General features: G+C 42.1%; 7 protein-coding genes and 1 long non-coding RNA gene across 20 annotated transcripts in view; 4 read left to right on the forward strand and 4 right to left on the reverse strand.

The window, feature by feature from the left end:
* The window catches only part of LOC144031780 (uncharacterized), a 2,857-nt gene extending 2,313 nt beyond the window's left edge, over positions 1–544 (reverse strand). The window contains exon 1 of the mRNA XM_077539205.1: positions 476–544. Within this exon, the coding sequence (XP_077395331.1) occupies positions 476–544 (69 nt within the window). The remainder of the gene's footprint in view (positions 1–475) is intronic.
* An 18,284-nt stretch (positions 545–18,828) lies between these two features.
* Positions 18,829–93,647, reverse strand: LOC144031746 (protein YIPF5-like). 3 transcript variants are annotated; one of them, XR_013287602.1, is made up of 6 exons: positions 92,932–93,647; positions 91,343–91,485; positions 90,193–90,338; positions 89,936–90,117; positions 89,378–89,737; positions 18,829–18,840 (listed from the first exon to the last, which is right to left on the reverse strand). XR_013287602.1 is itself a non-coding variant. In XM_077539149.1 (5 exons), exons 1-5 carry the CDS (start codon positions 92,313–92,315, stop codon positions 89,575–89,577), a joined length of 669 nt encoding a protein of 222 aa, XP_077395275.1. In that variant the 5' UTR covers positions 92,316–92,381; the 3' UTR covers positions 86,591–89,574. The 3 variants fall into 3 exon arrangements, 1 of the variants encoding a protein (XP_077395275.1); XR_013287601.1 differs by lacking the exon at positions 92,932–93,647 and adding an exon at positions 92,281–92,381; XM_077539149.1 differs by lacking the exons at positions 18,829–18,840; positions 92,932–93,647 and adding an exon at positions 92,281–92,381 and having other exon boundaries at positions 86,591–89,737.
* osr1 (odd-skipped related transcription factor 1) lies at positions 25,605–34,498 on the forward strand. 2 transcript variants are annotated; one of them, XM_077539022.1, is made up of 3 exons: positions 25,605–25,823; positions 31,242–31,916; positions 33,895–34,498. In XM_077539022.1, exons 2-3 carry the CDS (start codon positions 31,270–31,272, stop codon positions 34,025–34,027), a joined length of 780 nt encoding a protein of 259 aa, XP_077395148.1. In that variant the 5' UTR covers positions 25,605–25,823; positions 31,242–31,269; the 3' UTR covers positions 34,028–34,498. The 2 variants fall into 2 exon arrangements, with proteins under 2 accessions (XP_077395148.1, XP_077395149.1); XM_077539023.1 differs by lacking the exon at positions 25,605–25,823 and adding an exon at positions 30,762–31,055.
* On the reverse strand, positions 59,462–60,654 carry LOC144032221 (uncharacterized). The gene is made up of 3 exons (XR_013287724.1): positions 60,526–60,654; positions 60,378–60,445; positions 59,462–59,813 (listed from the first exon to the last, which is right to left on the reverse strand). It is a non-coding gene; the product is annotated as an uncharacterized LOC144032221 (long non-coding RNA).
* On the forward strand, positions 93,493–97,985 carry lamtor3 (late endosomal/lysosomal adaptor, MAPK and MTOR activator 3). The gene is made up of 7 exons (XM_077539151.1): positions 93,493–93,664; positions 93,894–93,933; positions 95,343–95,377; positions 95,678–95,736; positions 96,616–96,749; positions 97,531–97,594; positions 97,691–97,985. Exons 2-7 carry the CDS (start codon positions 93,925–93,927, stop codon positions 97,762–97,764), a joined length of 375 nt encoding a protein of 124 aa, XP_077395277.1. The 5' UTR covers positions 93,493–93,664; positions 93,894–93,924; the 3' UTR covers positions 97,765–97,985.
* Positions 97,986–99,347: 1,362 nt separating this feature from the next.
* dglucy (D-glutamate cyclase) lies at positions 99,348–109,503 on the reverse strand. Of its 8 annotated transcripts, XM_077538436.1 has the most exons (17): positions 109,339–109,492; positions 108,911–108,981; positions 107,083–107,178; positions 105,274–105,427; positions 104,979–105,065; positions 104,544–104,688; positions 104,325–104,475; positions 104,131–104,253; positions 103,813–104,028; positions 102,690–102,807; positions 102,430–102,572; positions 101,580–101,679; positions 101,334–101,482; positions 100,714–100,833; positions 100,068–100,225; positions 99,845–99,995; positions 99,348–99,744 (listed from the first exon to the last, which is right to left on the reverse strand). In XM_077538436.1, coding segments are annotated over exons 2-17 (1,977 nt in total). In that variant the 5' UTR covers positions 108,975–108,981; positions 109,339–109,492; the 3' UTR covers positions 99,348–99,742. The 8 variants fall into 8 exon arrangements, with proteins under 8 accessions (XP_077394562.1, XP_077394558.1, XP_077394559.1 ...); XM_077538432.1 differs by having other exon boundaries at positions 99,348–99,995; positions 109,396–109,503; XM_077538433.1 differs by having other exon boundaries at positions 99,348–99,995; positions 109,381–109,497.
* ldah (lipid droplet associated hydrolase) lies at positions 108,638–116,482 on the forward strand. 3 transcript variants are annotated; one of them, XM_077538440.1, is made up of 8 exons: positions 108,638–108,655; positions 110,578–110,777; positions 110,859–111,002; positions 111,249–111,383; positions 112,574–112,743; positions 113,776–114,016; positions 114,228–114,310; positions 114,751–116,482. In XM_077538440.1, the coding sequence occupies exons 3-8, from the start codon at positions 110,864–110,866 to the stop codon at positions 114,937–114,939; spliced, it is 957 nt and encodes a 318-aa protein (XP_077394566.1). In that variant the 5' UTR covers positions 108,638–108,655; positions 110,578–110,777; positions 110,859–110,863; the 3' UTR covers positions 114,940–116,482. The 3 variants fall into 3 exon arrangements, with proteins under 3 accessions (XP_077394566.1, XP_077394565.1, XP_077394567.1); XM_077538439.1 differs by lacking the exon at positions 108,638–108,655 and adding an exon at positions 110,127–110,328; XM_077538441.1 differs by lacking the exon at positions 108,638–108,655 and having other exon boundaries at positions 110,127–110,777; positions 113,833–114,016.
* A 4,664-nt stretch (positions 116,483–121,146) lies between these two features.
* dio2 (iodothyronine deiodinase 2) lies at positions 121,147–124,756 on the forward strand. The gene is made up of 2 exons (XM_077539778.1): positions 121,147–121,632; positions 122,376–124,756. Exons 1-2 carry the CDS (start codon positions 121,360–121,362, stop codon positions 122,949–122,951), a joined length of 849 nt encoding a protein of 282 aa, XP_077395904.1. The 5' UTR covers positions 121,147–121,359; the 3' UTR covers positions 122,952–124,756.
* Positions 124,757–125,784: the final 1,028 nt, after the last annotated feature.

Raw genomic sequence — 125,784 nt, forward strand, 5'->3', positions numbered from 1 at the left:
ACTCAGAAAAGCTTTCTTCAACAAACAGACTTTATTTTACGATTTTGTAGTGGAAAAGTATAAGATGCATATAATAGATATGGAGATGAGGCACATTTGCTCTGTAAACGCCCATCCGCTCTCATAACATGGCCAAGTGAATCTAGATAGAAAAAAAAAATAAAAAAACACTAAACGCAATTCACTGAGTAGTGTTTACAAATATGAACGCATCTTTCCGGGAATTACATGTCATCTTTAAGGAATTACATGTCACCTTTAAGGAATTGCGCGCCATTTTTAAGGAATTGCGCGCCATTTTTAAGGAACTGCACGTCATCTTTAAGGAATTTTACACGTCATCTTTAAGGAATTGCGTGTCATTTTTAAGGAATTGCGTGTCATTTTTAAGGAATTGCATGTCATCTTTAAGGAATTACATGTCATCTTTAAGGAATTTAGGTTGCCATCCTGGATGTAGACATCGCCAACTTACCCTTGACTTGTTTCCATTGCCATGTTCATTTGGGGCTCCAGTGTAGTGAGCACAATGCTCGGGATCCATCGTGGAGGTGTCTCATCTGTCAAGAGACCCCATGATTTTTTTTTTTGCAAGTGCACATGCAAAGAAAATATCATACCTTGCTGGTCATAATCAGGAGGAGGACTTTCCAGATATTGACCCATCCTTTTTTGCGCTTGCTCGCTTGACTTCTGAAGGCGGCACTGACAGCGACTGCTTTTATAGACTCAGCCCAGCCTTGCAACTGGCCATTGACCAATCACTGCGAAGGGGGTGTAACGGTAACGCCCGCCATAAAAAAAAAAAAACCCATCCAAGTCAATTTCCAGGTTTTATACATATAATTCCACAATTTCACCATGGGCAAACCAAACGTCTATTGGCTCAAAAATTACCAGTGGGAAGGGCCATATCTGACCAAAAAACAATCACTGCAATCAGCTGTTGACCAATAGATGGTCACGTCAATTTCCAGGTTGCCTACATATAATTCCACAATTTCAACGCAGTACAATTCATGGAACACAACCCGTCAATTTCCAGGTTGCCTACATATAATTCCACAATTTCACCATGGGCAAACCAAACGTCTATTGGCTCAAAAATTACTAGTGGGAAGGGCCATATCTGACCAAAAACCAATCACTGCAATCAGCTGTTGACCAATAGACGGTCACGTCAATTTCCAGGTTGCCTACATATAATTCCACAATTTCAACACAGTACAATTCATGGAACACGACCCGTACGATTCATGGAATCCGACCCGTACAGTTCATGGAACACGACCAGTACAATTCCTGGTATTCAACCCCGACCAGTAGAATTCCTGGAATCCGACACGTACAGTTCCTGGAATCCGACGCGTACAGTTCCTGGAATCCGACGCGTACAGTTCCTGGAATCCGACGCGTACAGTTCCTGGAATCCGACGCGTACAGTTCATGGAACACGACCAGTACAATTCCTGGTATTCAACCAGTACGATTCCCGGACCCCGACCAGTACAATTCCTGGAATCCGACACGTACAGTTCATGGAATACGACCAGTACAATTCCCGGGCTCCGACACGTACGATTCATGGAATCCGACCCGTAGAGTTCCTGGAATACGACCCGTACAGTTCCTGGAATCCGACGCGTACAGTTCATGGAACACGACCAGTACAATTCCTGGTATTCAACCAGTACGATTCCCGGACCCCGACCAGTACAATTCCTGGAATCCGACACGTACAGTTCATGGAATACGACCAGTACAATTCCCGGGCTCCGACACGTACGATTCATGGAATCCGACCCGTACAGTTCCTGGAATCCGACGCGTACAGTTCCTGGAATCCGACGCGTACAGTTCATGGAATACGACCAGTACAGTTCACGGAACACGACCAGTACAATTCCTGGTATTCAACCAGTACAATTCCTGGTATTCAACCAGTACAATTCCCGGACCCCGACCAGTACAATTCATGGAATACGACCCGTACAGTTCCTGGAATCCGACCAGTACAATTCCTGGTATTCAACCAGTACGATTCCCGGACCCCGACCAGTACAATTCCTGGAATCCGACATGTACAGTTCATGGAATACGACCAGTACAATTCCTGGAATCCGACACATACAGTTCATGGAATCCGACCCGTACAGTTCCTGGAATCCGACGCGTACAGTTCCTGGAATCCGACCCGTACAGTTCCTGGAATCCGACGCGTACAATTCCTGGAATCCGACGCGTACAGTTCACGGAACACTACCAGCGCAATTCCCGGTATTCGACCAGTACAATTCCCGGACCCCGACCGGTACAATTCACGGAATTACGACCCGTACAGTTCCCGGAATGCGACGCGTACGATTCACGGAATACGACCCCGCCGTTCCCGAAAACCGACGCGCACGGTTCACGGAACACGACAAGTACAATTCCCGGACTCCGACCGGCGCGGTTCACGGAATACGACCCGTGCGCGATTCCTGGAATTCGACCGGGCTCACACGCGACACCTGGTGTCCGCTCGCCCGAACCGCACCCGCGTTTTTAAAACGGCCCTTAAAAAATACTTAAACAAAAAACCTTTTCAAACGAAACGCGTCGCCGGCGCCTACGAATTTCGCACTATCCGCGGCGATTTTTCCCGTTTCGATTAGCCGACATTTTCACCGGAACCCGGAATCGCGACCTCGTTCCAAACCCGGTTCCAACTGGCGCGCGGGAGTTATGCCCCCGCCATTCAAAGTCAATGGAGCGCGCGTTAGCACAGTGGCTAACTTCCAAGTCGAATTCCAGCTTCCCATAGACCGCCATTCATAAGGCTTCCGCGAAACCGACGTCATTTCCGACTTCGGGGCGTCGGGGTCAGCCCGGCGCCTAACCCTAACCCTAACCCTAAATAAGCCATTAAAATTCCCTGGATGAGTTTATTTCACAAAAGACAGTTGAAAGAATGAATCATTAAGTTAAATGACAACCGAAAAACGTGCCAAATGCACAGCATTATTCCAAAAACAACCGAAATAAGCGAAAACTACAAATCCGCCGCCATTTTTGTAGTCCCGAGGTAGACACGTGGCCCCCACGCCCAGCGACAGCGCCCTCTGCTGTCGCGGGTGGCTTGGTCTTGATGACGTCATTCATCCCGTTCGCGGCAGTCTAAGACGTAAATAAGCCATTAAAATTTCCTGGACGAGTTTATTTCACAAAAGACAGTTGAAAGAATGAATCATTAAGTTAAATGACAACCGAAAAACGTGCCAAATGCACAGCATTATTCCAAAAACAACCGAAATAAGCGAAAACTACAAATCCGCCGCCATTTTTGTAGTCCCGAGGTAGACACGTGGCCCCCACGCCCAGCGACAGCGCCCTCTGCTGTCGCGGGTGGCTTGGGCTTGATGACATCATTCATCCCGTTCGCGGCAGTCTAAGACGTAAATAAGCCATTAAAATTCCCTGGATGAGTTTATTTCACAAAAGACAGTTGAAAGAATGAATCATTAAGTCAACTGACAACCTAAAAACGTGCCAAATGCGCAGCATTATTCCAAAAACAACCGAAAGAAGCGAAAACTACAAATCCGCCGCCATTTTTGTAGTCCCGAGGTAGACACGTGGCCCCCACGCCCAGCGACAGCGCCCTCTGCTGTCGCGGGTGGCTTGGGCTTGATGACATCATTCATCCCGTTCGCGGCAGTCTAAGACGTAAATAAGCCATTAAAATTCCCTGGATGAGTTTATTTCACAAAAGACAGTTGAAAGAATGAATCATTAAGTCAACTGACAACCGAAAAACGTGCCAAATGCGCAGCATTATTCCAAAAACAACCGAAAGAAGCGAAAACTACAAATCCGCCGCCATTTTTGTAGTCCCGAGGTAGACACGTGGCCCCCACGCCCAGCGACAGCGCCCTCTGCTGTCGCGGGTGGCTTGGGCTTGATGACATCATTCATCCCGTTCGCGGCAGTCTACGACGTAAATAAGCCATTAAAATTCCCTGGATGAGTTTATTTCACAAAAGACAGTTGAAAGAATGAATCATTAAGTCAACTGACAACCTAAAAACGTGCCAAATGCGCAGCATTATTCCAAAAACAACCGAAAGAAGCGAAAACTACAAATCCGCCGCCATTTTTGTAGTCCCGAGGTAGACACGTGGCCCCCACGCCCAGCGACAGCGCCCTCTGCTGTCGCGGGTGGCTTGGGCTTGATGACATCATTCATCCCGTTCGCGGCAGTCTAAGACGTAAATAAGCCATTAAAATTCCCTGGATGAGTTTATTTCACAAAAGACAGTTGAAAGAATGAATCATTAAGTCAACTGACAACCTAAAAACGTGCCAAATGCGCAGCATTATTCCAAAAACAACCGAAAGAAGCGAAAACTACAAATCCGCCGCCATTTTTGTAGTCCCGAGGTAGACACGTGGCCCCCACGCCCAGCGACAGCGCCCTCTGCTGTCGCGGGTGGCTTGGTCTTGATGACGTCATTCATCCCGTTCGCGGCAGTCTAAGACGTAAATAAGCCATTAAAATTTCCTGGACGAGTTTATTTCACAAAAGACAGTTGAAAGAATGAATCATTAAGTTAAATGACAACCGAAAAACGTGCCAAATGCACAGCATTATTCCAAAAACAACCGAAATAAGCGAAAACTACAAATCCGCCGCCATTTTTGTAGTCCCGAGGTAGACACGTGGCCCCCACGCCCAGCGACAGCGCCCTCTGCTGTCGCGGGTGGCTTGGGCTTGATGACATCATTCATCCCGTTCGCGGCAGTCTAAGACGTAAATAAGCCATTAAAATTCCCTGGATGAGTTTATTTCACAAAAGACAGTTGAAAGAATGAATCATTAAGTCAACTGACAACCTAAAAACGTGCCAAATGCGCAGCATTATTCCAAAAACAACCGAAAGAAGCGAAAACTACAAATCCGCCGCCATTTTTGTAGTCCCGAGGTAGACACGTGGCCCCCACGCCCAGCGACAGCGCCCTCTGCTGTCGCGGGTGGCTTGGGCTTGATGACATCATTCATCCCGTTCGCGGCAGTCTAAGACGTAAATAAGCCATTAAAATTCCCTGGATGAGTTTATTTCACAAAGGACAGTTGAAAGAATGAATCATTAATTCAACTGACAACCGAAAAACGTGCCAAATGCACAGCATTATTCCAAAAACAACCGAAAGAAGCGAAAACTACAAAACCGCCGTCATTTTTGTAGTCCCGAGGTAGACACGTGGCCCCCCATGCCCAGCGACAGCGCCCTCTGCTGTCGCGGGTGGCTTGGTCTTGATGACGTCATTCATCCCGTTCGCGGCAGTCTAAGACGTAAATAAGCCATTAAAATTTCCTGGACGAGTTTATTTCACAAAAGACAGTTGAAAGAATGAATCATTAAGTTAAATGACAACCGAAAAACGTGCCAAATGCACAGCATTATTCCAAAAACAACCGAAATAAGCGAAAACTACAAATCCGCCGCCATTTTTGTAGTCCCGAGGTAGACACGTGGCCCCCACGCCCAGCGACAGCGCCCTCTGCTGTCGCGGGTGGCTTGGTCTTGATGACGTCATTCATCCCGTTCGCGGCAGTCTAAGACGTAAATAAGCCATTAAAATTTCCTGGACGAGTTTATTTCACAAAAGACAGTTGAAAGAATGAATCATTAAGTTAAATGACAACCGAAAAACGTGCCAAATGCACAGCATTATTCCAAAAACAACCGAAATAAGCTAAAACTACAAATCCGCCGCCATTTTTGTAGTCCCGAGGTAGACACGTGGCCCCCACGCCCAGCGACAGCGCCCTCTGCTGTCGCGGGTGGCTTGGGCTTGATGACATCATTCATCCCGTTCGCGGCAGTCTAAGACGTAAATAAGCCATTAAAATTCCCTGGATGAGTTTATTTCACAAAAGACAGTTGAAAGAATGAATCATTAAGTCAACTGACAACCGAAAAACGTGCCAAATGCGCAGCATTATTCCAAAAACAACCGAAAGAAGCGAAAACTACAAATCCGCCGCCATTTTTGTAGTCCCGAGGCAGACACGTGGCCCCCACGCCCAGCGACAGCGCCCTCTGCTGTCGCGGGTGGCTTGGGCTTGATGACATCATTCATCCCGTTCGCGGCAGTCTACGACGTAAATAAGCCATTAAAATTCCCTGGATGAGTTTATTTCACAAAAGACAGTTGAAAGAATAAATCATTAAGTCAACTGACAACCGAAAAACGTGCCAAATGCACAGCATTATTCAAAAAACAACCGAAAGAAGCGAAAACTACAAATCCGCCGCCATTTTTGTAGTCCCGAGGTAGACACGTGGCCCCCACGCCCAGCGACAGCGCCCTCTGCTGTCGCGGGTGGCTTGGGCTTGATGACATCATTCATCCCGTTCGCGGCAGTCTACGACGTAAATAAGCCATTAAAATTCCCTGGATGAGTTTATTTCACAAAAGACAGTTGAAAGAATGAATCATTAAGTCAACTGACAACCGAAAAACGTGCCAAATGCGCAGCATTATTCCAAAAACAACCGAAAGAAGCGAAAACTACAAATCCGCCGCCATTTTTGTAGTCCCGAGGTAGACACGTGGCCCCCACGCCCAGCGACAGCGCCCTCTGCTGTCGCGGGTGGCTTGGGCTTGATGACATCATTCATCCCGTTCGCGGCAGTCTACGACGTAAATAAGCCATTAAAATTCCCTGGATGAGTTTATTTCACAAAAGACAGTTGAAAGAATGAATCATTAAGTCAACTGACAACGAAAAACGTGCCAAATGCACAGCATTATTCCAAAAACAACCGAAAGAAGCGAAAACTACAAAACCGCCGTCATTTTTGTAGTCCCGAGGTAGACACGTGGCCCCCCATGCCCAGCGACAGCGCCCTCTGCTGTCGCGGGTGGCTTGGTCTTGATGACGTCATTCATCCCGTTCGCGGCAGTCTAAGACGTAAATAAGCCATTAAAATTTCCTGGACGAGTTTATTTCACAAAAGACAGTTGAAAGAATGAATCATTAAGTCAACTGACAACCTAAAAACGTGCCAAATGCGCAGCATTATTCCAAAAACAACCGAAAGAAGCGAAAACTACAAATCCGCCGCCATTTTTGTAGTCCCGAGGTAGACACGTGGCCCCCACGCCCAGCGACAGCGCCCTCTGCTGTCGCGGGTGGCTTGGGCTTGATGACATCATTCATCCCGTTCGCGGCAGTCTACGACGTAAATAAGCCATTAAAATTCCCTGGATGAGTTTATTTCACAAAAGACAGTTGAAAGAATGAATCATTAATTCAACTGACAACCGAAAAACGTGCCAAATGCACAGCATTATTCCAAAAACAACCGAAAGAAGCGAAAACTACAAAACCGCCGTCATTTTTGTAGTCCCGAGGTAGACACGTGGCCCCCCATGCCCAGCGACAGCGCCCTCTGCTGTCGCGGGTGGCTTGGTCTTGATGACGTCATTCATCCCGTTCGCGGCAGTCTAAGACGTAAATAAGCCATTAAAATTTCCTGGACGAGTTTATTTCACAAAAGACAGTTGAAAGAATGAATCATTAAGTTAAATGACAACCGAAAAACGTGCCAAATGCACAGCATTATTCCAAAAACAACCGAAATAAGCGAAAACTACAAATCCGCCGCCATTTTTGTAGTCCCGAGGTAGACACGTGGCCCCCACGCCCAGCGACAGCGCCCTCTGCTGTCGCGGGTGGCTTGGGCTTGATGACATCATTCATCCCGTTCGCAGCAGTCTACGACGTAAATAAGCCATTAAAATTCCCTGGATGAGTTTATTTCACAAAAGACAGTTGAAAGAATGAATCATTAAGTCAACTGACAACCTAAAAACGTGCCAAATGCGCAGCATTATTCCAAAAACAACCGAAAGAAGCGAAAACTACAAATCCGCCGCCATTTTTGTAGTCCCGAGGTAGACACGTGGCCCCCACGCCCAGCGACAGCGCCCTCTGCTGTCGCGGGTGGCTTGGGCTTGATGACATCATTCATCCCGTTCGCGGCAGTCTAAGACGTAAATAAGCCATTAAAATTCCCTGGATGAGTTTATTTCACAAAAGACAGTTGAAAGAATGAATCATTAAGTCAACTGACAACCTAAAAACGTGCCAAATGCGCAGCATTATTCCAAAAACAACCGAAAGAAGCGAAAACTACAAATCCGCCGCCATTTTTGTAGTCCCGAGGTAGACACGTGGCCCCCACGCCCAGCGACAGCGCCCTCTGCTGTCGCGGGTGGCTTGGGCTTGATGACATCATTCATCCCGTTCGCGGCAGTCTAAGACGTAAATAAGCCATTAAAATTCCCTGGATGAGTTTATTTCACAAAGGACAGTTGAAAGAATGAATCATTAATTCAACTGACAACCGAAAAACGTGCCAAATGCACAGCATTATTCCAAAAACAACCGAAAGAAGCGAAAACTACAAAACCGCCGTCATTTTTGTAGTCCCGAGGTAGACACGTGGCCCCCCATGCCCAGCGACAGCGCCCTCTGCTGTCGCGGGTGGCTTGGTCTTGATGACGTCATTCATCCCGTTCGCGGCAGTCTAAGACGTAAATAAGCCATTAAAATTTCCTGGACGAGTTTATTTCACAAAAGACAGTTGAAAGAATGAATCATTAAGTCAACTGACAACCTAAAAACGTGCCAAATGCGCAGCATTATTCCAAAAACAACCGAAAGAAGCGAAAACTACAAATCCGCCGCCATTTTTGTAGTCCCGAGGTAGACACGTGGCCCCCACGCCCAGCGACAGCGCCCTCTGCTGTCGCGGGTGGCTTGGGCTTGATGACATCATTCATCCCGTTCGCGGCAGTCTACGACGTAAATAAGCCATTAAAATTCCCTGGATGAGTTTATTTCACAAAAGACAGTTGAAAGAATGAATCATTAAGTCAACTGACAACGAAAAACGTGCCAAATGCACAGCATTATTCCAAAAACAACCGAAAGAAGCGAAAACTACAAAACCGCCGTCATTTTTGTAGTCCCGAGGTAGACACGTGGCCCCCCATGCCCAGCGACAGCGCCCTCTGCTGTCGCGGGTGGCTTGGTCTTGATGACGTCATTCATCCCGTTCGCGGCAGTCTAAGACGTAAATAAGCCATTAAAATTTCCTGGACGAGTTTATTTCACAAAAGACAGTTGAAAGAATGAATCATTAAGTCAACTGACAACCTAAAAACGTGCCAAATGCGCAGCATTATTCCAAAAACAACCGAAAGAAGCGAAAACTACAAATCCGCCGCCATTTTTGTAGTCCCGAGGTAGACACGTGGCCCCCACGCCCAGCGACAGCGCCCTCTGCTGTCGCGGGTGGCTTGGGCTTGATGACATCATTCATCCCGTTCGCGGCAGTCTACGACGTAAATAAGCCATTAAAATTCCCTGGATGAGTTTATTTCACAAAAGACAGTTGAAAGAATGAATCATTAATTCAACTGACAACCGAAAAACGTGCCAAATGCACAGCATTATTCCAAAAACAACCGAAAGAAGCGAAAACTACAAAACCGCCGTCATTTTTGTAGTCCCGAGGTAGACACGTGGCCCCCCATGCCCAGCGACAGCGCCCTCTGCTGTCGCGGGTGGCTTGGTCTTGATGACGTCATTCATCCCGTTCGCGGCAGTCTAAGACGTAAATAAGCCATTAAAATTTCCTGGACGAGTTTATTTCACAAAAGACAGTTGAAAGAATGAATCATTAAGTTAAATGACAACCGAAAAACGTGCCAAATGCACAGCATTATTCCAAAAACAACCGAAATAAGCGAAAACTACAAATCCGCCGCCATTTTTGTAGTCCCGAGGTAGACACGTGGCCCCCACGCCCAGCGACAGCGCCCTCTGCTGTCGCGGGTGGCTTGGGCTTGATGACATCATTCATCCCGTTCGCGGCAGTCTACGACGTAAATAAGCCATTAAAATTCCCTGGATGAGTTTATTTCACAAAAGACAGTTGAAAGAATGAATCATTAAGTCAACTGACAACCTAAAAACGTGCCAAATGCGCAGCATTATTCCAAAAACAACCGAAAGAAGCGAAAACTACAAATCCGCCGCCATTTTTGTAGTCCCGAGGTAGACACGTGGCCCCCACGCCCAGCGACAGCGCCCTCTGCTGTCGCGGGTGGCTTGGGCTTGATGACATCATTCATCCCGTTCGCGGCAGTCTAAGACGTAAATAAGCCATTAAAATTCCCTGGATGAGTTTATTTCACAAAAGACAGTTGAAAGAATGAATCATTAAGTCAACTGACAACCTAAAAACGTGCCAAATGCGCAGCATTATTCCAAAAACAACCGAAAGAAGCGAAAACTACAAATCCGCCGCCATTTTTGTAGTCCCGAGGTAGACACGTGGCCCCCACGCCCAGCGACAGCGCCCTCTGCTGTCGCGGGTGGCTTGGGCTTGATGACATCATTCATCCCGTTCGCGGCAGTCTAAGACGTAAATAAGCCATTAAAATTCCCTGGATGAGTTTATTTCACAAAGGACAGTTGAAAGAATGAATCATTAATTCAACTGACAACCGAAAAACGTGCCAAATGCACAGCATTATTCCAAAAACAACCGAAAGAAGCGAAAACTACAAAACCGCCGTCATTTTTGTAGTCCCGAGGTAGACACGTGGCCCCCCATGCCCAGCGACAGCGCCCTCTGCTGTCGCGGGTGGCTTGGTCTTGATGACGTCATTCATCCCGTTCGCGGCAGTCTAAGACGTAAATAAGCCATTAAAATTTCCTGGACGAGTTTATTTCACAAAAGACAGTTGAAAGAATGAATCATTAAGTTAAATGACAACCGAAAAACGTGCCAAATGCACAGCATTATTCCAAAAACAACCGAAATAAGCGAAAACTACAAATCCGCCGCCATTTTTGTAGTCCCGAGGTAGACACGTGGCCCCCACGCCCAGCGACAGCGCCCTCTGCTGTCGCGGGTGGCTTGGGCTTGATGACATCATTCATCCCGTTCGCGGCAGTCTACGACGTAAATAAGCCATTAAAATTCCCTGGATGAGTTTATTTCACAAAAGACAGTTGAAAGAATGAATCATTAAGTCAACTGACAACCTAAAAACGTGCCAAATGCGCAGCATTATTCCAAAAACAACCGAAAGAAGCGAAAACTACAAATCCGCCGCCATTTTTGTAGTCCCGAGGTAGACACGTGGCCCCCACGCCCAGCGACAGCGCCCTCTGCTGTCGCGGGTGGCTTGGGCTTGATGACATCATTCATCCCGTTCGCGGCAGTCTAAGACGTAAATAAGCCATTAAAATTCCCTGGATGAGTTTATTTCACAAAAGACAGTTGAAAGAATGAATCATTAAGTCAACTGACAACCTAAAAACGTGCCAAATGCGCAGCATTATTCCAAAAACAACCGAAAGAAGCGAAAACTACAAATCCGCCGCCATTTTTGTAGTCCCGAGGTAGACACGTGGCCCCCACGCCCAGCGACAGCGCCCTCTGCTGTCGCGGGTGGCTTGGGCTTGATGACATCATTCATCCCGTTCGCGGCAGTCTAAGACGTAAATAAGCCATTAAAATTCCCTGGATGAGTTTATTTCACAAAGGACAGTTGAAAGAATGAATCATTAATTCAACTGACAACCGAAAAACGTGCCAAATGCACAGCATTATTCCAAAAACAACCGAAAGAAGCGAAAACTACAAAACCGCCGTCATTTTTGTAGTCCCGAGGTAGACACGTGGCCCCCCATGCCCAGCGACAGCGCCCTCTGCTGTCGCGGGTGGCTTGGTCTTGATGACGTCATTCATCCCGTTCGCGGCAGTCTAAGACGTAAATAAGCCATTAAAATTTCCTGGACGAGTTTATTTCACAAAAGACAGTTGAAAGAATGAATCATTAAGTCAACTGACAACCTAAAAACGTGCCAAATGCGCAGCATTATTCCAAAAACAACCGAAAGAAGCGAAAACTACAAATCCGCCGCCATTTTTGTAGTCCCGAGGTAGACACGTGGCCCCCACGCCCAGCGACAGCGCCCTCTGCTGTCGCGGGTGGCTTGGGCTTGATGACATCATTCATCCCGTTCGCGGCAGTCTACGACGTAAATAAGCCATTAAAATTCCCTGGATGAGTTTATTTCACAAAAGACAGTTGAAAGAATGAATCATTAAGTCAACTGACAACGAAAAACGTGCCAAATGCACAGCATTATTCCAAAAACAACCGAAAGAAGCGAAAACTACAAAACCGCCGTCATTTTTGTAGTCCCGAGGTAGACACGTGGCCCCCCATGCCCAGCGACAGCGCCCTCTGCTGTCGCGGGTGGCTTGGTCTTGATGACGTCATTCATCCCGTTCGCGGCAGTCTAAGACGTAAATAAGCCATTAAAATTTCCTGGACGAGTTTATTTCACAAAAGACAGTTGAAAGAATGAATCATTAAGTCAACTGACAACCTAAAAACGTGCCAAATGCGCAGCATTATTCCAAAAACAACCGAAAGAAGCGAAAACTACAAATCCGCCGCCATTTTTGTAGTCCCGAGGTAGACACGTGGCCCCCACGCCCAGCGACAGCGCCCTCTGCTGTCGCGGGTGGCTTGGGCTTGATGACATCATTCATCCCGTTCGCGGCAGTCTACGACGTAAATAAGCCATTAAAATTCCCTGGATGAGTTTATTTCACAAAAGACAGTTGAAAGAATGAATCATTAATTCAACTGACAACCGAAAAACGTGCCAAATGCACAGCATTATTCCAAAAACAACCGAAAGAAGCGAAAACTACAAAACCGCCGTCATTTTTGTAGTCCCGAGGTAGACACGTGGCCCCCCATGCCCAGCGACAGCGCCCTCTGCTGTCGCGGGTGGCTTGGTCTTGATGACGTCATTCATCCCGTTCGCGGCAGTCTAAGACGTAAATAAGCCATTAAAATTTCCTGGACGAGTTTATTTCACAAAAGACAGTTGAAAGAATGAATCATTAAGTTAAATGACAACCGAAAAACGTGCCAAATGCACAGCATTATTCCAAAAACAACCGAAATAAGCGAAAACTACAAATCCGCCGCCATTTTTGTAGTCCCGAGGTAGACACGTGGCCCCCACGCCCAGCGACAGCGCCCTCTGCTGTCGCGGGTGGCTTGGGCTTGATGACATCATTCATCCCGTTCGCGGCAGTCTACGACGTAAATAAGCCATTAAAATTTCCTGGACGAGTTTATTTCACAAAAGACAGTTGAAAGAATGAATCATTAAGTCAACTGACAACCTAAAAACGTGCCAAATGCGCAGCATTATTCCAAAAACAACCGAAAGAAGCGAAAACTACAAATCCGCCGCCATTTTTGTAGTCCCGAGGTAGACACGTGGCCCCCACGCCCAGCGACAGCGCCCTCTGCTGTCGCGGGTGGCTTGGGCTTGATGACATCATTCATCCCGTTCGCGGCAGTCTAAGACGTAAATAAGCCATTAAAATTCCCTGGATGAGTTTATTTCACAAAAGACAGTTGAAAGAATGAATCATTAAGTCAACTGACAACCTAAAAACGTGCCAAATGCGCAGCATTATTCCAAAAACAACCGAAAGAAGCGAAAACTACAAATCCGCCGCCATTTTTGTAGTCCCGAGGTAGACACGTGGCCCCCACGCCCAGCGACAGCGCCCTCTGCTGTCGCGGGTGGCTTGGGCTTGATGACATCATTCATCCCGTTCGCGGCAGTCTAAGACGTAAATAAGCCATTAAAATTCCCTGGATGAGTTTATTTCACAAAGGACAGTTGAAAGAATGAATCATTAATTCAACTGACAACCGAAAAACGTGCCAAATGCACAGCATTATTCCAAAAACAACCGAAAGAAGCGAAAACTACAAAACCGCCGTCATTTTTGTAGTCCCGAGGTAGACACGTGGCCCCCCATGCCCAGCGACAGCGCCCTCTGCTGTCGCGGGTGGCTTGGTCTTGATGACGTCATTCATCCCGTTCGCGGCAGTCTAAGACGTAAATAAGCCATTAAAATTTCCTGGACGAGTTTATTTCACAAAAGACAGTTGAAAGAATGAATCATTAAGTTAAATGACAACCGAAAAACGTGCCAAATGCACAGCATTATTCAAAAAACAACCGAAATAAGCTAAAACTACAAATCCGCCGCCATTTTTGTAGTCCCGAGGTAGACACGTGGCCCCCACGCCCAGCGACAGCGCCCTCTGCTGTCGCGGGTGGCTTGGGCTTGATGACATCATTCATCCCGTTCGCGGCAGTCTAAGACGTAAATAAGCCATTAAAATTCCCTGGATGAGTTTATTTCACAAAAGACAGTTGAAAGAATGAATCATTAAGTCAACTGACAACCGAAAAACGTGCCAAATGCGCAGCATTATTCCAAAAACAACCGAAAGAAGCGAAAACTACAAATCCGCCGCCATTTTTGTAGTCCCGAGGCAGACACGTGGCCCCCACGCCCAGCGACAGCGCCCTCTGCTGTCGCGGGTGGCTTGGGCTTGATGACATCATTCATCCCGTTCGCGGCAGTCTACGACGTAAATAAGCCATTAAAATTCCCTGGATGAGTTTATTTCACAAAAGACAGTTGAAAGAATAAATCATTAAGTCAACTGACAACCGAAAAACGTGCCAAATGCACAGCATTATTCAAAAAACAACCGAAAGAAGCGAAAACTACAAATCCGCCGCCATTTTTGTAGTCCCGAGGTAGACACGTGGCCCCCACGCCCAGCGACAGCGCCCTCTGCTGTCGCGGGTGGCTTGGGCTTGATGACATCATTCATCCCGTTCGCGGCAGTCTACGACGTAAATAAGCCATTAAAATTCCCTGGATGAGTTTATTTCACAAAAGACAGTTGAAAGAATGAATCATTAAGTCAACTGACAACCGAAAAACGTGCCAAATGCGCAGCATTATTCAAAAAACAACCGAAAGAAGCGAAAACTACAAATCCGCCGCCATTTTTGTAGTCCCGAGGTAGACACGTGGCCCCCACGCCCAGCGACAGCGCCCTCTGCTGTCGCGGGTGGCTTGGGCTTGATGACATCATTCATCCCGTTCGCGGCAGTCTACGACGTAAATAAGCCATTAAAATTCCCTGGATGAGTTTATTTCACAAAAGACAGTTGAAAGAATGAATCATTAAGTCAACTGACAACGAAAAACGTGCCAAATGCACAGCATTATTCCAAAAACAACCGAAAGAAGCGAAAACTACAAAACCGCCGTCATTTTTGTAGTCCCGAGGTAGACACGTGGCCCCCCATGCCCAGCGACAGCGCCCTCTGCTGTCGCGGGTGGCTTGGTCTTGATGACGTCATTCATCCCGTTCGCGGCAGTCTAAGACGTAAATAAGCCATTAAAATTTCCTGGACGAGTTTATTTCACAAAAGACAGTTGAAAGAATGAATCATTAAGTCAACTGACAACCTAAAAACGTGCCAAATGCGCAGCATTATTCCAAAAACAACCGAAAGAAGCGAAAACTACAAATCCGCCGCCATTTTTGTAGTCCCGAGGTAGACACGTGGCCCCCACGCCCAGCGACAGCGCCCTCTGCTGTCGCGGGTGGCTTGGGCTTGATGACATCATTCATCCCGTTCGCGGCAGTCTACGACGTAAATAAGCCATTAAAATTCCCTGGATGAGTTTATTTCACAAAAGACAGTTGAAAGAATGAATCATTAATTCAACTGACAACCGAAAAACGTGCCAAATGCACAGCATTATTCCAAAAACAACCGAAAGAAGCGAAAACTACAAAACCGCCGTCATTTTTGTAGTCCCGAGGTAGACACGTGGCCCCCCATGCCCAGCGACAGCGCCCTCTGCTGTCGCGGGTGGCTTGGTCTTGATGACGTCATTCATCCCGTTCGCGGCAGTCTAAGACGTAAATAAGCCATTAAAATTTCCTGGACGAGTTTATTTCACAAAAGACAGTTGAAAGAATGAATCATTAAGTCAACTGACAACCTAAAAACGTGCCAAATGCGCAGCATTATTCCAAAAACAACCGAAAGAAGCGAAAACTACAAATCCGCCGCCATTTTTGTAGTCCCGAGGTAGACACGTGGCCCCCATGCCCAGCGACAGCGCCCTCTGCTGTCGCGGGTGGCTTGGTCTTGATGACGTCATTCATCCCGTTCGCGGCAGTCTAAGACGTAAATAAGCCATTAGAATTTCCTGGACGAGTTTATTTCACAAAAGACAGTTGAAAGAATGAATCATTAAGTTAAATGACAACCGAAAAACGTGCCAAATGCACAGCATTATTCCAAAAACAACCGAAATAAGCGAAAACTACAAATCCGCCGCCATTTTTGTAGTCCCGAGGTAGACACGTGGCCCCCACGCCCAGCGACAGCGCCCTCTGCTGTCGCGGGTGGCTTGGGCTTGATGACATAATTCATCCCGTTCGCGGCAGTCTACGACGTAAATAAGCCATTAAAATTCCCTGGATGAGTTTATTTCACAAAAGACAGTTGAAAGAATGAATCATTAAGTCAACTGACAACCTAAAAACGTGCCAAATGCGCAGCATTATTCCAAAAACAACCGAAAGAAGCGAAAACTACAAATCCGCCGCCATTTTTGTAGTCCCGAGGTAGACACGTGGCCCCCACGCCCAGCGACAGCGCCCTCTGCTGTCGCGGGTGGCTTGGGCTTGATGACATCATTCATCCCGTTCGCGGCAGTCTAAGACGTAAATAAGCCATTAAAATTCCCTGGATGAGTTTATTTCACAAAGGACAGTTGAAAGAATGAATCATTAATTCAACTGACAACCGAAAAACGTGCCAAATGCACAGCATTATTCCAAAAACAACCGAAAGAAGCGAAAACTACAAAACCGCCGTCATTTTTGTAGTCCCGAGGTAGACACGTGGCCCCCCATGCCCAGCGACAGCGCCCTCTGCTGTCGCGGGTGGCTTGGTCTTGATGACGTCATTCATCCCGTTCGCGGCAGTCTAAGACGTAAATAAGCCATTGAAATTTCCTGGACGAGTTTATTTCACAAAAGACAGTTGAAAGAATGAATCATTAAGTTAAATGACAACCGAAAAACGTGCCAAATGCACAGCATTATTCAAAAAACAACCGAAAGAAGCGAAAACTACAAATCCGCCGCCATTTTTGTAGTCCCGAGGTAGACACGTGGCCCCCACGCCCAGCGACAGCGCCCTCTGCTGTCGCGGGTGGCTTGATAAAATCGTTCATCCCCTTTCACGCCAGTCTAAGACGTAAATAAGCCATTAAAATTCCCTGCATGAGGTTATTTCACAAACGACAGTTGAAAGAATGAATCATTAAGTTAACTGACATCCGAAAAACGTGCCAAATGCACAGCATTATTCTAAAAACAACCGAAATAAGCGAAAACTACAAAACCGCCGCCATTTTTGTAGTCCCGAGCTAGACACGTGGCGTCCACGGGCAGCGACATCGCCCCCTGCTGTCGCGGGTGGCTTGATAAATTCGTTAAATCCGTTCGAGTCAGTCTAAGACTTAAATAAGCCATTAAAATTCCCTGGATGAGGTTATTTCACAAGAGAGAGTTGAATGAATGAATCATTAAGTTAACTGACAAGCGAAAAACGTGCCAAATGCACAGCATTAATCAAAAGCCGAACAAGGCGAAAACCATACAACCGCCGCCATTTTTGTAGTCCCAAGCGACTGACAGGGAGTTTCAAATATTCAAGTCTAATCTAATCTTATTAACGTCTGTTTCAGAGAATTTTCGGACGATCGGTGTTTGTTTGTTCTTATAGGAATTAACTGCGTGTTTAAATATTTTCAGAGTGTTTGATTGGGTACATTTTATTCTAAAAGGTTTTGGCTAAAACTGTGTAATGTTGAGAAGCTTGGGCTGGTAAATTCTACATGTCCACGTTCTCAATCTGTTGCTTGACAGCTCGAGGAATTGCTTTTGAAATCTTTTTAAATGTTCATCTTCGACATATTGTAGAGCGCACACAAATGTTGAAAAGGAAAGCCAGTTGCCCTGATCAACCATTAGATGGCGTAGTGACCCACACTCCTTTATCTCTCCAGTTGTGCGAGGAGATTGATTTTGTTTTGCCAATAACATAACCGTTGTTCCATATTGGGGATTGATGTGTTGTAAAATTGTGCTTGTACATAAGGGAGCAGGGCTTGCTTATGAAAAGACTATTATAATACTGTCAGTTTATCAACGTTAAATAAAAATAAAAAAAAATCACACCGAAGCACAAATTCATCACCTCCCATGTATTTTTTTTTTTTTTTTTTAAAACACCTTTGGAGAGAAAACCAGATGCTATTATTTTCTGCTATTATTTTCTATCAGGAAAGATATTACCCATTTGATTTTTAGTAGAATACTTCAACATTCAAAATCAATTGCTGTAATTCCACCTTCTTTATCCTTTTTTTCCCCCATATGGTGGACTCTGTTTTTCCACAAATGAAAACGATTTGGTTAATTGCTTGTATTGATTTGTCATCGCGAATATGCTGGATAAATGCACCTTGCTAAAGATTCCATTTTAGTTGGATATGGTTCCATCTTGGTTGTAGCCAAGAATTCAATTTGAGCTGACACTGATTGATTTTTCTTTGGATATTGAATGATTGACTTGCAGCAGTGTCTTTCGTTAGGTTCATAATAGCTCGGTATGTATTTCACACAAGATTTCATGGGGATACGATATGTATTGCGCCATCTAGTTTGTTTTGGGGAGGGAAACACTGCTGACTCGCGCCGTTTGTTTGTTTTGACCAAGTTTCCTCGCTTCTTTTCTAAGCCACAACATAGCGAGAAGGCAGGCAGGCACTCGGTTTGCCAAGCAAGGTACCTTTCGAAGACGGCAGTGCACCTCGTTCCTTCCACATGCAGCACGAAGTGACGTTGCTTCTCTTTGGTCACACTTGACGGCTGCACGTATTCAAAGTTGATTGTTGGACTTCAACTGGATTCCAAGATCGCGTTTGCACGCTCAACAAAAAAATTCTTCCCCATGCAGCCGCACCCCACCAGGTGATCAATGCCTGATAGACACACCCTCCCCAACACAGGTGAGCCCACTTACTAATTAAGCAAGACAGACCACGCCCACCGCCAATCATCGTGCTAGTACAATGTGCGAACGTTGAGGACGTGTTCATCGCAATTATCCGCACATCCCACAACAGGAAGAAACCACCAAAATATCGATCATACAGTATTCATTACATGCAATCTTACTTTCATCATCGTCTGCAAAAACAAACAAACAAACAAACAAACAAACAAACAAACAAACAAACAAACAAACAAACAAACAAACAAACAAACAAACAAACAGAATGTTGTCCCATTCCAAATATTTTCCAACAGTCCCGCAGATCGTCCCACAATGTTTTTGTGCAAACACATCTTCTGTACTTTCAATGTCTTGCTCACAAACAAATACATTTTGCTCAATATTAAACCTTTTCTAAGCAGTTCACTGGATCGATGAATATCATACAAGATCTTAAAAAATAAAAATCATGTAGCTAAGGCGTTTTTCTTTTTTTTTTTTTTAAACGACCACGTATAGTAAAGTGTTACTTTTTTTTCCGGCTGTTTTCCTGGATTTGGACTGCATGTGCAATAGCAGCTTTAACCAGCAGATGGAGCGCTATTGCAGCGTGACCCCTAACCCGATATGCCATGGAAGAGGCAGGACGTGATTTTGCACATCAGTTTGTTCCCGGTCAGGGTTGCGAACGCGCACCCGAGGGGCACAAAGTCGGAAGCAATTTGAAGTATTTTGGACGCAGCTCACACGGCACAAACCGAAGCGGAAACAAATCTTCACATTCAGAACAACGGTGAAAAAAAAACAAAACATTTTTTGCTTTTAAAAACGGAATTATTTTTATTCACCACATTGTCATTATTTGAGTCATAAAATGCGCTAATTTATTTGGAGATATACTTATGTAGAAAAAGTCCACAATATATAAACCAATTTATTATTAGTAGTGTATCAAATGGCATGGCATGTTGTATATGCCGCGGGCCGCTGAAAAATGGATGGCGAGCTGCAAATGGCCCCCAGGCCGTAGCTTGGACACTGGTGTCCTCAAAAATGGCTTGGTTTGAATTGATCTTTTGTGAACAATGGAACACTAAAGTGAGCGTTACGCATGGCGGCCCGGAAGCATATTTTGTGAACACGAGTGAGATTTTTTTCTGAAAACAGTTGATCAATGAAACAAGGCTCTGGTGTGAGGTTACACCTTAATTGCACCATTTTTCACATCACTGGAGGCATTCCCAATGTTGAGAAGAGGAGAATTTTCTTTGGCTCAAGTGTTACAATTAAAATAATCATTAAAAAAAAAATCATTTGCAGTTAACTGAGCTGAATCAGAGTCCCGTGGATATTGGATGGCTCCGTGGCCATTTTTCGAGGTTACAGTTTCACATTTTTAACAACCATAAACATGTAAAAATGCGGTACAGTGATTCTTTCAGATCGCATTCTGTACATTCTGTACAATAGTTCCAGCTGATTGGACGATGCGACATTCTACACGTTTGTTTGAACCAATCACGGCCACGGGTGAAAATGTCATCTTCGAAGTTCAACATTCAACAATGAAACGTTGAGTAAAAGAACGAATTGTAGCGCCCATTCGTCCATCTTAAGTTTGTTTGTTAGCCCCTGCGTCGGCGCTGGCTTCCTGGTTTGGTCACAGTTGCATATATTCCGCCCCCAAACACAATGTCGTTCTGTGATTGGTCCCAACCAGCAGTGGTTCAGGAACGGCCGTTATCTGCGGGAGCGGTACAAGATGTATTCTCCGGCGTTTGTCAACTCACAAATGCCACGAGAAGAGAGAGCCAGGTTAGGATAATACCGTACTTGCAGAAAGGTTGTATTTCAAGTGCAGTATAGGCTACTCCAACATTGTGCGCCCCTCCACCAAACATCATGTGACAAATGAAGTACTGTTACCATGTGCCACTGCATGGTGGAGCTCTGATCGGCCATCCTGCACTGCAAAATTATTTCCATTCTTTCTGTGAAAAAGTGGCCTCTGCCATGTGAGCCGATACCATCTGCCTCAATTTCAGACAATTTGCTTGATTGTACAAAATTGAGCTGCTGTCAATGATTAGCGTTGTTCAATGGAGGAACAAATCTCTTTGCCCACGTCAATGATTAGCCCATTGATTACAATAACGTAGGAAATGGTGCATTGCACTCAAGTCCTTGCTCAGACACCTGGCGTCCACCCTACAGCGCACGGGAGCTTGAGCCCAGTTGAGGAGGTTCGCTCGTCTCAGAAACAAAATGTGACAGTACACGTGCACAACGCAAAGTCATTCAATTGTAAATGGACAAATGATTGACGCTGCTGTGAGTCAGTGACTGCAAATTTAACATGTATGAGGGGCCCATAAGACACAGTCAAAACATCAAAACGCTGTGCTCGGTTCAAAAGACTTTTTCATGGACTGCCACAGGGAGCTATAAATAGCTGATTGGCTTCACATATAGACTGATTTTTTTCAACTTTCATCATTGACAAGCCACTAGTAAAAAAACAAACAAACAAACAAAAAAAAAAAACATACCATCACTGCACAGTACATTTTGTGGAGTAAATTTTACTTAAAAAAAAAAAAAAAAAGTATATATATTCAGTCCCAGTCGAAACAGTAAACTTTACACTTGGCCTGAATGTCCTGTGATCGTTCCTCAAACCTTAAGTAATGGAATATAGTCTTTTTTTTTTTTTTTTAAAGAGTAAAAATGACTCTACAAAATGTACTGTGCGCTATGTTAAAGGGAAGATAATCGCAGTCTATGTACTGACAGTGATTCTTGCATCTTGATCATTGGCACAAATAACAGCAAAGTTTGGCTTATCCTTCAGCCATTCGTTTTCTTGACTGCTTGTTTTTGTGAGTGAGCTGGTGCATATACCAGCTGACATTGGGCCAAAGGTGGCGTATACAACCTTGTACTGGCCATCAGCCAATCACAGGGCCGCGTTATCATCAGGTAGTTGAGCATCCTCATCCAGTGTTGCGTGGTAACAACATTGCAAACGTAATGTGTTACAGTAATATGTCAAATGTAGGCAGTAATGAAGTCATATAACAAGTTCCACTACCGGGACTCCAAAAATGAGGAGAAAGCGATCCATTTGATCATTTACAAGCTCTTCGCATTTCCCTTATAAAATGTCGAAAGCCTCATTACATCAATTCATCAGCGATTAAAAGAAAAAAATGACTTAATAAGTAACTCTGTACAAATGCTAATATTAGAAAGAAACATTACTTTTAATTTGAAGTAATTATTAGTAATATGAAATATGTATATTGAAAATAGCTTACCCAACACTGTTGGAACACATTCCACAACATCAATAAAAGTGAATTTAATCTCTGTGTTTATGATGTCACCATCGGTCAGTGACCACGCAGTCACGATAGTCAATAGAAACGGCCTTAGTGGACTGAACCACTTTAGAAGAAGAAGAAGTTAAATGAGCCCATTGCCATGTAATTCACTGGTTACAACAGCAATCAATAATACACAATGCAGATAAAACTATTACTGAAAGAAACCAGGTGAGAGTGAAAAAAATGTTGGTTGTCGCGTTGGACGGCAATGTAGTGTCTCTAGGCCATGTGACAATGTGTGACTCGACTGGTCAATGGCCTAGCTCAAGTCACCTATCAAATCAAATACACCTCAAAGGCCAAATCCAACATAACAAGACCAGCAGTCATTCCACCATCCGAAAACTGAAATCTCTACCAAGCAGCCGAAGGAAAACAAAACGTATTTTGCCCACGAGGCCAACAAGTGAACAAAATGCACCCATGTGGGTGCATTGGACATGTTTTGGCCTTTATCGTGGAACACACATGGAAGCATTTATTTCCTCTGACGCTGAATGTGAGCCATGTGCTGAGACATTATGCTGAGTGATATGCTGTATAATCTGTTGCTTGCCAACAGCCTCCATTCCACAGAACAGTAGTAAAAAGGTGTGACAGACATTCCTCACAACCTCAGCTGGGCAGGGGAAAATATTTGCATGTTTCTCTTTTCCCACCAGAAATAGAAGCATTACATGCCTGCATTTATTTTCTTCTGAAGTTGAAAATACAAAGCACATGTTGTAGCTTTCGTTTCCCAACAGTTTTTCTCACGTCAAAATATAACATTTACAAGACCTGGCCCCTAGAAACATTTACGCTCTGTAACAGATGTTATGGCGGAGCACGAGAAAGTCGAACCAAGGCCAAAAAGCGCCTGCATATTGTAAATATGTATCCGCAGGAGAGACACATTTCAAATGTGTATGCTCTTTTGGATCATATAATAATGTTGAATCTATACAAATCCATTTGTTCACATGGTTAAATCCTCACTGCAATCAACAATTCCAATGAAGTTGGGATGATGTATAAAATGTGAATAAAAAACAAACAAACGATTTGCAAATCTTTTTTTTTTTTAGTCAAATACTGTACAAAAATAAAATATTGACTGTCATGTTCAAACTGAGAAACTTTATTTCTGTTTTTGAAAATATTCACTTGTTTTAAATTTGAAGCCTAGAACATATTCCAAAAATGTTCCATGGCCTTTGCTGTGAAAAACCCTCAAGAAGTGTTTGGGGAAGTGAGGACACTCGTTGTTGAAGCGGTCCATTGTCCGTCTTGTTGTATTTTGCGCTCCGGATCCTTTGAATCTTACTTTTGATGATATTATGGATCGTACCTTGCAAATAAATGTACGTTGCAAACATGGCCCCTCAACTCTTCATTGGAGCGCTTGCTCGTGCAGTTGGTCACAAAATGGTGAGCTTCATTTATACCCAATCATGACACTCAGCTGGTTCCCTTTAACCTGTTTGCCTGTGGCATTTGCCAAACACGTGTTTTTTGAGCAAGTCCTCAAGGCTGCCAGTCAAACGGTACGTTTGCCCAGCGTGTCAGAAATGCGTTGCAGGCATCAAACTCAAAAGGAAAAATGAAGAATATGTGCTAATGCTTTCGAATGTATTCCGTTGATTAGAAGTTCAAAAGGATTTGTAAATAATTGTATTCTGTTTTTATTGACAATTTACACAATATTCCAATGTCACTGGATTTGGGGTTTAAAAAAAAAAAGAAAAAAAAATTCGGTGTCCTGAAGAGTACAACGAAGAGCAGGTGCTTCATCAATGCACGGATATACCAGGTATGCATATTTTTTTAACGTATGCATTACATTTGTAAAATATCGTGACATTCATAATTTCCTGCGATATGAATAACCATGATTATATTGGTTGTGAAAATAAAGCATCAGGAGACCTTCCTGACTTGTATTGCTTTTTTTGTTGCAAAGATTTCATCGGGTTCCGTGTGAGACCATTTGAAACTGGCTTGGTGGGTGGATGCACATCTTGAATCAGGTTAAGGTTCAAGCAGGGATGTGTTCTTTCTCTGGATTGCATTCAGCAGAAATATGGTACTCCTGGGGTCTTGCATAAACCAAGACTGCCTCACTGCTTACTTCAACCCATCAGTCATCATTTGAGAGCGCTTAACTGGAATACTGCAATATTTGAAATACTCATTAACTTATTGCACTCAATTGAACGCATGATTGTTTTCAGTCCAGCACGATTGACAGTTGCCAGTTTGAGCTGAAAAAAAAAATGTTCAAAGAAAGAAATAAAGAAATACTGGGGGGGAAACAGAGTACAGGACTGTCATTTTCCTATAGATCAGTGCCAGAGGAACACCAGTAGAGGGCACTGTGCACCGATGTAATCCAACAGAGCAGAGTCCAGTGTTTCCCAACTCTTGAGTCAAGGCACATATTTGACAAAAATCTCATAGCAGTGCATACCAGCAAACAACAATGTCACATCAAGTATATATATATGTATGATCATTTCTCTTAACCCTAACCCTGAAAAGATGCAAGTCAATCATGAGTTGAAATAAAATGTTCCAAAATAAAGTTCAAGAGTATTATTTGGCTCAGACGTGAACCGGTACAATTGCAGAAACGAAACGAAATGAAATGTTCTATTGTGAGGGTGATGATGGTCGCATGTGCGAGTACGATGATGTTCGCCTCGGAAATTCATGCACATGCGCTATTGGCAATTGTACGTGTGCTGAAGTGGGGTTCTCCACATGAGTATAATTGTACGTTTTCTTTTATTGTGATGTGTTAACTTACTGTTGAAATAAGATGTAAAGAATAAGGGGTAGGATTAGATACGTTTTTAACCTCTTCTTTGGACATGTAAACCATTTCTAATGTTTGTTTGTTTTCTTTTTCTTTCTCTCAATTTGTACTTGCCATTTGTTTATGTTTATATGTTCTGTTTACATGTTGAATAAACTTCAAAGAGTCCAGAATTGTCCGATATGTCTTGCTTTGGTTGGGCTTGGGCCTTGCCGGCCAGTTGGGCTCCCGTCGAGTCCCTCACAAAACAGCGGCGCTCTGGCGTGTGTCATCTTTCCGCATCAGCACGTCTCGTGTTGTTGTGGGTTTGGCCGAGTGACGCGCCAGCCGGAGCTCGACTGCGCGCGATAAAGAGACGCGGCCGAGTGAGAGCGCACCTCAGTGAAGGAGAGAAGCACACCGCCGTGCCTTCGTGCCTTGTCCGCTCAGACAGAGAACTGAGAGGAACGAACATGCCGACTTCTCATTGATGTCACCTTGCGCCACCGCTCATCCGCAGGCTTGCATTAACGCAAACACCTCCGCGGTGAAGGTGGGGGGGGATCTTGAGCGCCCAAGTTTTTTTTGTACGGTAAGTCCCCTCGTGTGTTTGTGTGTGTGTGTTTGAAGTAGAGATCGGAGCAACAGTAGCCCAAGTCATTTGACAGCCACAAATTGCAGTCATTATTATCATGCTCCTACTCATGGAGCCTGCAATGCAACTATTTACGACACAGCATGTGATGGAATTTTGCGGTGGATTTTTTCAAGCATTCTGACTTGTATTCATCATGTATATAACTGGACTCCTGCTTTTAGAAAATGTTTACAGTTGCTAAACAAAGTGGACTCAAAATGGGCTCATTTGCCTCCTGACAGCATCTCGCTTTGAGCCAACTTTAACGAGTAGAACCGGTGCAATTAGCTCAGTCTGAATAAACATTCCTCGAGAAAAGGTGGAGGAAGATTAACTTCAAAGGTGACGCTTACTCTCAGCAAGATGCACCCCTGCCTCAACTTTCACTAATTGATGATGCTGACAGTTTGATGAAAGATAATCCAATCAAGTCATTCTGCACTTGAGGCTGCTCATGTTGTTCATTAGGAGAGAATGCTTATTACATTTACAATTCATCTCAACTACTGAGAACAGTTTTTCCCAGCCCTTATTAAGCCAAGGCACCCAATGAGAAAAAGATCAATATCTCACCCCTCCCTCTACAAAAAAAAAAAGTCTCAAAAAGTATGAATACTATAATGATGTTTCAGTGTTATCACAAATTGACTTAGTGAGTGTGAAATCTGAGCCTGCTCAATTGAACACAAAGCTGATATAATTGCAGGAAGCCATGACTGACTCTGAAAGGCAACACGTTTATTGTGCAATTTAATGGCAGGGCATCATTATTTTGCCTGTTATTAATGCCAGCCACAAATAATGAACCAAGATTTCTGTACTTATAATAAATATATATATATATATATATTTTTCCCCAGATGAATGAGTCAATTTCCCGCGGTACACCTGCTGATCTTTCACGACACCCTAGTTTGGAATCACTCAGCTATAGAAATCTGAAGTATGTTAAGATTGGATTATTTCATGCGTTACCTATATGCTCATCACCAAACAGTTGCCAAAAAATAGATGACAAAAGTTCATCTATTTTCTGGCAAAACGTTTCACATAAGGAAAGGCAGATGAATCCAACTTGTATGTGATCAATTTGACAGACATTGTGTTATACTTGACATGCTTGCTTGTAGATTCAAACTCCTCATTGAAAGTATGAAAACAGTCAAATCTGTCAAGTAATGGTTCCTAAACAATTCTATTGCATAATCTCTAAAAGTCTGAGGGGAGACAACAACAACAAAAAAATAGTGTGTGCATATTTTCAAAGTAATGAAGTCAAAGCTACAAGATATTCAACTCTAATTTTGTCAAATTAGACATCAATTAAATATACTTCCAAAGTATTTTTTGTGCATTGTTTATTTAGTTGTAATCAATATAAGCACAATAGTACATTGTAGTAACAAAGTAGTAATAACTAATAAATAATAATAACAATAATAATAATTGTAACAATATCTAATAACTACATAACTAAGGTAGGAAGAGTACAAACATATTGCATACTGTACAGAGGGTGCAGGTGTGCGTGCGTGCGTGTGTAGTGCTTCTTCCACGGGGGTTGTAGTGTCAGTCTGATCAGATTTAGGTGGAGGTGAGAAGCAGCATCTGGCTCGGCCCACAGAGTCCCTGTGAGGTGCCGAATCTCACAGTGGCCACTTAAGCGGAGGATCCGCGTGGCGCTTTGGATGTGGAGGCCCCTGATATGCAGACATGAAAGGGTTAAAGGTGAGGAGCGCCTCGGCAGCAGAGCACCTTCTGTCCTCCAGTGACCTCCTGAGTAAAAGTCGATTACTTCTGCGTTGCGATCAGAAAGGAGCAGACCGCGGGGGGCCCTTTGAGCTTCGCTGCTCCTCATTACGACCACTTCATCCACTTTGGGGATGAGCGGCCTGACCGCCGGCTCAAGCCTTTCACATGCGTCCTTTTGCTTTGTTTCCTGGCACGGAGCTGTTCACATTCAAATATGCATGTTATGAAAGCGCGAACGTGCTGTATACTGTCAGCGATATCGTTCCCGATTTACAGCTAAAAATATTGTGCTTCAGTGGTGCATTCACATTAATACGATATTATTAAGTCTATGTTAACATGGTTATGGTTTTGGCAATGGGGATTTTCATATTGGTATATAGAGTGCTCAGCATAAATGAGTACACCCCAACAGGTTTGTAGAACACGGTTAGAATCAAGATTTTTCCACGTGATACTATACTACAAAATACTCCCACAAAAGTGGGCCATTGATAGTAAACAAGATGTGTTCATTAGTATACACAAAAAAGCTAGTTTTCCGAACACATTCATGAAAGAACATTTTGCACAATTATGTCCACCACACGAAAGAGACTGACAACTTGTTCATTTCAGGCCTAGCAGACAAGTTGCTACCCATAAAAGTCATGGAGGTCATCGAAAACACTGGATGGAATCGTTGCTGTTGTGGGATGCATTCATTTTTCGCAACTATTTTTTACCCAAGGATTTTGCATTCTATGATCAACCTTACTTTCATGTTGTGAGTTAAGTGCATATTCTACAGAAAACACTTTGACAACATTTTGGAAATTGTTCTTATGTTCATTAAGATTAAAATCTTTCCATTTTTTGAAGGGGGTGTACTCATATATGCCGAGCACTGGATTAGATTTTAGGTTGCGCATCGGTGGCAGGATATGTATGTTCTTAAAGGGATTGTGTGTAGAATTTTCAAAATTCAGTGTTCACTTTCAAAACCCACTATTAATTTAATTAATATACAACAAAACCTCTGTCACACCAATGTACTTTTTTTCCCCCCCAGACTGCTACCAGTACTAGTGAGTAGTCAAGGTTAATACAGATACCAAGTACTGATACCACTGGTACTTTGATAAATAACCCTCCCCTAAAAAACAAACAAACATATATATATATATATTCTATTCCACCAATTTGTAGTTCTGTCATAAAACAGCCACAAGAGGGCAGCAGATACCGGTATCGGTCGTCATCGTGAGTAGCGATATCTTGAAATAAGGTTAGGTATTAGTCGGTACTCTGCCATGTAGTACTTTATTTTTACTTGGCAGCACTTCTAACATGATATTATCATGAATCTGTTCGATTCACGTTGGTTATTGTTTTGATTACACCACGATGTAATCCCACCAATAGCTGGGGTTGATATAGTTGTGCACATAATGCTGCCGACTTTTTTTATGAAGCGGTTTTCCTTTCATTGAAAACATTTGCCCTGTCACCTTCCCTCGTTAGGTCCATAGAAAATGGCGTTCATTTACTAAACTCAACTCCAAACATCTTGCAAACATATTGCAAGCAGAATATGTCCTGTAGTCGTTCTCAGCAACACTTTACAAAGTACGGATGTTGACATGTTTGATGATCATTTTGGAAAAGGGAAGACGTTTGGATGTTGATCAATAGACTGAAGCTTACTTTGAATTGCCGCAGTTGTGCAGGGCTGTTCAAATGCAGCAGGGAGCTGCTCTGCTCGCTGTCAATCATCGGTTGACTGGAACAAAGACACATTGTTGTCTTGTTATTCCTGCTTGTCAAACCTGATTGAACAGCTCGCAGACTCCTTGTGAACGTTGCCATTCTCTTACAGCACCTTCAACAGCTCCAGGCACGTTTCTGGCAACAGGAAACGCATGTACGCGCTTCGCAATTTCTGTCCGACACGTTGGTCTGTGTGTCTTCATGTTGCCAATTGTTATTCGCTCGCCTTCTTTAACACGTTTACCTCACACTTACACGCTCATTTGTCACGGCGCGTTGCTGCAGGTCCATTTCTTGTGCACTTTTCAAAGAGCTCACATTAGCAAAGTGTTTTAACCAGCGCGGTTTCCCACAACGGCAACGCACATGTACAAATACGGTGGAAAGTCAAAAGTTGTTTTAAACAAATTTACGAATGAACAGAATTTTCTCTCAATATTTCATGATTCAGGCTTTATCGAATTAAGAAAGGTAACGCGTATGATGACAATTCATTTGATTTTTTGAAGTTGATATTTTACCTGTTTTAATTCTTCTTCGAAAGTCAGTGTCCCATCAGTGGTGAGCCCAGTTACTTGTACACAATGCGCGTCTCATTCCTCAACCACACGACCGCTACTTGGCCGAAATTGGCCTATCGCGGGTGGCTGTGGAAGAAAACACCCGCGAAAAGGGAGCCAACACTATTTTCAACACAAGCAGTGAAACTATGTCAAGACACTGATCATGTTCATGATTTCGCTCAATAATTGGGCTACAATCTGCAGCACTGTTTGTTGTCCCAACTACGGCCCGGGGGCCATTTGCGGCCCGCCATCGATTTTTTTAGCGGCCCTCAGCATATACAAACAATTTACTTTTGACACAGCCGGTTTTTCTAGATCTGCAAAGAAACCATTTCAATCTAAAACAGAAATATTTCTTTTTGTAATTTCATTCATGAAGTCAGCGATTTCAGTTCCAGAAGCAAAACTGTTTTCCTTCATGTTCCGCTGTCTGTGTCAAGGTGTAATTTATGAACACATCACATTAATGATTAACTAAGATCCTCAAGTGATTTAAAATTTGTCATTTTATTAGCGACTCTTCTGAATGTGGAGATTTGATTCAGAGATGGGGCGGATCTATTCTTGTGGGCCACCCCAAAATCAAGAAAAGTTCCAAACTGTCCTGTTTAAAAATAACGAGCTAAACTACATCCATTTTCTGAACCGCTTGCTCCTCTCAAGGGTCGCGGGGGTGCTGGAGCCTATCCCAGCTGGCTTTGGGCGGTAGGCGGGGTACACTCGCCAGCCAATCGCAGGGCACACAGACCAACAACCATCCACACTCACAAGCACACCGACGGGACAATTAACATGCCATGCATGTCTTTGGAATGTGGGAGGAGACCGGAGTACCCGGAGAAGACCCACGCGGGCATAGAACATGCAAACTCCACCCGGGAAGGCCGGAGTCCTCAGTACTGGGAGGCGGACGTGCTAACCAGTCATCCACCGTGCCGCCCCTAGCTAAACTATAGTACATTATTAATACGTAGACTTCTTAGTTTGAGGGTGTTGAATAAAGTCAGCCAATTTCAAAACGGCCCTCGCGTCCTTCGATTATACTGCGTGCGGCCCTCAAAGGAAAAAGTTTGGACAGCCGCGCCCTAGCGTAATAGAGAAGCCCTCATGTATTGGAAATGTAAGGCTAATTCCTGATTTCCGTATTGACTGGAAATTAATTGTAGCATCGAGAAATGAAGAATCATGAATGAATGAATGAATCATGTTTGTTTGGGCGTTTTGATGGCATCAGAAAGGAATGACTCCCCTTGACAGGAATCAAAAGAACACGACCTAATCCGCAAACGTGTTCTGTCTATTCCAGACGTCTTGTTGGATTTCTTGCCTCAGCCATGGGCAGCAAGACTCTTGCAGCTCCCGTCCCTCTGCACCCATCACTCCAGCTGGCGAATTATTCCCTTCTCCAGGGCCTTCAGCTGCCAACGGATCACTTCCACAGCATCTACAGCTTCAGCGCCCTGCACGCCATTCAGCTTCACCAATGGACGCCGGGCTACCTGCCTGTGGCCCTGCCTCGCTGCGCTCTCTCCAAACTGCCTGTCCAGTTCTCTTCCATGGCCTCCATCCCCATCTTCCCTCATTACCTGCAGCCCAAGCAGGACTCGACAGGTCGGCCGCAGAGCTCCAAGAACAAGCCTCGCTTTGACTTTGCCAACCTGGCCGCAGCGGCCACCCAAGAGGATCATCTGAAGGCGGAAGACCTCAGCATGTCAGGGGCCGCCGCCGCCGCCGCCTCCGAGTCAAGCGGCCTCGCGTGCCTCCTGGATGTGAGCAAGCTCTCCTACCCGGAGCGCAAGTCCAGTCGAGGCCGCTTGCCCTCAAAGACCAAAAAAGAGTTTGTCTGCAAATTCTGCGGCCGGCATTTTACAAAATCCTACAATCTGTTAATCCATGAGAGGACGCACACAGATGAGAGGCCGTACACCTGCGATATCTGCCACAAAGCCTTCAGAAGGCAGGACCACCTCCGAGACCACAGGTGAGAACAACCGGTTTTTGTCAAACTCTCATTGAGCTAAACGTGTTCCTCGTTTGAAGCTTGGCAATTAGAAGAATCCTCAACAGTTTGTCTCAGCAGGACATGTTTGGGCACAGCGATGAGGAACGGCAGAAGCAGCCTTAAGCAGAAGAAAATATAGATTTCAAGAGATCTTAACTTGATTCAAATGGACAAATAGCAATATATATATATATATATATATATATATATATATATATATATATATATATATATATATATATTGCCTGTTGGATATTGATGAAGATCTTGACAAATCATTTCTAGGGAATGTTAAATTCTTAACCTGCCATTTTCTTGATGAATGATTTACAGTCTTAAATCCTTGTTGTCATTTTGATATCAGAAATAATTTGACATGTAAGAGCAAGTTATTGGGCTTAGACTTGAATGAAAAGTATTTTGTGGGGAGAGCTTGTGGCATGTGAGGTTATTGAACACAAAAGCAGCCATCCTAAAACACGAAGAGTATATCCAGACACTTTTGTTTACTTGATACTTAACATTGTTGCTAAAGTTGAGAAAATGCATTGTATGCATCTTTGAATCATGTTGAAATATTAAAAAAGTACACTTTTTTTTTTTTCAGGGGAAACATGCATTAGTAATTTAATGGCCTCAGTTGCAGTGGTGTGCAATGCATTCACACACAAAAAAAATAAAAAATCATACGACACATATCTGGTCAGAAAGAGACATTTAAAAACGCTTATTTACTTCTCTGTCATTTGCACTCCGCGTCAGTCGAAAAAATACCTGCTGGGTAGTAAGAAATGGATACACTATCAGCGTGGGAAAGAGGGCGTGCGTGCGTGCGTGCGTGCCTGTTGCGGCTCAATCTGATCGTTGTCCTATTAGCAGCCAAAAAGTATGTTCCCATACTTCAAAACCATTTTCAACTTAGTTTCAATGAGGCAAACAAATGCCATTATCAACTAAATAATGAAATGCATAAAGTTGGGGCCGCCTTTAGCTAATCACAGGCTCTGGTGCTAATCATCTAAATATCGGTCCTCACTCAACGTTAAAGATTACGGTAGACTCAAAATGATGAAGACCATCACAGGTTTGTGTGGTCCTGGTTGCTTGAACAGTAGACATGGTAAGGCTTCGATAAAGCATTTAGGAAATTATTCTTGAAAGTCATTTGGGCCTACTTAAAAAAGGAAAACACAAAAACTACTCAAGTGAGTAAGACTAAAGCATTTGCTAGTTAAACATAAATAATAATAATCACCTGCAATTGGCTGGCAACCAGTTCAGGAGGTACCCTGCCTACTGCCCGAAGCCAACTTGGATAGGCTCCAGCACCCCCGGGACTCTTGTGAGGAGTAAGTGGCTAAGAAAATGAATGGATAATAATAATAATAATAATAATAATACTATTGATCAATCACAGTTTAAAGCCTGAACCATGAAATATGAGAGAACATTCTGATTCTTTGTAAAAATAGTATTTATTAGTCCTTTTGAACAAACAAAAAAAACTTCCACATATGACTGTTTATTTGTGTCATATTTGATACATCCGGTCACAATGCTTTAAATTTGTTCATTTATAACTGTCAAAAATTGAATAACAGACATATCAAACATATTAGTATTTCCCCAAATCAGTAAGAACATTCCCCACTATTAATAAGTATAGGTGTCTCTCCTTTCTCAATTGGATCTTCAATCTTGCAAGGTCACAGGAAAAGCCATCAGCTGGGTAATACTGCCCTCTAATGGATTATCCGTGCAACACGTGTCAAATCATATATGTCAGGGTTTTAAAGGGGGGGGGGGAATGCTATACTCGTGAAATAGAGGGCTAAAAATATCATGTATTTAATATGATACGTTTGGCTATATAGGATGATATTGAAATGACTACTACAGCTGTTTTTTTGTTTGTTTTTTTTTTGCTAACACCGCAATGTTGCGTTCTATTCGACAGGTACATTCATTCCAAAGAAAAGCCCTTCAAGTGTCAGGAGTGTGGGAAAGGCTTCTGTCAGTCCAGGACTCTGGCTGTCCACAAAACATTACACATGCAAGTCAAGGATGTGAAGCCAACCAAGATGAAATGATTCCATTTGCTTGAAGGGAACACCGGAGATATATTGTTTAGTACAAGCAAATACAATAACAATCAATAACCAAACCAAAGAACTCAGTAGGAGAACCTCCGATTTCTTCCACTTTTGTGGGAACGCTGCTCAAGGATGAACATTTTCACCAGCAATTCCTTACAAGATAAAGAGATAAGCCTTTGCGATGAAGTACGTGAATGGGTCTTTGAGTTGTCTTGACAGAGACCCCAGTGAATATGTGGAATGTGAACTAGCAATACAATGAAAAGGAAACAAAATGGCTGCTAAATACTGCACGGCAGAAACTTGTAGTCCAAAGACAACTTCCTACAAATATTTTGCAAGTGAGGAGGATTAAAGCCATCCTAGTACGTTTTCCTCCATTTCAATGTAACGTTCCAATGTTATTTTTGTACGGATGCATTATATCAGAAATGTATTTTTTGCACTTTAATCTGATGATTGATTATTTTCTATATATCACTGGATCTTATTTTAATCATTTTTCAATAAAATGTTTTACTCTAACTGGTTGAGTCTGAGCTTCATGAAACAACATTCAAGCCATCCGTGCACATAGCAACGGCCCAGTCTGACACGTTTCTTGTACTGCTCAAAATTATGGTGAACACTGACAAGCAAGTTTCAAATCAAACATCTGCTGGACTGTATACAGCGTTCCCTCGTTTTCCGCTGGGATGAGGTTCCAAAAAGTACCCGCAATAACTGAAATTCATGAAGAAGTTAGCTTTATGTTTGACATTTCTTGTGAATTTTCTCATCAAGGCATTTCTTTACATGTTCTTACATTTCTCTCGTTTACGTAATGACTGCGTTTTTTCGAGGAATCTTTGATTCTTTTGTCCTGAAGGGGGTGTGGCTGGACCCAAGGGCAGAGAAACCAGGCATGAAGCGGAATGGCAGGAATGAGAAGAACTTTACTGACCAGACTGCACGTGGACTGATGTGGCGCGACGTGAAGACTTGAATTGATGTGCAGACACTTGGAGTTGGCGTGGAGAATCTGACCAGACACGGAGAACTTGAACAGACGTGGAGAAAACTTGACCAGAATGAACTAACTTGACCAAACGTGGAATGACCTGACTAACAGTAACACAGCAGCACACAAGACAAGATGCAGTATACAACAACAATGCTCCCAGCCCCGCGTGAAACAAACACTAATGAGACACTAACAGGACACACCTGGGAGACACAGCAGGCGGGGAACCAATCAGCGACACACACATGCAGGCGGACAAGGTTAACGATAACGGGACTGGGGAAAAACACACAAGAACACCAGACAACCAACAGTCTCACCAAAATAAAACCAAACCCAACCCAAACTGAAACACGACATCTTTGATGTGAGCGAACTTGTGGGGGTGGGGTGGGAGTGCGAGCGCCATGGTGAGGCATGGCTGCCATTTGTCTTTTGCTTTGAGGCTTCACTGAGAAAAAATATACTGTTAGCAGGAAAAATTCTTACTTTTGAAAAGAACATTTTCTCTCTACCATCACATCTTCCTTTTATTTCTCTTTCTATCCCCTTATTTATTCTATGCACATCATTCAAACCGTGTTTATGACTCTTTTTCAGTAATACTTGGGTTTCTGGATGTAGGATAAGATCGCCACAAGTCTAAGCTTTCATTCGAGCCCAAGATCATTCGTGTATGTTGAATAGAAGCCTTTTTTTCCCCACACAACTCACCATAATGCGTGCACAGGTCAAATGTTCATTCGCCTCTACCTTTCCTGATGTGTCAAATGCTCATTTTTTTGTAGGATTGTTGTCAAATTTGAACTGGAACTAGGGTTGACCTCAAGCTTTGATCCTGTAGTGATTTCAAGTCCGAATCAACATTCTAAATTCATTTTCAAGGCAGATTTTGTGAACAGAAATGAGACTTTAATGCTAATTTGGTTGACGGACATTAGGACTACATTTCCCATGAAAGTACTTCTAGTTCCTGTCAATACTTGCTACCGATTAGATGCAAACGTAAATGTGAATTTGGAAGTAAAAAGGAAGCAATTTAACAGTTAAATTCCCTTTGAATGGGTTGATCATATATGAATCACTATGACAAGCGTGTAATTGACATAAACATGGCACAAACAATGAGGTTGCCGCAATTAGCCGCGCCGGGTCTCAAAATCGGGACTGTCTCAGTCAAAAGACATTTTTTTTTTTTTTTTATGAACAACATACGAGGGCGTTATGATTATGAATGTGTGTTGTATGTTGGCGTGCGCTCCACAGGAGGAAGGGCTGTTGGTCCAGGGCGGATGCGCAGGCCGCTACTCTGCATTTCTCTTCGAGTCAGGAAGCAATCAGTCTGTCAGCATCACCCGTAGTAGCCAGGAAAGCGCACACGCAGCTGGTCAGTGGAAGATGGCGATGGCGATGGCGATGTACGGGACACAAGCCTTGTTGAAAAACAAACGGCTTCTTGCATATGGCACAGTGCAGGCTGAGGGCAGACTGCTGACAACCATCCTTAATTAACTACTGTTACCACCAATGACGAGACAAACAGATTGCTCATCATTAGTGCAGTCTTGTCCTTGTTGAGTATCGTGGTAATTTGGTTGACTCATGACTTGGCAAAACTAAGGCAATAAAGTGTAATAGATGTGCCGCGCTGCACGTACTACAAAACCCGTTTTCATTTGAAACGCAACACAATGTGGTCAGTACAGGTGTCGCACACCAATAAGGCTTTGACTTTTTGGGTCAGAGGGGTCATTTTAGTAGTAATAGCACCCAAATTGAAATATAGTCCTATTCCAAATCCTTTCTCACGCTCAGAAGATTTGATACAAATATTAAGTGTATGCAGTTGCTTCATGAACCACAAATGGTATAAATGCTGTGATTTCTATTGGTTGACCCAATTCGGCTCAGGTATTGGATTGGAAATAGAGATGGAGAACACAGAAGAACCTTTCAGCTGGATGGACACGTGACAAATGTAGTCCCGATCGATGTTCAGAGTCTACGAGGATTAGGTGGAGTGAATGAGCTCCGGTTTTGGCAAAGGTTGGAATAGTTCAAAGGAAGTTGCCATGAATTGAACTTCACAATGGGTTTGCCAGTGAGCAGCTTGTGACGGCACCGGTACCGGGAAATGGCGGCTGGATGAAACAATAATCAATTCAGACTAGGAAGAAGTTAGTACTTGAGCTTTTACCAGTGCTAGATAGAAATAAACAAGCAAACACACAATCCACAATTGTCATTAATGACTAAGCAGAGAATTAATAAATACAACTTTACCTCAATTTAGCTCATAAAAATTCTTTTATTTGGGGGTCCGACAGAAATATAAAAAACAACCAAAAACTAATCAAGTACAATTGACCTGGACACGGTCCTCTTCCGAGGGCAAATATTATCTCCAGCATATTTCATGTTGAGATGTGACAATACAATCGACAACTCTTGTATTTTTTTAAAATCACATGCATTTCTCCCATTTCCAGATACTCCAAACTGAAAATACAAACTTTTTCCTTTAGAAGTACATTCACATGAATTCTGCTACAGGGTTCTTGCAGGAATCACGTGGCTAAATTTGAGACCTTTTTTAAAAAGACCTTTTTACACCATTGGGACAAAAATGTTAGACCAACAATGGTGATTTTCATGCCTATCGATGTTTACTAACATGACACCTTTCAAATGAGATGAAGACAAATTAGTTGAAAAGTAAACCGGCAAATTGTAGCTGCACCTCCCTTCCACGTCATGAAGATGAAGTGAACACTTCCTGCGGTACCTACAAAATAAGTGTCTACATATTCCAGCTGTCAGGACAGCTTTATTGTGACGAGGTGTGACAACCGTGCATGCGACCTGCGCAAATGACACTTTTGTCTGATGAAGAGCGCTTTTGTTTTTTGATTCATTTGGAACATGTTCAAAATTTCTCTGTACTACGGATGGATGGAGCGGCTGTAAGAATTTTAAGACTTGGTTAAATTAAATTTTAGACCTAGGATGAAAATAGTTTTTTTTTTTCTCTTTTTCTTTTTTTTATTAAAGGCCTAAAGTTGAAGTTTCAGAATTTTAGACTTTTTAAGACAATTTTAGAGCCTGCAGGAACCCTGTGGTGAAACTTCCTCAAAGCTGTAAAGTAAAAATGTGTGGCTTCAAAAGTGTACTTTTGCGGTTTGGGGTATTTAAGATCAAAAGTTTGTCCAAGCAAATAGCAGCAGGCTCTGCTGAGATCATCAAGATGGAACCCGCACCGAAGATCCCAACGTCCCTGATTTGTCCATTTTCAACTCACATGAGCTACGTAGCCATGAACTCTTCTTCCACATTGATGGCTTAATCATCAGGAACTGGACTATTTCAAACAAATGAAATCCAGATTTCCAAAACCAATTTTCTCGATATATGGAGATGGGTTTTATATCCCAGGATTTCAAAACTTTGCTTAATCCTGATCTTCTTGGATTGAGATTTCCAAAAGGCAAATGAAAGGACTGGAACGCAAATAACATTTCATTGCTGTGCAAAGTAAAGTAAAATAACACAATTGGAAGTAGGCGGGACTGCGTAATGCAGCCTTCAACCTTTTATCAAGAGTTAGAATTGAAAATAAAAATATTATTGATTTTAATTACAAGCTGGTACTGTACAAAGTGAATGGTCTTAAAATAAAATCGTTATCGATTTGAACTCTTAATAAAATAGAGCCCATAATATGGCAATGAGTTATTGTGGATTTTGTGTTGTAAATAAAAGTTGGAAATATTGTACATGCACAATTGATAAAAATTCATAAGAGGGTTAGGGTCAGTTCAAATGCTTTGTTACTAAGTGCAGTGGCGCCGTCGAGTAGGACGCTTGAAGTGACCAGTGCACGTCGTATTGTACCGAGAGTCAGCTGAAGTTCCGTCTCCGGTCTTCAACCCCACAACGCAACGGAGACACCAGGAGATTGAGCTCCACACCATCTCAAAAGGATCTTGAACTCTCATGGAGAAAGGTTTGCAGCCAAGTGTGAAGCGGCAGTAATAATAATAATAATAAGAAGAAGCCCCAAATTGAAAATTGCAGAAAAGTAAGTGGACTTTGCTCTCCAGGTTTGGATTGAGATGCTGTCCAAAGAGGAGATGTTCAAGTATGTTGAGGAAAAAATGGATCTGGAGGTCAACAGGCAAATTGCTCATCATCATTGCAGTGATGCAGACTCTCCATCAGTCGGTCACGATGAAGAAGGCAACGAGGCTGTAGGCGTCGTGACCCCTGACCTCGGAAAATGGATGAATCTATCGAGCGTATGGTTATTGTTGGTGATGATGTATTAACAAGTAAAAAAACAACAAACAAAATATTGCCTTAATTTCGGTAATGACCGGTTATATATATTTTTTGGAATGTTATTTAGTTTTTTTCAGGTCACTTCAGGCTTCAATTCTTGTTCTTCTTTTTTAATTCATGTTCTTTGCTTCATCTCCTCTTTTTGTTTTTCAAAGAAAAATGAAAACATGTTGCGGCAACATCATGCATAATGAAGTTACATGTGTCTGAGCCATACATTTCAAGAGGTGGTACTGTAATTATTGTTTATCGGAGCGGATGTCTCCAGAATCAGCTTCGTTAACTCTGAAGGGAACGACTTCGCTTCCGTCCTTGGCATTACGCCGGTGTCCTTTGGGCCTGAGGGAAATGTCATTCACTGCTACTGTCCTAACGGAATAATTTACGAGGGACCGGAAGGGATCATAAACGGGCTAAGGTAATGCTTGACACAGTAGACGTCGCTCCGTGCCACTGACACGTTTATGGCTTCCGACCGGCAGGGTGAGTCGCAGGGTGGCAGGATGGACGTCCAGTGAACTGACAGAGACCCGGCAGGGACTTTGCCGTTCACTGCAGGCTTCCTCCAGTGACAGAGGGAAGGGGAAGGAAATGCCTCTTTGCTCTCCAGCAGTTGTCGTGTAGGATCACAGTAAGTCGGGAAGGTGAAACCCGGACTGAATGGAAAATGACTTCCATGTAACAAGGCCGTCGTCACATTCTTGTGGCAGAGTTCAGCAGACAAAATGAGGGCACAAAATGTGCAAGACAGCTGCCACTCCTGGGGACCGAGGCCTTAGAATGGAATGGAATGGGCCATCACAATAATACACAACAGTGCCAATGGATCCCCGTCATCTACGGATTATTTCTAGAAGACTTTACATCCATTTGATTGGCTAGGTTTTGCATTTTATGCAAAGATGGTGATTGGCTGTAATGTACGGAGTCGAAAAAAAAAACAAAAAAAAAAACTTTGCGTTCCCTTGCAAAGATTGCGTTCTCTCGCAAAAACAACTTGAAAAGTTGTTTTTTCCCCCTACCATGTCACCTTAGGTGCTCCGCAAACACTTGCGGGTCATCTTCCATGTGACCAAAAGCGACGAGGATGGAAGGTGTAGACAAAGCAGTGGGATTTGGGAAAGCTTTCCCACTACTTTTAGAGTTAGGCTTATGTTTACAAATGACCCGGAAGTGTTTACGGAGCACCAAAGGTGACATGGTAGGTGTTTGCTCCCTTAAACGAAAATATCCAATTCACAAACGTTATTTGCTTTCTCTGAAGAAGTATTGTAATACGTTGTTCAGTCGCTGCGGCTCTCCAGTCGTTTTGACAAAGATGAAAATGAAGGACATTTTTGCTCTAATTATTCACTTTTTTTTTTTTTGAACCACTTATCCTCACTAGGGCTGTGGCACAACTCCGGTTTTCCCCCACATTCCCCAAAACACGCATTGTAGGTTAATTGAAGACTCGAAATTGTCCGTGGGCGTAAACGATTGTTTTTCTAATTGTGCCCTGCATTTGGCTGGGGACCAGTTCAGGGCCGATCCCGCCTCTCGCCCAAAGACAGCTGGGATTGGCTCCAGCATGCCCTTTACCCTAGTGAGGATAAATGCTTCCGAGAACCAACGGGTCAAACTGTTAATGTTTTAAGGTACTCTCATGAAAAATATGAATATTCACATTTATTCCTTATTGAAAATGGCATTTTTGCCATGTATCTGGTTGCAAGGTGTGCAGTCGTGTGTCCCCATCAACTCGCTCCCCAGTAGTGCAGATGAAAAATTGTGGCCACCTCCTCCATTTAAGTCAGTTATAGAATAACAAAACGGCGATCAAGTATCGACTTGTATCTTACATGCCCTTGAGGAATATGTCATTTCCTCAAGCAAAATAGGAACTTTTTGCATTGGTTAAATGGATGTTGATCCGGCTTGCGTTTCCACCACAATGTGTCACGGCGCAAAAGTGATTACTGTCCGGGTGACAAAACAACCAAAAACAACCTACATGGGATACAATATTTTTTTAAACTCTAGGAGTGAGAGTAACTCAGCCTGAAAAAAATCATATACATCTTATCACTTAATGTGGTATTCTGCTGATGAATGTACAAGTAAAAGCATGGCCAGGTTCAATTTTTAAAGTTATTAGAAAACAACTTTAATATTTTGTTGAGTGAAAAACACAACTGCACTGAATCAAACAAAGCAGAAATAAAATGATCTATTTCAGTCGACTCCCAAGACATGGGAAATTTGAACGAGTTGTGTGAAGAGAGAAAAATGATGACTAAACGCCTGTAAAGTGAATACTTTGTAAATGCACAACAGCTTTATTTTGCCCATTCTCATCCCAGATCTGTTATTTGGCTGTTGAAGCATCCCCAATGTATTCCAGTTCTGTAAATGTGCGTAACAACAACAAAGATCTCATTGCAAATAATGAAACTGTGCCCCGATTTCCCGTGCCCGTATTCTTTCTAAACACAAACATGCATCCCCCGGTTGCTCCTCCTTGTTCCAGGTTGCACCGCACGCAGCAGTGCCTTCTACAATTATTACAGCCCTGAAATGTAACAAGTTGTACTACAGGTAGAGGTGGAACGGGAACGCCTCCTTTCACCTACACTGTAAATAATGTCTGTAGATTGAACAGGGAATTTCTGTCAATCGTAACAGCAAAAAACTGTAAATACAAAAACAATGAAGCATTTACATTAATATGTTGTAAAACTCTGAAAACAAACAACTGTTGATTTGACAGTAAGAAAATGTTAAAAAGATCAAATTCACAAATTACTGTAATTTTAACAGATTATCTGTAAAACAGAAAATATTAGGATACAGTTAAAATGACATCTTTGAAGTGTTAGAATAAGACTGTCAATATAGGTTCTTTGGTACATTTTGTGTATGCCAAAAGAAACATTTGACAAAATCTTATCACAGATTAGAATATTTGGATATACAGTAAAACAATGTGTATCAATACTGTTTATTTTTACAGAAACAAAACTGGAAGCTGTGGAAACCATAATAATTACAACAACAACAAAAACGCTGCAAATATAAACTTTTTATATCTTCAACTTGTAGAACCAACAGTCCTTTACTGATTACTTAAAAACAACAGGTAGGGTGGATCAGTGGTAGCGTGTTCGTCTTGCAACTGTGCGGTTGTCGGTTCGATCCCAGTGCAGTGTGATGGTATCAAATATTCATGAGCAGAGTAATGTAAGTGCAGTTGTTCCTGATGTTGTGAAATGAGTAGTCAAAATGCAAAGCACTTTGAGGGCATTGTAAGGTAGGAAAGCACTTTATTACCGTATCTTACTATAGAAATAGCATATTTTTCCATTTTAAAGTAAAACATGATTTTTTTTTAAATGTCAAAAAAAAATAATCAGTGATTAAGTGCATTTCATAATTGTAAATTCAACAGTGTCGATACAATCTTTTACCGTAAACATAGAAAATGTGTTACCGTAATTTAACGGTACACTTTCGGTAACCACAGCTGCCGGTATTTTCCCGGAAAAACAGCGTTTTTCTTTTTACATTGTATTTTTTTTTTTGGCTAACTATATTTTGCCAGCCAATCTACGTGTGATCAAAATAACAAGATTGAGGATACAAACAAGAAAAAGGCTCCCGAGCTTGGTCATCTGAGAAGTGCTGAGAGCAGAGATGGGCCATGGTGGGGTCTTTGAGGCATGCACCAAATCCCGCCATCCCGCCCGGGCCGGCAGTCTGGTGCGAGTCAAGACCCAAATTCAAGACATGCTAGGATGAAATACATTTTGCTTGCTTGCTCTTCAAATGCACCCTTTTGTTTGTTGCTAAGTTGACTTGTTTCACACACACATCGACTGTATTTTTTCTTCCTGAAGTAAAATAAGATTAGGTTAGCCCATCAATTTGTGTAAAGTGGCATGCTTTATAATAGCTACAGTAGGTTCTCAAAATTAAAGCTTCTGCGAAATATTAATACTGGATACTGGTTAATATTAGCATTTTGAGTAACTCATAGATGTGCCCAAAAAATGGTTTTCTTCATTTAAGCACTGTCCACTCACCATATACTAGAAGATGTTGGGGCAGTATCGGATCGGGACTCGGACTCGGACTCGGACTCGGCTCCGAAAAAGTGTGATCGGGACATCCCTAATCAAAATCTCAACCTTCGGCAAAATTGCTAGCTTATAATGAATGTCGCGTTTCTATTGGCCAGCCCTAAAACTCGGAGCAGGCCTTTCAAGTTACAAGACGTTCATCCCAACTTGTGCGCTCATTTTTCATTGCATTTATTTATGTAATCATTGACGGCTGTGTGTTGTATAACCATTTCACCCTGGAAATGCATAACTGAAAACCCAAGATGAATGACACTCATGCCGATGATGAGTGTCATTTCTGACCACAAGTGTAGCTAGCACACAATAGTAAAGAAAACACATGACGAGGGATGTTGTCAATGCTGAGAACAAAAACAAGCCATGCCTAATAATTTCCTGAGCTCAAATGGCCGTTAGCCAGCTTCTGAGTTGTCAAACATACCAGTTTTCATGGCAATACAAAAATAAGTACAGTACTGTTATAATACCCACCGAATATGCATCATGTTTTTTTCAGGATGTTTTTGTGTAAAAACTTTTTTTTTTAAGTTAATACCTTGACAGCTGTATTTTTCCAGCTGAAGTATTTTACTGGTTCCTATCAACCATTCATTTTTACAAATTGTTCAACCTTTGGAACTAAACAGACAAATGGAAAATTTCTCTCTGTCAAAACAAAATTCATCTTGCCAAGTCATTCAAGTCACACAAAGGAAAATGAATGAATGGAATAGAACAATCATTCATTGTTGACACGCGAAATACGTAAGGACCATTAAAATATGCTTTCCACCGCAACCATTCCCTGGGGCAGTGTGCATGTTGACAAAATAATAAACTGCAACGGCAGTAGTCCCCATCCTGACTACTGTTAAGATGTCCTTGAGCAAGGCACCGACCACTGTTCTCACCCCAAATTTTTTCACACCCATTTCTTTCAAGCCTTTCAATATTATTGCAGCAGCTATAAGCTCCATGTCTCAAATTCAAATAGTCCTTTTATCAGTCTAATTTACCCTGCTTATTACTGTTTTCTTTTTTCTCCTTTCAATCAAGTGGTGTTGCAATGTGCACAAATATTCCCATGCCAAGTAGATTTATCAGTTTGGACTTGGATGTGAGGACGTTTGTAAATTTACGCACAGTCTGACCATGTGGTAGAACAGTAACACTACAAAAAGAAAACTCGGCTCTGTAAACAGAAAGTGATTTTGTTCAATCTGCAATCCACATGACCTTGAGGACTTAACACACAGTTTATTCATTCTACAGAATATCCCCATCGTGCAATACGCGGATCCAATTTGCTTGTTCTTCTCCAGTTAATTAAAGATAATTCTGGTCTGTCTGCCGTGACACTTTTTTTTTTTTTTTTGCCATTGTATATATCAAACAACTAGAAATTTTTGTACTTAGTCGCGCAGATGAATTTCCAACCTGCTCTATGGACTCTGTGAAAAATGAGGCTCCTGTATTTTGTGTGGGAATCACTAAAAGAGATGACCACATTTGACAGTCTGTACATTCCACCCTCTTCTGTAATGTTGTCATGTTTTCAACTAAATGGAGCAGAATAAATACATATATTTCTCTGTGTATTACATTTTTCATTATTGAACACATTTTCACGATTGGAAGACAAACGATACGAGCACCACAGTACAATTGTTGTGTGCTGAGAGGTAGGATCCCAAACGCAGACACAAATAGCATTTTATCTACTGTATTTATTCACATTGAGAGGCAGAACCGAAGAGAGCTGTACACAGGAACAGTTGAGCAATAATCCGGCAAAACACACACAATTCTCACACCCTTAAACCAAAAACTCTCATTGGTTGTGGCTAGACATGTGAGTACTAGTACTGACATGGAATTCTCTCATTGGCTGTTGACTGCGTAGTTACAGATAGTTCCTGACATCAACAAACATCATATAGCAGAGAAGATCCTTGACATCATATAGTCCAGACATCATCTAGCCTAAAACTAGTTGAAAAACGGGTCGTGAACTCTACTCAAACGTAACCGTGTCAATATTATATTATGCAGTTGTATCTACAATGTCCAGCAGGCATCTCAAATCCTGGTCCTCGAGGGCCGGAATCCTGCAGGTTTGAGATGTTTCCATCCAACACAACTGACTCTTAAGATCAGGATCATTATTGGGCTTCTGCAGAGCTTGCTGATGAGCTGATTATATAAATCAGGTGTGTGGGAGCCTGGATGGGGTCATCTCAAACCTGTACGGCTCCGGTCCTAAAGGACCAAGATTAGGCAAAGCTGCTCTACAGTTTCAGTCAAGTTCCGAAGCTGCAGTTCCTTTCAACATCCTGCTCTTCCACTGTGCATGGTCCACCACCCCACAGTTCTGCTCCTTAGCCCTTCTGCCAGTGACACTAACGAAACACCGTGTCTGTCACCGGTGAGCCACGTGAACTTCCTGTCTTCCCTGCCCTCCTGATCAGCATCGCCCAACATCCAACCCTTGAATGGCCTCAGCTTCGATCTCTCTTTCAGGATGACCTCACCATGTCCCATTTGGCATTTGGTCCACAGAGCTCCTCATGCCTTCATGGCCAAACAAATGATCATTCCCGCTGTTGATGGGTTAGGGTTAGTATAAAAAGAGAACTTAAAACTGTAAGTCTGGCTTATAAAACCAAAAAAAATCTCATATTACTTGTTTGCTGACTCAGTCTTTCCTCCGTGGCACTGAGCTCAAGTTCGCGTCCTGTGAGGACTCATCCTGTGATGCGCAGGGGCTCGCCAGTACAGCTTAACATCCATTGTTCTCCTTTCCACAGTAGTATCAATGTTTACCGATTTAAAAAAAGAAAAGAAAAAAAAAAAGAATAAAATACAGAGCATAATGGGAAGGCATTTGAAAGCTTCGTGGTGCATTTATGTTGAATCTATACTGGCGAGATGATGAAGCCGTTTGGCAATACAAGATAGGCCCACATTGAAAAAAACTCCCACATTGAAGTGTTTTCTTTCAAAACCTCGGAGACACTTGAGATAAGTTTTCACCCCAAGATGCATCACAATGTCTTCCCTGTGCTTCTCCTTCCTCATGTCAGGGAACTCGGCGACCTTAGTTGGTGGGTGGTGGACGGTGGAGGCACAGCAATTCGCAAGAAAAGCATCCCCAGAATCCTTCGCTGGTTGCCAAAGTTAACATACACTCGAGGGTTCAGTATCAAAGTTTCCAATATTTGGCTCAAACAAACACAATAGCCACTAAAAGAACCCAAAGGAAGGTGTTCCCTGCTGCCTGTTCAAATAGAAACGGTTGAATTATGAACATTTGGGAAATCAAACTGCTCTGCCTTGGGTACTTTGCACCGGGCTCCCTCCAGTGTTTCAAAGCATTCACCAACATCAAAACTATGCTTGCTGTGGGCCAACGTTTCTTGATTTCAACTTCATTCACGCAGCAAAGATGAAGAAGACACTTTAAAAGCAACAGTGGGTAACGCTGAGCTCAATAACGTGTTGAAGGAAAGCAGCTTTGTAGTGAGGACCAAAACTCCAAAATTCTAAACAAATAAATGACTACAAGTGAAAAGGAAAACAGATGTAAAATATATATATCCATCCATCCATCCATTTTGTTGAGCGCTTATTCCTCACCTGGGTCGCGGGGGATGCTGGAGCCCATCTCAGCTGGCAATGGGCAGTAGGCGGGGTTACACCCTGAACTGGCCGCCAGCCAATCGCAGGGCAATAAGAAATATAAATAATTTGTAACTTCAAATATATATATATGGAATAAAAAGAACAAAAAAAAATATATTACATAAATACGGAAATGGTATGTATTCCGGCCTGTATTATACCAGTTTTTCCGTCCGTGAGCGCTTTGCCCCGTCTAAGCTTTTGTGTCGCCTAACTGTGCCAGTACCTCCCTGCCCAGCCTCACTCGAGCCTTCGTCAAGACGGACTGCTCGTCTCCATCGGACCCATTGCTCAACACTCCATCGGCTCCCCGGCAACTTGGACCTCCACTCGCCCATGCCCTGATCATCCTGCTCACTAGCTCAATAACATCAGCTCAAACCTCTTCCAAACGCCTCTCCATATCGCTTTTGGACCCTCTGTGTGAACCGCAACACTTTGTTTGGTTTTATTTCAGTTTTCATGTTGTGGACAGCACGGTGGCTGACTGGTTAGCACGTCCGCCTCCCAGTGTTGAGGACACAAGATCGAGTCCTGACTTTGGCCTTTCTGGGTGGAGTTTGCATGTTCTATGCCCCCGTGGGTCTTCTCCGGTCTCCGCCCACATTCCAAAGACATGCATGGCAGGTTGATTGGGCGCTCCCAATTGTCACTAGGTGAGCCTATTGAGTGCGAGTGGTCGTTTGTGTCTGTGTGCGCTGCAATTGGCTGGCAACCAGTTCAGGGTGTCCCCCGCCTACTGCCTGAAGCCGGCTGGGATAGGCTCCAGCCCCCCCGCGACCCTTGTGAGGAGTACTGAATACTGTCGAGAATCTCCATCTTGTAAAGTTCAACGATGCCTTCTCACTGGTGTACATTCCTTAAACTAACCAAGTAACCCGCAGTCATTCGCAGGGTCATTCTCAATGGTGCAAATCTATTTCTTTCTCTGCACATTAGCTACAGTTCTTATCGTCTCCATCAGGGGCCCAAACCACTGGAGCACGGAGTGATACCGCCGACCCGCAGGCCATTTGGAACTGGGCCACACAGACACTGAAAAAAAAAAAATTAATAAAATACACTTTCCTTTTATTTTGAAAATCAGGTGCATCCGCCTGTGACTCTGAAAATATGACATGGGAAAAAAGTATGCTAAATAACAAGCTAAATAGTGACATGTCAGAAAGCCGTATTCATGAAACAAAATCAGTAGTACTACTGTGTAATACGACATGTGGCAACACACTTGCAAATGAAGCAAATCAATTGTGGGGTGACAAACGATTACTCTTTACTGGCTTAATAATGAAGAACAAGTGAAGCGCTCCTACTCATTTCAAGTGCAGTACATTCAGCATAATGGTGACTTGAAGTTTTCAATTGTTTTCATCTGGTTGTTTGCTGGTACATCAAAATATTAGGGGTGTGCCAAAAAATCGATTCATAAAAGAATCAAGATTCTCATTTATTAATCGAATCAATATTTAATATCCAAAAATGGATTTTATTTAAATTAGAAACGAAGAAGAAGGGGAAAAGGCAGTTGTAGCCCACATGCTGTTTTTGTGGAAAAAGGCACTTACAATACAAAATTAATAAATGTAAAAAAAAAAAAAGACTTGAGTGTCTCTATTTGCCATTTTGTCTTGCAAAGCAGACTGGAGTAGATCATGACAATGTTGTGCATGTCTGGAAATTGAAGCAGAAATCATTTGTCAATCAAATCATTTTGAATCGAAAATCGATTCTGAATCAAATCGTAGACCCAAAAATCGTATCAAGTCGTGAGACAGTCAAAGATTCCCAGCCCTACAAAATATGTCCTTACAGTCCATGGTGCAAAAAAAAAAAAAAAAGGCACCGCTTTTACTTTTGCGTGATAATATTACCTTCTCTTTGTTACTGACATGTTTTGAGAAAAAAACAAAATAGCTGTAAAATCAGTCTGAAAGTCAATAAATGTGACAATGTTTCTAAAATCAGAAGTTGAAGCAGTTCGTAGAGGTCTTAAATTGAAATGTGGATTGACTAAACAACAGTTACGACCACACATGAGGAGAAATAACTCTTGGTAAGCCCTGAACGTCATCATTTGATGGAGCGGTGCATGAGATTTGCCCGTGGAATTTTCCACTGAGATTTATCCATTTACTACTGCGTCTCTCGACAGTTCAAGTCTGTTGACAATAGAACTTGTGCCTTGAGCAAACAGCCCATTTGTTTTATGTGAATATAGCTTCAATGTGGGACTTTGATCTCCAGTCTATCAGCCCCCCACCCTGAGTCCCACTCCCACTGAGTCAAACCTGAACTATTCACTCTTTCCAGGACTTCCTGCTAAAGGGAGTCAGCAAAACGTGCAGAGATCCTTTCATGTCCGATTGTAAACACAGGGCAGCTCCGACTCGTGGCATGAAAGCCAAGTGAAGAGAAATGGACCAATATGACGGAGCACCAAGATTTGAAGCGGATGACGGGATTTGTACTCAAAGTTCACTTGAAGCCTTTTCTGAAATATCTCTGGAGAGTTGGACGTGTCGTCAACTTTAAACTGTTACAGGTGTGTGTACATGCGTGTATCCCCATGTATACGTGAGCATGCTCTTGGACGTTGTACAAGTTGGTGGAACACGGAGTCTGCTGCCAGGTCATCACCTGCGTCCAGTGGAGCCAGGCACTCCTTGTTATGGGGGGGGGGGGGGGGGGGGGGGTCCTGGGTTTGCTATCCGGCGCTATTGAGTCATTTTTGTAAAAATAGTACAATCCACGATGAAATATTGCTCATTTTGCCAGGCCAGAAGTGTGTGCCAAGTTTCATGTGTTTCTGTGCCAGTTTAGGCCCTCAAAATTGGCGTCCATTTCTTGGCGAACAGCGCTTAGCCACGCCCACAGCGATTCGCAAAAAACTCACAAACTTCGTGTTGTGACATCGTGAAGGCCGAAACCCTCATCTGAGCAAATATGAGGTCCAGTTAATGTGGTTGGAGAAAAATCGTAAGAAAAAAAAATGCCAGTAGGTGGCGCTACCAGTAAGATGAAATCTAAAGTTCGTAGATGTCTTAAGGGCTGGACTCTGATCAAATGTGTGAAATTTTGAGAGGATAGGATCATCTGGGTCAAGTTAAAGCAGCTTTTATTGTCACGAAAAATGATCAGACTTTGCGGCACTGTATAGGCCACGCCCTTTGGCGAAAAGTTACAATATTCGGTGTGGGGCATGATCAACATCTTAAGACTTTTCTGACAAATTTTTAACTGGATCCCTTCAACAAGCTTGGCACAGCAGCTCAACATGTAAAGTATGACATTTATTGTCACCACTAGGTGGCGCTTTATGTATAAGTGATTTTAATTATATAGATGTTTTCAGGCTGTGACCATTAAGTTGCATGAGAAGTTTGAGATTTTCTGGAGCTTGAACATGGGGGTTATTAAGCATTTGCTCTTTCTGGACAAATGACATTTTAAAGGCAATATTTGATGCTCCGCCCCCCGTCATATAGTTTTTTTGAAAAATCAAGATTTTTTTGCCCAGTTGTTTTCCCAGGTCTTGAGATGATTCTGTTTTTGTTTTGTTTTTTTACTTCCTGTAAACCACCAGGTGGGTACAATTTGGACCTTGATGCAAGTTGAGAATTTGGATGTTTGGTTTGACTCACAAGTCCAAATGAAGTCTCGGGAAGTTTTGGCCTCTCTCATCTCTGCAAGATGCACTTCAACACAGCTAAGACAACATTTCTACTGGATGTTTTAGCATGTTTGCAGGAAAAAAAAGAAAAAGAAAAAAAAAAAAGAGGTAATAAAATCAGCTGTTTTGGTGAGGTCCAAACAAAGTGCTATTTTCATAAACACGCTGGGCGGAAAGCTTTAAGGTCACACAAGGATCTTATGGGGGTGCTACGTATGGGCGTGTGTTTGGCTAAGGTTGCCCAAGTTGCTCTTGGAAGGAGGATCAAACCGTGAAGAGGCCCTTCATCATCGTCCTCATTCTGGCTACTCTTGTTATTCTTCGATTTGTACATAAACATCTTCTCTGGAGGTTGAAAGTGGCTTGTCATATTTGAAGAAACATGGAATCAAAAGAGGATCAACAATATAGCAGATAAAGCTCGTCATCATGAATTAATTCTCCTGCCCGCTTGCATAGACAAAGCATGTCAGTCATATGGGCTTGACTTTTGAGTCCATCATTCATCCGATGACCAACAAGCACTTGCAGACATGAAATAACCAAAATTTCAACCTCTTCAGCATCCCACATTCAAAATGAATTTATGGCAACTGACTTTCTTTGTATTGTGTTGTGTGTATCTGCGCACGTACATAACAGGGAATATTTTATTTACAAGATGATAAGTAAATATTTTCAGTTATTTAATTGAATGTATATTACTTTTACTTCTTGTGCTGTATTTTTGTTGATTGTTTGTCTTCTGGTGCCAAACTGTACGTACTCAGACAAGGACACATTATGTACAGTTCTGGTTTATTGGTATAAGTGCAGGGGTTAGACAAATTCAAAGTTGTCGGTTTCTAACTAAATCGTTGAAAGTTTTGGGAGAAGTGAGAGATTTAGGATTAAGACTTTGGGATGCCGATAAGTACGGCTCTGAGGTACATGATAGTTATTTAAGTGGGTATCGAAATTGGTAGCTTCAGATAGTACAATGATGATATGCAAATAATAAATGAATGAGTTAACTTTTTTTTCTTTTTTTTAACTGAAAAGAAAGATTTTGAGGCATCAACGGGAGACTTTCCACCCATTTGACATTTGATGTTGTGGCACTGGCGATCTCTTGAGATGTGATTAGGTGAGGACGTGCACATGATCTGTTAGCTGGAATCAATCTCCAAGTTGTCCTCTCAACACTTCGCTAAAGGAAAGCGGAGACTTTAGTTAGGGCTGTTATTTTGATATTTGATTATTCTGATCATTTTATCTAGGAATGTTCGATACCACTTTTTTTTCCTTTTTTCTTTTTTTCGACCGACTCGGCCCAACATTTATATATATATTTAAAAAACAAAGGTTAAATTCATTTGCTTCCTTATTATGAAGATAGGTATCTCTTTTTAAGATAGAATGAGGTAATGTGGCTTTTCCAGTGTTCTCTCTAATTAAACTATTATTTACTTTCCAGGTCTCTCTAATATTGTTTCTACTCTTTTCCATTAATTTGCTGTAGTAACTTTTCTAAGTAAATCAATGTATTTTTCCATATCTTCTTCTGTTCTATATTATGTAAAAAATCTATTCATAATGATTTTTGAAAATGATTGTTATTGCATTCTGGGCTGCGATAGGCTGGCGACCAGTGCAGGGTGTCCCCCGCCTACTGCCCAAAGCCAGATGAGATAGGCTCCAGCACCCCCCACAACCCTTGTGGGGAAGAAGCGGTCAAGAAAATTTATCGTATGTCCCTTTAAATACATGTGAAGTAAAGCGTTCTTAATTTGTTCTGCCACAAGCAGGGGGCAGACATTCCTGTCAGGCTTACTGCAGTATACTGGTGGCGGGTGATCTCTTCTTCTCAGATGTATTTCCTACCAGTTACAAACCTGATTCTTAGTCATTTATCAACTGCAACATTTAGCAAGCTAACATTTCCCTTGGAAAAATTCCATATATGTCTGAAACTGTCAGCTTCTATTTCAACCTTTTGTTTGGATTAATCAAGAGCTCATTCTTATTTGGAAACATTTTGGAAACTTGAGACAAAGCAAATATGCAGCATCTTTGATTGGACAAGAACTAGTTCACGTGGGTGCCCTGACAATTATTTAGACATAGATTAACTCCAAGTCCAATCAACCAATTTTTTACGGGCAATAAATTTGTGTGTTTGTTTTTTTTCTGTAGTCCAAAAACTGGATTAGTTACATAATGGATCAAAAATACAGTAGAGTGCAGTGTTAATTTTGGCAATAAATTTTAATTTAGTTTTAGTTATAGTCTTTTTGACTAAAATTAATTACTTTTAGTCCTGGTTGTATTTTAGTTTTATTCCAATTTTAGTCGACAAAATAAAGAGCAATTTTAATCGACTAACATGACAGTTTCGTCGATATTTTCCTTCAGGATAGATTTCAACTTTTATGCAGAAAATTAAAACACACCTGTTTGGTTACTAGTTTAACACGCAAGACACATTTCATATAATGGTCTTTTAGGAATTGTTTCAATGAAACATGTTGAACTGAGTTTTCACCTAAATAAAAAAAGTGTATAATTGCTTGAGATTAATTTTACAGCTGCACAATGAAATAAATCAAATTAAATAAGTTCATTAAATGAAATTACATTAAATAAAGTGCAGTGAACGCGTGAACAGATTCCAAGTGTTTTTTTTGCAACCAACGTTTCATTCCTTCTGATTGGATTGTATGAATTTTCGTCACTGTACGGTTTTCATTTTTGTTTTTGTCATCACTGGGTCATGCCAGGGTTAAGTTTGGGTCGCGCAAGGGTCACGTTTTTGTGATGATTACTTCAGTAGGACAACCACTTAAAATGAGAGTTTTGCTGGAGCGGGCCGGAGAACACTGGAGCCTCCTCGGGCACGGAAGCTGCCATTTGCCGGCATTTGCAGCTCGGGATGCAAAGCCACCGACTGCTAGCCAAGTAAGCCAATTATGCGCATGCGCGTCGTTGCTAGACTGACAGTTGTTTGCCATTCAAGAGGCTCGCGTTTTAGAAACCTCTCGGAACAAACAACTTTATTTGTCATTGCGCATGCACGAAAGCGGTCGGCCTTCCGGTTCACAAAGCCGAGCTTCCTCTCGCGACACTCCCGTTTCTCGCGACGGTTTGTGCGTGCTAACTATCGGCTACTCGGCTTTCCATCTCTCCGCAAGGAAAACAGGACAAATTACACAGGAATTTAAGACCAAAGCAGTTGAACTAAAGTACTGTATCAATATTTCAATCATTTATTGAAGGGTTTGGGCATGCACCGCATTAATAGCTTATTATGACCGCTGGCCACTGATGCAGAAACTCTTTAATTCTTTACATTCGATTCAACTATCTTATTACTACTGCATACTTGCGATTTGGCATCCACGGATTGACCTTTTTTATAGCACAGCATTCATTATTCTTGTTAATTTCAAATTAATTTTTCTTTTTTTTACATTCCAAAAAAATTAAAAAACGCAGATTGGAGGTTTATCAGTGATTTTTAAAGACTTTTTGTTTTTAAAATGATTTCTCCAAATGCATTTCCATGGGCGTCAATGATTTTTGTTACCTGCAGGCCGACCTGTTCTCTGTACCCCCGCAAATACAATAGCCTACTGCATACAATATATTTATGAAACACAAACATTTTTTGCTTTTAAGCTGGAATAGATTAATCGCCATTCCTTTCAGTTGAGTGGTGATTTGAGATATGAGTGTTTAAAGTTATTAGCATGATTATTGAATGAATTAATGTCATATCTGAAGGCACGCCCCTATATATTATATATATATATATATATATATGAATAAAACATATCACATAAATACAGGCATGCAAAGACACATCTGCGTCTCTTCAGCTACAGCGGGATGGGGGTCCAGTGCCCGAAAATAGTCAGGAAACAGCAGCTGTATGCGAACCGTGACCTTCTGCTTTTAAAGCCCAAGTGCTTACAGCTGAGCTAGTGCAATTTTAAGCCGTCGTTCAGCATGTGGTGGGAATCACAATTCATCCTAAAATGAGTTAGCTTACATATTCGGTCACAATTATTTGCTGGACATGTACTGTGAAACTGGTACAAGGATACACGTCAAAGATGTAAGCGGGCAGCAAACATTTGTTGCCAAAAAGGTCTGCTCGTCGCCCCACATCTGCCTAACGGGAATAGAACATGAGGAATTTACCCGTTAAATCTAACAGTCAGAAACTATGAATCTTTACACAATGCAACTATTTAGAGAGTTGTAACAGATGAGGCAATAATGTTCACATTCGACAAGCGCAAAGGCACTCAATCAGAGGGCTTAGTGAGAACACAGTATCTTTTCACAACAGTATGCTTCCAACTTCCACAAGTGCTGACAGTCAAATGATGCAAAAACAACACTATCAATTGGTCGCTGAAAAAAGAAGTGAACTGAGGATGTTTTGCAAGTACTGGGACCGATGATCTTTTGCCTTGCTGCATACCCATTTCTAATCCCCTCTGATACACCAACCACTCATGGGAGCTAGAATCTGTGTCACATTGAAAGTGAAGTCGATTCTCATTCTAACGCAGGAGCATTGACATTGGATTGCTGTGAGTAGTTATACTTGATAGTGATATTGACCCACCACACATTAAGAAGGTTGATGTTGAATTGTGTTCAGAAAAGAAGACAGTTACTTCATAGGCGGGTAATCTGCTTTCATCCCACATTCCAAAAATGCCAGGTGACGCTAAATTGTCTTTCGGTGTGAGTGCTTGTTTGTCTATGTATGGCCTGTCATTGGCTGATGACCAGTTCTGACTGCACCGCGTCTCTCGTCCAAAAGGCAGCTGGGATATGCTCCAGCATGCCCACAACCTGAATGAGGATAAACTGGAACAGAGACTGAATGGACGGATGAAATGACATGATAAAGACTGTGGCCTATAAGGTCCAACACGAAGCAGAAAATTAGGCTGACCTTAAAAATGACATGCATAACTTTTCCATTCAGTTCGGGTTCCCTGACTGTCATTTGGAGAGTGTTGACTAAAGCCTGCACTCTTCCGGCAATGATGTCAGAAGAAAACTGTGCAGGTATTATGTTCGGAACGGTTCCACATGATTATGAGAGGAAAGAAGCCTTTCTCCTGGAATGAGTGACGTGCTTACATGCAGTTATCAATCCAAAGAAGGGATGGAGGCTGCTACAAGAACCTTACGAGCTGTAGTCAAACATCTTTGTGGTGTTCTGAACAGCAATATCAAGAGCAAGTTTCAATTCCTTTTGCACCATGTTTGTTTTCTACATCCACTTGTTGAGTGAATGATGGATGGAGCTGTCTGAATCTTAACCAAACTACTGCATTGCTTGATGATTTATTTCAAACTTGAGGATATGATAACGAACGCTGCTTGTGCGGGATGATAGCGCGATCATTCCTTCAGGAGCTCTCGATTGTGCAGTACAATTGTTTTGTTTTCTTTTTATTCAACACATTTAATGAGGTAAGGCAACTGAGAGCAGATTCTCATGGGCAATGCTGATCTGGTAGCAGACAGCAGAATAAAAGCAAATACTTTGATAAACAGTACAGTGCCGGGGAATTGTTGGCGGGTGGTAGAGAGTGACTAAAAGCTGCAGTTGCCTTCTGAGAAAATTTACAATATTTAATCTGCTCAATAACATGTTTTTATCGAATGATTTTTAACCAATATCAAAATCCGATGGAATTGTAGACTGGTATGATTGGGTCAAGTTGAAAGGTAACAACAATAACTACTCACACATGACTTTGACATTCTTCTGTAATCCCCCTTGATTAAGGGAACTACGCATATCAATTCATAGATCATTTCCAGATCTTCCCAATCATTGATACAGGTCACATCTTATTGCTCAATTAGATTTCTACCACCACCACATGTGGTTTTCTAATTAAAAACATTATGCAAATGAATTGTTGATCAAGGTTTCCATACAGCTCGGTCCAAAAGTATTTTAAAATGCATTTTTCATGATTTTGCCTGCATACCCCAATACTATAAGAATAGCATCACATAGGTAGAATCCACCTAAAGGATGAAAGGTTGACATCACGAACATCACGTATCCTACCTGAACAGACACTTAACATCTCCTGACGTTCTACAATGTTTAAACAGAAACCCTCAACTGATCCCAGGTAAGAAAATAACACACATGTGACCTAAATCACAAAAGTAAGCGCATCATAACACGTGCACAAGCCCGTGACAATAAGAACTTACGTCGCAGAACTTACGCCGTCGCCCGAAACTATAGCGGGAAGCGCACGCTTGTTGAGTGCCGCCGGAAGCCGCTGGTCGAAAAGCCGTCGTCCGAGCCGCCGGACCAGAGAGAAGATGTTTTGATTTCGTTTAGCTGAAGGAAATTTTGGTTCATCCAGTTGTTAATTTGCTCTAGAGAATGACACAATACGTTAATAGAACTGCTGTCATTTGGAGACATTGATAAATACAGTTGTGTTCCATCTGCATAACTATGATAGTCAACATTGGTGTTCTGAAGCATTTGATCCAAAGGTAACATTTACAGACTGAACAATAGGGGTCCAACGACTGACCCTTGAGGGACCCCACTTCAGATTCAAAATTTCCAATGGTCACAAAGTAACTCCTTTCCTCCAAATAGGACTTGAACCATTTAAGGCCTGTTCCATTGAACCCCACCCAAGTTTCCAGCCTGTCCGACAGTATATCATGATCAATCGTGTCAAATGCTGCACTTCTTCACAATATATATATATATATATATATATATATATATATATATATATATATATATATATATATTGGAATTCATTTGGAAACATTCTAGGTTGTCTCAGGTTGATATTGCTACTTCTATTCAGTTGGAGACCTCCAGCTTGGACTAGCATTTACTACTGTATATTTAGGATAAAAGCTATGTGAGTATGCTGTATAAACAATAACAGTACATCCGCCAGATCGAGTTTTTTCCTGAGGCAATGTAGCTGTCGGGAGAAGACACACAGCACAAACTTTTGATTCATCTGAAGAACAGAAGTTGTATTGTGGTTTGGTTGTTTGGCTGCAATGGAATGTACTGTTGAGAGAAGCCAAACACACACCCAGCTAGTTTAACCACACATAGCATCACTGCTGTCACAGTGACGGCTGCTACTTTTGTTGCTCTTATGTCCTACTTAATGTAATAGATAAACAGAAAAGAAAAAATGTAGCCTTGAAATTGCTAAAAGCCATATGTTGTCTCTGAACTTTTGCTCTTTGGTCACACTGGGGAATTTGCCGAGCAATTTGTTCTCAACCTTGGCTCCAAAGTCCTCGAAAGCTCTCACCTTCATGAATGCTATCTTAACCTCAACATAAACAATCAGCACCAAGATGACGAGTATTACAAATGTTGTGTTTTATGGGTTTGATAACCTTTTGTGGTTGAAACACAAGTAAGTCATCGGACAAACGCAAAAACGGGCTTCCTTTAGCTACTGTACTCAGTGAGCTGGATCCTCATGATATGTGCTGAAGATTCTTGAGGTTTGATGAGGTTTTCAAAATATATGGACATGGTGCCTTTTCCTGCACCAAAAATATATACTGTATATAGCAACCAGTAACACGATATTGGGTGTGTACAGTAAATAAAGTCATTTAACAAAAGGAGATGATAGCAAGCAGCTCATTTGGTTCCAGAATTGTAATTTTCACAATGAGCCCGATTCTCGTTCCCGCTGCAAATCTAGCACAAAGTGCAGTCTAACTGTGCGTATGGATGGAGTTTGCGTTCTTTTGGTGTTTTTGTAGACCGGGGTAGCTCGAAAGGGGTGTTTGTACGACGACGGATTAGGGCCACGTATAAATTATATATTTGGGTAATATTCCGAGAAAAAAACCCCATAAAACTTTACGAGGAGAAAACTTTGCGACATTATAAAGTGGCAAATTCACGAGAAATAAACTCGTAAATTTGAGACATTATAAAGTGGCAAATCTGTGAGAGAAAAAAATAAATAAAATCATAAAGTTATGGAAACAAACTTGCAGATTTGCAAGAAAAAAAAAATCCAGAAACACACATAGCGTACTCGGATGTTTGTGCCAGAACTGTCCGCTTGTTTGTTTTAATAAAGGAGATAGTAATTGCTTTAGCAGAGATGAACCATATCATATTTAGCATTCGCCCTTTGAAGCGTTGGTTACAGCCAGCGACAAAGACGCCTCTCTTTGCAAAAGTCCACACCCTGAGAATCAAGCATTTAAGTTCATTTGTTCAAATATATATTTGTAGATTTATGTTACCAGAATTATTATTACTTACAAATTCATGCATAAGTTGATGTCTGGAATCTGCTGTTCTCAGTCATTCACTTGCATTTACCTTAAGTCTAAGTCTTTTCGTTGAAATATGAGTTTTACTTCTTATGTCTATTGTCACCACAAGCAGGCCAAAACATATTTCAGATGCAATAAACATTGAGATGTAATTTGCAGAATGTCAAGGAACCCCTTCAATGTATTTGTAACCCCCGGCTATCAAGAATACCGTTATGGAGGAATCGAGTAAGTTGGACCAGAGTCTAGATTCCCGAAGGCTACAATAGGGGCAATGGTGAGAGCGCCAAAGAAATAGCTGGAGGCAGAGATGAGCAACAAGAACTGTATTAAGAACACAAAATAAAACAACATTATTTACAATGTCCTAGCCGGCATCTAAAGATACATACACAATTCGCAATTCAAAAAAATAATACTAATCCCCAAGTCCTACTGAGCTCAGTAATGTTCAGTGTTCAAGTCAGTCAGTATTCTTCGTAGTCCTAAGTCTAGTAGTGGTGGTGGTAGTGTTGTTACCACGTGTTGGTCTCCCAAAGAGACGTGAGAAGAATGTTGCTTCCGGTTGACAGTTGTTCTGGGCACAGGCTCGCCATCTCCATCGAAGGAGAATTCATCCAATCTCGAATCCTCTTTGATCAATACCAGGTCAAAAAACCTAGCCTGCATAACAATAATTTCTATTATTGTATACAGCTAAATAAGTCTATTTTCATCAATTTAATCTTCTTAGTAGTTAATAGTTTCATAGTAGTTCTCAATTTCTACCATTCTGCATTCAAAATCACATTAGATTACAGTCAACATGCATGTTTTCAAAAATATCGTTACACATGAAGTAGATTTCCAACCCACGCAATAACAATAACTCCCCTCATCTTTAATTCTTATTAACCATGTGTTTTATGATTAATATGTATCCATCAAGTCAATAAAATAATTTTAGAAGCCAATAGATAATTGAGTGAGTTCGATTATTTCACTTTAACCTCACATTGCATCAAAATGAGCCTTTTAACATCAAATTGTCATATAATTGTACAAAAACATGGCGACACCATTATTTGTGAACCTAAGTCTTGCTTTAGAAGTACCTTAAAACAAATACAATCAAGTTTCTCCTTTAAAATAAGCAGTATAATGCCACTCACAGCAACATTAGCTTATCGTTAACTTAGCATTAGCTTTTCTTCCTCCATAGTCTGTCGTAAGCACATGCCGACTCACCAATATGACGGTTTGAGCATGAACGCGGTCAGATATTCACGGACTCTCAGTTCACGCTGGGATTCACACTTAAAATAAACACACATTTTACAATTAGCATTCGAATATTTGACACAGTTACATCAACTTCAATAAGCATTAAACTCACCGAGACGACGGTTTAGCATTCGCAATCATTAGGAATCGTCACACGCCACACTCGAGACGACGTCTTGAGAAGGCGGGTCTATTATCTTTGACCAATCAGAAAGTCATTATCACTTAAGTGACGTTCCGTAAAGGAAATAAAGTAAGACACAGAAGATGCACCCTTCCGCTTACCGAAATAAATGTTCTTTCAAAATAAAATGGTGCATTAAAACAACGAAAATGACAGTTGTTTTTTTTTCTACTGGGTTACATATTCATCCAGAGTGAAGAGAGTGCTTTCAGAGCACGTGCTTGACATCAGATATTCAGCATTTGAAGTACTCTTCAGGAGGTTTACAACTAAAGGCATAAGCGAAAGTGGTACAAGAAACAAGTGGATGCATGCTATGAAATCGGTTGACTGTGATGAACAAACAATCTGACAGCCACTGAGAGATAAATCAAGATTCAGATAACAAAAACAAAGACATTTATTTTCGCCTGCTTTACCCGAATCAGGTTTATGGGTAAGCTGGAGCCTATCCCACATGATTTAGGCCGTGAGGCTTCACCCTGGACTGGCTAAGACAAGCATTCACATTCACACTACGGGGAATTTTGAGTCTGAAATGAACCGAGCATGCATGTTTTTGGAATGTGGGAGGTCTGAGCCAAGAACCCACAACCAACCCTTGAGGCAAATGTACTAAGTACACCTGCCACTGTGCTGCCCACAAGAAGGAATGGCAAACATGAATTAAGATGACAATTATAAAACAGGTGGCGCGACATTTACCTTAATAGGATGACAGCTGGATGAGCAAACAAAGACAAAAAGGCAGGGCAGATCATTAAGAGACGCGGAAACAAAAGACGATAATTGGTGCACAAGGAGTGTGGTTGCATCTTCATTGCTCAGAAAAATAGTTACACAGAAAGCATTGTGTGGGATGACAAACAAAACAGGTGCAACATACTTCTATCGATGATAGACCTCCTAAATTGCTTGTCTTTGCACGATATTGCAAAAATACTAGCAGACTATTAGTATAATCTAATACGGCAACTCTACTGATCATTGGCTATGTGTTAAAGTCTCTTATATTTGATGTCAGTGTTTGGCTTTCTGATAGCCAATCACAGACAATGCGGCCTGACTAACCAGATCCATTTCACGCGAATGCTTCACGCAAGTATTTGAACTCGTCTAATGTACTAACAATGAAGGAGATTCATCTGGATCCTGACACATTTACATGGTATGGAATAGAAACAGTTCTCCATTGCTCATTGATGTCTCGCAAGGTAATCAAGCTCAGCTTTAAAGGGATACGTGACTCTGTTGTGTGCTGAGAGGTTTGGATCCCAAATGCAGACACAAATAAGATTTCATCTATTTCTTCACATCGAGAGGCAGAAACTCAGGGACGCAGTACACAGACACTTGTTACATCAGTACCTGCTGACACTTGACCTCACGGTCATGAACCCAAACTAACAGGACATGAACTGAAACGTCACTTCCGTTGAAACTTGATGATACAACCAAACATCTCAAAACAAAAACATCTCATGAGACAAAGCATCACTTCATGACACCATCATGACGGACTCAGTAAGCCATTTTTCAGCAGTAAAAAGTTCATATTTTGTCGAGTGCAATGACTGAATTTAGAAGCCATTCTTGTATTAAATACTCGTAGGCAAAAGTCAGTGATGACAGAGAAGAATGCTCCCTCTGACAATGCAACTCCATCAAGGTCAAATGTCATACGCTCTAAAGCATACTGTATATCTGCAAAGTATATTTATTTGGTTCCTGCTGTAATCTCACCATGACGCATTTGGTGGTGGGATCCATATTGCATACCTCAGGACCTTGTCTAAACAGGAAAGAAGTTGGAAGGAGTCCTTTGTAGTGGATAACTTGGTTGGGCAGCTGGCCAAGCCTTCTTGGTGTTACAGCTCTGCAGTGAGCATGGAGGCGGGAGGAGGGAGGAGGGAGGAGGGAGGAGGGAGGAGGGAGGAGGGAGGAGGGAGGAGGGAGGATGGCGGGGGTAGCTGGACTGCTGAGATTTGGCTTGGAGATCCTGAAAGCCTGATTTGATGACAGCCGGTCTCTGTGGATCTGTTTCAAACCGCCCTCACAAGGAAAACAATTGCAGAGATGGATTTTTTTTTTTTTTGTATATCTACTGTAAGAGCCAACCAACAAAAATACACATGCGATTGCTATCTATAGCGAGAGAAGAAAGGTCATATTTAAAAAAAAATCCATTTGTGCAGTACATTGCTGCAGAAACATTCAATATAAAACCAATCAGAGATAAGTCAATGCGGCAGACCTGTTTTACATCTTACACGGTGTCTTGTAGAGGAAGACATTGAACATCCGGCAGCTTCCTTCTCATAAAACCTTTGTGTTATGACAAGAAATTCTTTCTGCGAGCCACATTTCAAAAAATGTGGGACTGTGCATTGAGTGCCACTGACACATGAGATGAAGAAGCTGAGCTCACGTCGTAACATTTGGGGTTGGGCTCTCCAGCATTGGCTCCAGATATCCTGCTTGGGCTTCGATTCCAAAACCATATCTTTCAATGGGCTCAGGTATGCGATTTCATTGACGTGGTGCAGTGTACACATCAGCATAATCATTCAGACTATTCGGAATAAAAGACAACAATATATATTTAACTTCAGTACGTTTTTCTGAGGCAGCACGGTTGATGACTCGGTGGCACGTCCACCTCCCAGTCCAGCTTCCATTCTGGGCTCTGGCAAGCTATTTTACGAGAACAAGAACTGTCTGCAACAAGCAGCAGCTGACAAAACAGATCGATGATTTTACGTAACTTGAAAAGATGCGATTGAAGAACGTTTTGCAACAGCAGTAAAATGATAAGACACTGCGAGTACTAGACTGGCCTGCCTGCAGTCCAGACCTGTCTCCCATTGAAGGAGGGGGGTCAACACTACTACTACTACTAATAATAATAAGAAGAATCAATGCATGGATTATGAAGCATAAAATACGACAACAGAGTTGTCAGACTGTTGAAGACCTCAAGCAAGAAGAAGAGAAGAATTCCAGCAGCTTCAACAATTAGTGTCCTCACTTCCCAAACATTCATTGAATGTTGTTCCAAGAAGGTGATGTAACCTAAATATCGTAACACAGTGGTACAAGACCCTGTCCCAGATTGTTTGGAACATGCTGCAGCCATAAAATTCCAATGACTATTTGCTCAAAACAATAAAGTTGATCAAGTTTGAACATGAAATATCTAGTCTTTGTAGTGTATTCAATTAAATATGTTGAACATGATTTTCAAATCATTTTATTCTGTTTTTATGTTTAGTCAAGTCAATGTCCCAACTTTGTTGGAAACACACTGTCCCTTTAACCCTCTGAGGCTAAAATTAAACTCGGATGTTTATCTGCAAAAATCTGATATTTGGGGAAAAGTATCATTCGGGGTAGTCGTACAGTATACACTGCCGATCCTCGTCAATCGTTTAGAACGGTGCCCTTTGAATGAAAGAAGGTTGGGATCAGTTTTGGGGACACAAAGCATCAACTCTGCCACAGATTGGCTTGGTTGCCACAGGTGCTTCTACTCAATTGGCAGGTAAAAAAAAAACAACAACAACTCACCGGCATCTGTTGAGCAGAAGAAGCGGTGGCTACAGCCAAGCTGTTTCTGGGTTTGGACTTTTTACTGGATTCCCCAACCCTGGTTGTGATTAGCTAGCCTGAGCACCGCATTCAAGAGCTTACTTAGTCTTCTTTTCATAGGATCACTCAAAAGGACCGACCATTTCTTAACACAAAAGCATCTACTATGATAAGATCAGATACAAATATAGTACATTGAAATGGTTGGATTTGAAATCTGGTTAGGCACAGCCCCATATGGTCCGCCAATGGCAGCAGGTGTGTTCATTCCCCCACTCACTGAAGCTGCAGTCCCTTAGCATTCCCCTAATTATGCATTCGCCTAACGTGTACACGACATGCGTATTTCGTTTGTCACCAATAATGTCTCATTTAAAAGCTTTCCCACTCTTTTCTTCATGTTTCTTTTTTAGCCTTCAGAGGGACACAAGATAAATACAAAGCCTTAATTTGGAACATAGCATCTCTTCTTTCAAGATGAATGTTTTCTGTACACGGTCCCTGACGAATGAATAACGTAATTTATTGGGCATAAGGATGCCTGCGGGAACATACTGATGCTATTTGTAGTCTCATAAATGAACGTTTACACAAAACACGACAACAGGTAAGCATACTGGTTTCCATTTGCGGCCATTAATTGACTTCTTTATTTTACAGGGACAAAATGTAGTTTAAAAGCTTGCAGCTGATGTGGTGCACGAGTTTATGGCTGGTGCTAATTCTAAACTCCAGTTCATAATGTTTAGAGAGCAGTGAAAATGATGTCATTGTGGCGCTACAAATGGCTCATTAGAGCAGATGTGGATGCTTTTATTGCTTCAACATCATGAATAACGAGTAATTAGAAAGCTAATAGGCTATGTCATTTCAAGTAACTTCACGTTAATGCCATCAGACTTTGAAGAGTCGGATGCTGTCATTGTAAGTGTTGGGGATGTTACTTAAAATAGTAATTATAGTTACCAATTGCGTCTTCTAAAAAGTCATTTAGTAATTCAGTTATTGGGAATGTAATTAGTTACTCAGCCAAGTAACTTTTCGAGTGAAAAAAGATGTTTATAGTAGCTGATTGAAGAAAAATAAACAACACATTTTACATGTCCTTTGAACTGTCTTTCCCTCACAACTAGTAATCATATATTCAAAGTCTTCAAAATATATAGATCCAAATGTTGTGTGAACTTCCATGGCCACATATGGGTATTCACTAAAACAAAACAAATACGACTGCTTTTCCTAAAACTCTGGAAAGTGGTTCGAGTGCAATTATTTACATTTACATGCCTTGTTTCATTTCCAGCCTTTTGACATCAAGTATTTACCTGATTTCAGACCAAGTGTGACAACTATTCAGGGACTCAAGTCCACAAAAAGAAATGTCATTTGTGAGCTGAGTAATTCTTTGCTCAGTTTTTTTTTTTTTTTTAAATAACACTCTCGAGTTCTCAAACGGTTTGTTGGACTTCATGCCACTTAAGATGAAAGAGAGACGCGGACACAGCAAAGTCGGGACAAACCGAGGTACAGAATTCCCTTGTTGGCCAACGACTGGCCCACATCTGAAAGTCATTTGTGATATATAGTTTGTGAAGAGCTTGACACACTCTCTCGCTCTTGATGTGTTAACCTTTGGGAAGCCCGTTTGAGAAATCCCTTTTGTGTGTCACTCTTTGGAACAGCCAGTTGAGTCACTGGCTGTCATAATGGGAAGCGACAGCAAAACATAGATGGGCAAGAGCCACTTGCACATTTTCACTCATTTCATGTTTGAGTTTCAGTGGGAGAAAGTCAACATCTCTCAAACGAAGGATTGCTCACTTCTCAAAAGGTGCAACTTGTGAGCAACACTTTTTTTCACATATCATTTATAAAAGGCGTTTGGGTTCGAGTTTACCTACAACAGTAGTTGTGATCAGCTTGTTGAAAAATGTGTGCAATTGTGCCTTTTATTCATGGCTTATACAGCCCCGCCGACGCACTGCGTATGAAGTGTCCTGCCCAAGGGCACAACCACGCGACTGGGGGAAGAACGGGGATCGAACAGCCAACCTTCCAGTGACTGGACTAGCGGCTCTACCTCCTGAACCACGGCCGCCACGCTTTATTTTGAAAGCACCGTTGAACAACCATCGCTGCGTACAAAGTGCTTTACATGGAGTAAAAATCAGTCATGCAATCACGACAGGTAAAACAAAATGACACAAAATACATTACTTAAACAATATCATAAGGAGGTAAGTAAATAAAATGATAATTGAATAACACAAGATACATTAAAATAAATAATATAAAAACATATACAAAAATAAATATATTAATAAATATAAGTAGCTACGTAAATAAGTCAATAAAAATCAATAAATTATTCACACAAAATACAGCATAAAACACTGAAACAAAGTCGAGTCACTTATTGAGTGAAAAGGCAAAATTAAAGATGTGTTTTAAGAAGAGTTTTAAAAGTGGGTCGAGAGAGGGATTGCCTAATATTTAACGGAGGGTTCCATTCCCTCTCAACCTTCACCTCGTCTGGTCCACTTAATTAACCCAACTTTACAGGTCACGAACTCAAACTTAACCCTGGCGTGACCCAGACATGACACGGAGTTTTTTTTTTGTTTTTTTTAATGATGCAGCATCATTGTGGAGTTTCAGAGACTTGCTCAAAGAAATGTTGACAAGATGGCAGTGGCAGAGGCTCAAACTCGCAACCTTCAAGTTACGAGTCAGCAACTCTAGCGCCTGAGCCATGCCGTACCCGCACAGCACATATGAAGAGGGCTTCATATTTGTTTGTGTCCACGATGGGATTTGAACCATTGACTCTCTAGTGCAAAGACTGCCCTGATTTAAAACTGAAGCATTTTTGGTCCATCCAAAGTCTGAATGTGATGTAACGAAGGAGGCGTGTTCATGTTGGTGAAGGTGCGACGCTGTCAAAGTAGCATGTTTTGTTTTTCCACACTCACTTGCAACTACAAGGGTCATATTCACTGGGTTTTTTTTTACGTTTACAGCGTGAGAAAATTGTTCCCTCATTTGTTCCGGGGCTGGCTTTTACATTTCCAACATCATTGTCGCTTATTATTATCCCCATGGCAACAGAAGTCATACAACATTAAGTAATAACTTGAATCAGAGCAAGTATTTGACAACATACAGAATTTGTGACTTCCCGGCCAAAATCTAACCATAGTAACAAACATCAATAACAGAACTATTTCTGTAGACTTTTTAAATATTAGGATGACGTTCCCCCTGTTACAGTCATGCAGTGCTGTATTTCCAAACATACTAATAATCCCAGACATGAGAGCCATCATAAGACAAAGCAGCACTCTAATGTTTCCCTTGTGATGACGCTTCCCTCCACCGGTTAGTGCTAACTCAGACGACATATGTTTCTGGAGAGAAACAAGATCCGCTTCATTTATGTTGAAGGCCGGCAGAGTCAGCTGGAAGTCCGACGTGCAGCAAAGAACTTCGCAGTGATCGGAGCTGACGCACGCACACGCATAAAGAAAGGAGAAAAAAAAAGAAAAAGAAGAAAACTATAAAAGCAGCTACAATGAAAAATGCCGAATTTTAGACAAGACTGATTGCCTGCACGTTTTCATTTGCCTTTTGACAAGCTGTCGCTAGGACACGGCTGCAATGACAGGCAGCCGCTTTTTTTTTATCTTGCTTGCTTTCAAATGCCTTCTCTTACTTCCTGCAAGACATGTCTTCTTCTGGGAACGGTTTGGTTGTCATTTCACTCGCTTTGCTGTGATAAATGTGATAGATAATGTGTCTTAAGCATGTCCAGTTACTAAGAAAGCGTCCATTGCTGTTTCTGCACTCCATCACAGCTATTTCCTCTGCAGGAACATTTGTCATGATAATGCTGTATGTGTAGGCCCCGCCCTCTTTTTGGCCCTCTCTCATTCTCGTCTTTCATGTATTTATTTATTTTTCCTGTGGGGGAAAATGTGTTTGCAAAATAATATGCACTTATGTATCGTCTTTAATAGCACTTAATTTGGATTGAACAATGTTGCTGGTCTGCGATTGGCTGGCGACCAGTTCAGGGTGTACCCCGCCTACTGCCCGAAGCCAGCCGGGGTAGGCTCCAGCACCCCCCGCGACCCTTGTGAGGAGTAAGCAGTCAAGAAGATGGATGGATGGACGGACGGACGGACGGAATGTTGCTGGTTCAAGTGATATCAGGTGCCATTTTTCGGATGTATTTGGATTACAAATCAGCAGGAGCTAAACAAAAGATTAAATTGGGAAAAGGATGAAAAGAAAAATACTTTTGAGGCCTTTGATGGGTGAGACCAAGTCGTCTCGACTCAGCAACTGCGGACAGCAGGCAATGAGCATGCATGCGGGGCAGTGTGAACTCATGAAATGAAACACTTGTGGGATGTAGTTAGTTGCTTGATGTGGAGCCACTCGCAGTGACAGACTTTTTTTTTTTACCGTAACTCCCTGAACAGTTCTTCTTTGTCTTAGAAGACATTTTGCTTCTCATCCGTTCATTCAACAAAGCTTGGTTAGCTTGGTTGGGAGGTGATTGTTCAGTTTTTCTCTCTTTTGTCTCTGTCCTGCTCGCAAACCTTTGTTTTATCCGCCTATATTCCTAATAAATCTCACATACAAAACAACCATACAAGGAAGTATTTGAAACGTTCCCATTTCACAGAAAAAAATATGCTTAGCATAAAAATGGTTTCCCGATCTGGCTCACCTCATCTTCAACCTAAACCTTTGTGGCATTTAGTAAATATTGCACCATCAAAACCTTCAGTTCATTCATCCGGCTCCCTGTGACCCACATTGCGTCCAGAGATATTTAGATTTTCTCACACCAGTCAAATTGAGAAAAAAAAATAATAATACACGTGACAATAAAATGTGGTCGCCTTCCTTCATCAGCTCTTATGCTTGAAAACAAAGACAAAAAATGTTACATGGATAATGAAATTCAGTAAAACGCTATTTTTTTCACCTGATACCATCTTCATTCTCTGCTATTTGCAATGAGAATACTCCTCGATATAAATGGAGTTGAGTTGAGTTGCATGTGGCTACAAAAATGTTGGAGCATGTGGTTAGGCTGCTCTCAGTGTGAAGTCTACTGTGCTGCATTAGATTTGGGCCTTGTGGACAACTATCGTGTTCTTCTGTAATGTGTGAAAGATGTACAAATACTTTCCATGGTGCCTGCTCAATTAATGAACTACGCTCTGGTATTTATTTATGATGCAGTTGTGTGCAGTAATGATGTCTCATGCCTGGGGGCCGGGGGAGCGCGGGTGTGAAGTACAATGAAAACACAGGTGCGTTGGGAATAATCCAGTGCTCCGTTTTAAAGAACACTTACGGCTAACCACTCCAAAGGAGCCAGCCACATATGTGCACGTATAAAGACACAGCAGGGATTTTTTAATCACATTGAACCATGACACATTCAACCACTTCAACATGAAATAACTACAAAACAAAACATTGGGGCTGATTGTTTCTTTCACCGTCACTAAACGGTCACCTGAGCAGTGACACCAAAGACGTGCGGTCGGGCAGGCAGGTGGCACACGGCCTAACTGTCCCCTCGACTGCGCGTGAAGAAAAAAAAACAAAGCAAAACAGCACTTTTATATACTATTAAATGTCATTTATAATAAAAGTAAGGCACCGTGCTTTTTCATTTTAAAAAAGAGATGAGCAAAAAAACAAAACAACAACAATGAACTTGACATCATATTAAATATTCTTTTGACATTTACCGTCATGTAATTGGACAGCGACTATCTTTATTTGCAGTCAATATTCAGGTTAAGGTCAAAATTCCGGTGACTGAAACGTTCGGAATAACCCAATTACATTTCGGGTTTTTTGTTTCATTTTTTTCTGGTTGTGTTTTTTTAATTTTTGTTTGTGATTATCTTTTTGTGTTTTTTGTGTTTTGTTTTTGTGTTTTTATTCAGTTTAAGATTTTCTGTAGTGTTTTTTTTGTGTTGCGTTTTGCACTTCAGGGCCACCGTAGGTAACTCAAATGCTTCCTTTAGTGAAACATAAGCAGAGCTCGACTTGCGGGACACTTTACAGTTACATTCTGAAAGGGTGAAACAACAGTAGGACACTGCGAGCTTTTAAAGATGCAATCGTGCTTCACTATAACTATTTGGGTAAATGCAATTCTAGACTTTTTTTTTTTTCCCTTCATGGTAGCAAGTACATTGTATGAGCATGACTCTTCTAGGTATCAGCACTTGCGCAGCAGCATTGTAGACCTGTGGAGAAACCTGGCAAGAGACACAAAAAAGATCCACCCCAGCCCCCCGATTGGTTAAGGGGTAAAAAAAAAAAAAAAGTATTTTTGTTACATATTGTATTTTTTTTTAACAGTTATTAACGTGGGCAATCAAGAACATTTTTAGATCATGTGGTTGTTTGTAAAGGCCACAAATTGTTTCCCATTTGAAACATTTTGAAGCTCAAAATCGGGAAAATGAAGCTAGCCCACGGTTTCCGCTCGCACATGTGAGATGATGTGTGCCAAATGACTTTTTGTTTTCTTAACAATTTCCTCACTTAAAAAATGTCCCAGGCTTTATGGCCCCCTCTGCAAACACATTCACACACACAGATGATGGAGGGAAAGAAACTACTCCATCAGTCATCAATCATCTTCATTTCCTTGGCAGAAAGCGACCCCATCCCACCCTATCAGAACATGTTGCCTCACTCAAGAAATCAATACGGCAACGGCATTGAGCCTGTAATAAAGTCTGAAAGATAGATAGATAGATAGATAGATAGATAGATAGATAGATAGATAGATAGATAGATAGATAGATAGATAGATAGATAGATAGATAGATAGAAATGGAAGAATCCCAGTCATGGTGTGAAAAGCAATTTTGTTCCGGCATTCTTCTTTTGTTACAAATCTGTTGATCCAATTTTGGTTGTTTGAGTCGTGGGGCTTTGCATGTGGTTTTCAGTTTTTCAAGCAAGGCACAATGATGCGATTTAGTATATCGTCATGAACTTTTTCAGTTGTCAGCCTGGAGGCATTCAAGATGAAAGGAAAACAAAATGGCATTGATGTTGCCTGCATTTCATTCAACGGCCATTCCGGGAGCAGAAGCAATTTTCTTCTGCTCACATAGAAAAAACGTAAATTGTGAGAATCAGTCAACTTGTCATGTACCACGCAGATATTGGGTCATGACGGGAGCAAATGTACTCGACTGCTCATACGGCTTCAAGTGTGGTGAGTAATGACTGAATGGTTCCGTGAAGAGATTCCAGCATCACTTCAACGTGTTCAGTATGAGCTCAACCAGGAATAAAAGCACAACAATTAGGGGAGCTGATTGCATTCACAGATGTTGCCAAGCAGACATTTCCATTGTTCATAACCTAAAGAAAACATTGATGTCTGATGTCCCCCCCTTCAAATTGACTGTGAAACAGTTTCCAAACAGCAGTAGCTTACAACATGTTTGACTGTTTTATTCTCTATTAACTACACGATTAAATGGACTACTGTATACTCAACATGGGCCATTTTCCATTCATTGTCAATCACATCAATCATTTTGGAGCAATCTGTACTACTAATACTACTAATAATAGTAATAATAATCAAAGAATATTTCTTTTTTAATATTAAAAAAAGTAACGGTTAACAATCCCTGTTTTTAACCAGTGTTCTTTCAGTTGTTTCCACAGATCCCTATCTGCAATTTCCACCGCCTCTCTCCGTTCGATACGACATTTTGCTTCCCAATCGAAAAAGAAAAAAACAAAGCATGTGATGAAATGCAAGAAACAATGCTGTCGTCCAGGGTCTACGAGTATACGGCGTATAGCCACTTCCTGTTCAGTCAGTTTTGTGTCTACCAACTTCTAAATCCTCAGTTTTGCATCTCCCCACTTCTGAATCCTGCTTGATTTGTGCACCATTCACCCTCCACTGCATCTGATTGGCTGACATTCACCCGCTTATTGGCTAATTAAAGGCATGAGGACTGATTCCCCAATCGGAGAATGAGTAGAGACTTTTTTGCTAACACGAAGGTGCCAAAGCCACTCCAGTTGATTGACAGGTCACATGATCGTAAATGTGAGCGAGGCAGAAATAAATACATAAATGTTATTCAAGTGAGTGACGGCACGTATCCAAAGAACATACTGTACATATGATGAACGAAAACATCATTCACAGATAAGTTTTAAAGTTGTTTCCAAATCAATCATTGTTTTTAACTACTGGCAGCAATATGATTGTACAGAGGTCGCCAATGCAACACAAAGGTGCGTTTTGGCTATGCTAACGTTATGAAATGTAATATTATACTAACATTAGCAGCTTAGACCTAAAGACCAGAGATGATCTCAGTATCTCTGAAGCTCCCCCCCTTATTTTTAAGTCTAAATAACGTTAGCCAAGTTATTGTATACTGTATACAGTAACTTAAAATATTATAGTACTGAGCCCTAACTTACATGAAGTAGTTTAATTTTCATGTTTGCCTGCTAATAAATACATTTTACATGAGAAACTGCTCCTAATTCAATCATGATCATTTTATTATTGTGCATAAGTACAAATGACGCCATTTTCTTACATGTCAGCGATTCTAAAACAAAAAAGCAAGTAAAATTTTGAGTATACTGTACCCACTTCTCCAGCGTCCACTACAGTAGACCACTGCACAAAATACACAAACCTCCGATTTGTGTTCTGCATTTCTTAATGTTGTGCTTTCTGTTGTGTTTTTGAGGCACTGGAGTTATTCCTGGCAGAAAGATCTTTAGCCTCAATTGCAAGCAGCTGCCCACTCATAGAAAGCCGACTATCTTCCCCGGGATCGGCCACATTTTTATTTCTATGAAATCATTGCAACAGTGTAGCTTATAAAAGATGTCTTTTTACAGTTTCATTGCTCTCTGAATGTGCTCTCGTTTACTGCTCATCAGCATCAGTCAAGCAAGATGATGGACTGCCCCCTGCTGTACATCTTTAACCGGACTATATTGTAGTCATTATTTATTTGTTTATGTTTGTTTGTTTGTTTTAATTAGTACACCCTACTATAAAGAGAAACTGTATTAATACACTCAGATGGAAGTCTGTGGGGGTAACCGCACACATTCCTAATGTTGGAAATTCCCAATACTTGGGAAACGTGGATCACGAAAAGTTTAAATTAAAACATGTTGACATTTTTCTTCTTTTAATTCTTCTTAGCAAGTCAGTGTCCCATCACCGATGAGCTGTTTTTAAAATAGACCACAGTTAGGAAGGCCAATGCGTGTGTCTCGTTCCTCCGCCGCCTGCTGCACGGCAGGAGAAGTAGTCAAAAAAAGTTATTTCAAGGCAATTAACTGCAACAACGCAGCTGTTTACCCAACTCTGCAAGAAGAGCTCATGACAGAAGTATTTTTTTTTTTTTAATGACCTCATCTTCGTGAAAATTCACCTATCGTGGGTGGGCATGGAACACATCACCCGCGAAAAGTGAAGGAACACACCCTACCTATCAAATTTCAAATAATCCACATACAAAATACTAAAATATTAGGAGTGTAGCAAAAAAAAAAAAAAAAGATTCATTTACTATGATTCAGAATTGACATTTAATATCCCCAAATGGGTTTTATTTAAATTAGAAATGAAGAAGAAAACGAACAACTAGGAGAACACGGTGCCGATTCAGCCGCCAGTGGTAAACCAACGCAAACTGCAGTGCTTCACTCGGCTCTCGGCCAACTCCGAGTGGGCAAAAAAAAAACAAAAAAAACAAGCCTGCCAAGTCTTGCAGTGTGGTGGAGAACCAGAAGTTGATCTGCATGTTGCACACATTGGAGGCAAGGTAGGCGATACCATCCCGTAAGTTTTTCACTGAGTTGTGCCACAGCTAAAATGTTCTCCAATTGTGGAATGACCCGCAAGCGTTGCTCTCTTTGATGACGCAATATAATGCTTGCACAAACTTGATGTTTACGGGGATCCGCTGAAAAGTGACTATTTTGGAGCTACACGCTTTTACCCCAATATAACCGTTTGTACCCAATACAATACAAATAATAGAAGTAGATAAACAATACAAACCTAATTTAGAAGGTGTGCCAATTGATAATCGTCCCACATTTCTGTGTGGTCACTGTTGTATCCAACGGAACTGCCTTCTGTGCATCCTCCTAATAGAATTCAAATGTCTGTGCAATCAGAGTTTGCCTCACGTGTTCGAAAGCGTTCATTCGGCCAACATCAATCAGTGACCGAACATTGTGGCAGGATGTTAAAAACATGGACAAATATGGACACTGTTTGATTTCAAGTTTGAATGCTTGTTCAGAGAGGTTGAGGAACGTGTGAGAACGTAACAAGCTGGTGTGCAGGAAAACGTTTACGGTATCTTGGTAACGACTCACTTCCAGCAATTGAGGAACACCTGATTCAATGAACAACAAAAAATATAGTTGCGTGTATGTTGTGCTATCGAGTAGACGCGCATGCGAACATGACAACGCAAACGTGAATTTGGAAGAAAATAGTCAAGAATTGAACAGTTAAATTCCCTTTTAATGGGTTCATGGTATGAATCACAATGACAACAGTGTGAATGACATATACGCAACATGGCAAAAACAAAAGGGACGCCAAGATGGGGCCTGCATCATAGCGGGACAAAACAAGAGCCAAGGCTCAAAAACTGAACTGTCCGGGCCAAAGCGGCATGTCTGCTTATACCATAAATTACAGCACAATATTGCTCTCTTCTGTCGTGTATGATTTTACTAAAATCAAATGATTTCACTCTGTGTTTATGTATTATGTAAATAAACTGTTTTCTGTGATATTTCCATTTTTGAGATGCAGTTTATCATTGACTGTACTTGTGATGCCACTAATGGCTTGACAGTCTTCAAAGCAAATGACCTCAGCTGTTTAAGTGGAAATCTGTGACAAAAATGCAGTAAGGAAGCGTCAACTTACAACAGTCACTTATTGAAGTTGTCCTGTGCGTGTTCAGGAACAAACATGGGGAAAACACAGCTGTGGATTAGAAGGCCAGACCTCGACTGTGCAGACCAGAGAATCCGTCTGCCTGATGGGTCAAAGCACACGCTGCATCTCCACCTCATGTGGTTCGCTGTATTTACCTTCTGGTCGTATGTTCCCCGCTCGGTCACACTGGCTGTGGCAGAAGCCGTTAGCTTCCCTGTGCCCGTCTGCAGATGTGAGAGAGCTTTATTTGTATTTCGAGGCCCTTTGTTTTCTTCAGTTGCATCAGTAAGCTGTTCATCCGCCAGTGAGGTCATGTGACTTTGTGTCAACCACTTCAAAAATGACCCGACAGCTGAATCTTTTTGCGTTGCAACATTCATGTGCTTGTCGTACCCACAACGACACTTGCGTGCCTAAATGTAAAAAAAATAACAGCTGAAGCAAAGTGCTATCAATAAATTACACAATACTCTTATACACATTAGGAATTATTAATATATAAAAAACAAAACAAAACATTAAGCCAGCCTGTGACAAATACTCCTGCAGAATCTCCTCTAAGTGTCTTTCGATAGGTTTCAAACTCGGATCGTCGAGGGCTACATGTTTAGGTTTCCCTTTTCCAACACACCTGATCAAAGGATCAGCTCATCAGCAAGTTCTGCAGAAACCTGATAACGATGCTAACGATGCCGATCATTTGATTCAGGTGTGTTGGAGGAGGAAAATCTCTATCTCTAAAATCTCTCATGTCCAAAGTCCAAGCCGCGGGCCAAATATATCACCTTGCTAACGCTCTCGCAAGCTGTACAGCTCGACTTCTGCTACAACTCGGAAGTACGCCGACGATACGGCCAGAAGGACAGAGAGGAAGAGTATCGGAGACTGGTCAGAGACTTTGCTGCTTGGTGCCACACCAACCACCTACAGCTCAATACCTCTAAAACGACGGAGCCGGTCCTTGACTTTAGGAGGTCCAGACCAGGACCGTGACCGGTCCTGCTAGAGGGAACTGAGGTGGAGGTGGTGGACAGTTACAAATACCTTGGGCTGTGGCTGGACAATAAACTGGACTGGACAGGACAACACACACCAGTCACCTGTACAGGAAGACACAAAGCAGGATGTACTTCCTGAGGACAACATCTGCAGCAAACTTCTGAAGATCGTTTACCAGTCTGTGGTTGCCGGCGTCCTCTTTTACACCGTGGCGTGCTGGGCGGGCAGCATACCAAGAATGAACCCACAAGAGGGCAGAAGCACTCTGTCCCGCTCCCTGACCGCTTGTGACCGTTTCCTGACCATATCCCATCCGTTCCAGCTGCCCAACTGTCACGTGCGTGCGTGACCATCACGAAAGAACGCCACAGTGCCTTTACAGTCACTAAGGAATACTCAAAGTGCTTCACAATGACTGATAAAATGGAAAGCGAGAAGATGAAATCAAATCCTCCTTGATTTCATCAGAGGGCAGGTTGAGGAGATTTGCAATCCTCTGTGGAAATTGGCTGACTACAGTTGGGGACTCGAGTCGAACAGAGAAAATACACAAACAGATCCCCCACCCGCAGTCCCCTGCGGGGCATCATGTCACTTCCTCCAGAGAGCTTCAAGTCACAGAATCTCGGCAAGTTATTCCACCTGCTCCTCTGCCGCCGGTGCGAGGCCTGTCGGAACAAACTGACGGGAGTCAAGCCTCCGTGTTGATTCAGCTTTCTCCCATTCCCCCAGGAATTAAGATCCTGGGGGGAGTGGGGGATTGTAGGAGGTGGATGTGGCCTGGTGCGATCCAGATGACATGTCCGAGTTCATAAAGACTTTATAAATGAAGAACTTGTGTTTTATCAAAAGGATAGGTCATGTTGAAAGAACGACTGCCATGATGGATTAGGAATCAGCGCTTCACTGCTGAAATCAAGGTTTTAACACTCGCACTATCGCAGAATTGCACAACAATTCCATCATTTTGACACCTTGCGCTCTGGCAATCACATCATCGTCTAATATTGTTTTGAGTAGCTATTATTAGTTAGCCCCTCTCTTGCTTTTCTGAGGCAGACGGGTTTCCTGGTGAAGCTTCAACAAAAACACGTGCTTTTAACTCTATGCGGTGTAGCTTCCTGATAATTCTTACGTACTGTACTTCCATATACCACTTAAAGTGCTTTCAAACTATTTGGACTGTCAGTTCACCAAATAAAACTGGCGTGTCCGGTTGGGAGTGTTTAATGAGATGAGATTTACTCACAAGGGACGCAGACACAGACTTTCCTCAGGGACAAATCGTAAACTTCACATGTATGTTCACCATTCATTCATTCAGTCATTCCCTGAACAGGTTCTCCTCACTCATTGATGTTTAATGTAACAAACTTCTCTGGTGTGGCTGTTTGCAGCAGGTTGAGGTTTGTAACAACACAGTATACACCCCCCCCCCCCCCCCCAAAAAAAAAAAAAGCCAGCGAGTTGGAATCCCGAAGTGTCATTGTCCTATCTACAAGGTTTTTCAGTTGCGTTAAGATCTCACTCGAGGCCGCCTACTAGCCAGCAACAACTATAGTCATGGGCCCTACTTGGGGGCTTCCTGGCTCAACCTCACTGCAGTGGTTGAATTCAAACCAACCAAACAATGACAGTCAAGCATAATAAACCTGTTAATTGACAACAACGTCTCATGGCAACACTGGACACAAACAAACATTCAGTAAAATATGGATATTGCTCATTGAGCACAAGATACAAAGTCAGTGAAAATATTTTGAAGCACGATTTAAATATGATTTCAAAAAGTCCAATCTCAATAATATATGCCTTGTGATTTCCTTCGTCCTCCATAAAAGAAAACAAATATTATTTGTGGAGATAAGCTGACTTTGGAAGTGATCAACATTTTTTTTTTTACGTCTTTTGGGAGCCATTTTGAATTAAACACAAGCCCAACCAGTCCCAAACTTAAAAGAGGGCTGCAGCCCAATTTGAGATCCTGTGAGGCTCACCAAAAACCTTCAATCATAAATCTGTTCAACACATTAGCCGACAAGCAATCATCATAAACATGCTCCAAATATACCGTAAGTGCAAAGCAGTGAAGATACATTTCGAGCAGAAACTAACAAGCGCTTTTGGTCCTCGTATTACAATAGCTACGGAGCAAGATAACATACTGTCGGCAACATCAGGACACATCAAAGTGTAAAATCTAAATTCCATTTGAAAGGGCTGAAGAACCTCATCGTCAGCCGTTTCCTGTCCTTGTCAGTGGACTTTTCAAAATAACCGACTCACAAGATCTTGATGTTTTTCTGACCTATTTGTCAGAAATTGTCAACATGATCCAAATGTCGCAGTTTTACCGAACTTACATTGCTCGTCTGTTTAACATTTGATCAACTTTGTTGGTTTCATGTGCATACTTAAAACTCATTCACTGCCAGTCATTATAGAAAATTTTTACATTTCCAATACTCGCGTGATATTACATTCAATAATTATATATAAACCGAATCTACCAAATAACAGAATAGACTCTCTACTTTTTGTCCCGTCCCGTTCTTTTATAATTGACAGCAGAAAAATGTAGGTTTGCCAAAATACAGCCATTTCTCTCATGGACTCTGAAACTGTGTTTATTTCCTATAAAATGGGGCAATGATGTCATCTACCGGTGGTTGGGCATCAGTAAAGTTGTTTCCAAGTTTGATATTTACAGTGGAGCATGCTCAGATTCGCCCCCATTTAGCACCGCTCTAAAAAATACAATTGACAAGTATACTTGTCAAAGGCAGTGAATGAGTTAAATTGTGCCTAAATTACCACAGATGATCTTTGGTCAGGGTTGGCAAGTAATTTGGCTTTGGCTTTCCCTCAGAGACGATTCTGATCATGATCACATTCAAAAGGTTTGGGATGAGGCCTTGAAGTGCTCCATCTCTTTTCTATGGCACTACACCAGTGTCCCCTACTGGCTACTTTGTGTCCCTACATAGAGTAAAGTCAGGTTGGAATTATCCATCCATCCATCCATCCATTTTCTTAACCTCTTACTCCTCACAAGGGTGGCGGAGGTTGGAATTAAGAGGATGTAATTCAGCTTTGACAAATAGTAGAACTTCTTAGCAGGGGTTCCACTAGGGATTTGATGTCACATGGAAAAAAAACCCTTTTCAATACCAAAATTTCAAGATGCAATTTCTTTGTCTTTTCTTTCCCTTACAGGTCTCCTGTAAAAGGAACTTGTTCCATGATCTATTTGTCTTCCAAAAATGATACAAATTGAAATACAGGGGAATGTGTACTTCACAGTATAGTACAGGAGTCAAATTCAAGCAGCCATAAGCAACAGCGCACAACACTGTTCTTCTCTTTCAAAACTAGTCATGCGATAACGATCAAATGCAGCGCTACATTTATTAGGACTCTTATCAAACTTGCATATGAATTACAACGTAACTCATGATTCAACACTGCTACTACTAGTTGGGATGTAGCCATGCAAAAATGAATCATGAATTCCTTTCCACAACAAACAGAATCAAAACATACATCACCATCTCTAAATTAACATTTCTGAACGAAATGTGCTAACGGGGTAATTACCCCAAACGTTCAAAAAAAAAAGAAAAAGAAAAAAGAAAAATCTAAATCTAATCTCTGTTTTTCAAGTGACTGACTGTAGTGTGTGTGAGGTCTCTCCAATCATCACCCTCCACTTGACATCAGATATGTCAATGCAACACCCACAGCTTGGCATCATGGGAGAACTGGCACGGAAGTCGGACATAACATAGCAGCTCTTAATAGGCTGAAAGCGAGACCACCTCTTGGAATCAGATAACAGTCGACTTATCGGACTCAAATGGCTACACGGAAGAGTTTTTTTTTTTTTTTTTTTTCTTCCTAATATTAACGGTTTGAAGAAAAGACAGGCGCCATTTCAAAATATATGAATAAATATACACCGAACGATTGTCAGATAGATCTGGAAAAGCACAAACAAATTACAGTCTGCGGTTGACCCGCACACACTTACCTACTCACAGTGTTGGAAAAGTTCATTTTCTAGTTCAAAGTTCAACTCACAAGTTTTAAAATGAACTACAGTAGTACAATTCATAGTTGATCATTTACATTTTTTTTTTTAACAAAGTTAATTGGTCCAAAAATAAACTTCATATTCTTATTTATTTATTTATTTATTTATAAGCATGCCTATTTCATACATAGTTGACCTTTGCATGGAGACACTGCAACTTCACAAAAAGAAAAAAGTTCAGCTTCAAACATACATCTCAAGAGTACCATTTAAATATGTCACACATAAAGCTTTGGTCAGTCAAATGCATAATTACATCAATCACGTAAGAGAGAAATTGAAGGAAAAATTCTGTTCAATTTAATTTTTGAATAACGATGCATTGCATGATAATAGAAGAAAATTGGATTCTACATCCCAAACATCATTCCCAGGAATTTGTCTCGGGTAGGATGAGCTACACGAGTTTTGCAGTCATGACAAACAAAGACCTGACAAATAAGTAGAGAGTGTTTACACCATTAGTGATGTAGTACCAAACAAGTATGTAAATGATGCGGAGAATCATGAGTACAATTTAAAAATACAAATAAACATTGAAAACGCAGAAACACCCAAATGTGAAACATAAATAATTATCCCATTGACTCGAATGCTGGTTATATCTGTTAACTGGTCTTATTTCGTGAGCCTACAATTCCATCTGTCTGCAAATAAATGTGGCTTTTTTTTTCTTTTTTTTTTCCTATATAATCCAAATCTGTGAAAGTGAACATCTTCTGGTTGAACTCAGCAACCCGAGCGGCAATGTTGTCTGGGCTTCTGCGGCAATCGCATTGGTCACACTGAGAAGCTCTTTTTGGTTGCCGACCTTGTTAGCCATTTTCTGAAGCTCATTTTTGATAGCAGAGCATAAATGTCTTTCTTTATCTTCATCGAGCTAGCTGTATAAACATAATGTGAGCTGCTGAACTTGGACTGTGAAGAGCAACAAAATGAAATGATGAAATTAAACGTGGCTCGATGGTATTATGCTTTTTTTTTTTGTCTCAAAAAACTAGCGTGAAGTTTAGCTTGAAACAATCGCATCGTTTTCAATATGTTGTTGCATGTGTCCTTTTCCCACAATTTGCATTTGAATATGTTGTCATGTGTTATTGCCATTCCTACTTTGAGAGACATAACCAGTAAGGTTTTTATTGGCCCTCAGCACTAAATGAGCATCATATATCTGCTGTAGTTGTTAATCAGTAGCAATAACTCATTGATATTTTGGCTGCTTGCTAAAATTCCACATGCATACAGTTTCAACATGCTTCCATTTCCCCACGACCTTTTGGCGTTTTCATCTGTTCAACCGTGACGGACAGTGCAACAAATGATGAGGGGAGTGAAACGTGTATTGCAACACGCACCGGCCTAAAATTCCTTCTTTTCTGAGCCAGAAAGTCACTTTTGCAGAGTAAGATCAGGAAACCACAGACTGCAGTCTGACCTCAAACGAGTTGAGTCCAAGTAACATACTGTTGTACTTTTGCTGTATATCTCACATCAGTGTTTACAAAACTTCAAACCTCAGCAATGTCTTCCAGCCATGTTTTGCATTTACTGTACAGTTGTTGAAAATGGGCCATAAAAGCATTCCCTCGACAGGAATTCATCACTCCCAATGAACTGTACTTTGAGTTGATATTGCTTGATATTTAATGAGGGATGTCAACAAATTCCTCTGGGCTCTAATTTTTCAAGAATTTACTTCTAAAGCTACTGAAGTCTAAAGACATAAACATGACTTGTCTAAAAATATTGAGGCCCCCAGTGGGAGCTTTCCTCAGGTCATCTGTCTGAACAAGTACCCCGAATTCTGGGGAAGAACTCCATGCGCCACTCTGGACTCAATATTTCAAATGCTTCTTTCATTTTTCAAACAAATCCAACTTACATTTGGTGTAGTGCTTTACTTGACGGTTGAATATGTCGCGGTGACGCGTGAGAATGAGTGATCCATGTCAAGGCAAGATTTCCTACAGATGTGTGTACACACAGTTGAATAGGTCTGATAGTTTTTGTGGCACGCCATTTTGTCTTTTGTGCGTATGTTACGCTCTGAGTAAGAATCCGGCACGGTGAGATTCGTAAGGCTGAAGTGGGCTTGGACCGTCCTCTTTTTCTTGGACGGCAATGCTGAGCTGCATTTGGATCCACAGAGGGGGGGGACACTTTTTTCCTGGCCTATTGTTTCAGACACGACATGATACGGCGACACTTGACATCGGCGTTGACTGCACCTACTGATTATGGCCGAGGACCGACAGACACATCACAACAAGGCGAGATCAATCAAATGCATATGTGCATATCAATGTATGGTTTTATGGAACAATATCAGGCTCGAAAAGGAACATCGATTGCATATTGATTGTTTGATTTTTAAAACCCAGCCCTACTTTTGATGCATCAAATTTCCAACAAAACAACAACAGATCATTTGAAATAAAAACGTATTCCAATATAGCAAATTTCCTTAAAATGACGTGAAATTAATGACAATTTTCTATTATAGAGCTGTCATAGCGCTGCACTGTTCCTTTGGCTTGGACCTTGAATTGGGAGGAAATTTTAATAACGGGACCTCAGTGACTTTGAATTGAATCACCAGTAGCAGACTTTCCCTTGGCAACAGAAATTAGTATCCATGCTATCGTGTTGTCTACCATTGAAGTTTTGTAATGAATCACAAAGGATTAGTTATCTCAGTGTGATTCATAACGATACAGTTGGATAGAAAGAGAGTAAAAATAGCACATCGGACAGTTGAGTTTTTTTGTTTTTTTGAGGCGAGCGATCAGTTTTGTCCATTTAGAACACAAATGGTATGTGTTACGGGCACCGGAATGCAGTACCCGATGGCAGTTAAAGGTTTACCTGTAAAACAGGTTAAAGTTGTGAGCAATGCAAGACCACGACGCTGCTGTCTTTCGCCAGTTCTCATCGGCTCTGAGAAGATCTATTTACATATTCACACCAACGACAATAACCCAAAAATACACAGACTTATCACTATTTGCTTCATCCCATTTCTTAATTTACTCAGCATATACAATACTGTATTTCTATTTGCCTATCTAGACATTCACATTCTCTTTGTTCATAGAAAACAATAACACAAACATTTCTGTTACCATGGTCTTCAATACAAATCAACATCCACACACATTATACTGTATACCTCTTTCAATTTCAATTTTCTAAATAAAGCTTTGGTTCACACTTCTATATGCATAAAAGTGCATTCATACTTAAGATGCTAGCGACATCTATGGGACTAACACATAGCAAAAAGTACACATGTATGTAATAAAGATTTAACAATACAGTATACAATAGTTACAAAAGTTAAGTTCTTATTGCTTTTTAAACAGTCACAAGAAATATACGTTTACATAAATTGAGCCAGTCATTCGCCAAATCAAAACCCCATTCAAACGAAAATGAAATAACGCCCAATTAGGTTACATTCAATGCACGGGTAAAGACGCCGCCATTTCACTACTCGACACTCGGCAAACGACGACGATACACAGTAACTGTACACGACGCATAAGACACGTTTCAATTCGAAACTGAAAAACAACATACACAAACATATCCGAACATTCATAAACAATTTTAAATGCTGTACCCACCTGTAAAACAGGTTAAAGTTGTGAACAATGCAAGACCACGACGCTGCTGTCTTTCGCCAGTTCTCATCGGCTCTGAGAAGATGGCCGCGCGCATGCGCCCCATACAACAGTGTCAGGCACGCAACTGACCCGTGGTCTTACACTGCCACCTATTGACCAAGATAGGTCATGTCTGTTCTTCACATTAAATCGAAGGACACAAAATGCACATTACAAAGGAAATCCAGATACTAAAAAGTTTGGAAAAATAAACATTGTGATCACACTCCGTGGGCATCACATATGCAAACGTGTAAAAGTCTCAATGTAGCTGAGCTGAAGTTGAATCACCAAAAGGGGTTTAGGTCAAACTTGTGACTTGCATGCAGAACTCAAAGTTAGCTGAAAGTTTTCAAGTCCGCCATGGACACAGTCCTATTCCTTTTTCTTCCCCTCCGTACATACGGAGCAGCGGCCTCCATTTATCACAGCCAGCCTTGGCCCGGGCCGAGTGACACACTGGGACTGGGGTTGTCATCGAGACCATACGTTATGTCAGTTCAAGCTGATTGTTTTATTAGCGAGATGATAGATAGTTCTTTATTTTGTCTTTCTCTCTCTCTCTCTCTCTCTCTCTCTCTCTCTCTCTCTCTCTCTCTCTCTCTCTCTCTCTCTCTCTCTCTCTCTCTCTCTCTCTCTCTCTCTCTCTCTCTCTCTCTCTCTCTCTCTCCATGAGAGAAAGCACAAGTTTGAACGTGGGAATTCGCAGACTCTCCTTCTTGCCTGGTTTGGAGGATTTAGATTTCCAATGTGTTGAAATACAGAAAGATTATAGCAAAGTGTATCCAGTTTCTGAGAATTATTTTGACTCAAACATATGATATGTCTTTATGAGAAATAAAGACGTACGGATGTGAGTCTTATGGGACTTTTGAGGTGAAGGGTGGCCATTTATTTTAAGAGCTCAAGAATACACAAAACTACATCTCATGTTGTCGCCACTAATTCCATGGATCGTAACTGCTTTTGCTACTTTCACCGCTTCTACATACATCGATGAGAGGGGAATTCAAATTAAATATTAACAAAAGTGTATACTAGTATTGTGTTGAACCATCATAACATTTTCATTTTCTTTATGTGACCAAAAGCATTTGAGATATAACATCCAATGATAAGTTATCAATAAAGTACCAGTACTTGATTTTTAGTTGATTTATTTTGATATAAACCGGAATAATATCGTTTAAAAGTATGTCACCCAGAAGTGACGTCATCTAGCAGCAGCCAATAGAAAAGCAACTTCAGATGACGTGACTCCCATGCTGTTTTTTTTTATATTGTGCACAAGTAATACACATTTAAAATAAAAAATAATACTGAAACTAACAAACTAAACTAAAATTGAGCATTTAAAAAAAAAAAAAAAGAACTAAACAAATAAAAACTAACAGAACCACCCTGAAAACTTATAAAAACTAATTAAAATGAAAAATTCCCAAACTATAATAACCCGACTGCCATATTACAAATAAATTGGTTTATATATTGTAGCATTTTTCTAAATATGCAAAAGCACAAATAAATGATTTGAACCATTTTTAGGACAAAACACAATTTCTCTTCATAAGATTATGTGGCCCTTGCGTCCTTCACATGTTCTGTATGTGGCCCTTAAATGAAAAAGTTTGGACAGCCCTGATATAAAGAGTTGTGACTTTGTGACTGCGCCTATCAGCTTGTATCTTCATGCGCACCTTGCACGAGATTTACAGGAGAGGTTGCAGTTACACTTCAAGACAGAAGTGGCAGTCACAAGTAAAAAAAAATATTTTTTTTTAAATGATGAACTCAATGCATCTTTGACGGGTAAGGAGAAATAGTTGCATCAGTGGCCTCTCAGAACTGAGATAACTCGGAATGAAGCAATCACAATCAAACTTGTGTTCAATGGGGTTCAGTACACGTGCCACCATTTGAAGTAACTCATTTAACCACAAAGAAATTGAAGATGTTCTCGAGATGTTGTTGACATTGTCTTGACATCGATATAAGCTTTTGCACTCTCAGATGTTGAAGAAGTGCTTCCACCTTCGGCCAGTTCCATCTGAAGACGACAGCCCCGAGGAGTGACGCTGCCGCCACCGTGTTCACCGTGTTTGGGCCAAACAATTACGGCCAAAACGTCTCATTTGACCAGACAAAAATCTTGTCCCGCATATTTTTGGAGATTTTGTCTCATCTGTTATACATGTGTGAATATAAATTAATCGACTTTAATGAACACGTGGGAAAAAAAATCTTTCTTTGTTCTGTGTGTGACATTGTATAGAATATGTAAAATATACGGTATGATATGTATACATTTAGAACATACAACAACAAATCATTTCCACACATCATGTTGTGTTGGTCGAGTGGTTAGCACGTCCGCCTCCCAGTTCTGAGGACTCGGGTTCGAGTCCAGGCTCCGTCCTTCCTGGGTGGAGTTTGCATGTTCTCCCCGTGCCCGTGTGGGTCTTCTCCGGGTACTCCGGTCTCCTCCCACATTCCAAAGACATGCGGGCAGGCTAATTGGGTGCTTCGAATTGTACCGAGGTGAGCTTGTGCGTGTGAATAGTTGTTTGTCTCTGTGTGCCCTGCGATTGGCTGGCGACCAGTCTAAGGTGTCCCCCGCCTACTGCCCAGAGCCAGCTGAGATAGGCGCCAGCACCCCCGCGACCCTTGTGAGGAATAAGCGGTCTAGAAAATGGATGGATAGATGGATGTTGTGTTGGAAGGAATTCTGCGCACATTCTAATAAGAGCAGAGATGCCGTTTGCCTGCGCTGTGAAAGAGGCGAGCGACAACAAGCTTGTGAGAAGAGAAGAGAAGCGAGAGCCCATAAATCATCTGGAAGAGTTTAGTGTAAAGTAGCAAGAGAGTTGAGCGGGGCCCCGCCCAGCCCAGGGGCCGTCCGCTTACTGCTTGGCCAGAGGGATTTGTTGACTTGAACCAATTCAAACGGTCAGCAGAAGGAGGACTGGACCGGTTCTTCACAGTCCCTCAGAACGACTGGCGAGCGCTCGCCAGTGCCTCTCCCGCAATTCTTTACCTTCTGCTGTCTGTTGTCTTTCTTGATTTACAGTTCAAAAAGTGAACAAGCATATTTGCTTCGAATCACCCGGTGGTTCAGATGGTGCCAGGTCAAGGTAAGGGAAGGTCAGTCTCTGCCAATCACATCCAAGTGCTCAAGCCTCAATGGAAGTTCTTTATAAGGAGCCTGAGCTCAGTCAGGGACGAGGACATTTCGTTGAATTGAAAAAATCGGAGGACAATTTATTGGTGGGTCGGCGTCTGTGGAACTGCATACAGTATTTACAACATACAACAAATGTCATTTCAAAAAAAACAAAACAAAAAAAAAAGTCCTGGCAACAACACTTTTTGTTGTTGTTGTTGGTGTCGTCACCACAGAAGTCAGCCAATGATAGATGAAAAATGTGCCAACTCCAAAACCTTTTTGTGGTGTGGGAAAAAGTTATGCACACCATCTCATCCTGGCCGTACAGTCAGCTATGGCTAAAGTGTCTCAAGGGGTCATTAAACCTGCTCTTGTTTTTACATTTTTATTATTCGTGGCCATTCAGTTATTTTTACTCTTCTTTTAAGAGCACAGCGCAGTCTCAACTTTCCGCTCGCCGATTATTCTATTCAAGTCTATCACACATTTAAGTTTCGAAGACAGAAAAGCGCACCGCTGTGCCGTTTGGAGATAATGAGCCCATAGATGAAACACAATAGAAATGAATTGAGAAATTGGGATGGGCGAGTACCGCTACGAGCCTTTTTTCAAGTACTGGAGAACTCGTGACGCCGACGAGTACAAGCGACCTCAGGCGGAGGGCGGCGTTGAGTGAGTCCTCCTTGCCTGTAGCTGGCGCTACCCTGCAGCAGTTTAACACCACGGCAAATCATGAGGATCACTTCCTGTTTTTTTTGTTTTTTTAACCAAAACTTCACCGGTTTGGAAATACTTCCAAATTGACGAGGACGAAGCACACATTGCAGAATGTGAACTCGCAAGAGGCGGAATGAAGATGCATCGTTCAATACTAGCAACTTGCTAAAACACCTCAAGGCGAAACATTTATTACAAGTGAATCCTAAACTAAAAGAGCATTTTTGTTTGAGTTTTATTTTGAGGGCTAACATTATTGAAGAGTGACGGTGCTGTTTTTTGTCAAAAGTAAATGATGTATTTTTGTTTAAAAATATCTTTTAGTGATTTTCTTTTTAATTTATCAAAATGTATTACTGGTATCGGCACTTGGTATCTGAGGGTCTGAGTATCGGTGGTATCGAACATCCCTACCATTGAGTGTATCTAAACACTCACTCCAGCCCACCTTTAATGTAACGAGACTGAGAAAATGAAAGCAGGGGCAGCAAAGATTTTTATTTTATTTTTTTCGTGTCAAAAGACTTTGGCAGATGAATAAAAAATGTTACCACCACGACTTTGTGCATAGCAGAACTATTGAGCAGAGAACTCACAGCCTTGTTTTTCTTCTTGAGGAAATTGGACCCACCTGGCTGATTGCGCTGCATGTGACGGTCAGAAGTTACTCGTTAATATCACGAAGAATATTGCAGACGTTTGCGCTGCTTTTGCTCTCAGAGAAAACTGTCTGCAGAACGTCACTGAATCTGCATCTGGCAGTCTGCCCTGACCTTCATACGTTCCTGATATGTATGAAAAATGACTTTCTTCTCTTCCTGTGAATGTTTCGCAGAATGTTTAACATCCTCCTCTTCTGTCTCTCGCACGCTCACAAAGCTCACTCCGTGTCTACAAAACGTGTCGGGGAATTCCAAATGATGAAATGTATTGCGAAAGGAGCTGAGAGCAGGAGAGACGGTCAAGGTCTTGTTTGAAACTTTGTGCTCTGGCTCCCTCTGTTGTTGTAAGTGGGCTCACGTTACAAAACAAGGAAGAAGAAGAAGAAGAAGAAGAAATTCCAGCTGGATGTAGTGCGGTGCTCATGACTGAATACATATTTGTAGCTGTTCCATTCCATTACTGTTTTTGAAAAGCGAGTGAGGCTGAGTAACGGACACACGAGAGCGGCGCTTGTGCGGATTTCACGAGCAGCTTATGTCAAATGAAACAAATGTTGAAAAATCCAAGTCACAATTGCCACCATTCCGATGAGTGTGGCTGTTACAAGCTGCGTTTTCCGACAAACTCGAAACCGCCGGCACGAGTCGCAAGCCGCTCGGCGGGGGCAGTTTATTGAATCAAAGCGTGCAGTATGATGTTTCACCTTCAAGAGGCGCTAGTCTTTAGTACAGTCTTTGAAAACGGCCAATATTTGTCAAGATACATGACTAAATAAAAGGAGTTATTTGGATGTATATGACTTGTGTGTGTTGCATTAACAGGTAGCCAAGAATTAGCTTTCCGCTTCAAAAGGTTGCTCACCCCTGGCGAAGTCCGACTTCAGGCAGGCAGGCAGGCAGTGTGGTTTCAGTTCCCACTCATCTGAGTGTGAATTATGATCTGACTGTCTCGACAGGTCGCCCAAGTCGCAGCGACTGCAGAATGGACGCGGAGCGGCATCCAAGGAATCGAAAGCATTTGAGTCCGCGTCAATTGACACCAGCTGCAGATCGGATGCGGAGCTGCCAAAGGTTTCTTAAAAAATAGTGAGCAGAGCGAAGAGCCCATAAAACAGCGCACATGGATAAGCCACCAGCAGTTGCTGGCCCTCCATAGCCAGAGTACAGATGAAGATCTTGGAGGCTGAAAAACTGCACCAGCAAATTACTAATAAAGCCAGAATGGTGCCAATGATCCCTCTGGACAAACACAAACAGGGCACAATATATCACAACAATGATCTTTGTAATGGGTCAGAATTGTGAGCAATCATCTGATAGAAGTGTATTCATTTCTATTTTGCAGAACAAATGGGCTCTTTTTCCAAATGAAGACTACGTGGGACAGAAAACAAAAGCGGGTCTTCATAGATTCAAAGGGAAGTGATGAAAACTTACTGCAAAGAAGAGATGACTGCAAATGCAGCTAGAAGAAGCAGGGGCAGAAGGCAGTAGCCCAGGACGCTGGCCACGCAGCCGCAGGACGGCGACGTACAACTCATCAGACTCAGCAGGATGTGCATCACAATACAGCCCACGACACTCAAGCCGTAGATGGAGCCAAACTGAGCTTTGCCTGCCTGCAAACGGGAGCCAAAAGGAATTGGCAAGAAGCGCGCACGCCTGTGGGCAAAATGTGGACTGGTGACACTTACCATCATTAAAGTGATCCCCAAAGCAAGACAAAACAAGAAGGGGCCGGTCAAATCAGCCTCGTTCATAATGCTGCCATCTGCTGGTTGAAAAGGGTTCAACACTGTCATGGTCTTCTGCCAGACGTGATCAAAATTGATGCCAAGTTCTGGAAATAGTAGGATGGCGCCATTATTGGTATATCCCTGATAACAAAAACAAACAACATTCGCTACGTTCGCAAACACTCGCAAGCCTTCGTGGCTCTGTGTGGAACTTGTCACCCACTATCCAATTGCAATGATGTTGGAACATTGTGAAAAATGTCAATAAAAACAGAATACGATGATTTACAAATACTTTTCAACTTATAGTCAATTGAGGAGACTACAAAGACAAGATATTAATTGTTTAAGAGAGAGATTTTCTTGACTGTGTAGTTAAATTCCGTGTTTATGATGTGGCGGTCAACATGTTTACAAATCATGCATTGCAGGTTCTTTGGGTGCTCCCAATTGTCCCCAGGTGTGTTTGTGAGTGCGTGCCCTGCGATTGGCTGGCAACCAGTTCAGGGTGTACCCCAACTACTGTCCGGAGCCTGCTGGGATAGGCTCCAGCTCCCCCACGAGCCTTGTGAAAATGGATGGATGAATATTGATTTGTATGGTCTTGTTTTTTGCAGTTTCAGATTTGTGTCTTTTATGTTGGAGTTTCTTTCTGCATGATGAGTTCCATTCGTTGGCCATTTTCTGTTTTAGCATGACAGTTTCCTGTCCCGCATTTTGGTATACATTACCTTCTTAAAAACAAAACCTGTTTGATTATTTTTCATTACGCTGCTTGTGACTGACAAATCGCCTTCAACCTTTTTTAATTGGTCAAATATAATTTTTACTTGGTCAAACAATGGCACAAGTTTCCTAACAAATAATCAGACATACGCATGAGCATAAACCTGTTTTGTTTTGTTATGTTTTGATTTGTGATCTATTATACCCTACTAGTGTATTGCCATGAGTAATGTGGGGTAGGACGAGATCAATTCTTGTCCTTCTTCCTACTCTCTTTGAACATGTAAACTGTGCTGAATTATGTCTTGTCTTTTTTTTTTCTTTTTTTTTTTTTAATGTCTATATGTTGAATAAATCAATCAATATTGTGACCTGTTTTTACCTTCAAGAAGAGGGAGCTCCTCTTCAAAAGAATCAGGCCTTACTTTGTGGCCAGTTCCAGAAGGTTGCGTAGGTTGGTAGAATTGTTGATTGTATTGTTGCTCCATCGTCGGATCCACAACGTATCGTTTGGTGGTGACACCTCTGTTCCAATGAAAAAGAAACACAAGAGCAACATTAATCATGATGAAAACATTTTTTTTTTTTTTTTTAATTATTCAGTCATTATTATGTTGTAAATGAGCTCTATCCCAGTTGAGGGGATGCAGTGTTTCCGCTCCGAATTCTGTCAACAGCGGTTGACGGGGGCGGGGCATATCGGTGTTAAGCCAACTTTGCGCTTTAAAAAAAAGCGAACAGCGTTATTGCTGTATGCTTGCTAAAACAAACGAGTTGCAAGAGCAGAGCAGTGGTTTTGCTTCTACTTTATGGGGATGTAACCACATCCAAACATCACGATACGATAACTCTCACGATATTGTGGGGGCGTTGGCGATATTTAAAAACGATCACAGTATTGTAAAAAAGAGAAGCTCATACAAAAAAAAGAAAGAAAAAAAAGCACAATATTGTGCTTTTGTACATGACAGCAATGCACATAAACCACCTACGATCTCTCATAATAATATTGAGGCACTTGGTAATGCAAGCACAAGCAAGCAAATTACGTTGCCCTTCATCCGACAATTCGCATAGATTTTAAACACACAAGGCCAAAACATCCCTAATGAAAATTAAATGGCACTAATAAACTAGCCACTAGAGGGTGCTAGAACTGCACAAATTGAAATCAACCTTACTTTTTTTTTTTTTTTTTTTTTAACAAATTGTGAACATGACGATGACGATATTGTGGCAGTTTTAATATCGCGATATCACAATATTGCCCTTATCGTGACATCCCTACTACTTTATTCAACAGTTTAACAACGTACTCACGTTATTTTTGGATCAGTCTTCATGCCCAAATCCATCAACGTCCTAATCTTGTGTATCCGAATCGAACAGCTGAGCAATTTCTCCTTCAAACATGCCAGGTTCCCGCTCGTCATTATCGGAGTCAGGCTCGTTGCCATTGTGGATGTTTAGCAATGATGCCGACTTTTGCGGCAAAGGTGCAGGAGGCGCACAACACACAACCCCCCCTCACTGGAAATGAGAATGTTTGGTGTCGCAGAGTTGCATAAGAATGATGAGGAGACGCGCTGACCATCAATCCAGATTTGCTTGTTACCCAATTGTTTACATATTAAAGGTCTTGAAAGTTGAATAAAATGTACATTTCTTGGATTTTTGTGTTCAATTTTGTGTTCATCCTGTTTTCCATGTCTCCCTATTCCACACACAGATGAGGATCGTTAGCTGGCTGATGAGCCGTCATTGGAATCAGCTGCCTGGCTGGATTGTGTGCCCTGGGAGGGGACCAGGTTGAGAAACACGGCTCGGATCATTTCCTTGCTACAGTTCTCTTTTTGCTGTGCATGTGTGGTATGACAAATGACATGAAATATGTTGAATCTTGAATGAATGTCCAGTGGAAAAACAGAAAACAGAAAAAAAAACTTTCAGGAAAACAAAAAACAAACTCACCTTTTTGTTTTTGAGGCAACAAGGTAGAAGGGCACTTGTCTGTTTCTCCACTAGTTGTGAATCGACTGCAATGTGAGCTAGCTTCCTGCAGGGCAATCTATTCATATCTCGCTATTTATGGATTTGCACAACTGTGTCCTGCCTTGTGTTTTCAACATGATAATATTGAAATACATACAATTATTTCTCAAGGAGGTAAATTAAATTAGCTGTAGGCTATAGCTGTCTCTTTGATTTCATTTGAACCAACCATTTCTTGGTTTAAAACATTAGCAAACATTTCCGATAAGCTCCGTCAGGTCAGTCATCAATGCATTTTTATGCATTACAAGATCATATCTAACGTAATAATTAAACACATGATCTCAATTTGACGTCGAATTTATTCATGAACTCCTTAACTTTGACGGAAATGTCAATAAAATCGTCAGTCACTACTCAGTTATCCATTTGACAAAACCTCAACCGTTCATAACAGTTTCATTCTTGCCATGATGGAAAATGACATTCGCACCAGTTAAATATTGCCCATCTGAATGATTGTACGAAGATAAGATGGTGTTGCGGCGTTGTGTTTGCGCAGCTTTGACTTTCCTCAAATCTTTCTCCAAAGGCGGAAACAAAACAAGCAGGTCATGTGACTTTGTGCGTGTGTGACCGCCACTGACTTGACTTGACTTGACGTCTGTGCTGGTGACACAGTTTGCAGTTCGAATTTCGTACCAGTGGGCAGGTTTGTGGCGTCCTTTCATGTTTCTCCGAGCGTTTTTGCTGCGTTACGTCTGCTATTCACCTCGCGCAGCTCATTCGACGCAATTGCAAGCGGAATGAAATGGCGACACGGAGCAAACTCGCGCTAGTTAGCTAGCACGGTAGCATTCGTGGATGTTCACAAACTTAACCTTGCGTCATTTTCTGGTTTGTTGGAACGAACATTTGTGTTTTATTCCTCCTGCCGTCAGGATTGAATGACACGTGAGAAGACTGGCCACCATGGCTGATGTGAGTATTTCCAGATTCGTACGTGCTTCTTACTGACGTGCTCACAGATGTTCAATTGCGGAAGTGCTACCGAACACTTGTTGTGACAGTCTCCTATTACTAAAGTGAACAAAAGAAATCCTTAGAAGCAGCCACGCAAGCCCAAGCCATGACATTGATGAGCTTGTGTTTGCCATCACTTTGTTCGAGGTTCATCATGGTCTCATCAGTCCGTTTTGGAACAAAACGTCTCTGTAATCATTGACAAAAATCCAGTCTGGCCTTAAATTCTAGGCATAGTGCGTAACAATTAGTGCCATCGAGTCGTGAACTCGTGATTCATTCATTTTAAAAACCTAGTATTGATTTCAATAATATGCAAAAATAAATATGTCCTATCACATCAACGTACTTTTTTTTTTTTTTTTTAATATATAATTGTAGGTCTTGTAATTACTAACTATATTACATGGCTGGAGTCTCAACTTACAAGGTGCTGCCATGTTTCGCTGCCATCTTCTTGCTACGGATGCCCAAAGTGTAGTTAGCCGGTCCAGTTTAGGTTCCGTTATGAGGTATCGTGTGTCACGTAACGATGTTGTTCACGTACGATTGCAGCTTTGGACAACTTTGGTACTTTGGGAAGGTGGTCCTAATTTGACATTGAATTGATGTATCTGGAATTTAACTTGCCTTAAGCAGTAGGAGTCAACACAATACTTTGCAAGCAAATTTGAAAAATAACCATTTCCTGTTTGGAGAGATTCATCATACTATATGGCACTGTTACACGTACAGTATGTCATCGGTTTGAAGGATTTGAAACGGCCAATGTTTCAAGGGCACAAACGCAGTGGCTACCTAGTTTGCGCTGTAGTACAAGCGTAAATCGTCATCAGGCGCAAGAAGGCACTTTTAGTTACTACCTACATCCGATTTTTCATTTGGTTCTTCTTTAGGCAGTATTTTTGAGGGATGCACGATAATGCTATTTTCAATCGATACCCAGAAACCAATAATTTGCAAGTGTCGATAGCCGATAATTGTTTGCAAAATGAGCTTAAATACAAATATACTTTTGAGTCTAACAAATACACTGAAACATTGTCTAAACTTGACACAATGTTTCAATGCATGTAAAGCACCATGAAGCTGAATTTGGTTGATATAAGCCACGACCACAACAGATGGAACAACGTGGCATGTCTCTCATTATTGCTGGATTTCTTTATTATCGTGCATCCCTAGTGTTTTTTTCATAGAAATATTTACTATAATTTTGACTTTACTACATAATTAGCATGGGCTCGTGATAAAAGTTCCTAAGCCTCCACATTCGGATTACGTTGCCGACGTAGGAACGTAAGCCATCATAAACTGAGGATCCCAATATTATTTTTATGTCTGTATCTAACATTTTTCTTTTACAGGACTTAAAAAGATACCTGTACAAACAGTTGCAAAGGTATGTATAAAATATGATGTGAAATCATTTTGTTACTGTATGTATTTACAGTTGATCAGTCGGTCAAGACATTTGTAAAATCAACGGAACCACAAAAAACGGGTTTGTTTGAAGACTTGTCTGACATCCATAATGTTGGCAAAGGCTGAAATAATATAGCATGAAAATAATCATTGGAAGTTATCATACATGTATTATGTCATGACTCTGGAGGGCCAGTGCCGGTTCTGGGACGTCGACCACAACAGCTCTCAAAAGACTTGAAGCCTGCACTCTAATCTCGTTTGTGCTTTCACGCAGTGTTGAAGGTCTTCACGCAATCGTGGTCACAGACAGAGATGGAGTTCCTGTTCTTAAAGGTATTCCAGATGGCTCTTACTTGAAGGGGAAGGACTCATTCACGTCTTGATTCACGTCTTGATTCACGTCTTGGTTGACGTCCTGGACTTCAGTCAAAGTGTACATGCCCTGAAATGGCGGGAAGTACAAAAGTAAAAACGAAACTGGCAGTTATGTAAAACCTCTCTTTTGATTATTTGGCACATTCATCCATCCATCCATCCATCCATCCATCCATCCATTTTCTTCATTTGCACATCATGACTTGTTTTGTGGTAAAATACCCAAAACTGCAAATATCCTTCACTTTTAATAACATTGCAATATTGCAAGCATTTTTTATTACCAACACCCCTTTTAAAATGAATTGAAAATTAGCATAGCAAGCAATCATTTACAGGCTTATTTCAAAACTTTCATCCATTTCTCAATATGTGATAAGGCGACCAAACATTGACTGTATATAGTTCACAGTCATAATGGGGAAACACTAAATGTGATGTGGCCCGTGACAAAAATGAGTTTGACACCTGACTTACCTCGTGTTCATCTGAAAAGGGAACAAAAATCACTTTCCGAGTTTGATGTTTCCGAGCGAGTTACGTTGGCTCGACTGGTGCTACGGAAACGCGTGCCCGTCGCTTTGCCAACGTAGCGAAATGAGGAAGCAAAACGAATCGTAGCAACGGAATAAAAATGTTTGGTCAACCACTTGAAAGGTTTGCGTTGTTAAGACACTTGAACATTGATCGCTTTCGTCGTCCTTTTCTTGTCTGTTCCTTCAGGTGCAGATGCCAATTAGTCGTCTTTGTTTATGGAAAGAAACACGAGTAGTAACTAATAATTGTGTTCCTGTCGCCTTGTGTGATGGATCCCATATTTGTGCATTCTTCCCGCAGTTGCCAACGACAACGCTCCAGTCCACGCGCTGCGACCGGGCTTCCTGTCCACGTTTGCTCTGGCAACGGATCAAGGCAGCAAGCTGGGCCTCTCCAAAAACAAGACTATTATCTGCTACTACAACAGCTACCAGGTCACACTGCACACAACATTGACGTCAATAGCGCTGGGAAGAAAAAGTAGTCGACGGCAAAATACACGCTCCAATCATTTCCAAAAACATATTTGCGGCACCCGGACGTTGCCCGCAACTAATGTTCTGATGATGTCATCTTTCTGCCAACTGTTACGATAACGACCATGTTGTTGGCGCAACTTCATTGCCATGTGTGCTAAATCAGGAGCAAATTTGCCCCAAGCTGTCAGTTTTGTGGGCGTGTTTGCGCCGGCATATGATTGGAGCAATATCCAGACTGCGGGTGCAATATTTTGCGCTGTTACCGGCGGCAGCAGCGCATTCTTAGTCAATATGCCCCTTTCAACTTTTCTATTTATAATCTTTCATTATTTAGGGTTGGGGGGGCGTGTTGGAACGGAAACGGTGCCGATGTGTGGAAACATCGACCCCATTGGTATTGAAATGAGAAAAGCCAAAAATTGTGTTTAAATGTTGATCCAAAACGAGCACTTGGAGACAATTATTGCCTCATTTGCAAATAAATGGCGGGACGAATCCAGCCACTGGCTTGAGTGTGGGACTCCTAGCGGTACTCGCGTTCACTTTCGTTACGTGTTCATTTGTAGCATTATTCATTCATTCATCTCAGCTCTGCCATAGCGAAAATCCACATATCATTGAAATGCATCGAGAAAAAAAATACCATCAAGTTAAAAAAAAAAAAAAGAAGCCATCTCCTTTTCTGGTGTCCTGGTCGATTATCGTCTGACGTTTTTGCTGCATCTGTGTTGAACAGATTGTGCAGTTCAACCGCTTACCTCTCGTCATCAGCTTCATCGCCAGCAGCAGTGCCAACACAGGTCAACAACTTTTCCGTTTGGTGCCTCCCTTGTGCGTTTTCTTGTTTGACCTTCGGCCTCTCGCCATGACACGTGATTTTGCCGTTGTTTTCTCAGGTCTCATCATGAGTTTGGAGAAGGAGTTGGCGCCACTAATAAATGAGCTCAGGCAGGTAGTGGAGGTGACATAAAGTTGGTCTCCCCATCCAAACGTCTGCGATTGGCTGACGACAAACTCTCCCCTCGTCTCGTCTCGTCTCGTCTCGTTCCTTCGCATCTTACACTCACTTCAATCATGATTGAACATGTCCACTCTGTGCTGTGTTGGAAGGTTTGTGTTTTTTTCGTTTGTTTCTTTCATCTGATACTGGAAATCTGAATAAATGCTTGATTTTAATACATAAAAAGAGAACTGCTTTGTTTTTGTTTTTTTCCCCCTTTTGAAGGATTTGATGCACAGTTTAAAGCAGGGATGGGCAATGTCGGTCCTCGAGGGCCAGAGTCCTGCAGGGTTTGGATGTTTCCCTTCGCCAACATAGCTGATATATGATCATTTGATCAGCAAGCTCTGCATGAGATTGAAAACGATCCCGTCGATTGGAATCGGCTCGTGTTGGAAGAGGGAAACCTCCAAAACCTGCAGTACTCCGGCCCTGCTTCTTTGTTGAGCACAGACTTTCTGTGTGTTTGTCGTTGTTTCGAATGCCACATGATCGCGCGAGACACGGCAGGAAGTGGGCGGCGACGGAGCTGCCGGACCGGATCCGGTGTGAGTTGGCCAAAAAAATGGACGCGTCCGGCGCACGCAGCCGGTGTAAATCCCGGGTAAGGACTTTTCTGGTCTGAATACACCCTAAAATGTCACTTTTTTTTTTTTTTTTTTTTCCAGTAATGGCCCAGTTCAAATGATGTTAACGACAAACTGGATTCAACAGCTAAATACAAGATTGATGATGCAATGTAGATCAAATCATCAGGACAGCCAGAGAAAACGCACAGCACAAAAGTGTTGCTTAATTGGAGCCATTTTTTGGAATCAATATGATCGTGAATGTTGAGACGTACTCTTTGTCTTAGCAGATTTTCTCAGCAACTTGTGTCACATTTGTGGCTTGCAGAACTGTAGCAAGCGTTGAAGTCTGAAAGGACAAAATGCATCATGAGCGAGACACCGCAGGGTCCTACAAAAAGTCATGGCAGAGTGGATGGGACACGGGGTGCAAATCCAGCCAAAACAGCTTTTGTACTCATCAAATTAGATTAAAAAAAAAAAAAACAACAACATGGCGGCCGCCCAGACTGATCAACGTGCATGTGTGAAATAAAGCACAGGTGTGTTGTCGCTGTCAGACATTTTGTGAAGTGAGTCAACAAGTCGTAACCACGAAGCTGACGAGCACTCCAGAAAAGTAAATGACAAATTGAGGTTACAAGGACGCCTCAATCAAATTTGTGCCTTTTTGCAGGCCTTTGTTGTTGCACGTTAGCTTTTGAAAGGAAAACAAATTGATCCGTGCGTGTCACAGACACTTTTTGACCTCAGTCATGCACAAAACCGTAGAAAAATGGATTTTGATGGCATGGCACATTTTCAATGTGCATACTATTATTTTTCCTAATTTTTTTTTTTTTTTTTTTTTTTTTTGTTTGCCCCCCAAAAAGGATTGTTCACATGCCAGTCCTGAACATTTTCTCACACAAATGTTTCCACTCAAAACCGCTTTCTTAAAAATGATAGTCATCTTCTGTTTTCATTGATACTCACAGTCAGGTGTTACTTTTAGAATATGTTTTATTGTGATGACAAAATGCTTCTTGGTGCCTATGGAAGGAGACGATAGAACGTATTCCTACTGTTAGATCACAAGAGATTAATTTCATTTTTTATAAACTATAATATTTGTTCATGCATGCATCAAATTATGCATAAAACATTATCATACCCAGAGAAATGTCACTACATTTCCTGCCTAGGTTTCATTATTGAGTACAATTTGAAAGGGTGATACATACAAGAAAATGTAGTGTAGAGACGTGAATAAGGCATATTAGGTATCATTTGTTTTTCTTATTTCTTTTGTGCACAATGTATGACTGTGAAAGCTTAAATGGCAAAGATTTTGACCCTTCTGATTTGAACGTCACCATTCCGCTTTAGGTATGAGTCGTCTCTAAGTGGAAAAACAAATCATACAAAAATGCAATATGAAAAAGAAAAAGATTTGCTTGCAAAAAGACCAAAACAAAGTTGCCTGTGCAATCACGCCTCACATTGAGATGAGCCAAGAGTGACATCCAGTAGACTGGTGATGACGTCAGAATGTGTGGGGTGAAAGGTCAAGCCATCCACCTCCATAGCCAGATGAGCGGTTTTCCCACTTCGAATGCCAAAACGCACCAGAGTTGACAAGATGGACTCCTCCTAGAGGGCACGAGTGACAAAGAAGTTCACTTTGACGGCTCGGACAGACGTTCCCAAATCGCCACATTTCACCTTCTTCACTGACGGCAGATTTGCAGTCCAGTCTTGCAACTCTTTGGGGCTTTGCTGATCCGCTCCGAGGCCTTTGTTTCGATATTGCTGGTGGGCGGGGCAGGTGTTGAGCAGGTACAGGCCGCAGGCCACAGCATACCCTCCCCAGTTGGAAACCCCTGCAAGAGGCAGAGAGAGTGCAAAGCCATCAGACATCATCAATACTTTGGTGACCTCATGCTAATTCATAAGCGCCTTGTGAATAACTGTTAAATGATCGTTCAGTCAGCCTTTCACATCAAAGCAAGATCCTTTTCTATTTGGTCCCCTCCCACATGTATACATTTTGGAACCAAAACGTTACTCCCAATTCCAAACATATTGTAAAATGAAGACCTGCGTTCATCAAAATGAAGCCGTCTGCTATTCGAAAGCAGGCCTGGCTGACCCACAGCTCGCAAATGCTTTCATGCCACTCTTGAAGTCCTTTTCAGAACCAACTGAGCTGCGCCGATTGTCGTCATCAACGCCACTGATTGTGTACGCCGTTAGTGGCAGACGTGAGCACGTCAATACGGCAATGAATTTTGACCGTCACTCATTCGGTCATCGTCAGTCTGTCAAGTACTTTCAGAAGAATCACACGGTCATTTTCAACACGAGAAACCTGCAGTGACGGCGTAGTCAGCGGGAACGTCGCACGCTATCAGATCCCCCTTTGGCATCAGACTCTTGACTTTCTCCTTGACTTTCCCCATCCCCAACTCATTTCCACCGTCACCGATTCCTGCGGAGGAGCAAACAGGAGCATGGCCTGACATACGTTTGTATGTACGTTTTTATGGAAGCATGTGCACCAGACCCACTAAAGTCAAATATCTACTGTATTCCTCCACTATAACATATTTGCTATGAAAATCATCCAAAAGTGATGGACACAAAAATTTGTCAAGTTGAATCATTCCAATTTTGAGCATGCGTGCCAGCAAAACGTGGGGTGTAAAATAAATAAGCACAAAAAAAAATGGCCTTTTGGCGCGTGTATAATATTCAAGTACAGTACGTGTTATTCTCGAGATATGTTAATACAGTTACATACAACTCAACGTGCTTCATTATTATGCAATCATTTTCTATTGTCCAACATTGATTTGAAAGTATGAAATATGAAACTGAGAACAAAACGAGGGCTTTTCTCGCAGTCAAACATTATTGGCAATTTCAGTCTTGGCCAACGTTAATGTGTAACTTTTTCCTTCCGTGAGCTACAGAAGGCACTCAAACTACCTATCGTGGTGATTCCTGGAATGTTCTTTGCGGCAAGAAACAGGTCGTCAATTGGATCCACCAGATGTTTGATGTTGATTCCCCTCATGTTGTAATAGTTTCCATCCTCAGCTCGTCCAGTGCGCTCGATTGCCACTAGGTGGTCGTACCTGGTAGCGCACATCCAAACAATCAAAGGTCACGTTCATGTTAATGACTAACACATGTTGAATGAAGTGAGCACAAATGTTTGACAACTTTACTGACCTTGGCTTAGCGGGGTCTCCCCGGTGACACAAAAACTCAAGCGCAGCGTTGGGAACACTCGCTTCGAAGGTGACCAGTGGGATTGTTGATTTCAGGACACCTGACAAAATGATTCATGTTGTGTGAAAAAAATTTAATTCATAAAAAATCCGCAATTACGGGAATCCACGGGGGGGTACACTGAATTCTATAAAGGTCATCGTATATATATATATTTGTATATATATTTGTATATATTTGGCGTTCTTCATCAAACACAAAATGTTCTCAGTAGAAGTTTCCTGATGCAGATAACACGTAACCTGTTGCGGCTTGACTGAAGATGCCAAAGATGAACGCCATGTTGACACATGGCAAGCGGATGAGCATCTGGTGTCACATTCATCAACATTAAAAAGCAGATATACAAAAGTACCCCATCGATCATTGATGGAGGAGGCAGCGGCCCCTCGTATCGGTTACAGCAAAAAAAACAAACAAAACATTTGACTGACAACACTTTGATCATGAACACCACAAGCAAGGCTGAGCAATTTGGCTCGACAATACTTCAAGTTGGATATATATTGTCCAAACAAGGAGAGGCTTTCACACGCAAAACATAAAGGAGGAAAACGCTAAAGACAAGAGGCTGTAATAGTGAAAAAAAAAAAAGAGGCTGTAATAGTGAACAATGAGTGGATGGAGAAACTCCTGCAACCTGTCACTTGCGAACATCCGGCATCTTAGCGGGCCACTATAAGACGCAACGCGAGCACTTGCCCTTTGCTCGTGTAGCCAAATGACAATGAAGTTGAAAAAAGGAATTGAGCGAGCGTATGCGAAGCAATTGCAAAAAGCAAAGTCGTACCCGTCGTCACGGCCGCATCGACGATGGCCTGATTCATCTGTACGGCTCTCTTGTCCGTCACCATCGTCACTTGCTTGCCAAGGGAAAGCAGCATGGTTGCCATGGCAATAGCTCCAGGTGGGCCATCAGTCTCATCAGGAGGACTGAAAGTGAAACACGTCAAAAGGACGTTCAGGTAGAAGAGTCGTGCTGCAATGAAGCTCGACTTTTTGGGCAGCTCAGAACATCTTCTTTCCTTCACACCTTTTTGCAACGCGTACCTGTGCATGTAGTGTGTGGGGAAGCCCGTCGTTATGGCCACAGAGGACGCGTGAGAGAGCGCCATGCAGGAGCGCAGAAGTTCATCTTCGATAAACAAGGCTTTGATCCCCCGTTGACCTGTTTGACACAAGTTGGAAACCTTGTAAATAGGAAGTTAGCATACATTTGCCGCAACCAAGAACTGCTTCCGCTTGCAGTGAAGACCGCTTTGCTCTGTTTCCACTCACATTCACATCGTCTGCCTATTTGAAGATAGAAGCGCAACATCGAACGCAGCAGAATGGTTGGAGCCAGTCTGCTGAGGTCGCCTGTTTTCTGCTAAGAAATGATTGCAAACTTAACCACACGTGCTCAGCAATCTTCAATCAAGTACACTGTGTTCCAACTATGCCTTGCGTTTGCATTTTTAGGCTTGGAACAACTATGGGTGTGGAAAAGCAAATAAATAGAGAGGGTGAGGAGAGGAATCTTCAGAGAATGCAGGAGTGAATCAATCGTATCAATCAGTGTATCAGAGCCCTGATCGGAGTGTCTTCTCTCCTTTTCGTGTCGCGTTTAATAGATGTCAAACAGGAAACCCTGACAAGCACTCGGACGAGGACGACGTCTCCACCTCCTACCCGGAACACAAATAAATGTCAGCCAGGTGCTGCCTTTTGTACAGAGGTCATTGCTCAGCACCTCACATTTTCTCAATGGTTTCAAGTGTTTTTTTTTTTAGTACAGTTGTTATCTGAGACCGAGAACTTTTATGTTTGTTTGTTTGTTTGTTTTCTCGGGGCCGCTAACCAACGTCATTATTCATTTGTGGTAAAAGGCAAAATACAAATTGCAACTGTTTGCTTCTCCACGTTTTTTAAACAGCTTCTCGGATTTGCAACACGTTAAAAGGAATTGCTGGCTTCCATTCCACTTTTCGCCAGAGGGGTCGCAAATGTGCAAAAACTCGGCATCTCGCATTGGGCGACTTCATATAACTGAAAAGTTCAACTTTTACTCAGCTTAGTTGTTTTAAGTTGAAAGAGAAACAAAACGTGCCGAGACGCCTCTGGCTAAAAATGTACGTCAAAAATGTACGAGGCATGTGGGTACCTTGGTGACACGGGTGTCGAGCACCAGTACCTGGGTCTTGGCCTATGATGTCATCCAGCCGCCGGATCTTGGCCACGGCCCCCTGCGACGCCAGACTGTAAAACAAGGGATGCTGGGATATCTGAAAGCAGACGCTCGCCGCGTCCCCACATTTGTCGCCGCGAGGGACGTCGGGTACGAGGGAGGAGTCTCGCACATCGGTCAGGAACATGCAGCCTGGTGAGTGACTGAATGCCAATGGTGGCTCTGGAAATCAAGGAACGCTTGTTCAACACTCCAAAACAAAACACTGAAAATGAAAAGGAAAACCAGGCTGTGAAATCCGTTTCCATAACAGGTGACACTTACTGCTGCTGGCGATGGCCTCGAGGGCAGTCACTCCACAGGCCCAGAAGACTGGAACATCTCCAGGCTGCAGCGCAACCTGATCCCCGTAATCCGGTCTGGACAGGTCCCGTATGCCGAGGGAAGCTGAGCGCAAAAAGCCAAAGTTGCTTCCAAGAAAGGCCGAAATTCCTCTCAAGGCGAAGCGTGTTTGGCACCTGCGTCCCCAATGTGCACAGGTGCTCCATGCGCTTGCGGGTTCCGGCTCGTGGCCTGGACTGCCGCATCCAACATGGCAGGTGGAACTGGACGCATGGACACCACAAGAGGGCAAGTGAAAGCACCAGCCCCGACACAGGGAACATCCGTCTTGAAGCGCAAAAACCAATTCAGCGTTTCAACGGGCAGACGGGACTTTGGACACGTTTGCTTCCTACCTTGTACATGCTAACATTTCTGCCTTGCTCCACATTCCTGAGCACAACTCCAGCGTTCTTCAGGCTGCCCTCAAAGCCAAAACTGCAGCCCAGATAGAAAGTGACCATGTCTGACCACTGCACGGACGGCTTCTGACACGCGCTGCTAAAAACACAGCACGTCAAGTCGGAATCCCGATAAGTACCGATTGCACCGATTGAATAGATGAAGGATTATATCCACTCATGTATACAAATGTTGACATGTAGAGGGAACAAAGAAAAATGCGAAATGACAAATCTACAGCTTTGCTTGACTAAGCAGAGTTTTAAAGCTGGGTTTCATTGGTGCAAATCTTCTACACTTTTCTTGAAAAAAACAAAAAAAAAAACCTCATCATCTGAGCTCAACTTAGAAAAATGCCTTTGTGGTGTTTTTTTTTTGCGTGTGGACACCTGAGTGAGTTGCTGTCGTCCAGCAGGCTGGAGACACTTTTTGCAACAACGCCATCTTCATACATTCGGTATTGTGGGACGTCTGTCCTGGTGACACAGACAAAAAAAAGCAAAAACATTCAGATACACAACTAACATTGTACTAGGACTGCAACAAATAATTCCTCGGATTAAAACAATATTTAATTTCCATTCTTTATTCCAAAACAGGACACGAGTTCAAACCGGCAGTGCAGATGCTGCACAAACAAAAACTGCGACATAAAGAAACGATATCAGAGCAGTAAACGTGTACCTGATGTCAGCATCCTTTGCCAGAAGCGGGCACGAAGTCTCACCCGCTTGACTGCGGTAGAGGAGTGGCAAAGGTCCAGGATTACTGCGACAAAAGGCTTCAAAATCGTTGGCCAGATGTTTGGGAACGATGACGACATTTGCCTGCTGGTATCCTGACACAAAAACAACATCGATGCGCAACATCAGCCCAGAAACCTTCCAAAACAGACATTTTGCACGTTTACTGTGTTGGGTTTGACCCCGGCAGACGAGACGAGAGGGTCGCCTCCCTCCGGGTCCTGACTGTCGTTTGTGCAAATGCACCCAGCAGCAGTTCAGAGCCGCCACCCTTTTTGGAGGGTGTGCTGGAGACGCGCCACCCGGGGACTCCCTCGTCCCGCTGGGGGACGTCAACGCTCACGTGGGCAATGGCAGTGAGACCTGGAGGGGCGTGATGGGGAGGATCGGCTCCCCCGATCGGACCCAACCCGAGCGGGTTCTTCTTCGGGACTCGCGCGCTCGTCACGGATTGTCCATCGCGAACGCCGTGTTCAAACAGGCGTGTCTGTCCATATGTGCATTTGACACCAGGACCCCCTCGGCTGCAGTTCCATGGTTGACTTTGTCGTCGTGTCCTGGGATTTCGGATTTCGAGAGGGGCGGGGCTGTCAACGGATCATCACCTGGTGGTGTGTCGGCTCCGATGCCGGTCCCACCTGGCACATCCAAACATATTGTGAGGGTTTGCTGGTGGAACCCGTCAGAAAGAGTTTCAACTTATCCCGGGGGAGACGGGGGACAGCGAGTCCGAGTGGGCCACGTTCCGCGCCTCCATTGTTGAGGCGGCCGATCAGAGCCGTGGCCGGAAGGTGGTCGCTGCCCGTCGCGGCGGCAATCCTCGAACCCTCCGGTGGACGCCAGCGGCGAGAGATGGCGTCAAACTGAAGAAGTGGTCCTATCGTGGGACTTCGGAGGCGGATCGGTGCGGCGTCTGCGCTGATGCGGACTCCGTATCGGTCCATTGTGGCGAAGAAGGTGCGGAGTCCATTTCCCGGTCGATCTACGATCTTACAAAAGCTTTTGTGAGTCAAACCCTGAAGATGCAAGGATTCCAGTAGATGGCAGCGTTACGCTTACTTGTGGTGCCATTAGAGAACTTGCAGACAATTCATTTCGAAGTACGTGCGATGTCAACATTGTGTCGAAATGGAGTTTGCTGGCTTGATCCTAACATGGGTCATGAGTGGAAAGGCCAGACATCGGCGAACAGAAATGAGCAGCGATGCTGCCCTGCCACCAACCGTGGGAACATTTCGTACAACTGGAAGTGTCCGCTTCCGCTTCTTGTTGACGACAAGCCGTTTCTCGCCACTGCCACGATCAGATGAAGGCACGGACCTACTGGACCTACTGGACCTACTGGACCTACTGGAGCGAGGGCTGCACACGGACTAAAGCGCAACTTGAAATGCCTGCTCTCCATTGTCCAATAATTTGAAGCTTGCCTTACTTGGCACAAACTTGCGCGTCAACTTGTTACGTCAAGTAAAAGCTGACTGCTCGGCGCCTTCAACGAGAGTTCTGCTTTGAACCGCATGACTGGTTCTAATGAACAAGTGGTCAACAGAATGGGCGCTTTGCACAGCTCGACTACTTCCTGAACTGAACACATTATTATTATTATTATTATTATTCGCTATTATTCATTTGCTTCTACTTGTACTGATGTTTTGCATTATTTCAAAATGTGGTTTTCCCATTGCTCCAAAGACAACAAGTCAGTCTTCCCCCACGTGTATGCGTATGACTGAAATGCACGCAGTCTTACCACTGGCTAATCCGGATGTGGTTGTTATCCTGGAATCTTCATTCCTAATCAGCAGCCTTAATTCAGCAGGACTCAACCAACGTAAATGATCCGACACTGCCATCACAGAGAAAACACATTCAGTGGGGGAAAAAAATCATCAAAATGCCAACGCATAAAGCTCCAAGCAATAAAACCAGCAAAAGGTCGTCGGACGAACTTTGTTCGTTTCGATTCAACACGTGACGTCATTATGACCTCCTCCCTTTAGCACATGTATTTCATCCAGGCGCCACCTGCTGGATATTTCTCGATAAAACAGCTTTGCCAGTCCCAAGGTCTTTTCATTTGCAACATGTTTGACATCAGCCCAAGTTATGAACAGGCTCTTCTCCATTTGCTTTACAAGATGAACATTTAGCATTTTGGTTGCATGTTGTTGCAGAGATGAGGCTGATTCTGTCCTCTTTCATCTAAAAACGGCTTCAACCAACAAAGCGTATGGAGGGATGGAAGAATGTTGATTTATTGTGACTGTATTGTATTGGTGTTCATTTTTTATGCTATGTTTGTTTGTTTTTTGTCTTTCTGTAAAGCGCTTTGTGACAGTTCAGGCTGTTTGAAAGCGCTTTAGAAATCAACTCGAGTTGAGTTTTCATTCAAAACGTGTGGCCTGGCGGAAGCAGCGTTTGCACAAGGGAACACAAGATGTTTGTGGATGGCCACAATGTAGTATGACAAAGGCCACACTTGAATTGTCTACAATAGTGAATGTACAGGATGTATATGAATCATAGTTGTTCATCAAAATCATTTGCTGTGTTGGCATACAGCATATTGACTGACAGGCCACGTGACTGTAAACAACCTCATCATCTGAATTGCAGCAATCCATTTCTTCTTCCTGGCAGCTGGCAGCATCCATCCAACCGTTTTCTTGACCGTTTATCCCTCACCAGGGAGGCGGGGGGTGCTGGAGCCTATCTCAGCTGGCTTTGGGCAGAAGGCCGGGTACACCCCGGACTGGTCGCCAGCCAATCGCAGGGCACACAGAGACCAACAACCATCCACACTCACAAGCACACCTCGGGACAATTGGTCACCTGCCATGCATGTCTTTGGAATGTGGGAGGAGACGGGAGCACCCGGAGAAGACCCACGCGGGCACGGGGGGAACATGCAAACTCCACCCGGGAAGGCCGGAGCCTGGACTCGAACCCGAGTCTTCAAAACTGGGAGGCGGACGTGCTTACGTGATGTGGATTAATTTACTTTAATTATGTGACTTATACCATTCTGGGAAATTTGGTATCGCTCACAAATTTCTTGTGTCGAAAATCGGTCATTTTGCAAATGATCTGGCTGAGCTTGTGTAATGTTGGTGTATGGCAGGGACATTGAACTCCGGTTCTCGAGAGCCGCTGTCCTTCCTGTTTCCCTCCTTCAACACAGCTGATTCAATAATAACGATTGCTGATGATTTGATCATTTGAATCTGCTGTGTTGAGGAGGGAGACGTCGAAAAGAAGCAGGCCAGCAGCTCTTCAGGGTCCGAGTTCCCTACCTGAAGTATAACATGTAGACAATTGCCACGGTTAGAATACATTTGAATCTTAATCATTTTCAGTTAAGTCATACCAGTGTATGGCATTAAAAAGTATTCTTCAGGTTCATTGCACAATGTACATATCAACACTGCATTCACGTTTACAAATTTGCTAGTGTGCAACGAGTGAGTGAGGTGAATGTTGGCTGTGACAAGCAGTTTGATTTAATGTTGTTTACGTTCGAGCCAGTGATGATGACGATGCACTTTTTTCATGTTTTATTATTTTAGAATGTGTTTTACCTTTGTTACAGACACTCCTGAAGAATCTTAAGGAGAGCCTTGCGCCTTTGACAGCTGTCAGCATGTTTTACCTTCACATTCGGGCAGACAAAAGTCATTCACTTTTTTTTTTAATCCAGAAAGTGATGCCATATTTTTATATACACATAATGGTCGCTACACTTGCACCATTAAACGGAGAGATGCATTACAAATAAGATACAAGCTGTACAGCTCTTATAAAAAAAAACGATGGGCATCAAGATTACGTGCACGAAAAGAAAGAGAACAATTTGGAATTTCAAAAAAAAAAAAAAAAAATATTGGATCGTATGAGTATACAAGGGTAGCAAGTTTGTCTCCACAGTAAATATCACACTTGTGGAAGAATATGAGAATGTGAATGTTCACCCTTGTATTGTTTCGCCCTTTTCGCCCGTCGTCCCTACCATTCACTTGCGATACAAATGAAACTCGCCGTTTCTTCGTACTTTTCGTCGGCTTACTTCCAAAGTTGCGTTGACATTCGTGCTCCTAGCAAGATGTCAGCGAACAGTCGAGGACACGAGATACACTGTAAGTGCAGTAGGGCTAATAAACAAAGGATCGGTGATCCTGCACGATCGGTGACGCGCATGCGCATAAGATCGGCCGCTAACTACGGCATACACACTAGAACGAAATACCTCTAAATGCCTATCGCGTTCGTAAAACCATGATACGCTATTCAAAACAACTTATTTCTTTATGCATTATGGATAAACTATTTTCATTGTACAGGTTTTAAAGACTAACGTTTTACCTTTGACCCAATATCAGTCTTCATTGTTATAATTTACGTTGAGTCTGCCGTGCGTGTGTTAAACGCCTCCCCATTAGCCACACATTATGTTCTAAAGAGAACAAAAATAAACCGTACCCACTCACAGAAACTATTTTTGTTCTCTTTAGAACATAATGTGTGGCCAATGGGAAGGCGTTTAACACACAAACACACACGCTGCAGACAACGTCAATTCTAACACTGAAGACTCACTAGGAATAAATGGAATCAATAGTAAAACGTTCGTCTTTAAAACCTGTAGAATTCAGATAGTTTCTTTATAATCTATCATGAAATAAAGTGTTTTAATTTCGCATCATTTTTTACGAACACGATAGGCATATCAAGGTATTTTGTTCTAGTGTGTATGCCGTAGTTAGCGGGCGATCATCTGCGCATGCGCGTCACCGATCGCGCAAGATCACCGATAGAGTCTTGACAGTGTCGCTGCCTTTTTGTTTGTCTCCCCCTGTTGTTATTTTAGTGAGTGATGTCCTCATAAATAAAGTTACAAAAAGAAAAAGTCATCAATCGAAAGTGAGAACCACCAATCACAGTCCAGGACAATACGAATCCGGAAGTCAGTTCACATCGTAAACAAATGACGATTGCACCGGTAAGCGACGCGTATGGAATCAGCTTCTGGATTAAATGCCTTCGTTTTCATTTACATCCATTTCAACCCCTTATCGAACTAGCGTACAATAAAATTGGAGTCACAGAAAGAACAGATTAGCACAGTCCACGTGTGAATGTGGAATCAACAAATTATCCATCTTTTATCCGAACCACGATGAGGGTTGCACTGTTTTGTCGAATTTTAAACATAGCCTAATGCTCCAGTTTTATCACCAGTGTTTTATAGTCTTTTACAGCCAAACTTGAAGTTCAGTTTGACGACGTAGGCTAATGAGAATTATTTGGAAGTGGATCAGCACTGAAGCTGCTCGTGCATTTCCTATCTTCTGACGTGGAGTTAACCTTTTGGACCCCGCTGAAAACCTGTACGAGTCATTTGAAGACGCGGTGAAACGCTTGATTTTTTCTTTTCTTTTTTACAAATTGGTATGTATGTTATTGTTTACAATGTTTGCTTGCTTTCAAATGTATGACTTTGACGATAACTTCAATTTCTGCTTTTCTAAGATGAGATGCAAAACACGGTGACCGACAGTAGGAATGTAGCACAAACAGATTTCATCTATTGCTATGGAGCCATCACAGAGGTTCTAAGATGTGGTCCTACTCACTTGCACAGTGGACAAAAAGTGCTTGTTTTAGTTATTCCTGGTGAGTAGGTATCATCATTATTCGGTTTCCTTATGGCCGACTATCTTGTCTGCTTAAAATGAAATATCAGTGCTCCTGTTACAATGCAAGGCCAAACAATAGTCTTGGATTTTTATTTGTGTGTTAATCTGTGTATAAACCTTTATAAACTTTTATCCTATACGAGGCTTATACTGGACTTTTCTCTTCCAAACGCTTGATAATTTGCCTTTAAGTATGTATTTGTGTATGTTTTCTTTTGTCCAGGTAACCCTGGTTTAGTGGGGTTTTACAGAACCTTCATCCAAACACTTTATGATCTGTTTGGCTGCCATCACCCAGTGTGGGCTGTAAGTCATGCTGGCCACTGTATGCCACCTGCATCCATGGAGATGGTGGAAGGTAAAATGTCAACATATTCAAGCGCGAAACACGTTGGCACTTCATTCTAAGATCAATTTGCCATGTCGAGGATTTATTATGAGGACAGTTAAACTGGCTATTGTTGATAACGGAAGTCATGCTCTGTCGTGTCGTGTCATATTTAGCCATTAAAGTGTGAACAGAGTTACACGCTTTGAAATATTAATGGGGCAAAAAAAAAAAAAAAGTATTTAGTGAGCCAACAATTTTGCAACGTGAAAAAAAAATTGTAGGATTTTTAAAGAATATATTTGTAAATTATGGTTATCTGTATTATACTTTTCACAGACACACTGGGAAAATGTATTAATAGGCATGAGCCGATATGAGCAAAAATATTGAAGTATTAAAATTACAGCTCTAAAAATTTTTTTAAACAAAATATAGGAAATTTGGTACATTAAGACACATGTTAAGTTTCTAAATAAATAAATGTTGATATTCTTCCTCTGCTTTAATTTTTCTTAGCAAGACACGATGTCCAATCACTGGTGAGCTATTTTTGCATTCATTGAAGGCAATTGACTTCAAAGATGCTGCTGGTTTTTATTTCTTAGGTACAATGCAAGCTGCAAAGGCAAACGTGAACTCCCTATTTAAACTTAACGAGCAATATCGATTCTGACGCCTGCGTATCGATACGTGTATCGGAATGAGGCTCGCTTTTCGCGTTTCGATTTTTTTGAGCACACCCCTAGTTTTTCCACATACAAAAGCAGCCTGGGTGGATGGATTTGAAAAAATACAAATAAAAATCAGACTTGTACTGTGTGCTCGGCATGTAAAAATCATATACTTGTCACATCTCGGGCATGAAATACTAATAATGGAAAGAAAAAAATCCGCTTTGGGCTGCAGCGTGCACATAGCCGAACATCCATCAGCTTCGTGATGTTGTCATGTCGACGAGAATTCCAGCTCGGGTGAAGAGGATTAATGGTGGGCACACAAAATATTGACACAATTTGGAGATTTTCACTAAGGGAGGACACATCGTCTTGCTTAAGATTTAGATATTAATTTCATTGAACTTTGAGGGGACAGTAAATATATGCTTTGATATAAGCATATCAATACAAGCATTGTGGCAAAGGCTCATTTCTTCAGTGTGAAAAAGTCTATTTCCAAATAGCGTATTAACTTTTGTGTCGCTGCATTCATTTGTACAGATGCCGACTCAACAGTTGATCGCGACACGTTTGGTCTCAACGGTCAGATCGAACACAAGTTGGCCTTTCTGAGAAAACATGTCCCAAAGGAGACCAACCTCATCCTGGTGGGACACTCCATCGGCTGCTACATCATTTTGGAGATCATGAAGAGAGATGCCAGTCTTAAGGTTTGTCATCTTTCAAACTGCACACCACAAAATGCTTACACTGAAGCAAAAGGGCAATCTTGTTCTTCTTTTTTGAAAGCTTTGCCTACCCACAGCTTTATAAGACGCGTTACGTATTTGCTTTCCGCAGTGTTGCGGTTATGAGTAAAGTTAACACTGAACGATTCACACGCAGTCAAACCATAGACACGATTGAAAGAGTCCAACGTGCACCTCGAGCGACCTTTACCCAGAAATCATGCACCATTTCCCGCTTTTTTTTTCGGTTATATCTCCGGAAGCGTACGTCCATCCGGGCACGTGAGGGCATCGTTGGACTCGTCGCGGCGTCCTCTATCCAAGCGCCAACAGATTCAAATAATAACAACAACGTGCTTTTTTTCAAAAATTCTTATTATTTGAGAACTGCCGCCAGTCTGAATGTGTTGCGAAGTAAATAACAACGTCCAAATAAAGTTTCTACAAAATGTTGAAAAGCGAATCTCATAATTCTGTTAGTCACAACCAAATAAATCTTATAGCGCAAACTTCTGATTCTAGTCAGGGTTCCTTTTCACATTACTTGCGCTGATTGATGAAAGCGGGATGTTTAAAAATGAAATAAAACACATACTGTAGCTAGCTATTTGATTTGATGTCAATGAAACGGTTTTCAAAACAAAGACAAATGCGCTTACTTTGTGATTGGATGGTCGAGTGCGTGGAGGCGGAACTTCTGCCTCTCAGCGTATCCGCGCCCACAACACGCAAGAAGGCTCAAAATAATGAGTGTATATTTTATGCACTAGCACAGAACAACTTGGGAGTGAACGAGGTTGTTTTTCCTGTAATGTCGTATTTGACAGTCATGGATGGAGCAAATTAGGACATTTCCGATCATGCGTTTATCGGGCAACCGCGTACGACAATCAGATCGCTGTCAAGTCTCATGTTTACATTTTGCTGCAAATTCCCATCCATCATCTCATATTGTGATTCATTCTTGAGAAATTCTCCACCTTTCAGTTTCGACTTGAGTTTTCTTTTTGACAGATTGTGAAGGCCGTCATGCTGTTCCCCACTATTGAACGCATGGCACTGACTCCCCAGGGGAAGGTCGCGACCCCTGTGCTGTGCCACATGCGCTACGTCGCCTACCTGTCGATTTTCCTGCTGTCTCTACTGCCCGAGACCCTCAAACGCAGTCTGGTCCAACTGGTTCTTGCTGGTATTGGCTCTCTGGACCACTCCGTCGTCCAGCCGACTGTGGACCTGCTCGGTGGCGATTCTGCAGGTTATTCTTCATTATTTTCAAAACTTGAAGTTTGTTGATCCTTTAACTGGCAGTGGACGGTTGCATTCATGTAAATGTAAAAAAAAGAAAAGAAAAAAAAAGTTAACCACAGTAGAATGAAACTTGAAAATAATAATGTTTACTCAGCCTTGACATGATGGAAAGTGTAGCCAAAATAAACAACTAAACTAAAGTCTCTCTCTCTCTCTAGCTAATGCTGTGTACATGGCGGGGCAGGAAATGAGAAAAGTTTTGGAAAGAGATGACAGGACCATTAAGAAAAACCTTCAAAAGGTGCGACATTTATCACGTTTATATCAAGAGCTGTTTGTGAATCAACTTTCATTTGAAAGGTTGTCCAGTTAAAAAAAAAAAAAAAAAAAAGACCCAGAAACTGAGGAAATATATGCATCATACTTGGAGAAGTAACTTTGCTTTTTGGCTAACTAGGTCAAGTGCGTCAACATTTCTCTTGAATTAGTCGTTAAACGTCGTGAATGTTAATGTTAAAAACGAGATGTGATGTTGACTGTGAGACAGCTTTTATGATTTCCCCTTGAAATTTTGAAAGTGCGTAAGAATTGTTTTCATTCCTGGAACGGATTGGGCTTGATCTTTGAGGTTCCATTAAAAAAAAAAAAAGAAAAAAAAAAAGACTATTTTCATTGTTTATGTACCTGCTGCTGGTATCGTGGACGTCATATTTTAACTCCATGTCTGTTGACTTGTTTTAGCTCATATTTTATTATGGAGCAGCAGACCACTGGTGTCCTGTCCAATATTATCGTGAGATCAAGAAGGACTTCCCAACTGGAGATTTCAGACTTTGTGAAAACGGATTTCGTCACGCTTTTGTTTTGGACGCGGGGAGAGAAGTTGCAAAAATGGTCGCCGAATGGATCCAGAGCCATTTGAGGAGTTGACACGTATCCACATGGAACAATTACAACTCCAAAGGATAAAAGGCCCTGACGGCCCAGGCCACAAGCGATATTGGCTTATGGGCACGTTGGAATTTTTCTTCTGTCTGGCCTGATGTGTGTGCAAGATTTCACGAGTTTTCACACGTTTCGGCTCAAATCTGTGGTCCTTTCTCAAGGTGTCTTTTTCTCTGAAACGCTTCTCGAGTTCTTCCTTGCCCAGTTGGGGGTTTGGGTTGCGAGATGTCGTGTTGTCTTTCAACATGCATCAATTGGCGTTCCACAGGGTAAATACAAAGCGCACTTGTGCTCAACAGTCCCCATGTAAACAAAAGAGCGGTTCTGGTGATGTCACACCATCTCAACTGATTAGAATTTTGTCACGCTTACCCAAACAAACATCTGAATTACCGGCTGCCACCCATTTTATTTGTGCACTGCTCTAATAATTGATCACATTTACAATAGCCTTTGTCCTGGAAAATGATGTTTCAATTGAAATGATTTGCTCACACTTAAGGCCATAGAAAAAGTTGTGTTTGCACAAGGATCTCGTGCCAACGTACTCCCAATTTGATTTTTTTTAAATCAGAAAAATGAAGACATATTAATCAAAGTAATATTTATTTCAAAAATATGTTCATTAAAATAGGTTTCATTTGTTTCATTCATTCATATAATGAATAAGTAAAGCACGTTTGTCATTTGAGCGCCGTGTTGGTTTGCAAAAGAAGAACGCAGGCTCGATTTTTTTGGATCCAGTTTTGACCCTGATCCGCTGCTAACACGTGCGCCGTGTTCAAGCCGGTTTGCCACCAATCCCGCTAAGTTTTAAAATGGATTGAAAAACAGATTGAGTCCATGCTTATCAGGTTGGATTATTGTACTAGCGCCTATTTTTGTGTTCGTCGGGCTGCCGTCTTGCTGTTTCAGTTGCTCTAAAACGGGTCAGGTGTGATGTCAAATTCCTCCAGGTCACAATTTGATCTCGTTTTCTGTGGTGGCTCTCAGAATGTGGAACAAACTTCCATTGACCACGCACAAACGAGTTGCCAGTTTTGTTTTCACCATTTGGTTTTTACTCTTGTGTTTTATTGGCCTTCCTTGTTTTTCAATCCAATCGATTTTAGGAAACAAACGTGCAGCAATTTGCGGTCAATGCAATTGTTTCAGGAATGAATTGTTTGGCTGAGTCAAACTGCTCTTTGGTTTGGTGACTGGCAGAGAGTTTGAGAGGACTTTTGACCCGTCTGAAAGGACAGACAGAAAGCAAACAAAAGAAACGACAGGAAATAAACATCTGGTTATTTCAATGAATGAGATGTATTTGATATTGATTTTACTTGTGGTCAGCATGTCCTTGCAAGGTTATCTAAAAACCCCCCCGATGTCATTGACCGTGGAGGGCCAACAGGAAACAGAACAATGAATGGGGCTTGTATATTGATTTCAACTCTCCTCAAAGATGGTAAATGAACATAAACTTTAACCGAAAATATTTGTCTTTAATCGAGTGCGATATAAATCATAATACTGAACTCTGAAATGGTCTATTTGTCAATCATTTCCTTATTGAATGACTTTTCCCCCCCACTCATGTATTGAACTCAGCTGGACTGTTCTGGTTGTCCGAGAAGACGTTTCAGCTCTCATATCGATAAATCGTCCATTGTGATTGATTCAATGCCATGAAATGAAACGAGCTGGATGAAGATCATCTTCACAGGCATTTTTTAGTCCATTTTTGTACGTTGTCAAATGTAATGTAATGAATGTGGCGAATGGTTGGGGAACGCTGATCTTAAATTGGAGTCTTGTGAGCTGTAGCGTGACGTCTGGGAAATTATTTGCAATAAATAATGGTTGTTGTATCCTTTAAAAAAAAAAAAGTGCATAGTGCATACACACATATGGCCCCCAAAAACAAGCATACAATAGTAGGATTTTGTTATTGGTCTAGCAGTCTAGCGCCCCAAACCTGATAAACCAATTCTGACTTCCCGCCCTGAACTTTGCGACAATTAAAAGCTCTGATACGGCCGACATCATCACATAAATCTGACATCCTTCGGTCTCTCTTAGTCACCGTCGTGCACGTGCTTCCAAATGCGTGTGCATTCAATTGTATAGCAACATCTAGTGGTGAAGCTTTACACACTGTCACTTTAAATGATGATATCGTAAGCCCCAATAATATCTCATTACTGTAATTGTATATTTAATGCATTAACCCCAACACTCCCTATATGAGTTCACATCAACATTTCAAAGCTCTGCTCCAATATCAAACCAGCGACCGCATCAAATCTTGACCAACTGTACGTGGAATGTAACAAGATAACATTCTTGGCTGACTTTTAATGTGCAACCAACAAACTGCTGAGCGTGCAGACAGAAGAATGAGAAAAGTCACCTGACGTGCACACGGCTGACATGGTCGATGAGAGGATGATTTTGAAGATAGAGCGCTGACATTGTTGTGGACGGCGATTGAAGACGGAACCGTATGCAGACATTCGGAACACTTGACAGTTGATCAACTTTTGGCTTCCTCAAATGGGAGCACTTTTGCCAATATGGACTTTTACTGCATAGTCAGCCCGGGACATGCTCAGCAAGCACAGACAGCGGATGAACTCTTGTCAAACCAAGCTCTTACGTAACATTATATAAGGTTATGCCACTTGCGAGGCCTTACTCAAGTTTTAAGGTGATGAAAGCTGCTCGTCGAGGCTAGACGACGTGTATTGATCCAACACGTCAGTTCGGAAAGTTGAGGAAAAACAAGAGATGCTTCACTTCTCCAATGTCATTTTTTGGGGAAATCATTCAAGTCGCATTGATTCAGGTGACGCGACATCTCACGTCACTTGTCAACTAAATGCTGCAATGACGGTTAGACGCTTCTCAAAAGTGCTTTGAGATGAATCAAAGCCTCAAATGTGAAGATCCGAATTTATTAGGCAGCCATAACTTCAAATTAAATCCAAGCAGATTTCTGGGTCAGTAAGGCCTTTATGATTTTCAGACCAAATCAACTGCGAAAATCATGCGCTATATCCGTGGAAGAAGACGAGGATTTCATCTGGAAATGTGACTAATGTACAAGCATCCGTTAGTTCAACAAAGCAAACGCCACAATTGGTGCTGGAAAAAATCATCTTGAAACAGTCAAATTTACAAATGGAGCATGCATCTTTCCAACAAAAAAAAAAAGAAGGCATATTTCAATACTTATTCATCGACAAGATCATTTTGTCCTCGTGTGTTGTCCTGCGCACAGATGAAAGAATCCTGTGCTGGTTGAAGGAACTTTGTTTTACAGAGTTCAGTCAGCCGCTGCGATGGAAGTTTGTCCTGTCGGACATTCCGGTTACCTCATTCACGGAATATTGTGGATTCGAAGAAGAAACGCTATACCGAGAAAGAACATATTTTCTTGTGTAGTGCCAAATAGTGGTGCTAAAAATGCTCATTTGAAGGTCAATTACAGATATTACACTAAAACCGTCCAGTACACTTAAGTCAATGTTATTGCCCCCTAAAATATACAAAATGAAGTGATTGTTATAATTTTATCTCAGCCAAACAGCCCCTAAAATAAATGAAATGATTGTTATAACGCAGCCAAACAACAAACAATTTGGTGCTTAACCGCTCGTCTACAGGAAAGTTTAAGACACAATTTCGATTGGTGAACTGGGGTGACGTCATCTGAGTCTGCTGGGATTCTCGTAAGTTCACTCGGGTCAGCAACCAAATCATTTTTGAGTTTGCCAACATAAGTTGGTGAATCCATTTGTCAGCCGTCTTTCGATGAGTCAGTCAGCGAAATGAAGCAAACGACATACAAGAGTTGATGTCAACAACAATGGCCTTAATTGGCTTTGCATCCAATTTGTATCCGGATCCAGAAAGGTGCCTTGTTCATGCCGTCCAGTTCGGACGCCAAAACGACCTCCATCAGTCCTTTTCGTATCGATTCCAAGGTTGGCTTCAAGGGATAGTTGGCATTTTTGGACACGAATCTCCATTTCATCCTCACCTGCAGTGAGCGCGATCAGCACCGACTTCCCCCTGTGACGCGAGTTCTGCGAGAGGAAAATCGTCCGGCAAGCTGGCTGGCGTCAAGTCAATAAAGCAACAAAAACTTGCAGACAATTTCTGTTGAGCTCAAGTGCGTTTTGTGGGACGATGACTCCTACTCTAAATTGAATACATGAATTACAGAGCCATTATCCATGAGAGAAGTGCAAACGATCTGCCGCCTTCAAAATACATGGATAATGAGAACAAAGCGGCCATTAGTGTCCGAAGTTGGTTGCTGTATCGCCCTGGTGGTCTCCTGGCCGAAAATGGGCTCGTCCTTGTCTCTCGTTTTTTTGACGTGCCAACCATAAACTTGTTTGACAGCGTGCGTCGGAAGTGTGACACAATCTGGTCATTGTGGAACAACAAAGTGTCCTACTTCCCACGCTGGCACAGGGTGCGTTTGTTGCCCGTGGCTCTCCACGCCTTCTTGCCAAGTGCACAACTTTCAGCCACCATGTCCACATTATGGCTCTTCATAGTCCCCTTGCGCAAGGCACATTGAGGAGCACAATGTGTCTTTTCTTATCACTTCCTTCTTACTTGAAAGCTTTTTCAGTCATTCCAAAATGTTTCTGACGAGGTTTCGAGTATTGGCGGGATTCTGATAGCAGTCGAGTGCTAATGAGCAGGCCGTGCTCACGTTATCGTGAGGAGTTTAAAAAATACATCAAACTGTTGAAAAAATGACCCCAGCGGGCTCTGTCGACTAAACAAAAAGGCAAATGTCCAGAAAAATCAACTTCATTCTCACCTATCCCACAAGCATCCGGAGGAAGTTTCAGTCCAGTTTCCGCACACTTCACAACACTGAAGCCGTAACAGACTTTCTTCCGTTGGCATCACCCGCACACCGTTTAACACCCTTTCATTCATCCTACTTGGATGGACTGAACGGAAGTAGTTTGTCTTGTTGGCTTTCCTCACGCATGCAAGGCAACGCAACTTTAGTTGTAGAGCACATTTCATACACGAAGCAACTCAATGTGCTTTACACGCACAAAACATCAACAAACAGTCGTTAACATTCAGAGCAAAGAAGAGAAAACAAAAGTCGGTTACAAAAGGTAAAAACATTTGGCGTAAGGAAGTTTAAAATAATAAAACATAATAATTAAAAGGGAAAAAACGTTAAAGCTGTTTAAAAGTCCTTAATCAAAGGTATGAGAGAAAAAAAAGCGCAAAGTTTTCAATCTGGATTTAAAAGCATTTACGCTGACTTCACTTCTGTTGGCATCCTGTTCCATTGGTGTGCAGCATAACAGCTAAATGCAGCTTCACCATGTTTGCTTCGAAATCTGGGTTCCACTAGTTGGCCCAAGTCTGGAGATCTCAGAGCCCTCAATCAGCACTTCTTGAAGATATTCCGGACCCAAACCATTCGGAGATTTATAGACCAGTAGCGGAACTTGAAATCTCTTCTACAGGAGACGTGTCATGTAATGTAAGTGAACGTGTGTCGTTACATTGAGAGCTGATGTCAGTAAAATTGCATTAAAAAAAAAATAAAAATCTTTCATTAATTATAAAAAGAATCGTGTTTCTTCGTCTCCCCAAACATATCTTACTTTATCACCCGCCATCGCTTGTGATTATAAACGTACGTGTGACATAATATCGGTCAAAACGTGCGACGTATCGACCCTTCATCACGTCTGCCTCGATTTTACAATCAGAGGTTAATGTTATGACCAACCGTATATGAAAAAGCTGCCGGCAGCCCAAATAATGATCTCATCTCTGTTTGAGCTGTTTGAGCCATTCGAGCACACAAGTTCGCCAGAGCCTTGCTAGCTGATTTAGCAACTCTTTTCTAGCTCACACTGATTGTTTTCTAAGTCACTCGCATTGACGTCCTGACCCCCACCACTAGGGGCGCACTTGAACGTGACGTCACACTGGAAGGGTCGATATCCGGTCTTGTAGTCGCTATTTCCGTCGCCAAAATGCGCATTTTCCTATCGGCTTCAAAATTTAAAACTGTTTTTTTTTTTTTTTTTTTGTGATTTTGGGCCGTTTTTCGAATTTCTGGTGTTTCCATTCAGTGTCTTTTTCGTCATTCTTGAAAATTCGACTAAAACTAGGCGGATGGAAACCCCACTAGTGAGGCAGAGTCCTATTTTCACTCGTTCATTCATTTGTTTCTATATCGGTCCTTGAAAACATGCCTTTGCATGAAAATGGCCAGTGGCACTAAATGTTTGGCTTGAAAAAAGTTTGTCTTTGCAATATATTGATGCAAGCTGCGCGTGAGACTGAGCGACGTGATCACGTGACGGCGTCGCGCTCGTCAAGTTGCTTGCAAGCGTGCACGGGCCGCGCACGCTTGCAAGCATGCGGGCAGTGACTGAGCCGCGCAACAGCAGCTGTGAGCGGCACAAAATGGGGATGGCCGGCGAAGATGTGCTGGTGACGCTCCAAATATTGCCAGGCTTCTTTTCCAACTGTCTCTTCCTGGCGCTGTACGACTCGGTGGTGCTGGTGAAGCGGATCGTTTCGCTGCTGAGCTGCTCCGGGGCCGCCGGCTCGGACGAGCGGCGCCGCATGCTGACGACGGCTGGGCTGCGCTCCATCTGGAATAGTTTCTTGCTGGACGCTTACAAAAAGGTGAGCGAGCGAGCGAGCGACTGACCGGTGGGCAAAAAGTACCCGCAAAAGTAGCCTCAAAAGTCTCACATGACGTGATTAGCCTGTTACATGTGACTTTGTCGCAGTTTGGTTTTTTGTTTTGCTTTGGGGTTTTTCTAGGAGGACTTCATCAATTGAGTGGACAAACAGCATACGCCAAAGCACAGCTGATGCCATGAACCTTTCGGCCCAGTTTTGTTGATTTTGTCATATCACATCCCGACTTGCATGACCAGCTCAGCTGCAATGTGAGCACATGCGTGTCTGTAATCATATTTCATTGTCGTTCTGTAATCTGACAGCAGAACCAGAAATAACAACGACTGTGCCAGATCTGTCTGCATTGAAGTGCAGTTCGATACGTGCCAATGAGAAGAGGCATGACAAATTGTATATTTTTTTGTGTGTCTTTTTCTCCTAGCAGCGCATGTCAGTTAGAATGAAAATCAGGCCAATAGCTTGTCGCACCAGCACCAGCGGGCGTTTCAGGAGAGAGATTCAGCTTTTGATGGCGCCGTTTAAAGCAAACAGTAGCATGATGTTCCAATTGTAAATATTTGACCAAAGTCACAATTCCTCCCCAGCTAATCTAATCGCCGACTCTTAACATAGAAACCTGAAAGAGACCAAAAGAGTTCAAATTGGAGAGACGCAGATCAGAAAATCAGATTTGGCATCGCTCGATGGGAGGCCAACGTCAAATCCTTCTCGTTCCTTCTTAGGTCAAACTCGGCTGCGAGGCACCCAACTCCAAAGTGGTGAAGGTGTCGGCGAGCCCTCAGCGGAGCAGCAAGAACGAGCAACAGGCCGCTGTGGTCCGAATCCGGGACGAGTGCCACCTCCTGGATTTTGAATCGTCGGGTCGCCCTCTAGTGGTCAACTTCGGCTCGGTCACATGACCCCCCTTCGTCAGCCACCTGCCGGCTTTCCGGCGCTTGGTGGAAGACTTCAGCGATGTGGCGGATTTTCTGCTGGTGTACATTGACGAGGCGCACCCGTCTGACGGCTGGGTGGCCCCGCCCATGGGCCCCTGCTCGTTCAGCGTCCGCAAGCATCGGAGTCTCGAAGAGAGGCTGTGCGCGGCGCGCAAGCTGATGGACCGCTTTGCTCTGCCGCCGCAGTGTCAGCTGGTTGCTGACTGTATGGACAACAACGCCAACGTGGCTTACGGCGTGGCCAATGAACGCGTGTGCATCGTGCAACGCAGAAAGGTTCGCTATCTGGGCGGCAAGGGCCCTTTTTTTTACAACCTGAAGGATGCGCGGCAGTGGCTGGAACAAAGCTACGGCAAACGGTAGAAATCCGAAAAGGCAACCGCAGCGTCCCGCTCTCGTGCTCCCAAATGGAGGTCAAGATCGCAAAGTGACGGCACAAAACGTCCACACTTGTGTTGATTGCTGAAGTTGAAGAGAGAGAAAAAAATCGAGAAATAACAACTTGCTATTTTTGCAGCGTCGTAAAAAAAAAACAATGTCAAATGAAAGTAAAAAAAAGCACTCGAAAGTCACGTTCTAGTTCGTTGGGCTCTTGTATGAGCGTCCAAACAGCATTTGGCAAACGTTGCTCAAATTAGGTCCGTGCAACATTTCCCCTTTTTGTTTCTCCATTCACAAGGACTGTAAACGAGCAGTCCAGCCCCAAACTCACAATTATATTTGAGCAAGTCGTTATTGTGACTGCTTCCTGGGTCCAGTTCGAAAGACTTTTTTTTTTTTTTTTTTTTTTGTTCTTGGGCATGATATGTTTTTGTCTTCCAACTTGTCGTAAACTTGTGATACGTGAAGCTTCTGGAACAACGTCTGCATTGAATCTCTCCAATTTCAGTGGACTTATTACGTGTAGTTGAACCTCAAGAAATTGCCCTATTCAGTAAAATGACATGCATATATTATTCCAACAAAGAATGAGGATATGCGCCATTTGAAAGTGATCTAAATTCAAATGACAATAATTAGAAAACTCTTTTCAACCTTCATACAAATTAATCCAGCACAAAATTCACCACCTTTAATATGTTTTTCTTTCTTTCTCAAAAGTATTAGGCGGAATATAAAATGTTTTTAACATTCTTAAGGTGCTCGCCAGCCTGAAGTCGTGTCATAACACGATTTTTGCCAGAGATGGTTTCTTATGAACTGATGAGAAAGTGTGCGTTGCAGGCTTGCACAATTGCTGCTCATGTGCCAAAAGAGAAGAAGAAATGACGAAGTGGACCGTACGTCATCTAAACACGTCCAACTGCTGTCATTTGGTCCCAATAAAAGTTGTCGGTCATGATTCAATGTAAGTACACAATCTATTTGTGCAGTATTTATTGCTGTACTCAATAAATATAGCTTGCGGGGTCAGTCAACAGCTACTTATATAGTGTGGAGAACATAAATAGATGACGGCATCTGCCTGAAAGCAGTTTGTAAGATGTCTCAAGAAGACAACACTCGTGCGCTTTCCATTGTTGACTTGGTCCACTCAAGAAACAAGAAACATGCTGCTGCAAATGTGGGATTTAAACCAGCACCGCTTGAAGTGTTCATAGCCGTTTTTAATGTGAATTGATCGGTAAAAGGGGAAGCTGCATTGTGGAAAATTCCATGACAGTCATGAAAGCAAACGCATGACTGCTAACAAGACAAGTTTCAACAAATCTTGAATGGATACTTTATCTGCTGAAACTAATTCCATATTCATTTCATGTGTCGGGTGTTGATTTTCAAATACTTGCACCATTGTATTCTCACAACAATTTATGCTTGATTTAAATCGTGCACCCCTGCAGATTTTCCCAACATGTTTTCTATTCCATTGATAAACAAAATGGATGTTAGCGTACAGGCGTATTGTTTGTTTTCTGTGCAGTGTGAGTGTCCGTGTGTCAGATGCTTTTCCCTCCTGCTCATGATGATAAAGGTGTACTGATGAAAACCTGCGATGAAAGAGTGTAACTCAGTCTCCGGTTGGATAGCAAACCACACCTCATCAACTCAACAACTGCATCTCTTCTTTTATGTCGACCCCGCAACTTTTTGTCGCCACAAACCACATTTTATTGTTTCAAATTCATGCTATGTTCCTGACTATTTTGTTGAGGAAAATAAAGTGGGAAATAAAGCCAAATGTATTCAGCTGAATATTTGATCTTTCCCGTTCAAGGTGATGATGTGATGCATGATCGGCCGTCCAACAGTCAAATCCAATTCACATCACAAGAAGCGGCCATACTTGAATTTTCAAGGCTTCCAGCTCAATTATGCCACGAGGGCCGCCAGGATATTCTGTGGCTCATGTTTTTTGTTTTGGTCTAGGACGGTGGTGTCCAAACTATGACCCGGGGGCCATTTGCAGCCCATCGTCCATTTTTCAGTGGCCTGCGACATATGCTAAAAATGCCATTTGACTCAGTTCAAATAAAATAAAACCAAAATGTTTGGAGATGGTCAAAGTAAGAAGCGAGAGTATCGAAAAACAGGTGCCATGAAAGGTTATTTGAGTTAACTAAAAATAATGACTGCGATTGGCTGGCAACCAGTCCAGGGTGTCCCCCGCCTACTGCTCAAGGCCAGCTGAGATAGGCTCCAGCACCCCCCGCGATCCTTGTGAGGAATAAGCGGTCAAGGAAATAGATGGATGGATACAAATAATGAAAAAACTACAAATAAATTCCAAAAACAATATTGTTACAGAAATAAAATAAAAACGAAAATGCTTTTAAAAAAAACAAAACTTACAAAACTAACTATAATTATAGCAAACATGTCCTTCCTTTTAGTCTTTGGTCATTAATTGAATGCATGAGCCTTTGGGGATGATTTCAAATGTGATTTTTTTTGTAGATTTATTTTGATATAAACCGGAATAATAAAAGTATGTCAGACAGAAGTGACGTCATCTAGCCGCAGCCAATTGCAAAGAACTTCAGCTGACGTTCGTTACTCCCATGCTGTTTTTTAAATATTGCGCACAAGTAATACACATAAAAAAAATAATAATACTAATACTGAAACTAACAAACTAAACTAAAACTAAGCATTTTTTTTAAATACTAACAGAACCACCCTGAAAATGAATAAAAACTAACTAAAATGAAAAATTCCAAAACTATAATAACCCTACTGCCATATCACAAATAAATTG

This window comes from Festucalex cinctus, chromosome 12, assembly GCF_051991245.1.
Source record: "Festucalex cinctus isolate MCC-2025b chromosome 12, RoL_Fcin_1.0, whole genome shotgun sequence".
NCBI classification, from domain to species: domain Eukaryota; kingdom Metazoa; phylum Chordata; class Actinopteri; order Syngnathiformes; family Syngnathidae; genus Festucalex; species Festucalex cinctus.

What these genes read in the sequence shown, in the direction of transcription:
- osr1 (XM_077539022.1), top strand. Translation starts at nt 31,270, where the DNA reads ATGGGCAGCAAGACTCTTGCAGCTCCCGTCCCTCTGCACCCATCACTC. An exon ending in GACCACCTCCGAGACCACAG is followed by an intron (nt 31,917 to 33,894) that starts GTGAGAACAACC and finishes TCTATTCGACAG; the next exon opens with GTACATTCATTCCAAAGAAA.
- LOC144031746 (XM_077539149.1), bottom strand. Translation starts at nt 92,315, where the DNA reads ATGGATTTGGGCATGAAGACTGATCCAAAAATAAC. An exon ending in AAGACTGATCCAAAAATAAC is followed by an intron (nt 91,486 to 92,280) that starts GTGAGTACGTTG and finishes TCATTGGAACAG; the next exon opens with AGGTGTCACCACCAAACGAT. An exon ending in GCAGTCATCTCTTCTTTGCA is followed by an intron (nt 89,738 to 89,935) that starts GTAAGTTTTCAT and finishes GTGTTTGTCCAG; the next exon opens with AGGGATCATTGGCACCATTC.
- lamtor3 (XM_077539151.1), top strand. An exon ending in CTGTACAAACAGTTGCAAAG is followed by an intron (nt 95,378 to 95,677) that starts GTATGTATAAAA and finishes GCTTTCACGCAG; the next exon opens with TGTTGAAGGTCTTCACGCAA. An exon ending in TGGAGTTCCTGTTCTTAAAG is followed by an intron (nt 95,737 to 96,615) that starts GTATTCCAGATG and finishes TTCTTCCCGCAG; the next exon opens with TTGCCAACGACAACGCTCCA.
- dglucy (XM_077538432.1), bottom strand. Translation starts at nt 108,974, where the DNA reads ATGCTGACAGCTGTCAAAGGCGCAAGGCTCTCCTTAAGATTCTTCAGG. An exon ending in TGTGCACATTGGGGACGCAG is followed by an intron (nt 104,254 to 104,324) that starts GTGCCAAACACG and finishes TTTTGCGCTCAG; the next exon opens with CTTCCCTCGGCATACGGGAC. An exon ending in CCCACACACTACATGCACAG is followed by an intron (nt 102,573 to 102,689) that starts GTACGCGTTGCA and finishes TTTCACTTTCAG; the next exon opens with TCCTCCTGATGAGACTGATG.
- ldah (XM_077538440.1), top strand. Translation starts at nt 110,864, where the DNA reads ATGCAAAACACGGTGACCGACAGTAGGAATGTAGCACAAACAGATTTC. An exon ending in AGAGAGATGCCAGTCTTAAG is followed by an intron (nt 112,744 to 113,775) that starts GTTTGTCATCTT and finishes TCTTTTTGACAG; the next exon opens with ATTGTGAAGGCCGTCATGCT. An exon ending in TTAAGAAAAACCTTCAAAAG is followed by an intron (nt 114,311 to 114,750) that starts GTGCGACATTTA and finishes GACTTGTTTTAG; the next exon opens with CTCATATTTTATTATGGAGC.